This window comes from Hyla sarda, chromosome 3 (genome assembly GCF_029499605.1).
Source record: "Hyla sarda isolate aHylSar1 chromosome 3, aHylSar1.hap1, whole genome shotgun sequence".
Lineage (NCBI taxonomy): Eukaryota > Metazoa > Chordata > Amphibia > Anura > Hylidae > Hyla > Hyla sarda.
In genome coordinates, this window is record NC_079191.1 from 81,758,328 (window position 1) to 81,897,468 (window position 139,141).

The 139,141-nt window shown below is 42.5% G+C and overlaps 1 protein-coding gene across 2 annotated transcripts; it reads left to right on the forward strand.

Moving 5' to 3' along the window:
• Positions 1-58,454: 58,454 nt before the first annotated feature.
• SLCO2A1 (solute carrier organic anion transporter family member 2A1) lies at positions 58,455-119,985 on the forward strand. 2 transcript variants are annotated; one of them, XM_056564405.1, is made up of 14 exons: positions 58,455-58,851; positions 91,274-91,411; positions 91,681-91,843; positions 94,554-94,781; positions 94,861-94,959; positions 95,812-95,945; positions 97,412-97,493; positions 109,382-109,546; positions 111,326-111,512; positions 112,622-112,751; positions 113,298-113,467; positions 113,551-113,615; positions 114,886-115,009; positions 119,057-119,985. In XM_056564405.1, exons 1-14 carry the CDS (start codon positions 58,771-58,773, stop codon positions 119,175-119,177), a joined length of 1,887 nt encoding a protein of 628 aa, XP_056420380.1. In that variant the 5' UTR covers positions 58,455-58,770; the 3' UTR covers positions 119,178-119,985. The 2 variants fall into 2 exon arrangements, with proteins under 2 accessions (XP_056420380.1, XP_056420381.1); XM_056564406.1 differs by lacking the exon at positions 58,455-58,851 and adding an exon at positions 59,670-59,831.
• The last annotated feature ends 19,156 nt before the right edge of the window (positions 119,986-139,141 follow it).

Genomic DNA, 139,141 nt, shown 5'->3' on the forward strand with positions numbered 1-139,141 from the left:
CGTCCCCCTCCTTCTCACCTGCGCTCCGGCGCTCTGCGGCCCCGTCCTCGGCATTCCGGATCGCGCGGCCCCGCTCCCCAGGGCGCGTGCCGTCTATGGTAAATTTAAAGGGCCAGCGCACCAATAATTGATGCGCTGGTTCCTGATTCCCCCACTGTTTCCCTGCCTATTTAAGAGCTCTTCCCCTTCCTGCCCTTGCCGGATCTTTGTGCCTAGTGCCATTTTGAAAGCATTCCCTACAGTTGTGTATTGCCTTACCCATTGCCGTACCCGTTGCTATTGTCCTCTCGCCTGTGAACCTTTGCCGCCTGCCCTGACCTTAGCTACGTCCGACCACGCTTCTGCCTTCTCCTTTGTACTACGCCTGTCTCAGCAGTCAGTGAGGTTGAGCCGCTACCGGAGGACACGACCTGGTTGCTACCGCCGCAGCAAGACCAACCCGCTTTGCGCCGGGCTCTGGTGAAAACCAGTAGCAACTTAGAACTGATCCTCCAGTACGGTCCACGCCAATCCCTCACTGACACAGAGGATCCACCACCAGCCTGCCGAATCCTGACATAAATATTCCTTCTGTTTCAATTAATTTATTATATAACTCCCATTTAACTTTATTGTGTATCATAACTGTAACTCCTCTAGAACATGGGGTGAAAAAAGAGTGATATAATGTGAAAATAATAATGTGAAAAATATTTTTTCTTTTTTTATTCGCTTTGAAGTTTCTTTTATTAAATGTGTTTCCAGTAAACCAATTATAGGCGGTAAGTGCTTTTTTGATTATCCCCTATGGCTATTCTTTTGTGTTTATCCCCCAAACCTCTTATGTTCCATACCAATATGCTCGTACACATCCCAGCTTCCCTTTGCAATCATTAATTCCCAACCCTCCCCACTCCCCTCCCCCCGCATGACCTGTCCCAACAGCTGCGAGGCACAGGAGGGATAAGGCAGCTCGTAGGCTGGGTAGCAGAAGGTCAGGGCAGGCGGCACAGTAGCGTAGTCAAGACGTAGGAGGAGTTCAGTAGGCAGGCAGCAGAGGAGCAAGGTCAAAGTCACAAAGCAAGGGATCAGATACACGTCAAGGCAATACTGAGGAAGGCTTTCTCTAAGGCACAAGGCAACAAAGATCCGGCAGGGGAGTGAGGAGGGTGGAGGAATTTATAAATGAGCCACAGGTGAATTACACTAATGAGCATACTGACCCTTTAAATCTTAAAGCTCCGGCGCGTGTGAGCCCTTAGGGATGGGGACACGTCAGCCGGAGCAGAGAGGCAGAGGCGGAGGCAGGAGAAACACCCGGAGAGTGATGGACTGGGGCTCGCATGCGGGTGCGTCCTGCGATGTGGGTCCCAGCCTCGTCAGCAGCAGCAGGTAAGGGGACCATGCACTCAGGGCTGGCATGTATGCCGGAGCACATAATGTAACAGTACCCCCCCCCCTTTGGTCTCCCCCTCCTTTTACGAGAGAGGAAACTCCTGAGAAGGTTTCCAAGATCTCTCCTCAGGATAGTAAACCTCCCAGTCGACCAAAAAAAACTCTCACAGTTTTTGTCGCAAGAATCTGTTTAAATTTGTAGATGTCAGAAGAGCCGGAGACAGATGTGGGGACAAGATTCTTCTGAGAGAACCGGTTTATGACAAGAGGCTTGAGGAGAGAGACGTGGAAGGAATTGGAAATACATAACATAGCAGGCAGACAGAGTTTGTGAGTCCTGAAAGTGACCCTAATGCAAGGAATTTCTGAAACTGGGGCCCAGCACCTTAATTATGTTTTGCAGTAGCATCAGCATGAGGAGACCATAGAGCAGCACAATTATAGAGCCTGGAGGTGTCTGCATCAGCATGAGGAGACCATAGAGCAGCACAATTAGAGAACCAGGAGGTGGCAGCATCAGCATGAGGAGACCATATGGCACACAATGACAGTGCCTGGAGGAGGTAGCATCAGCATGAGGAGACCATATGGCAGCACAATGACAGAGCCTGGAGGTGGTAGCATTAGCATGAGGAGACCATAGAGCAGCACAATTAGAGAACCAGGAGGTGGCAGCATCAGCATGAGGAGACCATATGGCACACAATGACAGTGCCTGGAGGAGGTAGTATCAGCATGAGGAGACCATATGGCAGCATAATGACAGAGCCTGGAGGTGGTAGCATTAGCATGAGGAGACCATAGAGCAGCAGAGTGAGAGAGCCTGGAGGTGGCAGCATCATCATGAGGAGACCATATTGCGGCACAATGACAGAGCCTGGAGGTGGCAGCAGCATGAGGGCCATGCCAACTGAGGGTTGAGTTTGAGGAACCCACCGACTGTTGACTGGGGGTGTTGAATGTCACTTGAGATGTGGATGACCGAGTGAACCGTTCAATAACGGCTGCTCGGTTGCTGGTCGCGACTGCAAGCTGACACCGGGAGCTCAGACCTCTCGCTGCGACTCCGGCTGGCACACACCCCTACTCTGCTGCAACCTCTGCCTGCGCCTGATGAATTTAGGCATCTGCCACTCCTCTGTGCACGTCCTGGCAATACTCTTCCTGACATACAATATGCATTAAAAACTCTGTATTTTTTTTAAAACACCAGCCGGTGAGTACTGTTGCTTTGACTTTTACAGTATGTAGGCCCTTGACAGAATAACAGGTACAAAATGTTACACTACTTAGATGTACGTATGCGGTATTCACTGATGAGGGCAGAAAAATGCACTACAATACGCATAAATAACTTAGTATTTTTGTAAAACACCATCCTGTGAATACTAGTGCTTGGACTTTCACAGTATGTAGGCCCTTGACAGATTAACAGGTACAAAATGGTACACTACTTAGATGTAGGTATGCGGTATGCACTTAGGAGGGAAGAAAAATGCGCTACAATGAGCCTAAAAACTCTGTAAGTTTTGTAAAACACCAGCCGGTGAGTACTATTGCTTGGACTTTCACAGTATGTGGGCCTTTGACAGATTAACAGGTACAAAATAGTACACTACTTAGGTGTACATATGCGGTATGCACTTAGGAGGGCAGAAAAATGCGCTACAATGAGGCTAATACAATACAGAAATTTAGGTGCACTACTGTGGTAGATGTATACAATGACATTGGCTATCCCTCAACACTGATGTTAAAATTGAGACATTCGCCAGTGTATATGAAGGACACACCAGAGCCCGCACACCAACGCCAAGGTTTCTCAAATGGCACGGGACCTAACGCTAACCTACCTGTGCGTGAAATGCAAAAACCAGGGGCCAGTGGGCAATTACAGCAGCACTAGGCCAACATGCAGCCTGCTCCCAGTTACCTCCAGCGTGACTGAGCACACATACAATGGGAGGAGGGAGAGAGGCTACAAGCCCCACCCAAGTTGGCTGATATAGGTGCATGGCCTCACAGGTGCAACCTTAATGCTGCCTGGAAAATGTTCAAGGTGCATTAACATATGGAGTTTACACCGCTCCAAGTATACATTTTTAAACAATGAGCCTAAAAACTACAATGAGCCTAAAACTCTGTAAGTTTTGTAAAACACCAGCCGGTGAGTACTATTGCTTGGACTTTCACAGTATGTAGGCCCTTGACAGATTAACAGGTACAAAATAGTACACTACTTAGATGTATGTATGCGGTATGCACTTATGAGTGCAGAAAAATGCGCTACAATACGCATTAAAAACTCTGTATTTTTGTAAAACACCAGCCGGTGAGTACTATTGCTTGGACTTTCACAGTATGTAGGCCCTTGACAGATTAACAGGTACAATATGGTACGCTACTTAGATGTAGGTATGTGGTATGCACGTATGAGGGCACAGAAATGTGCTACAGTACACTTGGAAAACGTATTTTCATAGAACAACAGCCAGTGATTAGTTTTCCCTGGCCTTTCACTGTATGTAGGCTTAACACACAGAGACACGCAGCCATCCTCTCTCTCTGCAGTGAATGGCATGAAATGAGCAGCCGCAAAATGGCTGCTGATTATATAGGCCTGTGACATCACAGGGGTCAATGAATGCTGATAGGCTGCATCCTGCATGTGATTCAAGGTCATCCTGCCTACCTCCCTTCCCGTCTTGCCTTCCCGCCTTCCCAGCATCCCCTGCCCCATGTACTGACATGTGGATCCGCCATTTTAGGTGTCCTGGAGCCTGGAACGTTGTAAAATGGAGTTTAATGAAGCGATTTGCGCAAAAGAATTGCGGCGATACTCGCATTCGTTGTGAATTGAATAAATCCTGAAATTTGTAACGAATTTGTGTTTGTCTGCTTCGATTCGCTCATCTCTAGTACACATAGTCCAGTATAAGTATACTTCAGTCACATAAAGTAGAGCTGTATCATTCACATTACACAGTCTTCTAACAGTAACATGTCTAATGTATCAAATGTCATGTATCATCCTGTTCGTGCACAGGAAACTTTCCTGGCCAGTAAGTATTCCTGAAACTAACTTAAAGCATGTAAATAGTAAAGGTAACATAAATGTCAAAGTGTTATCTGTATCAAATGTCTAGCATAAAAAATATCTAGCATAAACTAAAAATAGTGTTCTGAGGAGATGTGTTTTATGCCAAGGGACCCCAGTAGCCAAGGCATTGGGCAGAAAGCCCTCGGCAACCCAATCCACAGCTATAAGTCTACAGTCATAAGCCTAATCATGTATATAATGTCTAGTAAATAATGTCTAGTATATAGTCTAGTCGTGTACAGTATATCACATGCATAGTCAAAAATGTTATGTTATGTCTAGTAAATGGTTATGCAAGTCAGTAAATGCATAGTCAAAGGTGTCAGTTGTGTATAGTTAATATATGCATAGTCCAGCTATAATATGCATAGCCCAGCTATAAAATGCAACGTCCAGTTATAAAGTGCATAGAAAAGGTCCTTACAAGTAAAGCAACAGTATATGTACAGTCATAAACAATCTTCAATCCTGTTCACATTCCTGTTCAACTCAAGCAAGAGCATGTATAGACTATTATACAAAGACTCTAATGTTGTTTGTTATTTCATCAGCCTGAAATGGACGTTTGTGCATAAAATGCCTCAGTACTGCATATGGCGCCATGGCCATTTCGTTCCTGAAGCCTGACAGAACCTTATTTCGAGGACAACTTATATCAAGCGAGGGGGTTTGTGATGTCCCAGTACAGGTATACGTTCCTGTACTATCTGTAAGCCCTGTCAGGTTGAGTCCTTCAGTTACCTGGGGGCTCCCCTGCAGGGACTCCCCTTGTTCTCCTATTAATTCAGTAAAGGTACATACACCAACTTTAAGAGCATAGATAGGATCCTTATGTCTAGATAGTATACAGGAGCTTTGGAGGACTCAAGGACCTGTATGAGTAAGCCTGTCACATGGTATGTTATGCAGTCATATGATTTGTTGTAACATGTACTCCCAGAGAGCACCAGCTTTAACCTATGACCCACAGCTTGACCAATGGGCTTTAGTCCAGCCCCCCACTATATAAAGGAGTGGCCCTCTTTAATTAGCTCTCTTAGCTACCAGCTCTTTTAGACCCTACCCTCTGATCTGAGAACAAGTCTTTGCTGAAGCAAGCACCAGAGGCCTTAGAGAAGTGTTCAGCATCTGGAGTACCACAAAGCTACAACTCTCCAGTAAGTCCACAAGTCTATGTCTGCTGTCACTGAAGTTAGTCAAGTCCTGCACATAGTACAAGTCAAGTCTAATTAAAAGTCCAGTTTATTACAAGTATTGGTTCAGCAAGCTGCAAGGTCCTCTGGGTACTGGTAACCTCTCTGGGAATTCCGGCCATAGCTTTGAAGATAATTACACCTGTCTTCTATTCAGTAAAGCCTCAGTTTACCCTCAACTGGTTGTGGACTCTTTATTCACTACTAGCGTGTGGGATAGTGGAGAATCTGGGCGTGTGGTGTTCTGGAATATGAAAACCACACTGGCGTCACAAACACATAGGGGTTAATACCACCCGACCCCGGGGTTAATAACATCTGATCCCAACACTCATCACCGCAACACCCGTGGCCCTGCCACTCACCACAGTGGCTTACCACAGTTCCATGTTTTCCTTTTGATGTGATGGGAGCAACTGCTACCTCTGCACCCCCTATAGCTGTTCCATTACAAAGCATGACACTATTGTGAACTCAAAGCACCAAATAGAGACACATAATAAGCATCATAAATCTGCCAACAACAGCTTGTTGACATTTTCAGATTTGTTTTATATATAGTAAGAATGAATGGAAAAATGTGCAAAAGCAGCACAACGGAAACTAAACTGTATAGCAAAGATGCTTTCTATGAATCTTAAAATAAAATATGTTGGCATTTTTCCTGTGATCCTAGAGTCATGCCTTCAGTATAGACAGCATTAGTTTGCTGGCTATACAATATCTGGTCTACCAACAGGAAACTTCTAGCTCGTATATTTGTCAACCTAGGAATTTGATATGTCAGCTATGTCTTTTAGGTATAAACATCTAACATCTGTAGAAAGCAAGGTTGAGAGGATATAGGCATAGGATGAGCATATAGGCTTAGGAAAAGCATATAGGCATAGGATGAGGATATAGGCATAGGATGAGGATATAGGCTTAGGAAAAGCATATAGGCATAGGATGAGGATATAGGCATAGGATGAGGATGTAGGCATAGGATAAGTATATAGGCATAGGATGAGCATATAGGCATAGGTTAAGGATATAGGCATAGGATGATCATATAGGCATAGGATGAGGATATAGGCATAGGATGAGGATATAGGCATAGGATAAGCATATGGGCATAGGATGAGGATATAGGCATAGGATGAGCATGTAGGCTTAGGAAAAGCATATAGGCTTAGGAAAAGCATATAGGCATAGGATGAGGATATAGGCATAGGATGAGGATATAGGCATAGGATAAGCATATAGGCATAGGATGAGGATATAGGCATAGGATGAGCATATAGGCTTAGGAAAAGCATATAGGCATAGGATGAGGATATAGGCATAGGATGAGCATATGGGCATAGGATGAGGATATAGGCATAGGATGATCATATAGGCATAGGGTGAGGATATAGGCATAAGATGAGGATATAGGCATAGGATGATCATATAGGCATAGGATGAGGATATAGGCATAGGATGATCATATAGGCATAGGGTGAGGATATAGGCATAAGATGAGGATATAGGCATAGGATGATCATATAGGCATAGGATGAGGATATAGGCATAGGATGATCATATAGGCATAGGATGAGGATATAGGCATAGGATGAGGATGTAGGCATAGGATGAGGATGTAGGCATAGGATGAGGATGTAGGCATAGGATGAGGATATAGGCATAGGATGAGGATGTAGGCATAGGATGAGGATATAGGCATAGGATGAGGATGTAGGCATAGGATGAGGATATAGGCATAAGATGATGATATAGGCATAGGATAAGGATATATGTGCTGGCCACGGGGTGTTAGTTAGAGTACCTGATCACTTTGTGATGCCAAGTCACCGTTATCCTATACACGGTCCGAGGTTGGAGGCAGCTTCTCCTGGGCCAGACATGATGAGCAAATAAACACAATCACGTCAGGTTACGGATAACTGTCTTTACTGAGCAAATGCAGTTGGAATTGCATAGACAACCGGCCTTTGGTGCAAGAATGCAGCATAACCCCTTGGGAGCCCTGTTGCCATTCTGAGACTTGTAAATGAATGAATGAATTCTGGTAGCTAGGGTCCTGCCAATATATACTGTAGCTTTCTCCGCAGGGGCATGAATTTCCCACACGCGTGTATTTTCTTGCAGGATGACCAGGATAGAGATTAGGGTATAAGTAGGCCTTTCCTCAGAGCACACGACACACAGCACATCTGAGCCAAGCTGTTGCTCAGGAGCCACTAAACTGGAGACTGACTAACTCCTCCCCTGTACCTCACTATACAGGGGAGACTTTTGGGGTCTCATTGGCAGGCGGGGTCACATGGGGTTCGCTGTAGGGTGTCAGGGGTAGCACGCTTAAAGGCACAAGAACAAAAATTAATTCAGGAAAATATATTATTCTTATATTATAATGTACACATAATATAACAGTAGGACTCCAGTGGGCCCAATACCTTGTGCTGCCAAGCTGCCTGAGACAGACCAAAGTCAAAGGACAGCCTCTGGTGCTGGGCACCACATATAGGCACAGGATAAGGATATAGGCATATGATAAAGGCAGAATATGAAATGTGTTAGTGTCATTGCACAAGAACCTGCTCTTTGGCAGTCACACTTCTTTACATTGTTTTAAGAGTTAAACACTGCCTGGCACATAATCCTTTTATTCCCGTTAGCACGAGGCCCGGTGACACTTTGGGTGTGTGATTGCTCTGTCAGGACACTGGCCCGACACTAATCTGTGCACAAATGAGGAAGAGAGGTGTTTGTGTAAGTCTTGAAGGAAAGGACGCTCTACATAGCCAAATGACTCTTCAGTGGGGTGGAGGAAATATCTATGACACTGCACACATCACTCCAGGAAATCCACCCAAAGTCATTTATGTCTTATACAGTAGATACATCTGAAGAAAACATTGTTGAGGACCTTTGCAGGGCCGTATTATAAAGGGAAAAAGGGGCAAATGTCTCAGGATTAACCTACACCAGTGCTTTCCAACCAGGGTTCTTCCAGCTGTTCTTTGCAACAGCTGAAGGCACCCTGGTTGGGAAACATTGATCTACACCATCTAGGGGCTTCTACCACTGTAGGTTGACTTACATCATGGTCTGACTACAGGTACTTGATTATGACCTGAATATTGTTATCGGTGGTGTATAGGGTGGTAAAAAAATCCTATTCTTTCTAGAAAATGTGTCATGTGTGTCCATAACTGTGTATGGGCCTGAAGAAGGCTGATACATATAAAAAAATATGAATTGCAGTACCGAACACATGCATTAAACAGACCCAAACTTCCAACCCTACACAACTCCATCCAAACTATAAGATATGTTATTAGACCAGCACAAAGATGACCACTATAGGGGCTTATATTGGCTTACGATTATGTTTACTCATAACATGAAACTACTACTTTGAAATATACATTGAAGAGAATGGAGGGGCAAGCTGTGCATAACTAGCTTGCCCCCTGACTGGTGAGCAGTTAAGGGGTTAAGAAATAATAACGGCAAGGTTTTTAGCCCCCTCCCCCGCCTGTAAAACTTGTTGGTAACTGTAGTGGCATGTCCCATGGGTGGGGGGATGGAGTGCACCAATCAGAGGTTTAATTGTTTCCCGGGCTTTCAGGGGCCCTCCCCTGGGTATTTATAGCTGTGGTGCCTCCCTTCCCCCTCGATCTGTCCAGGACCCGGAGTTTTGGCTGCTGGTTGGTATGTGTCTGCCCCCTTATGGCCCGGATGGAGCAGGAGGGTGAGGGCTGGCATGCTCGCTTGTGGCTGAGCTGGCCTCCCCTCCTGTTGCGCCTTAGGCGGGTTCGGGAGGCTGGCGGACCTCTCGTAGTCCCGCTCTCCTTTCCCACTATAGTCCCTGTGAGCCCTGTCCCGCCCGTTCCTTTGGCCCTCTTCCCTGCCCTTGGCCAAGCCCTCTCCCCTGCCGGTGCCTTGAGCCTTTCCTCGGGCGTGCTCCTTATGAGCATGCTCTGCTTTCCTCCTTGTCCCCCTCCTTGTCCCCCTCCTTGTCCCCTCCGTCTCCTTTTCCTTTCTGTTGCGGTCCCCTCCTCCCCTCCGTCGCTGCTCGTGGCGGCCCCTGGGTGGCTGCTGCTGGGTGGCGGCCCCTGGGTGGCTGCGGCTGTTTTAACCCCCTATGCGCAAATGGACGTTTATTAACGTCCATTTGCGTGTCCCCAGATATAATGCGCGCTCACAAGGCGAGCGTGCATTATCTCCGCTGGGTCACGGTTGCTCTTAGCAACCAGGACCTATGCTAATGCCGGACATAACCGATTGGGCACATGTCCGGCATTACCTCTTTAGACGCGGCGATCAAAGTTGATCGCCGCGTCTGAAAGTGAAGTTAAAAGCATCCCGGCTGCTCAGTCGGGCTGATCGGGACCATCGTGATAAAATTGCGATGTCCCGATCAGCTGGGACGCAGCAGGAGGGTCACTCACCTGCCTCCTGCGTGTCCGCTCGTTGATTGATTGCTCTAAGCCTGAAATTCAGGCTTGAGCAATCAATCCTTGATAGCACTGATCATTGCCATGTTAATATATGGCAAGTGATCAGTGTCAGGATCAGTGTGTGCAGTGTTATAGCTCCTATGGGAGCTATAGCATTGCAAAAAAAAAAAAGTTAAGTTAATAAAGATCATTTAACCCTTTCAATAATAAACGTTTGGTTCACCCCCCTTTTCCCCATCCATACAAAAAAAAAAAACATAAAATACTGTATATTACAAACATACACATATGTGGTATCGCCGCGTGCGTACGGGTCCGAAGTATAAAAATATATCGTCATTTGAAGCGCTCCGTCTATGGCGTACGCGCAAAAAAAATAATAATAAATAAATTAAATAAATAAATAATAAAATCAAATAAATACATAATACATAAATGAATAATATTAGTAATAATTGAATAAATACATTTCACAGTCCAATTTAGCATATTTTGATCACTTTCCTACCGTATATATGAATAAACAGCGATCCCAAAATCCGCTCAAAACGACAAGGGTAATGCGGACAACTTCAGATCACGGCGCAAACTATTTGAGCCCTCATATCGTCCCCACTCATTTACCCAGCTCCTCACCCCACCACACTAGCACCCCCCCTACCCCTTATCTCCCCCTGCCCACTGCTGCCATGGCTGCTGCTGCCGCCCCCCTTTTTCCTTATGCTTTTCCAGTGCTCCCCATGGTTCTTGCAGCCACTGCGCCCGCCCTCCCCGCCTTCCCATCACCTCTCCGCCCCGGGTTCCCGAACCCCCCCCCCTGCTGCTGTCCTTCTTCCTCCTGCCTCTCCAATGCCCCCCCACCCCCCTGTGGAGGGGTAGGGAGTGCGGCGGCGGAGGGCCCGCGACCCGGCGGTCTCCAGCGTGCCTTGTCCCACGCCTGCGGCGGTGGTGAAGTGGCTCCTCCAGCTGTTGTCCTTCTTCATCTTCTGGAATTGATGAGTGTTCTGATGTGGGGCTTGGCCCCTTCCCCGGTTAGTGTGCTTATGGCTGCGTTCTGTGCAGTGTTCGTTCTTTTGTTTCTGTGTGTTTGTTGAGTTTGGGTCTCGGATATGGGTGTATGTCTGTGTTGGTCTCTGGTTGGGAGTTGGGTACGTCTCTTCTTGACGGGGTGCTTTGGTATGGTATCATTTTCTGCGGTGCGCGCTTTGGTGAGTGGTCTTTTGGCCTTACGCTCTGGGTGACCGGGGTTTGGTGGACTTAGCTCCCGAGGCTTGTTCCTTATCCTGAATCAGTGGCTGCCACCCAGTTACGGTTTTGTTTCTTTTGGTTTTCTCCCCCTTTGTTTGGTTTATCTTTCTGTCTTTAGTTGTAGTCTAATGGTGAAAGCGGGGTCAACTCGGGGTAGACCTCCACACAGGATGGTGTGGCAGCACCTCTCGGGTTGGTAACAAGCCAATTGGTGTCTTTGTTACAGTTAAATTAATTTTTATAAATAAAGCTGTGGCCGATCTCCACCCACGGAAAAGTTAAATTGTTGTTGTGTCAGTTATTATTTAAGGATTTATTGTAATAAGGGGGAGGGGTAGTTATAGCCTGCTAGGAGCTAATTGGGTCTCAACAGTCTGGAGGGGCAAGCTGTGCATAGCTTGCCCCCTGACTGGTGAGCGGTTAAGGGGTTAAGAAATATACAGGCAAGGTTTTTAGCCCCCTCCCCCGCCTGTAAGACTTGTCGGTAACTATAGTGGTATGTCCCATGGGTGGGGGGGGGGGGGGGAGGAGTGCACCAATCAGGGGTTTAATAGTTTCCCGGGCTTTCAGGGGCCCTCCCCTGGGTATTTATGGCTGGGGTGTCTCCCTTCCCCCCTCAATCTGCCCAGGACTCGTATCCGAGGGGTAGGTTTCGCTTGAGTCTCCGTTTGTCTTGCCTTGTGAGTTCTTCCGTTCATGGTGGTATTCCGGAGGGTGATTCTCCTGTGCTCTATGCTTGTTGGGGTGTGGTTTGTTGCTGCAAGGCTGACACGCAACTTCGTGCAGCGTTCCATATTTTTAAAATTGGAACGATGCAGAGTGGGTTAGCATGGCTTCCACATGCCGCGTTGGCGTTGGTCTGCTGCTTTCCTGTGGTCAGGGAGTGATTGAGTTTTCTCTGTTTTTGATTTCCTCGGGGCTCGCTAGGTGCCCTGGTTCCGGTCTTTGCTGGTTTACTGAATGTTCCACGTGGAATATGGTTCTGGGCGGAGTTTTTTCCTGCAGGGTGTGTGGTATCTGTGCCCCGCATATGTGCCCCGGGTGCGCTAAGGGCTGACGTTTCGATTGGTTGGGGTTTTTCATGAGTCATGCAGTGGACAGGCCTGCTTTCAGTCCCCCGTTGCGGCTCACGGGGAGCTTGCTCTGTTCTCAGATGTGGCTGGTTTGGTTGGCTGTTGGTGTGGTGTTTGGTTTTCCAGTGGTGCTGCGGGGGGGTTTACCCCTGGGTCTTGGTAGTCGGTGGGTTTCTGCCATGCTTGGGTTTTGTTTGCGCTTTACCCTTGGTGTTGGTTGTGGGACTTTGGGTGCTTGCTTCAGCAGCTCATGTTCTAGAACTGTAACGGTACTGTGTGGGTTGGCGTGGCCCCTGCGCTTATTTGCGCTCTAATTTGGTGATAGTTTTCTTCTCTTCTAGGGTTGATTTGTGTGATCGTGGCGTGTTGTCGGTCTGACATTCGGGGCGTTGTCACTGCTATTCTCTCTTTCAGCTTTCATCCTGTGCTCAGCTTGTTGCACCTAGTTCTTCGCTGTTTGGAGTTACGATTTATTTTGGGGCTATGCTCCCTGGGGTCGGTATTGGGTGTTGGCGCTTTGTCCCGTTTTTCTCTGGCAGTGGTTCGGGAGGTTGCTCCCTCGGGCGGAGTCGGAAGGTTTGCTCGTGTGGCTGGCCCGTGGGTCATCGTGCAGAGTGGTGTATTTCTTGGTCCACTTTGGTGGCTCCTGCGACTTGGTCGCACTTATGGTAAGGCGCTTGCGAGTGGTTGGTGTTTGTTGTGGAGGCTGGGATGTCTACAGTCGAGGAGGGTCCCAGAGGTTCCAAATGTGTCTGTGGATAGGGGGTTTGTTTTTCATACCTGGAATGCCCCTTGTAGTAACCTTACGAGGCTTTGATGTTTGATTTCCTATTTCGTTTTAATAGGATGTGATAACGGAAGTTATCTGCTGTGTCACCTCTCCAAGGAGGTTTGAGATTTGGGCTGTGTTCTCCGTGCATCCAAATAACATTCTTAGTATGTGTCGCTGGGTACTCTTCACCTGTTCATGTGAATCACCTATTATTCCCCCCCCAAAAAAAAAAAAAAAGATGGCTTTCCCGCTGCGATCTAGTGGGGTGTGGTTGCCGCACGGTGCATGGCGGGGAGTGATTTTTCTTTTCCGCTCTGCGGTTGGTGGGATGTTGGTGTATACCTAGGGGCTGGGCCTGCAAGTGGGTGGCCTTGCTGTCGGCGACCGTTTTTTCCTGAGTTTTTGGGTCGCTTTGTGGGTCGGATTTTTGGGTAGCTTTTGCGTTGTTTTTTTTCAGGACTATGTGGATGAGGCACTTCCTTTCTCCTCGTCTCCTCGTCTCCTTCTATGGGACTGATGTCTGATGTGTTTTTGGGTGCCTATTTTGTGCGTTTGCAGGCCCGTCAGTCCGAGACTGCTTAGGCGATTCGGGACACGCAGCTTGGGTTTTGGGTTTTTTGTTTTTCTTTGATAGGATGGGGTGTTGTGAGTTCGGGATTCGCTCTCTTTTTGTGTCGGGCCGGCAGAGGTGGCTGGGTTTCCGGAGAGGGCGTGGGGCGCTGGCGATCTGCATGTTGTGTTGCTATTTTCGTCCAGTTTGTGTTTCCCATATGTGTTTTGTTTTGCGAGCGGCTTTCCGCAAGGTGGTGTGAGTGCTACGGCACTCTTCGGTGTATGGGCGAGTCTGAGAGAGGAGTTATTTAAAAAAAAAAAACAGATCCTGGCGGCAGGTACCTCAGATGGAAATGTGTTGGATGAATTTCCTGGAGAGGAAATGTTTTGGGCGGATTTCCTGGAGAGGAAATGTGTTGGGTGGTTTTCCTGGAGAGGAAATGTGTTGGGCGGATTTCCTGGAGAGGAAATGTGTTGGGCGGATTTCCTGGAGAGGAAATATGTTGGGCGGATTTCCTGGAGAGGAAATGTGTTGGGCGGATTTCCTGGAGAGGAAATGTGTTAGGTGTGTCCGGGGTGGGGCTGAGGTGGCCCGGGGTGTTGGCTATCCAGTATCTCTTGGGTGGGGTCGGAGCCCAGTGTAGGGCTAACTGGTCTCCTCCGTGGCGGTAAGAAGACAGTGAAAGTGGGGTCAACCCGGGGTAGACCTCCACACAGGACGGTGTGGAAGCACCTCTCGGGTTGGTAAGAAGCCAATCGGTCTTTGTTACAGTTAAATTGTTATTTATATAAGTAATTTTATAAATAAAGCTGTGGCCGATTCCCACCCACGGAAAAGTTAAATTGTTGTTGTGTCAGTTATTATTTAATTATTTATTGTAGTAAGGGGGAGGGGGAGTTGTAGCCTGCTAGGAGGTAATTGCGTCTAAACAGTCTGGAGCTGTGCATAACTAGCTTGCCCCCTGACTGGTGAGCAGTTAAGCGGTTAAGAAATAATACAGGCAAGGTTTTTAGCCCCCTCCCCCGCCTGTAAAACTTGTTGGTAACTGTAGTGGCATGTCCCATGGGTGGGGGGAAGGAGTTTAATAGTTTCACAGGCTTTCAGGGGCCCTCCCCTGGGTATCTATAGCTGTAATGCCTCCCTTCCCTCCTCAATCTGCCCAGGACCCGGAGTTTTGCCCTCCCTCCCTCCCTTTTTATATCTCTGTTTGTTGTAAGTCACAGCTTGCCGGTAAGAAGACGGTGAAAGCGGGGTCAACCCGGGGTAGACCTCCACAGAGGACGGTGTGGCAGCACCTCTTGGGTTGGTAAGAAGCCAATCGGTCTTTGATACAGTTAAATTGTTATTTATAAAAGTAATTTTATAAATAAAGCTGTGGCCGATTCCCACCCACGGAAAAGTTAAATTGTTGTTATGTCAGTTATTATTTAATTATTTATTGTAGTAAGGGGGAGGGGTAGTTATAGCCTGCTCGGAGGTAATTGAGTCTCAACAGTTATACGCAATGCATTTGTAAGGTCTTTACACACTTTCACTTTTCTCGCATTTTGTTATGTTGCGACCTTGTGCTGAAATTAATTATTTTTGTTAATAAATCCTTAAGTATTGCAGTTTTCATTCTAGTCATCTATGCTAGTAATAAGCTGAAACTTCTTGTTCAGTAGTCTCCTCCAAATTTATTAAATGGTCACTTGATAAATTTGATAAATTTTGTGCAGGTCCCATTTTCTTAAATTTCTCTCTTCACATACACAAAAAGCTAAGCTAAGTCTGGGCTGGTGTAGTTTAGAGACTTTTCAGTGGCTTTGCGCCTTTTTTACGCCTTTTCACAAATAGGCGCAGTTCATAAAACCCTTCCATATCATGTGTATTGCCAAAATCAGTGGATTGCAACTCAAAATTGGCAGAAATGTGTAAACCAAAAGACGCAAAAAACGGTGCAAATAAACCCTGCCTGCCCCTTTTTTGCGCCTTTTGTAGACACAAAAAAACTGTCTAAAAACAATGATAAATGTCAGCCAAAGACTTAAAGGGGTACTCTGCTGCTCAGCGTTTGGAACAATCTGTTCCGAACGCTGGAGTCGGCACCGGGAGCTCGTGACATCATATCCCCGCCCCCTCATGGGGCGGGGCTATGATGTCACGAGCTCCCGGCGCCGGCTCCAGCGTTCGGAACACAGATTGTTCCAAACGCTGAGCAGCGGAGTACACATTTTAATTCCAGGATAATATTACCCATGGTCCACATGGCTGCTGTAAAGCATATTGCTAAACACAGTTAAAAGCATCTCAGGTAAGATGGCTGCCCCATAATCATGTACTGAACATAGGGAAAAAAATACAATCAGAAAAAAAGGATAGTAAGAAAAAAAAAGTGTTTAATATGTATCAGTCTCTGGATTTATTTAGTAAAAAGAAATATAGGTGTGCCACATTTCTTCTCATTAGAATCCCTTTAATAAGAGAGCGAGCCTTTATTTCTAGGAGTGACTGCAGGGGCCATTGAGGAAGTTCTTTAGATCCCTGTGGGTGTATATGGGTTTTCTTGTCTGGTAAGAGCATACGGTCTGAAGATGCGTAGTATAGGATGTTCTTTGGAAATCCATGAAAGTTCTCTGGTTTCACCAGGTTTGTGTGTGTTGTGTATATCAGCTAATAGATGAAAGAGAACTTTTAAACTTTATAGAGTAAAATAAGCTTTTCACCCCTCCACACTGCTGGGAACACCCTGTGTCTGAAGCCTCTGTAACCTTTTATCTTTGAAGTAATCCAAATTGTGAAGCTCACTAAAAACTAGGCGTGCTCCTTTATCTGATTCTCAAGGAACCCTTTTGATACACCTTCCTTCCTTTTATTGGGGTATGATGACCTTGATTTTTTGGTATTTTCGATCAATTCTGTACTTCACCCTTCAAAGGTTTGGTCAGTACCATTTGGCACTGAAAATGATGTTTCTTGGGAGCATCTGACTGGCTATTCATACTGTAGATTTTTTATTTCAAAATATAAAACATTATAATAATAAACAATAACAAAACAATAATACAAATATACACCTATACAATATACCCAAAAAGGAGTCTATTTTAGTCCTTAAATGTTCAGTAAAGTATTTTCTGGTCCAGCCTCACTCTTACCAAACACACACCACTCAAATAACTACTCACATATAAACTACTAAAACCACTACTTTCTTATAGTTAAATAATAACCCTTATCATAAAAACAATAATAATGATATTAATGTTAACCTTAATTCTCATATTCTAATACTAAAATCCCTAGTCCGGTTAAAATTTTCATTATCAAAATGAATTTGTGTCACAAACCACCAAGCGGAAAACATATTTAAATTTTTTCGGCCCTGAGCTGGTCCTGAATCAAATGCTACATAACAGACATCCATGAACCAGCCTAGGATTATATATATATATATATATATATCTATAGTGACCCACGGTGATGGCGGGACCACGGGGTGTTGCAGGGTAGGTGGAGGGGACAAGATTGTGTTTAGGTACCGGAACCACACGAATGGTATCTTCGCTATTCCAATATCTAGGCAGTGAAATGAAAGTCCACAATCAAGTTATGGTTTAACGGAGGCTGTACTGAGTTAAAGGGGTTGTGCGCTGCCCTGCCTTTCGGAGCTCCGCACGCAGCGTCCGGAAGTTCATTACTTCGAACGCTGTGGGCCCCCTCGCGGTCGCGCCCCCTTCCCATAGACTTTCGTTGAGGGGGCGGGCGTGACGTCATGAGGGGGTCGGGCCCGCACACAGCGTTCGGAGTAATGAACTTCTGGACGCTGCGTGCGGAGCTCCGAAAGGCTGGGCAGTGCACAACCCCTTTAAGACAGGTGTTATTATCTTCACAGCTAGGCCAGAATCCCAGAGAGGTGGCCAGGAATACAGAAGGACCTCACAGCTTGTTGGGACCAATTAGACTTGTAATAGACTTTAGATGCTTGACTTTAGGCTGGACTTGACTATAGGCAGTGACAGCAAACATAGACTTGGACTTACTGGAATGGTTGTAGATTTGAAGCCTTCCAGGTGCTGGACACTAGCACTGAGACATCTGGTCTTGACTTTTCCTCAGCAGGGAGCATAAGAGACAGAATTGTAATGGCCGCCTCCTTATATACAGGGGGGCTGAGCCAAAGCCAATTGGTCATGTGTTAACCTGATGCCCTCTGGGTAACATCAGATAACATAAACATAGCATGTGTCATCTCACAGTTCCTTAAGATGAACTCTCACAGGTCCTTTATACTAACTGTACATTAATACACTGACTACAATTCTATGACAATAAATAACAGTACAGTAACAGCAGGGGAGACACTGCAGGAGAGCCCAAGGTCACTGAGGGACTCAACCTGACAGGACCTAAGTGTAGTGCAGGACCATGTCCTGTACTGGGACATTTCAAACTTTCCTACTTAACACATGTCGCCCTCGACGCAGGTTCTGTTAGAGTTGAGGGTCGAGGTGGCTCTGGGGCCGGATGCAGTCCTAAGGCTTTTTTTTACACAAACATCCTTCCCAGGCTGGTAAATTTCCTTTGGAAAAACTGATAACATAAGAGTCTCTGTAATATTGTCCATACATGCTCTGTTTTTTGGTGTTCAACCGAGAACAGGATTAATAATGACTAGGACCAATAAATATAACTTTACTTTAGGGACCTTTGACTATACATTTGATGACTTGACTATGCAAAACAGTGGATTAAACACAACATGACATTTGGACTATGCATGTAACATAATACTCATGGCTAGACTTAATACTTTATACTAGACATTTGCGGATTGGGTTGCCTGAGGCTTTCTGCCCAATGCCTTGGCTACTGGAGTCCCTTGGCAATTAAAACACTTTTCCCCAGAACACTATATTAAGTTTATTCTAGAAATTTTTATAGAAATTTTTTAACAGATATAGATAACATTTTGACATTTCTGTTACCTCATATTGACTACGTGCATTACCTAGTATTAGGAGTACCTTCTGGCCAGTAAAGCACCCTGTGCACGAACACAAGAACATATGACATTAGACATTTGACATATGACATTAAAGTAGACTGTGTAATTTTGAGTGCTACAGTACTACTGTATGTGACTTAATGTGTACATTACTTATGGTGCACTATGTGTACATTATGAGTACATTACGTGTGCATTAGTGTACCACACATACTGCTTATATATGTTGCTTAGTCTTTATTAGTGTTGCTCGCGAATATTCGCAATGCAAATTTTATTTGCGATTATCGCATATTCGCGAATTTGCGAATATTCGCGAATATAGCACTATATATATTTGTAATTACGAATATTCGTTTTTTTTTTTTCACAGTACACATCACAATGATCACCCCTCTCTGCTTCCAGCTTGTGTGGTGTAAGAAGGCTCTAATACTACTGTGTGAGACTGGCGTGCGAATTTTCGCATGTGAGAATTTTCACTTATGCTAATTTTTGTATATGCTAATTTTCACATATGCTAATTTTCGCATACGCAAATTTTGCGCATATGCGAAAATAAAACGCGAATATTACAAATATGCAAATTTAGCGAATATATGACGAATATTCGTCCATATATTCACAAAATATCGTGAATTTGAATATGGCCTATGCCGCTCAACACTAGTCTTTATATCTGGCTGGTATCTGCCCTTGCGTGGACCGTTGGGACCTACGCAACACTATCTCTTGGGACTAAGGAAGAGCAACGCCTTCAGGAGCTCTTGACTCACTCCTGGATTCACGATAGGTTCCTCTGCTACAGCAAGTGAAGTAGGGGGTGACTCTGGACTGTCAGAACTTGGACTTGAGGGGACTGACATGGGTGAAGCTGGTGGTCTGGAGACTGGAATATATTTCTGCGTTAATGGTGACAGAACTTGACTTGGTGGGGTGACTAGAAGTGGTTGTACAGGCCCACACATTGGTATGAAACCAAAGATTGCAGCTCGGCCAGGAGGGAAAATGGGAAAATCCATGGACGGGTGAATTCCCTATCTGGGCACATACTCCCTCGCAGGTTTGACTGGTGGTGAGGGAGGTATCGGGAGCATGGGCAGATCCTCCTTGTGACACAGCTTGATTTGATTGCGATGAACGACTTGCGGTTCATACCCTGACTTCTGGATTGCATACACATCTGAGTCGGGATAGGGTACTGTGGTCACCGTATAGGGCTCAATTTCCCTGATGGAGTCCAGTTTATTGGTTCTCGGGAACTTCCGCACCTATCTGGAGAGGTTTGGCGGAGGCATGTCGGTTGTAGTCTTGCTGCTGCCTCTGTTGAGCCTCACCCATTTTTCTGTTGACAATCTCTTTTGCGCCCTGGATCCTTCTTTGGTGGTCAGAGACCTTCTTGGACCTAGATTTGCCCTCTTCGAGGGTGGTCACAGTATTCTGACTCACGAATCTCTGGTAGAATTGAGCCATCTCTATGTCTTCCCACTCGTCTTTGACAGGTGGTTCTTTGCGGGGGCCATTCGAGATAGTACATCAGCGTTGACATTGGATTTGCCACTTCTGTACTTGATGGAGAAGTCATAATTGGCCAACCTTGAAGCTCACCGCTGCTCAATGGCACCCAGTTTGGCAGTGTTCAGGTGGGCCAGCGGATTATTTTCCGTATAGACAGTGAATGGGGTGGCAGCCAGGTAGTCTTTAAACTTCTCAGTCACAGCCCATACAAGGGCAAGGAGTTCCAGCTCGAAGGAGCTGTAATTGGCATCGTTCTTCTCTGCTCCGCGCAGATTATGACTTGATTAGGCCATCACTCACTCTTGTCCTCCCTGGACTTGGGATAGGACCGCCCCCCAAACCTTTGAAGCTGGCATCGGTGTACAGCAGGAATGGCTGAGTGTAGTCTGGATACGCCAGGATGGGTGATTCTGTCAACAAGTGTTTGAGGGCTTGGAAGGCTGTCTCGTGCTCCTTGGTCCAGTCCATAGGTAGCTTCCCACTGTAGTTCTCCTTCGCTGTACCCCGCAAGAGGGCTGTGAGGGGTTCTGCAATCTGGGCGAAGTGAGGAATGAAGCAGCGGTAGTAGCTGGCAAATCCTAGGAAGCTCTGGACATCTTTCACTGTGTGCGGGGTAGGCCAGTTCTTGACAACCTCCACTTTCTCAGGATTAGGCTGGACTCCCTTGGCACTAACAACATGACCTAGGTAGTGTATCTAAGGTTTAAGCAAATGGCACTTAGACAACTTGATCTTCAATCCATGTTTGATCAACACTTGGAATACACTTGGATGGTTCCATCCTTGTTTTTGACGAGGACAAGGGGTGCCGCCCAGGGACTCTAACTTTCCTGGATGACGTCTGCATCCTTCATGTTGACTAACATTTTCTTGACAGTTTGGTACATGCCTGGTGCAACCGGACGGTGTCTCTCTTGATAGGTGAGCTGTCGCCTGTCAGAATCCGATGCTGGATCATGGACATACGTCCAAAGTCTGTAGGATGTTTACTGAAGGCTTCTTGGTACCTCCTGGTGACATTGATAACCCCATTGATTTGATCCTTTGGGGTGGTCTCATCTCCCACTTGAAGTTGCACCCACCAGGGTTCGGGGGGACTTTCTACAGAACCTTGAGTCACTTGAGCCACTCGTTGTCGAGCCACTTTGCCTTCGGATAAAATGTCACTTGACTCTAGAAGATACAACTGGGTTAATGGAGTGTACTTCGGTAAGATGGTAGCCACACTTGACAAATTGACTAGTCGGACTGGAACTTTCCCATTGATAACTGTGACTAGACTCCTTGCTGCTGTAACTAGTGGATGGTCTTCCAACTGGATAAGCTCTAACAGGGCTTGATAGTCCTTGTTTCTCACTCCAGGACGTGCATGGCACCACAGGACTGTCTCTGTGTTAGGTTTAAGGTCACCGACCTGATGTCTTGAATCCGGACTTTGCAAACTTCTCCTCGTCGATTGACAAACTTCTGCTCCGCTTGGAGAACCTTTAAGTGGCGCTGTGCAGCCTGCTGGCCTGAGAGGTACATGTAGGGGAGAGAGGCATGCAAAGAATCTACAGGGTGGGCCATTTATATGGATACATCTTAATAAAAGGGGAATGGTTGGTGATATTAACTTCCTGTTTGTGGCACATTAGTATATGTGAAGGGGGAAACTTTTCAAGATGGGTGGTGACCATGGCATCCATTTTGAAGTCGGCCATTTTGAATCCAACTTTTGTATTTTCAATAGGAAGAGGGTCATATGACACATCAAACTCATTGGGAATTTCACAAGAAAAACAATGATGTGCTTGGTTTTAACGTAACTTTATTCTTTCATGAGTTATTTACAAGTTTCTGACCACTTATAAAATGTGTTGAATGTGCTGCCCATTGTGTTGGATTGTCAATGCAACCCTCTTCTCCCACTCTTCACACACTGATAGCAACACCGCAGGAGAAATGCTAGCATAGGCTTCCGGTATCCGTAGTTTCAGGTGCTGCAGAATGGGCAAAACAAAAATTGGAACAGGACGCTCAGTTTACGCAGAAGATTTTGTTCAGTGATGAGGCAAACTTTTATGTGAATGGTGATGTTAACAAATAAAACCACCGCTATTGGTCTGACACAAAAATTGATGGTATGGTGTGCTATATGGGGTACAAAGATAGTGGGGCCATTCTTCATCAATGGAAACCTCAAGGCCACTGGATATGTGAAATTGCTACATGATTATGTGTTTCCCTCTTTATGCACTGAAGCTGGCATGTTCCCTGAGTTTTTCCAGCAAGATGGTGCACCACCACATTATGGGTGTGAGGTCCAAGCATTCCTAGATGAACAGTTTCCTGGAAAGTGGATTGGTCGTCATGGGCCAGTTGAACGGCCCCCAAGGTCTCCTGATCTAACCCCCTTAGACTTTTATCTCTGGGGTCATCTGAAGGCAATTGTCTATGCTGTGAAGATACGAGATGTGCAACACCTGAAACTACGGATACTGGAAGCCTGTGTTAGCATTTCTCCTGCGGTTTTGCTATCAGTGTGTGAAGAGTGGGAGAAGAGGGTTGCATTGACAATCCAACACAATGGGCAGCACATTGAACACATTTTATAAGTGGTCAGAAACTTGTAAATAACTCATGAAAGAATAAAGTTACGTTAAAACCAAGCACATCATTGTTCTTCTTGGGAAATTCCCAATAAGTGTGATGTGTCACATGACCGTCTTCCTGTTGAAAAAACAATAGTTGGATTCAAAATGGCAGACTTCAAAATGGCTGCCATGGTCACCACCCATCTTGAAAAGTTTCTCCCATCACATATACTAATGTGCCACAAACAGGAAGTTAATATCACCAACCATTCCCATTTTATTAAGGTGTATCCATATAAATGGCCCACCCTGTACTATGTCAGTAAGCAATGTTTCATGATATTCATCCCCAATATGAATTCTGCAGACCCCCTATCAGACACATCAGTTACAATCACTCCCTGTCCCTTAAGCACGTTTTCCCAATTGAATGGTGGGCTCCCAATATCCATGTCTGGGTATTGGTTTCCCGTTACCTGACACAACCCTGAAATCAACACTGGCAGGTTCCCACAACAAATTAGCATTCCAGTACTTGTAAAACATGTCTTTAGATATAGTGGACACTTGTGACCCTGTATCTATTAGCACCTCCAACGGGATACCTTCTACAATGACTTTTACATAGGCACAGGGGGTGACATATAGTGAGAGTCCTGACTTAGATTGTTCTGGGTTTGAACCTGATATCTGCTTTCCTGAAGGCCGGTCTGCGACTTCAGGAGAAATCTGTTTAAATCACAATATTGTACCTTCCAATGTCCCGGATTCTTGCGGCAACTTGCATATGGTATTTACCCGTATCCTGCTAATGGGTGGCCTGACTTGACTTGACGGTTAAGTGGTTAAGACACACAGCCATATCCTTTTAGTGACGTCAAGATTGTGGTGACCCACGGTGATGTTGGGACCACGGGATGTAGCGGTGTAGGTGGAGGAGGCTATGATGGTATTAACCCCAGGGGCAAGGTATTATTAACCCCTAATGTTCGTAACGCCAGAGTGGTTTTTGGCTACCGGAATCACACGAACGGTATCTCCGCTATTCCAATGGCTAAGCAGTGAAATGAGAGTCCACAACCAAGTTATGGTTTAACGGAGGCTTTACTGAGTTAAGACAGGTGCTATTATCTTCACAGCTAGGCCAGAATCCCAGAGAGGTGGCCAGGAACACAGAAGGACCTCAGAGCTTGCTGGGACCAATTAGACTTGCAATAGACTTTAGATGCTTGACTTTAGGATGGATTTGACTATAGGCAGTGACAGCAGACATAGACTTGGACTTACTGGAATGACTGTAGATTTGAGGCCTTCTAGGTGCTGGACACTAGCACTGAGACATCTGGTCTTGACTGTTCCTCAGCAGGGAGCATAAGAGACAGAATTGTAATGGCCATCCCCTTGTATACAGGGGGGCTGAGCCAAAGCCCATTGGTCAAGCTGCGGGTCATGTGTTAACCTGAAGCCCTCTGGGTAACATGTAATAACCTAAACATAACATGTGCCATCTCACAGGTCTTTTAGATGACCTCTCAGAGGTCCTTTATACTTACTATACATTAATACACTGACTACAATTCTATTACAATAAATAACAGTACAGTAACAGCAGGGGAGACACTGCAGGAGAGCCCAAGGTCACTGAAGGACTCAACCAGAGAGAGAGAGAGAGAGAGAGAGATCAGTGTGTGCAGTGTTATAGGTCCCTATGGGAGGACCTATAACAGGTATCATACCGCACGATCAATGGCGTACGTGCAAAAAAATTCCAAAGTCCAAAATAGCGTATTTTTGGTCACTTTTTTTTATCATAAAAAATGAATAAAAAGCGATCAAAAAGTCTGATCAACACAAAAATGGTACCAATAAAAATTTCAGAACACGGCGCAAAAAATGAGCCCTCATACTGGCCCTTACGCAGAAAAATAAAAAAGTTACAAGGGTCAGAAGATGACAATTTTAAACGTATAAATTTTCCTGCATGTAGTTATGATTTTTTTCAGAAGTGCGACAAAATCCTACCTATATAAGTAGGGTATCATTTTAACCATATGGACCTACAGAATAAAGATAAGGTGTAATTTTGACCAAAAAATGCACTACGTAGAAACGGAAGCCCCCAAAAGTTACAAAATGAATTTTTTTCTGCAATTTTGTCGCCCAATGATTTTTTTTTCCGCTTCGCCGTGGATTTTTTGGTAAAATGACTATTGTCACTGCAAAGTAGAATTGGCGCAAAAAATAAGCCATCATATGGAATTTTATGTGCATAGTTGAAAGGGTTATGATTTTTAGAAGGTGATGAGAAAAAAAAAAGAAAATGCAAAAACGGAAAAACGCTGAGTCCTTAAGGGGTTAATAAGCTAGCAGGTGTGGGCTCTGCTGCTAGCTCACCTAGAATAAGGGACAGGGAAAAACACCCTTTCATTACCTGCAACCCTGTCTGAGTATCCTCTAGAACCAGGCTCCACCCATAATGTACCCTTACAGGAGAAAGGGTACAAAATAATTTTTTTGGCTCCATTTGCCCGGGCTGCCACAATAGAAAAAAATAAACCTTGACTTACTTTTTGCTGCTCCCTTGGTAGAGCCATATGGCAGTCCTGTCCTCCTGTGTAGTCTTATTCCTGTTTTGTGGGCTTGACAGGTAACACTGCAGCTCAGCTAAATGACGGTGTTCCTGCTTGACTGGTTATAGGCTAAGCAGAAGTGTGATGTCCCGTTTTTTTTTTTTTCTTGATGCTCAGGCTCAAAACGTCACACTACTGGCTAAGGCGGGACAGCGCCAACGATTAGCTGAGCCGCAGTGTGACGCGTTAGGCCCAAAGCAGCAATAAGATCCCAGCAGTGGAAGTGAGCTGGTTACCGGAGGCGTCATGAGAGCAGCAAGAGGTAAAATGCAGGTTATTTTTTAAGTTGCAGCAGCCCAGCATATGGAGCTTAAAAAAAATGGAGTAATCCTTTATTTATGTACTTCCCCTATAAATATTTTAGCTGCTAACAACAGGGTCTATTCTCACAGAACTGTTTAGCCACTCTTAACTATGAAGCTCCATAAACATATTGCACAGAGACTACAGAGGAAAGGAGCCTACTTATGATTTATTGTACTAGGAAAAATCATTAAACTAAGACATTAATAAGTGTAGACACAAAAGTTAAGAGGCCATTTCCTTTTGAGTAGGCCCGGAGGACCTGACTGTATTAATCATCATTTTTGCGGGATTCCCAACTTGGAGACGGGAATAGTGGAGGGCGGAGAAGACACCGCGATTCATTGTGTTAACAAAGAATTATTATCAAAGGAATCATTCTCAAGGTGTCTTCAGGAAATAGACACAGAAGGATCACGGCCTAACAGTGTGAGGATAAGTGTGTTATTATTAGTAAATGATTAGTCCTGTCATGGATAATTATACCACCCCTGATGGGGCAGACAGACAGGAATAGGACAAACAGGAAAGAATGGGAATGGTAGACATGAAGGCTTCAGGTACAGAGGAATAGAAAAGGCATACAGGAATTAGGCGTACAGGAAAGATGGAGACAATGAAGAATAGGACAGGCAGACAAGATTGATAAGGAACTTGCTCTATGCAGTGGGCACTACAGGTCATCACTACAGAAAAATACACAGCATGAAGAGTAACATCTCTAGAGAAAGCACCACTCTGTACAATTCTGCAAGAGAACTTAGGCCTGAAGCCTGCTAACTTCAGCCGAATACAAAACCGTGAGTTCAATCTAACTCAATCCTAATCCTACGTGACTGCTGGACGTAAACAATTCCCCTAAATCCAGTGGAACAGCGTAAAGTATTTACTCCAAGCTTATTCCCTTCATGGTCCCAACCAAACCTGTGAGGAACCTTAAGTCCGATCCTCTGTAAAGACTGTTACTACATTTACCCTGCATAAAATCTGCAGTAAAGTTATCTTCAGTTTACTTAAACTCCGGCTGTGGACAATCCTATATTCCTCTCTATCGTTCCTGGGATGGGTGGCGGTAGGATATTTATATACAGAGAGGAACCCGCACCCTGGCGTCACGACAGTTAAGGGTTAATCCAACACCCTTTCATCACTGCGCAGCTACACACTACCTACCCTACACCCAAAAGCTACCACACAAGGTTACAGATAACTGTCTTTACTAAGGCAGGATAGATTGTGATTCCTTTACAGCACAGATTGGTGCAAAGGGAAGTACAGAGTAAACCTTGGAAGCATATCACCTTGCTGGGACTTGTTGTTGCTTGTACTGTGCTGTATGGTGACTGACTTGTGATGAATGGCAACCCACTCTGACTCTGATGCTGCAGACCGACGACTATTGCTTTTCTTCCCCAGAGTTTTGTGCTTACCGCTAGGCTTTGACTTTTCACCTGAGCCTAGGGGATTTCCCTTAGGATATGCGTGGCTGTAGGTTTAGTCTTTTGATTAGCTTGAAGCCTCCTCAGATCACCTCACACTTCTCTTCAACTTCTCCACTGTGTACCTCAGGAGCTCAAGTGTGAACAGGAGCTAGCACTAAACTGGGGCAATGCCTCCTCCCTACACTATATACAGGACAATTTGGAGGATTGCCATTGGGGCAGACAGGTCACCTGATTCACTCCACACCCTCTTTTCTAACATATCTTAAAGAAACAGTAACATGGAAAATTCTAGAATAACAACAATGACATAACAATACAGTATAATGAATCCTGAGTTGTGAGTCCAAGACAGACACTGAAGGCAATATCTGGCTGACAGGATGGGCAGGATACGGTATTCCGTACTGGGTCACCACACAAGTGCAATATCAGCAAAGCAGACCAAGCCTCATGGGACACCAATCGGAGTTGTTACAGTGAAATGGGACATTTGTGAGCAGGCTGGGCACTGTAGTTCCCCAGCGTTGCCATGGATCCTGGACATGAGCAGTTCTCATAGATGCTTCCTGTCTAAAAGGTGGCCTGTAACAAATCAGCAGCTATATGGAGATAATAGAGCAGGGTAATGTAGATTATGGTACACCCTGAGGTTTGCTTGGGGGTAGTTCAGGGGTCTCTAAAATTTCTTTTTGTTTGCTCAGCCACAAGGTAGGGGGTTAAAGTTACTCACAGTCCCAAAGTTACCTTTCCCTTAGGACCATAGGCTGCTTTACCAGTTGGCTCCTAGCATAATACTTTTGTTATATATAGTGTCTCAACTTGTAGCCCCTTTAGATGACCAGGACCATCCAGAAGCCCATCAGTGCCTAGAATGCAACAATGCACTTGTACATATGCTCTTCTGCTTGTTGACTAACTAACTTGGTTCTGTGGACCAGTAGACTTGAAAAAAATATTGTATATTGTGATGTACAGTCATGGCCGTAAATGTTGGCACCCCTGAAATATTTTAAGAAACTGAAGTATTTCTCAAAGAAAAGGATTGCAGTAACACATGTTTTGCTATACACATATTTATTGCCTTTGTGTGTATTGGAACTAAACCAAAAAAGGGAGGAAAAAAAGCAAATTGGACATAATGTCACACCAAACTCCAAAAATGGTCTGGACAAAATTATTGGCACCCTTAACTTAATATTTGTTGCACACCCTTTGGAAAGAATAACTGAAATCAGTCACTTCCTATAACCATCAATAAGCTTCTTACACCTCTCAGTCGGAATGTTGGACCACTCTTCCTTTGCAAACTGCTCCAGGTCTCTCTTATTGGAAGATGCCTGATGAAGCCGTCTCAGTACGGGGAAACACGTTTTATTTAAATTAAAAAACTTTTACTCACCAGACGTGTCCATTCCTGGTCAGTGCCGATATCCCTAACCGCCCATTGGAAGTCCTCACCTGTTGAATATTGCCTAGATTGGTGAGGCTGCAGACCATACTTGTTCTCTCATTCACGCAGACCATTGTTGTGTGTGGGTTCACACAACCGCCTACGGTAAGGGTTTTTTACGATTACTAATTGGACCCTGGAGTGGCGATTTTATGCTATGGAGCGCTCTTCCTTCTTTTTTTAGTTCTCTTATTGGAAGGGAGCCTTTTCCCAACAGCAATTTTAAGATTTCTCCACAGGTGTTCATTGGGATTTAAATCTGGACTCATTGCTGGTCACTTCAGAACTCTCCAGCACTTTGTTGCCATCCATTTCTGGGAGCTTTTTGATGTATTTTTGGGGTCATTGTCCCGCTGGAAGACCCAAGATCTTGGATGCAAACCCAGCTTTCTGACACTGGGCTGTACAGTGCGACCCAACATCCGTTGGTAATCCTCAGATTTCATGATGTCTTGCACACATTCAAGGCACCCAGTGCCAGAGGCAGCAAAACAACCCCAAAACATCATTGAACCTCCACCATATTTCACTATAGGTACTGTGTTCTTTTCTTTGTAGGCCTCATTCCGTTTTCGGTAAACTGTAGAATGATGTGCTTTACCAAAAAGCTCTATCTTGTTCTCATCTGTCCTTACTCAAGTTCGCTTTGAGAAAATGTAGTCTTGCTTTTTTATGTCTCTGTGTCAGCAATGGATCCTCCTGGGTCTCCTGCCATAGCGTTTCATTTCATTTAAATGTTGACGGATAGTTTGCGCTGACACTGATGCTCCCTGAGCCTGCTGGACAGCTTGAATATCTTTGGAACTTGTTTGGGGCTGCTTATCCACCAACCGGACTATCCTGCGTTGACATCTTTCATAAATTTTTATCTTCTATCCACGCCCAGGGAGATTAGCTACAGGGCCATGGGTTGCAAACCCCTTGATAATGTTGCACACTGTGGAAAAGGCAAATCTAGATCTTTGGAGATGGATTTGTAACCTTGAGATTGTTGATATGTTTGCACAATTTTGGTTCCAATTTCAAGTCCTTAGACAGTTCTCTTCTCCTCTTTCTGTTGAACATGCTTAGTGTGGCACACACAGACTCACAATGCAAAGACTAAGTGAACTTCTCTCCTTTTTATCTGCTTTCAGGTGTGATTTTTATGTTGCCCACATCTGTTACTTGCCCCAGCTATTAGGGTGTGTCTAGATAAGGATCAGCTCAGCCTAGCTTCTGGGCTGGTGATACATTTGACATTTTGACTTGATGAGATCCTGACATGCTGCAATGGAGCTCTTGGTGAAACACTCTTTATTTGAGCTTTTATCTACTATCTCTGTCTTAGCATGCACCTTGTATGTTCTGGTTTTAGCCATGGTTATGTGGCATGCTCTTAGTAGATTTGTAAGCTGTGTTTGTTAAGTCGGTTTTAGGATTTGTATATCCTTTCTGTTATGTATCTGTTCATACTGTGTTTTCTCTTGTATCCATTTTCTGTGCTATCGCTCCATGGGGACATTCCTGTGTCTACTGGAGGCTCTGATCTAGATATCCCAATTACCTATCCATGGGGACTCCATGTCCACTGGAGGTTTTATGAGGGATTGCGATTCCTGTCTTGTGAACAGTGTTCAATAATTACATCCTGTTGTATGTGTTTTCTGAGTTGTAACTAGGCATCCCTCTTATCTATCCATAGGGACTCTGTGTCTACTGGAGGTTTTATGAGGGATTGCGATTATTCCTGTTTAGCGATAGATCCCTGTTACCGGTCCATAGGGACTTTGTGTCTACTGGAGGTTCTGGGGGATTATGCTATATTCCTGTCTATTCCCGGAGTCTGTTTAGACTCATCCGTTTTCCTGTCTGGTGTTTTGAACTCTAGTTTATTAGTTCTTTATTAAGATCTTTGTAGTTTTCGTACATGCACTGATCTTAGAGTACATGATCACTTGGCTAGTGTTTTCCTCTGTGCTTTTCCTGATCTGTGTCCTCTGAGCTTAATCTGTTATAGAGTTCTATGTTCCTGTTATGTTTCTGGCTTGAGACGGACTATTTATTTGTATATGTTTTTAAGCCCACTGCACTTTAGTTCAGGGAGGGAACGGTGCCCAGTTGTCGATCCACCGTTAAGGGTGGATGGGCAAGTAGGCAGGGAGAGCAGTTTTAGGGTCAGTTTAGGGCTCACTCTCCCTGTCCCCTGGTCGGTCCCTGACAGTGAGTTTAAAGGAGCATCACATGCTTGAAACAATCTTATTTTTCAACAATTTTGAAAGGGTGCCAATAAGTTTGCCATTTTCGGAGTTTGGTGTGACATTATGTCCAATTTGCTTTTTTTCCTCCCTTTTTTGGTTTAGTTCCAATACACACAAAGGGAATAAACATGTGTATAGCAAAACATGTGTTACTGCAATCCTTTTCTGTGAGAAATACTTCATTTTCTTGAAAAATGGGTTCCAGCATTTACGGCCATGACTGTATAACTCAACCACAAGATGTAGTCAGATAGTAGTCAGATAAAATATACACAACTTTTACATAGACAGAAAAAAAGTAGAACACAACTATAATACTGTGCAAAAATTATACAGTGACGTTTTAGGGGCAGAGTGTCTGACAACCAGGAAATGTTGTTGGGAAACCATGAAGTGGGACACTGCACAAGCCCATCCCTCATTTTGATGTTTCTGTTTTGGTGCATGTGATAATTCTACTTAGACAAAATCCTAGGGCTTTATTTTATTAGAACACAACTATAATACTGTGCAAAAATTATACAGTGACGTTTTAGGGGCAGAGTGTCTGACAACCAGGAAATGTTGTTGGGAAACCATGAAGTGGGACACTGCACAAGCCCATCCCTCATTTTGATGTTTCTGTTTTGGTGCATGTGATAATTCTACTTAGACAAAATCCTAGGGCTTTATTTTATTAGAGAGGAGAAGCACTGCAAAGAGTGTCACATGTTCTAGGCATTGTCTAATTGTACACAGCTTCCACTTTAATTTGTTCCACCTGTGTTATCTTTTCCACCATTTTGAGGTGCATATGAGTATTTAATTTTTGGGTAAATGCAAAAAAAAATCTATCCTGACATTTTTTCTTATCCTCAACTTTTATATTGTTGCTTAAATAATGTCATCGTTATTGTTCTGTGTTTATGGGATACAAATTATGTAAATGTTATTTTGCTTGTGACATTTATTATGTTATTTATTTATTATTAAATCTTTACATTTTTTTTTTTTACTGTGTGTATCTGGGTAATTCAATACATCTGTTAGGGTATACCAGGGTTACCATTATGTCTGTGGAGGAGACTTTCACATATAAGAAGCCATTGAGTTTAAAAAGCTTATCCTAGACATACCAGCTGATGTGCAATGCTTTGTCCTTTCACGTGAATTAGATGGGGTTGGATTGGAGTGCACGTCATACTTGTGTAGGTAATGACTTTTTCCTGCCATAGGATATTGTAGAGTATGGAAAGTTTAAACGACATTCCAATGACCAATGTACAATATTTATTTCTATATTTTTTTCACGACACATCAGTAAACTAGTACTGTACATTTTAGAGGGTCACTGTCAATTCAGGGTCACTGTCATTCCTCTTGTGTGATTCCTAACATATTTTAAATCACAATGTACCAGAAATGTCTCTTTACCCCCAAGGCGGCTCTAAAGTCTTGGCCTCTAGGTGTCTCACTTCCCTGCACACTGCTGTCCCCTGCCTGTTGTTAGAGAAATTCTGCCTCTAGTAGCAGAGAGACCAAGACTGAATACAGGAAGTGGGGACAGGGCTTAGCTCTTGCTATGTGTAGGAGACAGCCTGCACTATGTGCATGCAAGCAGAGCCAGTTTACCTTCTCCAGAAGGTTTATGTATTGCCTGACAGATAAATAAAAACTTCTCTTGTATCTCTGACCACCCATAAGGTTCTGGTCAGCTGTCAATTGTGTAAACACTAGTGTTACTTTATTATTTGTGTTAGTGTTACATCTCCTGTAGTTACCCAGTTCTACCTCCCTTTAGACATCATCATAACCAATAATTCATTGCTTAGACCTAGACTGCATTTTGTGATGTAAAGACTTAATTTTTGTGATCCTTTCCGCTACTGTTTAGTCATCATCATTATCAGCAGGTCATTGCTTAGATCATGGCTGCTTATGTGATTTAACCCTTTCCTTGCTGTGATCCTGCTTCGGTTTGTTTCTGTCTGCTCACATAGCACCTTGTAAAACTAGTGCATCAATAACCTCTTCTCCTCCCACATAACATCTAAATTAGTCTAACATAAATCATGAACCCTTAGCACAGTGCCAGCCTGTTCATTCCAGTGCGCTTTCTCCAGCAAATCATGGCAAGACAGAGAGGAGGAAGACTTGTGAGTGGGTGTTTTCCTGTGATTGGCCAGAGAAGTAAGGGAAAGGAAGTCCTGTGTTAATAAATCTAGTAAAGAGTCCAGCTGTGGTCGCACATTCTGAAATGGAGAGAACGAGAAGTAGCTTTTCACCATGGGGGGGGGGGGGGGCGCCGGGCGGACTCTCAGGGGTTCAGTAACAGCAGTGAGAGCCCAAAAATCACCTTGCCACCACCATGAAGGGTTAATCCAACAAAACCAGGCAGATCATTAAAAATTCTTTTAAAAGGACAGGTGTGCTTTTAGCTCCCATTTTTTCTTCTCATGTTACAAGTTTCTTACCTCAAGCAGTGTACAGTTTTGAGACTGACACAAATTTTGGTTTTCACACGGCTGTCTGCTTTAGTGTTTTTAGATCTTGTAGTCAGTTTCATGGTATACTGAGGTACAATTATATGTATTTTATACTTTTTTAAACCTTTATTGACAAATATATAAGTTTATGCAAAGACTGAATATTCACAGTGTTGACCCTTCTTTTTATTTTATTTTATTTTTTTTACCCTCCACAACTCTCCCTGCATGCTGGATATCAGCTTCTGGGCCATGACTGGTGACAATACATTCTTGCCTAATCAGTGCCTGGAGTTGATCACAATTTCAGTGTTTTTGTGAGTTCACCTGCTTTTTGAGGACTGACCACAGGTTCTCAATGGGATTGAGATCTGGGGGATTCCTGGCCATAGACCCCAAATTTAAATGTTTTGTTCACTGAGCCAACAGTAAGACCAGGGCTCAAGTCCTGTAAGAACACATGGGAACTTAGTTCCTGTACTTTTTTCACAGCAGGGACACCATTCCCATTAGCAGTCCTCCAGGACCAGCCCTTGAGTGGAAATCTTGGGTGAGCTCCCACACTTTTTCTCCCTGGACTTGACCCCTGAGTAGGGCTATGTTCACACAACGGAATGTCCGCATGGAGAATCTCCATGTGGACATTCCACAAACTGCGGGCACTAGGACCATACAGGAATGTGCCGTTTCATAGACGGCTAGGCATTCCATGTGGAGTCCACAGAAAGAAAATACGTGTTTCACGTTCCGCCATGTGCACAGAGCAGTTGAACCCTGTTGAAATCAATGCGACTGTGGTGCAGCAAAATTTCCATGTGTGAACCTAGCCTAAGGCTTCATGAGACCATTAATTGTATTTTCATACAAGGGAGTGGGCTCACTCACAATGGGGGGAATTTATCAAGAGTGGTGTAGGTAAATGTATTTTTACCCCATTAATTTGTGTGGTGGCAGCTGTGTACGTGCATCAAATTTATTGAATGGTGCAAGATATATTATAAATCAGGTGATGATCACATTTCTTACTTCAGTACACCACTTGTATGGAGTCTCCTCTGTGACTTTATGTGCGACTTTTTTACACATGCAACAAAATGTGCGACTTTTTAATGATGCTGCCTACAGCCAGTTTTGAAAGCCAAGTCAGGACTGGTGTAAATATGTGACAAATTGATGGCTTTGCGACAAACTATCCAACAATTGCACATGATACATTCCTGACCACTGCAAAAAAAAAGTTATCCAGACTATGGCATTGCTCCCCATTTTGTAGAAAACTTCTAAAGCCAAACTCGCAATGAAAATTCTCTAGACATCAACTGAGACAAACTGTGCTACAAATTTACACCACAAAAACAAGATGAAAGCAATGATAAATTCATTGTGCTATGAATAAAGAATATCTACACATGCTTGACGAGTAACATCTTCCAACTATCCAGGAGCAATGTTGTAGTGTGCTGGTACCCCGGTTTAAGCTACCATATAGGAAAAGTTGACGTGTGGCTGAGAAAACCTACTTCCCCCTCCTGCTGTGAGTTGACTTGCATAACTGTTTCTGTGTATATTGGCACCATGCCACAAGGCAAATGTGATAACTGATAAGTGCCTCGGTGAACAAAACATTGAAATTCCATGGCCAGGAAATTTCCCAGATCTCAATCCCATTGAAAACCTATAGTCAATAAGTAATTGTATAAACTTGATGTATTTGTCAATAAAAGTTTAGAAACAGAAATGAAATGCTTATAATTGTACTTCAGTAATAAAAGACTAACATCTGACTAAGAGATCTACAAACATTGAAACAGCAGACTTTGTCAAAAGCAAAATCTGTTAGTATTAACCCCTTAAAGGGGTACTCCGCCCCTAGACATCTTATCCCCTATCCAAAGGATAGGGGATAAGATGTCAGATCGCCGGGGTCCCGCTGCTGGGGACCCCCGGGGATCGCCGCTGCAGCACCCCGCTGTCATTACTGCACAGAGCGAGTTCGCTCTGCACGTATTGACGGGCAGTACAGGTGCCGCAGCATCGTTATGTCACGGCTCTGCCCCTCGTGACATCACGCCCCCCGCAATACGAGTCTATGGGAGGGGGCGTGGCGGTCATCACGCCCCTGCCATAGACTTGTATTAAGGGGGCGGGTCGTGATGTCATGAGGGGCCATGACGTCCCGCTGCAAACTCGCTCTGTGCAGTAATGACAGCGGGGTGCCGCAGCGGCGATCCCGGGGCTCCCCAGCAGCGGGACCGTGGCGATCTGACATCTTATCCCCTATCCTTTGGATAGTAGATAAGAGGTCTAGGGGCGGAGTACCCCTTTAAGGACTCATTGGCCTTAAAGGAAAATGGTCATCCCGTTCACCCACACTAAACTCAATACACTGGGTTATAGTGCGGATGAACAGGAGACCTGCAGTCCGGCGCCCGGTTCCTCTGAAGATCCTCTTTATCTTCGCTGAATTGTGTGCTGGAGGTGGGCTCGCTGGCTAGATTTGAATATTCATGGTCGCTGGTCACATGAGCGCTTGTGTCTACTGAGCACTTACATGACCAGCGACCATTAATATATCAAATCCAGCTGCCTCCAGCGCGCAATTCAGTGCAGAAAGAAGCCGATCTTCAGAGGACCGGGTGCCAGACTGAAGGTAAGTATATTAGTCAGAGAACCCGCATCTGTCCCCTGTTAACCCACACTATAATCTGGTGTATTGGGTTTAGTATGGGTGAACAGGGTGACCGTTTACCTTTAAGGACACAGCCAGTTTTTATTTTTGCGTTTTAGTTTTTTCCTCCTTTCCTCTATTTTTTCACCTACAGACCCATATGAGGGTTTGTTTTTTGCATGACCAATTGTACTTTTTAATGATACCTTTCATTTTACCATGAAATATAGCAAGCAACCAACAAATTATTATTTGTGGGTGAAAATTTATGAGAAAACTGCAATTATGTAATGTTTGGGGGGTTTGTTTTTTACGCAGTGCACTTTATGGTAAAAATGATACATTACCTTTATTTTGTAGGTCAATGCAATTCAAATAATACCCAGTTTATATAGTTATCTATTATTGTACTACTTTAAAAAATTGCTAACTTTTTTTTTTTAACAAAATTGATATGCACAAAATTGTCCCATTCTGACCCCTATATCTTTTTAATTTTTTTGTATACAGGGATGTATGAGGGCTAATTTTTCACGTAATGATCTGTAGATTTTATCAATACCATTTTTGTTTTGATGGGACTTTTTGATCGCATTTTATAAAAAAAATTTTCTCATAAAATTTTTTTTCTGATATATGATGTGATTAAAAATCAGCATTTTTGGTGTTTGATATTTTTTATATTTACGCCGTTCACCATGCAGGATCATAGATTAGACATTTATGCATGTGGGGATATCAATTTTTTTATTTTTCTATTTTTTTAATTTTTTATTTTAAATGGGAAAAAGGGGATTTTAATTTTTTTACATGGGGAGGCAGGGGTTTTTATATAATTTTGGGAGGGGTTTTATATAATATTAGACTAACTTTTAACTTTTTAAGTCCTCATAGGGGACTTTGATATGCAATTATATGTGTAATGCTATACTTATGGCATAGCATTATACACTGTGATCAGCGATCCACTCAAAAAGCCTGGATACATCAGTGAATCGGCGATCGACGGCAGGAGGCAGGTAAGGGGACCCTTCTCTGCCATTTTAGCTCTCAGAACCCCCGCGATCACATCGCAGGGGTCCAATGAGCTCTAGTGAACCACCGGTAACTTCCACTTTCATTTTAGATGCCATGATCAGCATGGATCATGGCATCTAAAGGGTTAAATGCTGGGCAGCAGCAGGATCTGATTACTGATGGCAGCCAACACTCCACCCATAGACAGGTTGGTCCTCCGGTAGGTAGCCCCCGTTTGCTCACGTGGGAATATGGGACAATGTTGTGGAATCCCCATTAAAGATCGAATGCGCCCATGTGCAGGGTGGGCTCCATCTCTGTCCCGAGCCCTTTGGCAGTGGAGAATCTATGCTTTGGCAGCCAAATTCGCCACAGCGTAGGAATGCCACTGTGTAACTTAGTAACCAGGGAACAGCAGCCCAGGCAGACTGTGGTAAATACTGTGGTCCACCACTACCTACAGACAGCAGGGGTGGTGGAGTTGTGGTAGGCAGCAGTCAGCAGGGGTGGTGGTAGTAGTGTCTAATCAGTGACTTCTGGCACAGGAGCTTTAAATTCCTCACTGATCCATGCCTTATTCATTTTAACAAATGACAGAACACTCATGGCAAACTGGGTAAGTTCTGGCCATTTTTGCAGTCTGGTGACCCAGAAGTTCAAGGGGCCTGGGCTCGCGGCATCTGTCAGAGAATGGGCAGAGCTTAGGTATGCATCAACCCGGTTGTTCAGGTGGTCATGTGAATCCCTTTGGTGAAGATTCATGTCAGGGTGGAATACCAGATGTAAAAACATCATCATCATGTGCTCCCATGTGAAGATGCTGCTGCTGCCTCTTGCAGGGTGCAGCGTTGGCAGAGGGAGTTGAGTGGCTCTTTCAAGCTGAGCATGGCAAGCATGGCAAGTTCAAACGTTTGGCAAATCGCTTTTACCCCAAAGTTCTGAGCGTGCCTAGTTTGCGGGGCCAGGCTCTCTCTAATTTCAAATCATATTTAGAAATACAGAAAATAAAACCATAATCACATAGGATAACAATGGCTGAGCTGCTTGTGGATGGTTTCCAGGTAGCGATAGATTCAATTGGAATAGTGAAATGAAATATAAACAATTTGGGACATCAGGCACAGATAGTATGACCTCCTAGGGGGTACTTTATAAATATGCTCCATAAATGATTGTTCTCTTTCTTAGTTCTAAATAACAGAAGTTTTTGTGTAGTTATTACAAGAACACACTTGCACCTATAGGAAGCTGTCCTGTGTAAGGTTTATGGTCAGCAGTTGTGCTGTGTTTCTGACTTCGATTGCACCACACAATCATTTACTAGTTATTACTAGTTGAGTCACACTATTTGATCACAAAACAATAACACGGTTCTTGCAACCACGACTATTAATTCATTTACTATACAAACTTTATAAATCCTATTGGCCAAGCTAATGTGATGAAACCCTTCACACCTCTCTGTGAGATTGACATATAGGTTAGTCACAATATGAAGATGTAACTCGTGTTCTGATATTTGGATTGCACAAAGTCTATTACTACCCTGTGAAAGCGTCACTGTAGGCAACACACAAGACAAGGATATGTTATAGAATTTTCTTTTTATAGCGCAAATGGCGAGAAAGACAAGGTTTACTCACACTGTTGTAACCTTGGAGTTATGTTCAGACAATTCTCACCAAAATAGAATAATAAATGGGGAAATTACAATGAGCTAGGGAGTTGTAGGTTGTCATATGTAGACAAATTCCAAATTAAACATACCGTAAGCACAAACTCTTTTTTGGCCCATATTTTTCAGCCTTAAAGGGTTACTACCGTGGTGCCAGAAAGTTAAACAGATTTGTAAATTACTTCTATTAAAAAATCTTAATCCTTCCTGTACTTTTTAGGGGCTGTATACTACAGAGGAAATATTTATATTTTTGGATTTCTCTTATGTCATGACCACAGTGCTTTCTGCTGACCTCTGCTGTCCATTTTAGGAACTGCATATGTTTGCTATGGGGATTTTCTCCTGCTCTGGACAGTTCCTAAAATGAACAGCAGAGGTCAGCAGAGAGCACTGTGGTCGTGACATAAGAGAAATCCAAAAATATTAATATTTCCTCTGTAGTATACAGCCCCTAAAAAGTACAGGAAGGATTAAGATTTTTTAATAGAAGTAATTTACAAATCTGCTTAACTTTCTGGCACCAGTTGATAAAAAAATAAAAAAGAAAGTTTTCCATGGTAGTACCCCTTTAAAAAACAACAATTTTTTAAGCAAAATATTCTATATCAATATATATCAGCCGTTTTTCCATTAAGAAATCTGGATTTACTCAGCTCCTTTAAAGGTCCAGCTGGCTAAACCCAGCAAAATGTGAGGGGCAGGGTGAGGGGGCTATACCTTTTTTTCCTAGTATGTAGTAGACTTTAACTCGACTCTATACATTTTATATGTACCGTATTTTTCGTCCTATAGGACGCACCGGCGTATAAGACGCACCCTATTTTTAGGTGCAAAATCTAAAAAATTTAAGATTTTGAACCCAATAGTGGTCTTTAACCTGCGGACCTCCAGATGTTGCAAAACTACAACTCCCAGCATGCCCGGACAGCCGTCGGCTGTCCGGGCATGCTGGGAGTTGTAGTTTTGCAACATCTGGAGGTCCGCAGATTGAAGACCACTGCATAGGAGGTAATACTCACGTGTCCCCGCCGCTCCGGATCCGTCACCGCTGCCCTGAATGTCGCTCCATCGCTGTCGCCGTGTCCCCGTCGCTCCGGAACGTCTCTGCTGCCGGCCGGGTATCCTCGCTCTCCGTCGCCGTCATCACGTCGTTACGCACGCCGACGCACTTACGCGACGACGTGATGACGAGGAAGGTGAGCGCCGGCAATACAGGGGATCCCTGAACGGAGAAGACACCGAGGAGGCAGGTAAGGTCCCTCCCGGTGTCCTGTAAGCACTAACCCGGCTATTCAATCGGGCTGTTCTGGACCGCCGCGGTGAAATTGCGGCGGTCCCGAACAGCCCGACTGAACAGCCGGGTTAGTGTCACTTTTCCTTCAGACGTGGCGGTCAGCTTTGATCGCCGTGTCTGAAGGGTTAATACAGGGCATCACCGCGATCGGTGATGTCCTGTATTAGCCGCGGGTCCCGGCCGTTGATGGCCGCAGGGACCGCCGCGATAGGGGTGTATTCGTCGTATAAGACGCACCGACTTTTTCCCCCCAGTTTTGGGAAAGAAAAAGTGCGTCTTATACGGCGAAAAATACGGTATTTATTTATGTTTATCTTTATCATAGAGTACATTTGCTCTAGGTACTACTTACGACTACTGTTATCTAATTTATTTTGTTATTTTAGTAGTCTTTGACCACTGTTATTACATGTATTTATTTTGTTTATTTATTTATTGACTTATTTATTTATACAAAACTAATGCAATGCATATTGTTCACTAGCATTTGGCTCTAACTAAATTGCACTGAGCATTATACAGTGAAACCTCTTTTGAGAAGACCACCCAAAATTGCATCCCAAACACTTTAAATGGCAACATGTTCTACTGGTGCTACATATAATCAGGGGGCCCTGGTCTACCTTTCTAGCAATCTTGGGAGTCTCAGCAGTTGAGCCCCCATGATCGAGTACTTATCAGCTAATTAAGGATATATTAACTATAATTACACTATCCACGCCACCATGACACACATAGTATTCCATCTTTTTATTATGCACTGTGCTACCGTGTTTCTCCGAAAATAGGACCGGGTCTTATATTAAATTTAGCCACAAAAAACACACTAGGGCCTATTTTCAGGGTAGGGCTTATTTATTTACAGTACGGTATGCACATTGAACAACATGGCGGTTCCACGGTACAGCATTTACACCCTCCCCATTATCAACATGTGATGGGCGCAGCTCTGCCCCCCAACGTCCCTGCCCCCCCCCCCACCGGTTTATCAGCCCAGCGCTGCACCCCACATCTGGAGACTAATCATTTGTCACCCGCGAGCGCAGCTTCTCTCCCCCCCCCCCCCCCCCTGCAAATAATTGTCAGCCGCTGCGCTGCATCTATTCCTGTGCCCGGGCTGCAAATATTAAAAAACAAGCTTTAACTTACCTTTGTCCTCCGCCGGTCGGCTTCTTACATCACAGTGGGCTCAGCCTATCATCGGCCTAGGCGGGACATCGCTGTGGCCGGTGATAGGCTGAAGGCTCTGTGACGTCCCAACACCAGGACCGCAGCAAGAACAGCGTAGGACAGGGAGGCCGGTTCCTTAGCAACGGGGGAACGGAGGACGAAGGTAAGTTAAAGTTTGTTTTTTAATATTTGCAGCCCAGGCATTGTCTAGGTCAGTGGTCTTCAACCTGCGGACCTCCAGATGTGGCAAACATTTGCAACATCTGGAGGTCCGCAGGTTGGAGACCACTGCTCTAGGTCTAATTTTCGGGGTAGGGCTTATATTGCAGCCCACCCCGATAATCCAGCTAGGGCCTATTTTCGGGGTAGGTACTATTTTCGGGGAAACATGTAATATTTCAGGCAATTGGTTTTGAAGGGAGCCCAGGTGGGTAGAATTATTAATGTAAATGAGACTCCTTTTTTTTTTCCTACCAGGAATGGCGCCTTCCTTTTCTTGTGGCTGTGTCTGGTATAACAGCTCAGCCCCAATCAATGAAGGGCAAAGGGCAATAGAGGTGTTCTTTTTGATGCGCTAATACCCATGGAGACAGTATGTTCATATTCCTAATCTAGAGAAGCCACTTAAATTGAAGTTAGGTACATTTAGTGTCCTGAGAGAAGTGGATACATTCTTCTATCTGCTCAATATTTGCTATTGTGCAACAACACAAACATCACAAAGAAAGATTTGTATTCGCTCACGTGGTTGACCGTAGCACTGGTGATGTTCTTGTACTGTTGACACAACACAGTGTAAAACTATAATTAAGACGTGTTAATAAAGTAATTGCTGCTGACACCAGCCCCATGTCAGACCTGTGACTTTCCTACATAGGTTGTAGGTTACACTAGGTGTGAACCTATGTGACAGAAGCCAAGTAGATATATGGAATGAGATGTAGACTCATGGATGGAGGCTGAAAATTGTCTACAGTCATACATTATGCTACTGATACTCCATAGTGTTAGGTTTTCTTCCATATTTTGTCACTATCTCTGTTGTTTTTGGCTTTGCTCTCTTTGTTTTAGCTATCTCTTGCTCTTCCTATTTCTTATCTGAGAAGCTATAGGAAAAAAAAACTCAAAAAATGGCGCTATCCCATAAAAAGTAAAATTAATGGCATAGAGTGCTTCCTTGATAAGCAAACCATAAGCACCACAGAAGCCACAGAAACTGGTCAAGCTCCTACAGCCTGCAATCCTTTGGATACCCCGCATACAGGGGAGATATGGATAACCTCAAGGGTTAAATCAGGTGAGAGTCCATAATCCAGACCCTCACTTACCCCCACATACCCGGGATTACACGATGCGCTGTCCTTGCTCTTTTTGGATTGCTCTTTTATTATTTCTGATCTGTTCCTTCCTGCACTCACAGACCATATACACAGCCAAATCAGCTCATGTATGGAACAGATCATAAACACCTGAAACAATACAAAAAAAAATTCTGACATGTAAATTCCAAGGCTAAATGTTCCTTTATTCGGGGGAAAGAAGATTCGCTGCCCTAGTCCATTATCAAAATACCCATGCCAAGGCAGAGGCAGGGGTCCGCAGGTCTTGCAATAAACATGTGCAGGACCTGTTACTGTAGAAGGGCCTGCACACATATGGTCACATGACATAGACCCCATTACCATACTAATTTCCCTTTAGTGATTGGGCAGAGTACTCCTGATTCACCTTCTGAACAGTCCACTGAGAAAACAGGAGGTTACAGTCAGGACATTGAGGAAGCCTGGAAATGTATGCAGAACTGATCCTTCCTCTGTCCTTTACCAGGGATCCTTGCATTAACCTCTTCACTGCTCTAAAGCACCAAGGATAATATAATTAAAGGGGTATTTTGTGATTTATTTTTATTTGACTATACTACAGGGATTGTAACTTTAATGTAGTTCATAATATAGTCTCTGTACCTGTGTTTTATGGTGGTCTTGCAATTCGTCAGTGATTTTTGCCCCAAGGTTAATTTTAACAACATACAAAATGACTGTTGTCCCAGGTTTTCCCAGGTTACCGTGTGGCCAGAGACATTACATCACTAATCAGGTGTTCAGAGGCAGCCTTTCTGCTTCAATAGGTGGAGCAACCACTGGGTAGGAGGGAGATAATTCTGCAGTGAATTGTTGGTTTGCAACAGCTGGAGGCATTCTGGCCAGAAAACACTGGTCTATTGCATTTAAGGGATCAAAGGTATGTTTCATAGCTATGGTGGCTGATGTGTGGGAGGGAGAAAACTGACCTAGTACAAGGAATTATGGGATTTGTAGTTTGAGAGAATGAACTCCTACAGGAATATAAGAATTTCACAAGAAGATAGCCTCAACTTAGCCATGTAGCCCCAAGACAAGCATGGATCCTTCCTAAGCATGTCCATTACTGTCTGGCAGATATGTACTAAAATCCCCTTATGATGGATAACCTCTTCTATCCCCTCACCGTTCAAGACCACCAGGTATACTTACATTACCCCCCTTCACTGCTCCAGACCACCAGTGACTCTATCTTCCCTAGACCACCAAGAGTTCATTCATTAACCTCTTCAATGCCCTAGACCACCAAGTATACTTATATTAATACATATTTCCCTAGACCACCAGGGTTTCAATCATTAACCTCTTCATTGACCTAGACTACCAGGGATCCCTATTATTACCCCCTATCGGTCGTTGTTTAATACTATTTGTCAATAGTTTTCAAGTAGGTTACTTGCAGGAGCTCCTTGCCTTAAGAGAACAAGTAGAAGAACTAATTTCCTTTGTTTATATCACTGGGCCCCTGAGTACTATACACTCCTCTTTCACAGTATACATGAATCATCTATTATTGAAGAGGGAGCTGACCACAGAAGAACAAATACATTTAATACTGTTATAAACCACAGAGCACACCTGCCAGATACCTTGGAAACAACCTGTAAATATGCTCCAATAGCAACACTTTACTTTGAAGTTGAAAACAACTATGACCAGAACACAGAAACAAAAAATGTTAAAAGGGTTGTCTGAGGTTGAAAAACATGGCTACCACTCTTGTCTGTGATTTGTGTCAGGTATTGTGTCACAATCTAGGTCTGGGCTGTCTAAACACATAATTGAAATACATCAAGGTGATTTATCCACATTGGAAGTTTGTGGTATTGAACGTGTATATTTACCTCGTCGAGGGGGAGACTGGTCTCGAATTTTGTTGAAAAGAGAAGCTTACTGGATATTAGTGCTCGACACAAGATATCCAATTTTTATGGTATTAGTCTAGAGGCTTATGGTACCCTTTTTCTTTTTACAATTGAAGTTTGATTTCTTCTGGGATAATTTGTTACAAGTCCTTCCGGCTGGAAGGAGCTCCACCTGTAGTAGGAGGAGCTATGTTTGTATGAGGGTGAACACCTCATTATATAAAAATCATTGGGAGTGTGAGGGTCTCATGCCATGAATAAGAACATTATTGTTCGAAACGCGTCAGTGGACGTGGGTTTTTAACTCACTAGAGCACATCATGTTTGTCTTTGCCCTTCTTGGATTTTAAAGCAATATGGAATAAAATTAAAATGTTTTAACTATTATTTTCTGTGGAGCTGGAGCCCTTGAATTTTCCTTTTGGATTGCTGAATAACCAAGGATATGGCTTGGCGTCTATCTTCCGTGCTCCCTGCTACAGGACACTCTCTCCATTCAGAATAGGCATGTGGTGAGCTGAAAGTTTTTTGTTTTACTATTTATTGCAGCTAATACAAATTTTTCATGTTACTATCTATATTTAGATCCTGAAATATATAATTCCCATTCTGGCCCACTAGGCTTATAACTAAGCTACAGTGGGGATCAAAAGTTTGGGCACCCCAGGTAAACATTTGTATTAATGTGCATAAAGAAGCCAAGGAAAGATGGAAAAATCTCCAAAAGGCATCAAATTATGAATATCAAATTACAGATTAGACATTCTTATAATTCCATCAGATTAGACATTCTTATAATATTCCATCATTTACACTTTCAAAATAACAGAAAACAAAAAATGGCATCTGCAAAAGTTTGGGCACCCTGCAGAATTTATAGCATGCACTGCCCCCTTTGCAAAGCTGAGACCTGCCAGTGTCATGGATTATTCTCAATCATCATCTGGGAAGACCAGGTTATGTCAATCTCAAAGGTTTTAAATGCCCAGACTCATCTGACCTTGCCCCAACAACCAGCACCATGGGTTCTTCTAAGCAGTTGTCTAGAAATCTGAAAATGAAAATAGTTGATGCTCACAAAGCTGGAGAAGGCTATAAGAAGATAGCAAAACGTTTTCAGATGTCAATATCCTCTGTTCGGAATGTAATTAAGAAATGGCAGTCATCAGGAACAGTGGAAGTTAAAGCAAGATCTGGAAGACCCAGAAAAATATCAGACAGAACAGCTCACAGGATTGTGAGAAAAATAATTCAAAACCCACGTTTGACTGCACAATCCCTCCAGAAAGATCTGGCAGACACTGGAGTTGTGGTACACTGTTACGCCTAGCGCTCCGGGTCCCCGCTCCTCCCCGGAGCGCTCACGGCGTCTCTCTCCCCGCAGCGCCCCGGTCAGTCCCGCTGACCGGGAGCGCTGCACTGTCATGGCCGTCGGGGATGCGATTCGCACAGCGGGACGCGCCCGCTCGCGAATCGCATCCCAGGTCACTTACCCGTCCCGGTCCCCTGCTGTCATCTGCTGGCGCGCGCGGCTCCGCTCTCTAGGGCGCGCGCGCGCCAGCTCTCTGCGACTTAAAGGGCCAGCGCACCAATGATTGGTGTCTGGCCCAATTAGCTTAATTGGCTCCCATCTGCTCCCTGCCTTTATCTGACCTCCTCCCATGCACTCCCTTGCCGGATCTTGTTGCCTTGTGCCAGTGAAAGCGTTTAGTGTGTCCAAAGCCTGTGTACCTGAACTTCTGCTACCCATCCTGACTACGAACCTTGCCGCCTGCCCCCGACCTTCTGCTACGTCTGACCTTGCCTCTGCCTAGTCCTTCTGTCCCGCGCCTTCTCAGCAGTCAGCGAGGTAGAGCCGTTGCTAGTGGATACGACCTGGTTGCTACTGCCGCAGCAAGACCATCCCGCTTTGCGGCGGGCTCTGGTGAAAACCAGTAGCCTCTTAGAACCGGTTCACTAGCACGGTCCACGCCAATCCCTCGCTGACACAGAGGATCCACTACCTGGAAGCCGAATCGTGACAGTAGATCCGGCCATGGATCCCGCTGAGGTGCCGCTGCCAAGTCTCGCTGATCTTCCCACGGTGGTTGCTCAGCAATCGCAGCAGATTGCCCAACAAGGACAGCAGCTGTCGCAGTTGACCGCCATGTTACAGCAAATTCTGCCTCTGCTACAGCAGCAACCATCTCCTCCGCCAGCTCCTGCACCTCCTCCGCAGCGAGTGGCCGCTCCTAACCTCCGCTTGTCCCTGCCGGACAAATTTGATGGGGACTCCAGACTCTGCCGTGGATTTTTGTCTCAGTGTTCCCTGCATATGGAGATGTTGTCAGACTTGTTTCCTACAGAACGGTCTAAGGTGGCGTTCATAGTGAGCCTTCTTTCTGGAAAGGCCTTGTCTTGGGCCACACCGCTCTGGGACCGCAATGATCCTGCCACAGCCACAGTCCAGTCCTTCTTTGCTGAAGTCCGAAGTGTCTTTGAGGAACCTGCCCGAGCCTCTTCTGCTGAGACTGCCTTGCTGAACCTGGTCCAGGGTAATTCTTCCGTTGGCGAGTACGCCATACAATTCCGTACTTTTGCTTCTGAACTATCCTGGAATAATGAGGCTCTCTGCGCGACCTTTAAAAAAGGCCTATCCAGTCGCATCAAGGATGTGCTGGCCGCACGAGAGATTCCTGCCAACCTCCAAGAACTCATCCATCTAGCTACCCGCATTGACATGCGTTTTTCTGAGCGACACCAAGAGCTCCGCCAGGAAAAAGACTTAGATCTCTGGGCACCTCTCCCACAGCATCCTTTGCAGTCTATGCCTGGGCCTCCCGCCGAGGAGGCCATGCAAGTGGATCGGTCTCGCCTGACCCAGGAAGAGAGGAATCGCCGTAGAGAAGAAAATCTCTGTCTGTACTGTGCCAGTACCGAGCATTTCTTGGTGGATTGCCCTATCCGTCCTCCACGCCTGGGAAACGCACGCACGCACCCAGCTCACGTGGGTGTGGCATCTCTTGGTTCTAAGTCTTCTTCCCCACGTCTCACGGTGCCCGTGCGGATTTCTCCTACAGCCAACTCCTCCCTCTCAGCCGTGGCCTGCTTGGACTCTGGTGCCTCCGGGAATTTTATTGTGGAGTCCTTTGTTAATAAATTCAGCATCCCGGTGACCCGTCTCGCCAAACCGCTCTACATTTCCGCGGTCAACGGAGCCAGATTGGACTGCACCGTGCGTTACCGCACAGAACCCCTCCTGATGTCTATCGGACCCCACCATGAAAGGATTGAGTTCTTCATTCTCCCCAGTTGTACCTCTGAGGTCCTCCTCGGTCTGCCATGGCTCCGGCTTCATTCCCCCACCCTTGATTGGACCACCGGGGAGATAAAGAACTGGGACTCTGCCTGCCATAGGAAGTGCCTCTCCCCCCCTCCCAGTCCCGTCAGGCAAACCTCTGTGCCTCCTCATGGCCCCCGTCCTGGTGTCACACTGCCCCGTGCCAGGCTTCGCCCTCTGCCCTCCCTCCCCATTCCCACTCCTGCTGTACTGCCTGCCGTTGAGGAAACCCTCCATTTTTTCCCGGTGTCCTCATCCCAGGGGAGGCAGTTGCCGGTCAAAGAAAAGGGGAGACCTAAGGGGGGGGGTACTGTTACGCCTAGCGCTCCGGGTCCCCGCTCCTCCCCGGAGCGCTCACGGCGTCTCTCTCCCCGCAGCGCCCCGGTCAGTCCCGCTGACCGGGAGCGCTGCACTGTCATGGCCGTCGGGGATGCGATTCGCACAGCGGGACGCGCCCGCTCGCGAATCGCATCCCAGGTCACTTACCCGTCCCGGTCCCCTGCTGTCATCTGCTGGCGCGCGCGGCTCCGCTCTCTAGGGCGCGCGCGCGCCAGCTCTCTGCGACTTAAAGGGCCAGCGCACCAATGATTGGTGTCTGGCCCAATTAGCTTAATTGGCTCCCATCTGCTCCCTGCCTTTATCTGACCTCCTCCCATGCACTCCCTTGCCGGATCTTGTTGCCTTGTGCCAGTGAAAGCGTTTAGTGTGTCCAAAGCCTGTGTACCTGAACTTCTGCTACCCATCCTGACTACGAACCTTGCCGCCTGCCCCCGACCTTCTGCTACGTCTGACCTTGCCTCTGCCTAGTCCTTCTGTCCCGCGCCTTCTCAGCAGTCAGCGAGGTAGAGCCGTTGCTAGTGGATACGACCTGGTTGCTACTGCCGCAGCAAGACCATCCCGCTTTGCGGCGGGCTCTGGTGAAAACCAGTAGCCTCTTAGAACCGGTTCACTAGCACGGTCCACGCCAATCCCTCGCTGACACAGAGGATCCACTACCTGGAAGCCGAATCGTGACATACACTATTCCACTATAAAGAGATACTTGTACAAATATGGTCTTCATGGAAGAGTCATCAGAAGAAAACCTCTTCTACGTCCTCACCACAAAAATCAGCATTTGAACTTTGCAAATGAACATATAGAAAAGCCTGATGCATTTTGGAAACAAGTTCTGTGGACCGATGAGGTTAAAATTGAACTTTTTGGCCGGAATGAGCAAAGGTACGTTTGGAGAAGAAGGGGAACAGAATTTAATGAAAATAACCTCTGTCCAACTGTTAAGCATGGGGGTGAATCAATCATGCTTTGGGGTTGTATTGCAGCCAGTAGCACAGGGAACATCTCACAAGTAGAAGGAAAAATTGATTCAATATAATTTCAGCAAATTTTGAATGCTAACTTGATGCCATCTGTGAAAAAGCTGAAGTCAAAGAGAGGATGGCTTCTACAAATGGATAAATGGACAAATTTCTAAATTCACAGGGGATTACATCAAGAGGCGTAAACTGAAGGTTTTGCCATGGCCTTCACAATCTCCTGACCTCAACATAATTGAAAATCTATGGATAGACCTTAAAAGAGCAGTGCGTGACAGACAGCTCAGAAATCTCAAAGAACTGGAAGACTTTTGTAAGGAAGAATGGGCAAAGATACCTCAAACAAGAATTGTAAGACTCTTGGCTGGCTACAAAAAGCATTTACAAGCTGTGATACTTGCCAAAGGGGGCAGTACCAGATATTAACTCTACAGGGTGCCCAAACTTTTGCAGATGCCATTTTTTTGTTTTCTGTTATTTTGAAAGTGTAAATGATGGAAATAAAATCTAACTTTTGTTGACATATTATAAGAATGGCTAATCTGTAATGTGATGCCTTTTGGAGATTTTTCCCTCTTTCCTTGGCTTCTTTATGCACATTAATACAATTTTTTACCTGGGGTGCCCAAACTTTTGATCCCCACTGTAAGACTGTCTGTTTCTGTACAGATCATTTCTCAAAAGTCTCCTCATTTTTATCACAGACAGGAGTATAGTAAGAGGTAACACCAGTGTATAGATAAGACAGTAGGTGATGTTCACAGCTCAACCACCCTCCCCCCTGTGGAATGAGCTCTGCACAGGTCACAGAGCATGTCCAGTAACATTTCCAATTTATGTTAATAATGTTCCTGTCAATTGTGGCCTACGTAGATGGGTCCTGCTGTAAGGCATATCTCTAAATACTGCTAAAACAACTCGGGCAAGATTGCAGTCCCCATAATAAAGTATAAAAACGTGAAAATAAAAAATATATGTATATTCAGAAAATAATTTGAAAAAAAAAGAACACATTTCACTATCTGAGTTTAATTAGTAAATCTATCTAATACATTCCCTTTAAATATGTTCAATCTCTCTAACATTTCCTATATTTTTGTATATTTTCCTTTATTTGAGAGATTGATTTAAGAGAAAAAAGATTGATTTATGTGTATATCCCCTAATCTCATTTCTCCCCACCTACTTACCTACAAATCCATGACTCAGTAGCCATTGTCTCTCAACAACCAGGGTCCAGGGGTGCTGGGGCACATACCAATACTGAAACATACGCATTATATATGCGAAACTGTGTTTTACGTTGATACAGAATGATTCATATACAGCTCTGACGTTAATGTTTTTTTCTGGGAAGTTGTACAATAGTTTTCTATTCTAACGTTATCACTGGGATCAGGACTGGAAGAGGGACAACTCATCTACATATATCTCTTCCAAGAAAAGGAATATTTACATAGCTGCTATGCACATCTATGGGAGATGGATAAATACATAGATCCTTAGGTAAATAGCCCTTATCCATGGATGAAACATAGGTGAGCAAACATTCTCTACCTGTGGTCCCAGAGATCAACTCCCAGGTATTAAAGCGGTTATCCAGGAAAAAACTTTTTTTTTTTTTATGCATCAACTGGCTCCAGAAAGTTAAACAGATTTGTAAATTACTTCTATTAAAAAATCTTAATCCTTTCACTACTTATTAGCTTCAGAAGTTAAGGTTGATCTTTTCTGTCTAAGTGCTCTCTGATTACATGTGTCTCGGGAACCGCCCAGTTTAGAAGAGGTTTGCTATGGGGATTTGCTTTTAAACTGGGCGGTTCCCGAGAAAGGTGTCATCACAGAGCACTTAGACAGAAAAGAACAACCTTAAATTCAGAAGCTCATAAGTACTGAAAGGATTAAGATTTTTTAATAGAAGTAATTTACAAATCTGTATAACTTTCTGGAGCCAGTTGATATATATATAAAAAAAATTTTTTTCCTGGAATACCCCTTTAAATTCTATTATAGATGACCTTAGAAAATGTATTGGTGGAGTTCTACCTTGGTTGCCCTGGAGGACCTCTTTATTGCATCTCCAGTTCAGGGAATGCATACAGAGAATATTATTTAAAAACCATAATACAGTGGTCCCTCAAGTAACTATATTAATTGGTTCCAGGACGACCATTGTATGTTGAAACCATTGTATGTTGAGACCAAAACTCTATGGAAACCTGGTAATTGGTTCTGAAGCCCCAAAATGTCATCTGAAAAAAAGAAGTGAGGATTAAAGAAAAATAAGTAGATAACTAATATAGATAAAGCAAATACAGTGACCCCTCGACCTACGATGGCCCCGACATACGATCATTTCAACATACGATGGCCTCTCAGAGGCCATCGCATGTTGAAGGCAGCATCAACATACGATGCTTCTGTATGTCGGGGCCATCGCATAAACGGCTATCTGGCAGCGCAGACTGCTTCAGCTGCCACCAGATAGCCGTTTACGGTGAACCGTGTGGTCCGCTGACGTTCACTTACCTGTCCTCGGGGCTCCGGCGCGTCCTCTTCAGGATCCCCCGCATCGTCGGCGCTCTCCATCGACGTCATCACGTCACTGCGCACGCCGTCCCGTGACCCAATAGGAGCGGTGTGCGTAACGACGTGATGGCGGCGACGGAGAGCAAGGATGACGGGGAAGCACGGGCCTTGCCAGAGTGTCGGGGACGCCCCGGGGACGCGGCGACATCCCGGGCAGCGGTGACGGTCCGGAGCGGCGGGGACAGGTGAGTACAACTTCCTCTAACAGTGGTCTTCAACCTGCGGACCTCCAGATGTTGCAAAACTATTACTCCCAGCATGCCCGGACAGCCGTTGGCTGTCCGGGCATGCTGGGTGTTGTAGTTTTGCAACATCTGGAGGTCTGCAGGTTGTAGACCACTGTCCTATACTTTATATTGCACGGATCCCTCAACATGCGATGGTTTCAACAAATGATGGTCCGTTTGGAATGGATTACCATTGTATGTTGAGGGACCACTGTACTTACATATAAAAGTGACAAAGATCTGCTGGGAGCTGTAAATCACTGTCTATGTCAGTGTTTCCCAAGCACGGAGCCTCCAGCTGTTGCAAAACTACAACTCCCAGCATGCCTGGCAGCTGGGGGCACCCTGCTTGGGAAACACTGGTCTATGTAAAGGACAGGAGCTTCTTCAGGGTCCTGTACAGTACACGCAATGCCCTAAAAAAGTAACATGGAGTCGCCCTCACCTGGTGTCCAAAGGAGCAGGTAACCCTGGTACAGGTAAAGTGTACAGAACATGTAATACCTCCCTGTACTCTAGGGGGCCCTACCAGACATCAGTCAGTGCATATGCTTCAGTATTACAGGTGTTTTACCAGTAAATTGCCCATTCTGATTGGTCAGTTCTTCCAGCCATTGACACGTTTCACAGGTATGGACTGTCCGTAGCATTGTATGTTGAGTCTGGTTTCTGAAAAGACCATTGTATGTTGAAACTATTGTATGTTGAGGCCATTGTAGGTTGAGGGAACATTGTAATATAAAATCCACCCTTCAACTTTTCGCTGGCCACATTCACATATTTCCTCTTGCTATTAGTAGTGCGTTACATAAATGACATGAATTATTATACTTTAATCCCACGTATTCAGGTGGAAAATTCCAGATCTTTATGTATTTATAGAAAGGCAAAATACGGCACTCTCACTCTGTGTGGTGCTCCAGTAGGAACCCACTCCTTAATAAATCAGGAAAATAGAAAACTTGGCACTCGAAGGGTGGGTGATAACGTTGAATTTTTAATTTTGCAATCGACAATGTAAATCAATACTGACGTTTCGGTCCTCAAAGGACCTTCCTCAGAGTGCGGATTACTGCAGAGGCTGGGGAGAAGACTGGTCACAAAGAAATTGAGCAGTGAATAGCGGGCAGCGTCGCTGGAGATAGCTCATTTATTTATATACATGCACAGTTAAGTGAGCCATTATACAGACTTGACAAAGAACCTGAACTGGCTTTGAAACGCAACGTCTGTTGCTTTGAGGACAGCTTTAAAGGGGTACTCCGGTGAAAAACTTTTTTTTTTTTTATTTAATCAACTGGTGCCAGAAAGTTAAACAGATTTGTAAATTATTTCTATTAAAAAATCTTAATCCTTCCTGTAGTTATTAGCTGCTGAATACTACAGCGGAAATTCTTTCCTTTTGGAAACACAGAGCGCTCTGCTGACATCACGAGCACAGTGATCTCTCCTGACATCTCTGTCCATTTTAGGAACTGTCCAGAACAGCATATGTTTGCTATGGGGATTTCCTTTTACTCTGGACAGTACAGGGTTGTAGTGTTGGTGACACTGTTAATAACCATACTTATCACTTCTTGCTCGATGCCGTCGATAATAAATGTGAATCTTGGTGAACGATGGGTGTTTTCAAGCCCCTGTTGCATGGGAACGTCCTTTCGGCTCCTTTATTGTAACATCTTCTCCCCTGTACTGAGCCTCCTCTGTTGAAAAATAGAGCTCCACTCTGCAGAGGCTCAGCACAGGGGAGAAGGCTTTACCATGAAAATGCCGATCGGACATCACCATGCAACAGGGGCTTGGAAATGCTCCTCATGCACAAGGATCCACATTTGCATATACCGGAAATTATTGAAGGCATCAAGTGAGGTGCGGTATGTATGATTTTCACCAGTGTCATCCACACTACATGCCTGTACAACAGGTTAGTCCCGGTAATACTGATGGCAGGTTCCCTTTAAAGGGGTACTCCGGAGGAAAAAAAAAATTCAAATCAACTGGTGCCAGTAAGTTAAACAGATTTATAAATTACTTCCATTTAAAAATCTTAACCCTTTCAGTACTTATCAGCTGCTGTATACTATAGATATAATACAGAGACATTTGTGAAGTTCTTTCCTGTCTGACCACAGTGCTCTCTGCTGACACCTCTGTCCGTGTCAGGAACTGTCCAGAGCAGGAGAGGTTTCCTATGGGGATATGCTTCTAATCTGGACAGTTCCTGACACAGACAGAGGTGTCAGCAGAGAGAACTGTTGTCAGACTGAAAATAACTACACAATTTCTTCTGTAGTATACAGCAGCTGATAAGTACTGGAAGGATTAAGATTTTTAAATAGAAGTAATTTACAAATCTGTTTTACTTTCTGGCACCAGTTGATTTGAAAACATTTGTTTTCCACTTGTTTCTCCTTTAACCCCTTAAGGACCAATGACGTACTGGTACGTCATTGGTCCTGCTCTTCTGATATAACGCGGGGTTACACAGTAACCCCGCGTCATATCATGGCGGGCCCGGCGTCAGAGTGAAGCCGGGACCCGCCTCTAATAGCGCGCAGCGCCGATCGCGGCGCCGCGTGCTATTAACCCTTTAGCCGCGCGCTCAAAGCTGAGCCGCGCGGCTAAAAGTGAAAGTGAAAGTTCCCGGCTAGCTCAGTCGGGCTGTTCGGGATAGCCGCGGCTAATCGCGGCATCCCGAACAGCTGACAGGACAGCGGGAGGGCCCCTTCCTGCCTCCTCGCTGTCCGATCGCCGAATGACTGCTCAGTGCCTGAGATCCAGGCATGAGCAGTCATGTGGCAGAATCGTTGATCACTGGTTTCTTATGAGAAACCAGTGATCAACATAGAAGATCAGTGTGTGCAGTGTTATAGGTCCCTATGGGACCTATAACACTGCAAAAAAAAAGTGAAAAAAAAAAGTGAATAAAGATCATTTAACTCCTCCCCTATTAAAAGTTTGAATCACCCCCCTTTTCCAATAAAAAAAAAAACACAGTGTAAATAAAAATAAAAATAAACATATGTGGTATCACCGCGTGCGGAAATGTCCGAATTATAAAAATATATCATTAATTAAACCGCTCGGTCAATGGCGTGCGCGCAAAAAAATTCCAAAGTCCAAAATAGTGCATTTTTGGTCACTTTTTAGATCATTTAAAAATGAATAAAAAGTGATCAATAAGTCCTATCAATGCAAAAATGGTACCGTTAAAATCTTCAGATCACGGCGCAAAAAATGAGCCCTCATACCGCCCCATACACGGAAAAATAAAAAAGTTATAGGGGTCAGAATATGACAATTTTAAACGTATTAATTTTCCTGCATGTAGTTATGATTTTTTCCAAAAGTCCGACAAAATCAAACCTATATAAGTAGGGTATCATTTTAATCGTATGGACCTACAGAATACATATCAGGTGTCATTTTTACCGAAAAATGTACTACGTAGAAACGGAAGCCCCCAAAAGTTACAAAACAGCGTTTTTTTTTCAATTTTGTCGCACAATGATTTTTTTCCCGCTTCACCATAGATTTTTGGGCAAAATGACTGACGTCATTACAAAGTAGAATTGGTGGCGCAAAAAATAAGCCATCATATGGATTTTTAGGTGTAAATTTGAAAGAGTTATGATTTTTTAAAGGCAAGGAGCAAAAAACGAAAATGCAAAAACGGAAAAACCTCCGGTCCTTAAGGGGTTAAAGCTGCCCTCTATCTTATTCAAAGCAACAGACAACGCCTTTCAAAGCCAGTTCAGCTTCTTCGCCAAGCTTGTATATTGGTGTGGTATTGGGGTGTGATGAGGGCAGATGTTGTTACCCTAGGGGCAGATGGCATTAACCCCTTGTATTCGTGACGCCAGGGCGTGGTTTAGCCTAAAACCACCCGAAGGTATACCGCTAGATCCTGGGCTAGGCACGAGGGGCAATAATGACTCTGACGCCAAGTTACGGATAACGGTAGCTTAACTGAGGGTAGACAGATGGTAAAGTCTATACAGTTCAGCAAAGGCCCAAGGAGGTGACCAGTGACTCAGAGACCTTAAGGGCTTGCTGGATCTTGTAGTAGGACTGGGCAATTTAATGCAGGCAGCGCTGACTTGACAGTTGCTGAGAGGGACTGACTTGACTGATGACTGACAAAGCTATGACTGTGGTTACTTGTGGCTGCAGACTGTACTTGAGGCCTCCAATGACTCTGGACACACACTAGGACTCGACTTGACCTCAGCAGAGACTTGTAAGGAAAGAGGAAGAGCTAGCTCCACCCAGGGCTTATATGGGGGAGACTAGCAGGGAGCCCATTGGTCACCCCTGGGATCACCTGGTCCCTGATGCCTCCTGGGAACAATCACATGACAAGTCACATGGTAAACAGTCCTAAAGTGACAACACTTTCTGAACACATTACATGGTATAATGCATTAGAAACATATTTACATGGGGGGGGGGGGGGGGGGGGCAGATTCAAGGGGGCCCAGGGGACACTGTAGGGAGGCTGCCTGACAGGACAGTAAGAGTACAGGGTAACACCTCCCATACTGGGCCATCACGTTGGCACACATAACTAACTATACATGTACATAAATACATAAAAACCTGCACCAGGTTAGTGCAAGACTGAAAGTGTATAAATATAAAAATTATACACATTTAATACACAGGAGGATTGGACTATAAAATCACTTTTATTGTGTTTTACAATTCAGTAGGATTTATTCAACTACAGGGAGTCTACACAACATAAGGGCTGCAACTTTTTTATACGCTCTCATAAGAGCACCCCCTGGAGGAAAAGTGTGGGATTGCACCACACTTTTAGAAATTTGCAACCTGTCTCACTTGCTTCCTACTATAAATGTATAAGATCCTATAATATATATATATATATATATATATATATATATATATATATATATATATATATATATTTATATGTTGTAGAATTTATATAATGTATTTCTTGCATTAGCAGATGTTCCCGGTGGAGTTCACATCTAATATAACTTCTTAAAGCCTATGCCACACAAAATTATATATAAATATATATACATATATATATATATATATATATATATATATATTGTGTGGCACATGCTTTATCTAGATCTATTCTGATAGAGGAGCATTCACATCACGATTTTGCCATACTGTTTTACACCAGTTTTTTTTTTTTTTGCAGAGCGTATTCCCTAAAAACTGACAAATAGTGTTGCTCGCGAATATTCGCAATGCAAACTTTATTCGTGAATATCGCATATTCGCGAATTCGCGAATATTCGCGAATTTAGCACTATATATTCGCAATTACGAATATTGTTTTTTTTTTTTTTTTTATTCAACAGTACACATCACAGTGATCATCCCTCTCTGATTCCAGCTTGTGTGGTGTAAAGAAGGCTCTAATACTACTGTGTGAGACTGGTGTACGAATTTTCGCATATGCTAATTTTCTCATATGTGAATTTTCGCTTATGCTAATTTTCGCATATGCAAAGTTTCGCATATGCGAAAATAAACGCGAATATTACGAATAGGCAAATTTAGCATATATATGACGAATATTCGTCCATATGTTCGCGAAATATCGCGAATTCGAATATGGCCTATGCCGCTCAACACTACTGACAAACTGTATGTAAACATGTACTCCGAAATGAAACTACATACAGTTTTAAACCATATGCGGCTTGAATCTAGAGGTCCAGTTGCATCAGTTTTTGCAATAAAAAAAAAAAACGCATGCTTTTTTTGGTTAACACTTTAGTACAATAAAGTTCCAATTGTTTTCTTGAAATTCATAGGTGTGGTTTGCCATATGCAAGAAAAAAAACAGTATCCCAAAAAACCGTATGGCACTGTAGACACATCCGCTTTTCATTGACTTCAATGTAAAAAAAAAAAAAAGTATGCGTATTCGTATACGGTTTTTAAACAGGACTCAAACCGAAGTAGACTGCAGTTTTGTGTCTGGTAACAAAAGAAAAAAAACAAAAAACAAAAACACACACACACAAAACTGTACACCACTAAAAACTTGCCCAACCGGATGCATCTTGTCGCATAAATTTTTGCATGGTAGGTCTATGTCTACGGTTTTCCTTACGGTTGGATACGGTTTTTCTATCCCTTTCTAGTCAACCTGTGCAGGAGCTGTATAGCAAAATCGTGATGTGAATGCTCCTGAAGTCATCGATATACAGTGTATCCCAAACTGTGTCTCTCCAGCTGCTGCAAAAACAACTTTCATCCTGCCCGGACAACCAAAGCCAGCTGTTGCAAAACTACAACTTCCATCATGCCCGGACAGCCTTCGGCTGTCCGGGCATGATGGAAGTTGTAGTTTTGCAACAGCTGCAGAGCTGCAGTTTGGGGAAGACTTCTATAGGATATAGACAATGTATAAGATAAGCATAATGCAGTAAGCTCTTCATTCATACTATCAATATCCTCTGGTTTCTTATCTATTATTGCAGTGCCAGGAATTGTGTCAGAATAATAGGACTTTGTGTTCTGTCCTCCCAGACAACTTTTATTTTCATATTCATCGTCTGCCGGCTTCCACGCTCTTCCAGACTCCTGCATTTCTCTCTTTTCCCAATTGTTTGAAAAGTGGGAGGAGGGAGCGAGAAGGAATCTGTCATAGTGGAAAACTTATAAATCCACCCACTTTGACTTAAACCTCTGCAGACACCTGAGCTGAGAGAGAGAGAGCGAGGAAAGGCGAAAGCTCTGCTCAGCTGAGAATACACAACAGAGACTCTCTGAAGACCACCAGAGACCCCCCCTATACCACCACACGTAGAGGACCAATGACCTGTCCTCTTCTCTCTCTATAGACACATCTACTGGAATACTGCAGACAGCTCATCACGGCCATTTAGTCTGACAATGGGAGTCAAACTTGGAGATAACAAGTCTCGACCCAGGTCCATCAGCAGCTGCTGCAAGGGGATCTTCAACAACATCAAGGTAAGATGGATTTTATTTGGTTTTGCATGAAAGCTACAAATGTATCAGATGGGATTGTGGCATAATATCGCAGGGTTAGCTCAGAGTTTCTTTAGAACTTGGTTATATTGTAGACTATGCAAGTAAATACACTGCTCAAAAAAATAAAGGGAACACTTAAACACCACAATGTAACTCCAAGTCAATGACACTTCTGTGAAATCCCACTGTCCACTCAGGAAGCAACACTGATTGACGATCAATTTCACATGCAAATGGAACAGACAACAGGTGGAAATTATAGGCAATTAGCAAGACACCCCCAATACAGGAGTGGTTCTGCAGGTGGTGATCACAGACCACTTCTCAGTTCCTATGCTTCCTGGCTGATGTTTTGGTCACTTTTGAATGCTGGCGGTGCTTTCCCTCTAGTGGTAGCATGAGACAGAGTCTACAACCCACACAAGTGGCTCAGGTAGTGCAGCTCATCCAGGATGGCACATCAGTGCGAGATGTGGCAAGAAGGTTTGCTGTGTCTGTCAGCGTAGTGTCCAGAGCATGGAGGCGCTACCAGGAGACAGGCCAGCACATCAGGAGATGTGGAGGAGGCCGTATGAGGGCAACAACCCAGCAGCAGGACCGCTACCTCTTCCTTTTTGCAAGGAGGAGCAGGAGGAGCACTGCCAGAGCCCTGCAAAATGACCTACAGCGGGCTACAAATGTGCATGTGTCCACTCAAACGGTCAGAAACAGACTCCATGAGGGTGGTATGAGGGCATGACGTCCACAGGTGGGGGTTGTGCTTACAGCCCAACACTGTGCAGGACTTTTGGTATTTGTCAGAGAACACCAAGATTGGCAAATTCACCACTGGCGCCCTGTGCTCTTCACAGATGAAAGCAGGTCCACACTGAGCACATGTGACAGACGTGACAGAGTCAGTAGATGCCGAGGAGAACGTTCTGCTGCCTGCAACATCCTCCAGCATGACCGGTTTGGTGGTGGGTCAGTAATGGTGTGGGGTGGCATGTCTTTGGGGGGCTGCACATCCCTCCATGTGCTTGTCAGAGGTAGCCTGACTGCCATTAGGTACCGAGATGAGATCCTCAGACCCCTTGTGAGAACAAATGCTGATGCGGTTGGCCCTGGGTTCCTCCTAATGCAAGAAAATGCTAGACCCCATGTGGCTGGAGTGTGTCAGCATTTCCTGCAAGAGGAAGGCATTGATGCTATGGACTAGCCTGCCCGTTCCCCAGACCTGAATCCGATTGAGCACATATGGGACATCATGTCTCGCTCCATCCACCAATGCCACATTGCACCACAGACTGTCCAGGAGTTGGCGGATGCTTTAGTCCAGGTCTGGGAGGACATCCCTCAGGAGACTATCCGCCACCTCATCAGGAGCATACCCAGGTGTTGTAGGGAGGTCATACGGGCTCGTGGAGGCCACACACACACTACTGAGCCTCATTTTGACTTGTTTTAAGGACATTATATCAAAGTTGGATAAGCCTGTAGTGTGGTTTTCCACTTTGATTTTGAGTGTGACTCCATATCCAGACCTCCATGGGTTGATAAATTTGATTTTCATTGATAATTTGTGTGATTTTGTTGTCAACTATGTAAAGACAAAAGTATTTCATATGATTAGTTAATTCATTCAGATCTAGGAGGTGTCATCTTAGTGTTCCCTTTATTTTTTTGCGCAGTGTAGTAGTATACTAAGGTTAATATGAATAAAGTTGTCCATAACATACTATAGATATCAGCTGGGGTAGCTATGTTCTTAATTCTATATTTATTTTTTACATTACTGAAGTTTCCTTTACATTGAGTTTTCCATAACGCATTATAGATATTAGTGAGGGTCCCGATGGTCTCAGTTCATTATCATTTACATTGCTGCAGGTTTCTATAGATTTGAGCTGACCATAACATGCTATAAATTTAAGCAGGGGTCTCTATGGTCTCGGTTCTTTATTATTCACATTACTGAAGGTTTTTATATTGTAGGCTATGCATGTAAATTGTAGTACACTTGTTAATATAGTTGTCCATAACATAGTGGAGCTGGAGAGGGTTCAAAGACGGGCAACCAGGGTAATACGGGGAATGGGAGGACCACAGTATACAGAAAGATTATCAGAATTAGGGTTATTTAGTTAAGAAAAAAGAAGGCTTAGGGGAGACCTAATAACTATGTATAAATATATCAGGGAACCTTACAGAGATTTCTCCCATGATCTATTTATACCCAGGACTGTATCTATAACAAGGGGGCATCCTCTACGTGTAGAGAAAAGAAGGTACTTTACTGTAAGAGCAGTGAGACTGTGGAATTCTCTCCCGGAGGAGGTGGTCATGGGGAACTCTGTAAAAGAGTTCAAAATGGGTCTGGATGCATTTTTGGAGAATAATAACATCGCTGGTTATGTATACTAGATTTATAGGGACAGAACGCTGATCCAGGGATTTATTCTGATGCCATTTTGGAGTCGGGAAGGAATTTTTACCTCTAGTATGAGGGTTTTTTGCCTTCCTCTGGATCAACTCAACTCAGTAGGGACTAATTAGGGATATAGGTTGAACTTGATGGACTCTTTTCAACCTTATGAACTATGTTACTATGTTACTGTAGATATCAGCTGAGTATCTTTGTTCTCAATTCTTTATTATTCACATTATTGCAGGTTCTTGTAGATTGATTTGTCCATAATATACTATAGATCTTAGCCGGGGGGTATCTACGGTCTCAGTTTTCTATCACATTATTACAGGTTTCTATAGATGTTCCCTAGATTTGTGTTGTATTGTAAACTAGACATGTCATTTGTAGCACACTAAGATTAATATAGATAAAGTTGTCCATAACATACTATAGATATCAGGGGTCCCTATGGTCTTAATCCTGAGTTGTCCATAACATACTATAGATATCAGGGGTATCTATGGTCTCCGTTCTTTATCATTTACATTACTGCAGGTTCCTATAGACTGAGTTGTCCATAACATACTATAGATATCAGGGGTATCTATGGTCTCCGTTCTTTATCATTTACATTACTGCAGGTTCCAATAGAGTTTCTTTAGAACTGTGTTATATTGTAGCCTAGGCATGTAGTACATTTGTAGGACACTCAGTTCAATAAAGATAAAATTGTCCATAACATACAATAGATATCAGTTGGGGTATCTCTGTTCTCTATTCTTTATCGTTCACATTACTGCAGGTTCCTATATATAGATTTGTCCATAACATACTACAGATTTCAGTGGGGAACATATCAGTTTTGAATCATTCACATTACTGCAGGTTCCTGTAGATGTTCTTTAGAACTGTGTTATATTGTAGACTGGGCATGTCATTTGTAGCACCCTAAGGTTAATATAGATAAACTTGTCTAAAACATACAATATACATCAGCTGGGGTCTCTATGTTCTCAATATTACTGAAGGTTCCTATAGACTGTATTGTCCTTGACATACTATAGATATTAGTGGGGTCCCCATGGTCTCAATTACTATATCATTCACATTACTCCAGGTTCCTATGGACTGAGCTATCCATAACAAATTATACATACCATAGGAGGGGTCTCTACAACTAGTCTCAATTCTTTATCCTTCGCACTATTGCGGTGACCTGAATTTAGCATTAAAGGGTACTCCAGTGGAAAACTTTTTTTTTTATCAACTGGTGCCAGAAAGTTAAACAGATTTGTAAATTACTTCTATTAAAAAAATCTTAATCCTTCCAGTACTTATTAGGTGCTGAATACTACAGAGGAAATTATTTTCTTTTTGGAACACAGAGCTCTCTGCTGACATCATGACCACAGTGCTCTCTGCTGACATCTCTGTCCATTTTAAGAACTGTCCAGAGTAGGAGAAAATCTCCATAGAAAACATATGCTGCTCTGGACAGTTCCTAAAATGCACAGAGATGACAGCAGAGAGCACTGTGGTCATGATGTCAGCAGAGAGCTCTGTGTTCCAAAAAGAAAATAATTTACTCTGTAGTATTCAGCAGCTAATAAGACTGGAAGGATTAAGATTTTTTTAATAGTAGTAATTTACTAATCTCTTTAACTTTCTGGCACCAGTTGATTAAAAAAAAACACTCCAGTGGAAAAAAAAGGTTTTTTTAAATAAACTGGTGCCAGAAAGTTAAACACATTTGTAAATGGACTTCTATTAAAAAAAAATCTTTACCCTTCCAGTACTTTTTAGTGGCTGTATGCTAAAAATTCTTTTCTTTTTGAATTTCTTTTTTGTGTTGTCCACAGAGCTGTCTTCTGACACCTCTGTACATGTCAGGAACTGTCCAGAGCAGCATAGGTTTGCAATGGGGATTTTCTCCTGCTCTGGACAGTTCCTGATACGGGCATAAGGTGTCAGCAGAGAGCACTGTGGACAAGACAAAAAAGAAATTCAAAAAGAAAAGAATTTCCTCTGTAGCATACAGCTGCTGCTAATAAGTACTGGAAGGGTAAAGATTTTTTTTTTAATAGAAGTTATTTACAAATTTGTTTAACTTTCTGGCACCAGTTGATTAAAAAAATTAATAAATAAATAAATGTTTTCTACGGAGTACCCATTTAAGTTGCAGATGTTGTTCTGGGGACCACATCAGGATCTGTTTTCAATCACGAAAAGAATAAGTAGTCATAGGCCGATAACATCATCTGTTTTGCCTCAGATGAAGCAGAGCTCAGTATGTTCTAGCTGTTTATTTGCATTTATGAGAACGTCTTACGGGCTTCTAATAAATAGTGATCAATGCATAAGTATTCGTTGGATTTTGCTGGCGATTTTGAGGCCTGAATTATTACTTATAACTTCCAGTCCTCCACGGATGCTCATGACAGCAATGACATGTGGGTAATATATCCAAGACCTGAAGGAATTCTCGGGGAGGGAGAAATAGAGCTCCATTAAAATAGCACAAAATATTTGCAAATATACTCTATGTTGCAGCTGCAGGCTGTGGGCTGTCTGTTTACTCGTGTGCACAGATTGGGGTTAGGAATGAAATTATAGATCACTTTTCCATGAGTATGTATGTAAACATACAGTATCCCGTCTGTCCAGCTGTGCTTCCTGGGATGAACTCTTTAAAGGGGTACTCCGGTGAAAAACTTTTCTTTTTAATCAACTGGTGCCAGAAAGCTAAACAGATTTGTAAATTACTTCTATTAAAAAAATCTTAATCCGTCCTGTACTTATCAGCTGCTGAATACTACAGTGGAAATTCTTTTCCATTTGGAACACAGAGCTCTCTGCTGACATCATGACCACAGTGTCTCTGCTGACATCTCTGTCCATTTTAGGAACTGTCCAGAGTAAAAGGAAATCCCTATAGCAAACATATGCTGTTATGGACAGAGATGTCAGCAGAGAGCACTGTGCTCATGATGTCAGCAGACAGTTCTGTGTTTCAAAAAGAAAATAATTTCCGCTGTAGTATTCAGCAGCTAATAAGTACAGGAAGGATTAAGAATTTTTAATAGGAGTAATTTACAAACCTGTTTAACTTTCTGGCACCAGTTGATTAAAAAAAAAAAAAAAGTTTTTTCACCCGAGTACCCCTGGGCACTCTCAGTAAAACAATTTTTTGCTATTGCACTCCTTATGGTAAATAAAAAAGATTTCTAATATACTTTGGTAAAAAAAAAAAAATTCGTTTTCAATGTTTTATTTGTGCTTAAAAAAGCTCAAGAGCACATTTTCCCCCATCTTATATACAGACTTAGGACCGAGGTCCAAACACAGAAAGTGCAGCCTGGAGTGCTGATGGGGTGTGTCCAACCAACAGTATATGGCAGTTAAAGGGGTACTCCGGTGAAAACCTTTTTTCTTTTACATCAACTGGTGGCAGAAAGTTAAACATATTTGTAAATTACTTCTATTAAAAAATCTTAATCCTTCCTGTACTTATTAGCTGCTGAATACTACAGAGGAAATTATTTTCTTTTTGGAATGCTCTCTGATGACATCACGAGCACAGTTCTCTCTGCTGACATTATTATAATAATAATGCTTTTTTTTATTGTTGTCCTTAGTGGGATTTGAACCCAAGTTCCCAGCACTGCAAGGCAGCAGTGCTAACCACTGAGTCACCATGCTGCCCTTAGCATACATCTGCTATGCATGGTTGCTAAAATGGACAGAGATGTCAGCAGAGAGCACTGTGCTTGTGATGTCATCAGTGTTCCAAAAAGAAAGGAATTTTCTCTGTAGCATTCAGCAGCTAATAAGTACTGGAAGGATTAAGATTTTTTAATAGAAGTAATTTACAAATATGTTTATCTTTCTGCCACCGGTTGATTTAAAAGAAAAAAGGTTTTCACCGGAGTACCCCTTTAAGTGTGAGAGGAGCTATGATTGGATGAGGCTGGACACACCCCCCTCAGCATTCCAGGCTGCACTTTCTGTGTTTGGAATTCGGTTCTAAGTCTGTATATAAGATGGGGGAAAATGTGCTCTTGAGCTTTTTTAAGCACAAATAAAACATAGAAAACTTCGTTTTTTTTAAACAAAGTATATTAGAATTTTTTTTTATTTACCATAACGAGTGCAATAGCAAAAATTAATTTAAATGAGAGTTACCCTTTAAGCAGTATTTTCAAACCAGGGTGCCTCCAGCTGTGGCAAAACTACGACTCCCTGCATGTCCGGACAGCCTTCGGCTGTCCGGGCATGCAGGGAGTCGTAGTTTTGCCACAGCTGGAGGCACCATGGTTGGGAAACATTGGTCTAAGAGTTCATCCTGGTTGGGAAAAATTAGAAATTAGATAATCCTTTAAAATGATTTATTGTTTATCGCTAAGCAAAAAATAAATAAAAAATCTGCGCATAGATGGTGCTAAAAGGTTTCTTAGCATTCTTCCTATATTGATAGTACTATACCTAGGTAAACACGTTCTCCCTATATTCCAAGCGCAAAGTTATCAGGGCATGTGTGCTTACGGAAACCCAGCCGATAACACATTGTGCACTGGTGTCAGTCACTCCATGTCAGATAAGGGGCTGCTGGAACCTCCCTGCTAGGTGATTCTTGCCCTTGGTTTACTTACACTTGTGCGTCTTGCTTCACACCTGAGTATCTCCAAGTGACATCAGATCCAGTCAGAGCAATGACAAATTGGCACGCCAAGAATTCTAAAATTAGCTTCCTTATCTCTTATATTCACGGTGAGGAAATAAGTTAAGGTATGGAAAGAGTTAAAGGGGTACTCTGGTGAAAACCTTTTTTTTTTTTTTTTATCAACTGGTGCCAGAAAGTTAAACAGATTTGTAAATTACTTCTATTAAAAAAATTGAATTTCCTTTCTGTCTGACCACAGTGCTCTCTGCTGACACCTCTGTCCGTTTTAGGAACTTTCCAGAGTAGGAACAAATCCCCATAGAAAAGCTATTCTGCTCGTGACAGTTCCTGACATGGACAGAGGTGTCAGCAGAGAGCACTGTGGTCAGACAGAAAGGAAATTCAAAAAGAAAGGAACTTTCTGTGGATCATACAGCAGCTGATACTGGAAGGATTAAGATTATTTAATTTACAAATCTGTGTAACTTTCTGGCACCAGTTAATAAAAAAAAAAAATGTTTTCCAGTGGAGTACCCCTTTAACTTTGATGAACTTACATAAACACAGCATACAAATGGTTTAACCGGTTGCCGACTAAGGATGAGATGGCTCGTCCTGAGACGGCAAGCGGTGTATGATGCGGGCTCCTGACTCGGGCCCGCTTCATACCGGCCGGCCCCCAGCTGATTCCTGTAGCTGGGGGCCGGTGTTAATAGCCGACATGCAGCCATTGCCGTGGCTGGCTAGTAACCCTTTCGATCACACACAGCGGCGTCTAAAGGGACGTTTAAACTATCCCTGGTGGTCGGATGGGGTGGATCACTCCCCCCGCGCAGCGCGATCGGGGGGGGGGGGGGGAGTGACGATCCACTGCTGCCTCTCGTCCTGCTGCTGCGCTGTGAACGATAATGCCTGGCAGGGTCAGGCTTTATCAATTGAGTGCAGAGCACACAGATCAATGTGGTTCTATGAAACCACATTGATCTGTATGAGGAATCTAATGATTCCCCCTAAAAGTCCCCTAAGGGGACATTAAAAAAAAACTTTTCCCAAATTCCATTTCCAAATTCCATATAAAAAATTTGTAACCATAATATAAATAAACATATGTGGTATCGCCGCATGCGTAAATGTCCGAACTATAAAAATATTTTGTTTATTTGTCAATGGCGTACGCGCAAAAATATTCAATATTTTTGGTCCCTTTTTATATAATGAAAAAATTAAGAAAAAGCTATCAAAAAGTCCGATCAATACAAAAATGGTACCGATAAAAACTTCAGATCACAGTGCAAATAAATGAGTCCTCATGCCACCCGTAAGCAGAAAAATATAGAGGTTATAGGGGTCAGAAGATGACAATTTTAAAAATATTAAATCATTCTCGTGCATGTAGTTATGATTTGAATGAAGTAAGACAAAATCAAACATATATAAGTATCATTTTAACCCCTTAACGACGCAGGACGTATATTTACGTCCTGCGCCGGCTCCCGCGATATGAAGCGGGATCGCGCCGCTATCCCGCATCATATCGCGTCGGTCCCGGCAGCTAATACCCGCATCAACGGCCGGGACCCGCGGCTAATACCACACATCGCCGATCGCGGCGATGTGCGGTATTAACCCTTTAGAAGCGGCGGTCAAAGCTGATCGTCGCTTCTAAAGTGAAAGTGAAAGTGACCCGGCTGCTCAGTCGGGCTGTTCGGGACCGCCACGGTGAAATCGCGGCGTCCCGAACAGCTGGCAGGACACCGGGAGGGCCCTTACCTGCCTCCTCGGTGTCCGATCGACGAATGACTGCTCCGTGCCTGACTGAGATCCAGGCAGGAGCAGTCAAGCGCCGATAATGCTGATCACAGGCGTGTTAATACACGCCTGTGATCAGGATGAGAGATCAATGTGTGCAGTGTTATAGGTCCCTATGGGACCTATAACACTGCAAAAAATTTTTTTAAAAAAAGTGTTAATAAAGGTCATTTAACCTCTTCCCTAATAAAAGTTTGAATCACCCCCCTTTTCCCATAAAAAAAATAAAACAGTGTAAAAAAAATAAATAAATAAACATATGTGGTATCGCCGCGTGCGTAAATGTCCGAACTATAAAAATGATATCATTAATTAAACCGCACGGTCAATGGCGTACGCGCAAAAAAATTCCAAAGTCCAAAAAAGCGTATTTTTGTCACTTTTTATATCATTAAAAAATTAATAAAAAGTGATCAAAAAGTCCGATCAAAACAAAAATCATACCGATAAAAACTTCAGAGCAAAAAATGAGTCCTCATACCGCCCTGTACGTGGAAAAATAAAAAAGTTATAGGGGTCAGAAGATGACATTTTTAAACGTATAAATTTTCCTGCATGTAGTTATGATTTTTTCCAGAAGTGCGACAAAATCAAACCTATATAAGTAGGGTATCATTTTAACCGTATGGACCTACAGAATAATAATAAGGTGTAATTTTTACCGAAATATGCACTGCGTAGAAACGGAAGCCCCCAAAATTTACAAAATGGCGTTTTTTTTTTTCGATTTTGTCGCACAATGATTTTTTTTCCGTTTTGCCGTGCATTTTTGGGTAAAATGACTAATGTCACTGCAAAGTAGAATTCGCGATGCAAAAAATAAGCCATAATATGGATTTTTAGGTGGAAAATTGAAAGGGTTATGATTTTTAAAAGGTAAGGAGGAAAAAACGAAAGTGCAAAAATGGAAAAACCCTGAGTCCTTAAGGGGTTAATTGTATGGACCTACAGAATAAAGAGAAGGTGTCATTTTTTACTGAAAAATGTACTGCACAGAAACGGAAGCCCCCAAAATTTACAAAATGGTGTTTTTTCTTCAATTTTGTCGCACAATGATTTATTTTTTGGTCTTGCTGTAGATTTTTGGGTAAAATTACTGATGTCATTACAAAATAGAATCCTACTCACCTGAATGGGGTTGAGCTGCAATACCAGGTGTAGCCTGTGGACAAATGTGGCACTGTTCCTGTGGAAAAAAAAATATAAATTCTGATTCTGATATAAATCCTTTCAGTATAATAGTGTTATTGGAATAACTCCCTTCAGCAATGGCATTGTTGTATACAGCAGTAGACATATATCTATCTATCTACCTATCTATCTCATATCTATCTATCTATCTATCTATCTATCTATCTATATCTAATAATAAACGTGAGCAGTGAAAAGAAGACACAATCCGAGCCATTGTTGTGTCATTAGCCCGACAGTAGCCAGTCTGCGTTCTGCCTACTACACAGCAGATACAGACTATTGTAATGTAGGCTGCAGAGAAGGCATAACAACATGACTTGCCTACTGCTTCCTTGATCTATTATTGGAAACTTTCAGACCCGAGCCCCATATAGGGAGGTGTCCTGGCTATACACATATTAGGGAATTGGTGTGTATGTATATAAGCTTTGCGTCGGATGCATCTGTACTTTTTCATAAAGCGTATTAAACCTAACAGGTTTGAAATGTGCTGGTATGTTTACTCACATTTTTCTGTGAAGTACTCGCTGAGTTATGCCTGCTGATATCTTTGTTCCTATGCGCAGCTCTATGCAATGGAGGTGGGGAGCCAGCTCACCGAGCTCCCCTGTCTTCTCCACATTTACTGCTCTTTAAGCAGAGCGCAGAGATCACTTCCCTCCGGGTGCAGCGAGACAGCAGCGCCTGTGCTCTACGGCAAGCTCCACACCCCATTTTACTGCCTGATCTGCTTGAAAGGGGTTATCCAGAAAACTGAGCTAATTTCTTCCAAAACAGCACCACATCTGTCCTGAGGTTGTGTGTGGTATTGAAACTCAGTTTTACTGAAATGAATGGAGTCAAGTTGTCATGCCACACAGAACCACCTGAGGACAGATGTGGTGCTGTTTTTTGGAAAGAATTTAGCTATAGGAAGGATATGTCATAGATGCCTGTGGTAAGTGCTGAGTTAAGTATATGAATACATGTCAATTCAACATTTTTGTTTTTACTTTTTAATAAATCAGCAAGGATTTGTAAACATTCTGATTTCAGTTTGTCAACATGGGGTATTAAAGGGCTTGTCCAGTAATATGTATTTTCTTTCTATTGTCCCCAGCCTGCCTAATAAACTAATATGCACTTTATCTCACCTTCGTCCGCTACCTCGTAGCTCAGGTATCAGGACCTCCTTTCTTCGGCTGATCTCCACTGACAGTCTGCTTCCCGGAGTTGGCGGGGTGGTCAACATGACATCACAGCACCACTCAGCCAATCATTGGCCACAGTGTTGTCCTGCCTCAGCCTTTGACTGGTGAGCGGCACTGTCAGCTATGCTTTGCAGCTTGGGGGAAAACAGAGTCACCGGCCGCAGATGGAGGAGGGCCCCGATACCAGAGCTACAAGGGAGCGGAGGAATGTGAGTTAAAGCGGATAGGGATTGGGATAGGGATCCAAAGGATAGGGGATAAGATGTCTGATCGTGAGGGGCCCGCTGTCACACCCCCTCTCATAGACATGAATGGATGGGTCGTGACATCTCCAGTCCCGCAAACCAGAGGTTTCCAAGGCTGAAACAGCAGCCAGGCATAGAATGTGGGTGCTGCACGGAGATCACAGGGGATCCCATGGGTGCCCCCCAGCGATCAGACATCTTATCCCCTATCCTTTAAATAGGCGATAAGATGTCTAGGGGCAGAGTACCCCTTTAAAGTGTTTGTTATGCTGGGGACAATAGAAAATTAAAAGGGTACTCCAGTGGGAAACAATTTTTTTTTAAATCAACTGGTGCCCGAAAGTAAAACAGATTTGTAAATGACTTCTATTTAAAAATCTTAATCCTTTCAGTACTTATCAGCTGCTGTATGCTCTACAGGAAGTTCTTTTCTTTTTGGGTTTCATTTCTGTCTGACCACAGTGCTCTCTGCTGACACCTCTGTCCATGTCAGGAACCATCCAGAGCAGCAGCAAATCCCCATAGCAAACCTTTCCTGCTCTGGACAGTTCCTGAAATGGTCAGAGGTGTCAGCAGAGAACAATGTGGTCAGACAGAAAAGACATCCAAAAAGAAAAGAACTTCCTCTGTAGTATACGGCAGCTGAAAAGAACTGGAAGGGTAAAGATTTTTAAATAGAAGTAATTTACAAATCTGTTTAACTTTCTGGCACCAGTTAATTAAAAAAAAAAAAAATAATTGTTTTCCACCGGAGTACCCCTTTAAAACACCTTACCAGACAACCCCTCTAAGTGCAAATTAAAATGGGAGAAAGTGTGAAAAAAGTAAAGGGGTCTGAAAACTTTCCAAATGCACTGTATATTCTGTCTTATCAGGGATATGTGCTTTCCTTTGGGTCCTGTGCTAAATACCTTGCCTGAAGCCATGCTTTAATAGCAACTTTCTTCTTCAGCAAAACAGGTTTCCTGCCCCAAACAATCTGCTACCGACCCCTTCTATAAAACCTTCAGTGTGATCTGTGATAGCGGAAATCTGGCTTGAGTTATAAATGTATTCCCCTTTTGCTAAGGGTATATTCACACTGCATTTTTGTTTAAGTTTAAAAAAAACATATATGTTAACAAATGCTATAAACAGATGCTGCTGTATATCATGCATTTCCCATTGACTTATGCTATAAACAGATGCTGCTGTATACCATGCATTTCCCATTGACTTATGTTATAAACAGATGCTGCTGTATATCATGTATTTCCCATTGACTTATGCTATAAACAGATGCTGCTGTATACCATGCATTTCCCATTGATTTATGCTATAAACAGATGCTGCTGTATATCATGCATTTCCCATTGACTTATGCTATAAACAGATGCTGCTGTATACCATGCATTTCCCATTGATTTATGCTATAAACAGATGCTGCTGTATATCATGCATTTCCCATTGACTTATGTTATAAACAGATGCTGCTGTATTCCATGCATTTCCCATTGACTTATGTTATAAACAGATGCTGCTGTATATCATGCATTTCCCATTGACTTATGCTATAAACAGATGCTGCTGTATATCATGCATTTCCCATTGACTTATGCTATAAACAGATGCTGCTGTATATCATGCATTTCCCATTGACTTATGCTATAAACAGATGCTGCTGTATATCATGCATTTTCCATTGACTTATGTTATAAACAGATGCTGCTGTATTCCATGCATTTCCCATTGACTTATGCTATAAACAGATGCTGCTGTATACCATGCATTTCCCATTGACTTATGTTATAAACAGATGCTGCTGTATATCATGCATTTCCCATTGACTTATGTTATAAACAGATGCTGCTGTATTCCATGCATTTCCCATTGACTTATGCTATAAACAGACGCTGCTGTATACCATGCATTTCCCATTGACTTATGTAATAAACAGAAGCTGCTGTATATCATGCATTTCCCATTGACTTATGTTATAAAAAAATAGACCTTTTTTTGACATACAGAATAGTGTGGTTTGCATACAGCAAAATTAATCAGACTCCAACAGAAACAGTGAAACTGATACAAAAATGCGGTGTGAACAAAGCCCTAGACATAATAATAATTATATTATCCTGAGCAGTAACAACAACAGGCAAGAAAAGACTAGGGGGGCAATTTATCAAAACTTGTGCAAAAAAGCCCTTAGCAAACAGTCTTTTATTTTACTAGGATTTCAGTGGTTGCTATGGGCAACTACTCCACTATAGCACAAGTTTTGCTAAATCCATCCCCAGGGTATTTTTCAGGCCCTCATAGGTATTAAATATCTTCACTACAGTGATTTTCTATTGATTCCTTTACTAAGGAACTGTTCTAATATTTTACACATTTAGGGTAGGGTCACACATATGCCTATGAGCAGACACACAGCACTACCCACGGCAGGTTTAGAGGCGGGCCCAGCATGCTGAGGTGACCGTGACGCGCGGGCCAGCCTCCAAACCTCACTGCTTACACAGGGCTGCTGCCTGTTCTAATATTTTACACATTTAGGGCAGGGTCACACATATGCCTATGAGCAGACACACAGCACTACCCACGGCAGGTTTAGAGGCGGGCCCAGCATGCTGAGGTGACTGTGACGCGCGGGCCTGCCTCCAAACCTCACTGCTTACACAAGGCTGCTGCCTGTTCTAATATTTTACACATTTAGGGCAGGGTCACACATATGCCTATGAGCAGACACACAGCACTACCCACGGCAGGTTTAGAGGCGGGTCCAGCATGCTGAGGTGACTGTGACGCGCGGGCCTGCCTCCAAACCTCACTGCTTACACAGGGCTGCTGCGGGGGAGCCCTGTGTGTCTGCTCACCGGAGAATACGTAGCATCTTTCCCTCTGCACAGTGTGAAATATGCTGCGTATGTGTGGCCCTACCCTAAACCTATAAACACTTTATAGTTTCCCACAAGGGTGTATGTATCATACTGACAGACTATACAGCTGCTATGGGGCCCCTCATGGTTGGTCCGTTTCTTTTTCTATCGGTAAGAAACTACGTAGAACTTCTAATGAAGGGGGATATTGACCAGAGGATCTTGGAAAGAAAGGGAAATAAACAACCAATCTTTCTCTCCTGGGGGGCATAATCAGATGCTATAATAGGAGGCCCATTTTGATATTTGCTATGGGGCCCTCTTTTTCCTAAGTACATCCCTGGTTTCATGGCTCCATTTACCACAGGTGATTGGGTCTTCTATAGTTCCCCTACATTCTCTGACTCCCTCATCACATGATTACTATTGGTATTAGCTCACGTCACCTAATCTAAGCTTCCTATGTTCTCTTGCATCTCTTTTCTCTACTCCATCTATAACATCAGCTTAGGATAAAACCTCTTGATTCTTCATATAGGAAGTATATATGGAGTTGGGTGGATCTGGTGATCTACATCTGTAACTCTTTTCAGCTTATGTTACAATCAAAGCTAGACTAATACATATTATCATACATAGTCATGTCCCACGCTTCCTCTAGTGAGCTATAAGCAATTTTTTTTTAGAAGTATTCCGGGAAGTTCCGTTTTCTTTTGGTTCTTTAGTGCCGAATAGGCTATTATTAGAGAATAATGGGAAGGCTTATGTGTATGCATTTTGCTTACTTCTCTTTTCTGATGTGGCAGGCATAGGATAGGCTCCATTTTGGTTTACAAATGCACAATCATCTGGGTTCTGTGATGCACCCTACATTTCCCATGAACCCTCTAGCTTTGGTTGGGTGTTTGATTACTGCACCTGATCATATCATCAAGCTTATGGTGCTGAAGATCATTCAGGATAACTTTTTAGACTTTGGTTGGTGCCAGTGCACACTGTGCTGTTCTGGTGTTTTTTTTTAGAGAAATGTTGTCATGAAGAGAAAGTGATTTCTTATGTTTTATGCAGATTTGACTACTTTAGCCTGTGTTCACAAATTGAATTTTAACTGCATTTAAGCTGTTGTTGTTGTTGCAATTTTTTTAAATCGTCACAAAAAATGACATGTTTTTACCATATTTTGCACAATTGCGGTTCAATGTCAATTTTTTGTCATGATTTGGGGAAACTCACACCAAAAACAGAAAAAGAGCAGCAGCAAAAAAATGCAATGTTTAAAGAGAGGCTAAGGAGAGTTGTATACTATATATACTGATCCCATAGAGATGGAGCTGGGAGGTAGTAGGAGGGATCTGGTAGGTGATGATGTCATCCTGTAGTCTACAGGAAGTCAGAGTCTGACATCCTGTTGAAACAATTAGACACTGGAAGATTTAGAGGGACATTTATCAAAATCTGTGCAAAGGAAAAGTTGCCCAGTTGCCCATAGCAACCAATCAGATCTCTTCTTTCATTTTGCAGAGGTCTTGTTAAAAATGAAAGAAGCGATCTGATTGGTTGCTATGGGCAACTGGGCAACTTTTAGTCTGGACAGGTTTTGATAAATCTCCCCCTTAGAGATTCAGGCATGTGATCATGACCATATTAGTGTAATAAAACACATGTACAGCTGCGCAGGAATAAAACTAATGGTGCTGTAGGACTATTGATGGGAAGTGTGCATGAAAAAAACTGGGCAAAACATGGGCAAGAAAAATTTGTGCTTCTTTAACTGTATAAATGCTGGGTCGGGGTGCATGCACACCACGTTTTTGCAATACAGTTCCCGTATCAGGTTTTTGATGAAAAACGAATTCCTCAAAATTGTACTAAACTGTATCAAAACGTGTGTACAAATTTTAACCCATGTACTGTTGAAAACCGTATACGGTTTGAAAAATGATGTCTGGTTGCATCTGTTTTTTAAGAAAAAAAATGCGTTTTTAACTTTTAACTCCATTTTGAATAAAGTTTCCCTTGCTTGATTGAAATTCCAAGAAAAACTGTGCAAAGTCCATATGGTGAAAACCGGATGGAACCATAAGCACATACAGTTCTGTACAGTTCCCATTGACTCCCATGTTTAAAAAAAACGTATACGGTTTAATACAGTTTTTCACCCGGACCAAAAAACGTGGTAGACTATGGTTTTGGGTACGGGTAAAAAAAATTGACAAAACCGATTAAGACGCAAAACGGACTAAACCGGATGAGGCGTTGGACATGCGGTTTACAAAGTTAAGTCACTGCATACAGTTTTCTATACAGTTCCATACGTTTTTTTAACAGGAAACCGTATACGGGAACTGTATTACAAAAACGTGGTGTGCATGCACCCTCATATAGTTTTGTTTTTTATGGTCTATAGAAAAAATTGTATGTAATGTATTCTGTCCAAGTAATATTATTATAATTTATAAAGTTCTGCTAAATATTCATCCATCCTTAGTTAGTCTTTTCTACTGTAGAGTGAGTGGGTGGATTGCAACTATATAATTGTCTCTGTCTTATAATGACTAAGAGAAAGTGTAGAAAACTATTTCTAGGAAGGTTTCCTAACAACGCTTCAACAAAAACATTAACCTTTAATTGTTAGGTTGTTCTTAGATGCTGTCACTGATCAGCTACAGTATCTGGCTATGGCTATGTTCACATGGTGGAATGTCCGCGTGAAAAATCTCTGTGCAGACATTCCAGAAACTGCAGTGCGGTGGCAGTACATGTCGGCGCTAGGACCACTCGGAAATGTAACATCTCATAGATGGCAATGCATTTCCTTGCGGAATCTGCAGAAAGAAAATACATGTCTATTCTTTCTGTGGACGCCAGAATCGGAATTTCCGTGGCATAAACATTTTCTGCCGTGTGATTAGTACAGCAGAATCCTATTAAAATCAATGGGACTCTGCTGCAGTGGAATGTCCGTGCAGAATTCCTCCATCGTGTGAACATGGCCTATGGTGTGGAAGAAGCCTAAGACCTACACAAAATGAATGTTATATTTCAACCCTAACTTAAGAGGAGTAATAATGATGCATTAAGGATATCATCTATTAATTTAACATAATTGTTAAAAGAATGATTCAGAGTAAGTTAATAATAATAAAAAACTCTTTATTTAAAGGACAACTGCAGTGCAATATACACTTATCCCCTATCTACAAGATAGGGGATAAGTGTTTGATCGCGGGGGGTCTGACTGCTGGGAACCCCGGAGATTTCCCTAACGGGGCGCCGCCATTAGCGCTCATAGTGAGCGCTAAGGCGCGTAGCGTCGACCTAGAGGTCGACGGTGATGCCCCATCTCCTCTCCGTCCCCATACAGTTCTATGGGGGAACCGGGGAGGCACGAACACTGCCTCCCCGCCTCTCCCATAGAGATGCTTGGAGGAGGCGTGCCGGCCGCAACGTCATGCTGCGGCAGGCAGGCCCCTTGCACGGGAGAGCCACAGCAGAGCCGCGGCCCCGTACAGGAGATCGTGGGGGGTCCCAGCGGTCGGACCCCCCGCGATCAAACACTTATCCTCTATCTTGTAAATAGGGGATAAGTGTATATTGCGCTGCAGTTGTCCTTTAAAACAACATCCCTTGTATAGTGTACTCTAATGCATTATACCCCGCTACCCCTCAGTGGTTACCTACTCATGTACTAATACTGATTCCACCAAAATCTTTTTAGCACAATTTTATTCCTTTTGTGCACCTTGGAGCAGGTTCAAAGTTTCATAAGGATCAACTCATGTGACATAAAAAAAGTTTACATAATTTTTAAATGTCCTTTTTTCTGTGGATTTTTTTCAGTTCTTATATGGTTCATATTTCTTAGGCTGTTAAAATGGAATGCTAAATGAAAAAAAAACATTGTATCGAGGAACAATGTTTTTCCACACCCTGCTGGATGCTTTTTTTTCCCCTTGCTTTGTTGTTTTCTTAAAGGGAATGTGTCATAGTTACATAGTTACATAGTTACATAGTTAGTACGGTCGAAAAAAGACATATGTCCATCAAGTTCAACCAGGGAAATAAGGGGTAGGGGTGTGGCGCGATATTGGGGAAGGGATGAGATTTTATATTTCTTCATAAGCATTAATCTTATTTTGTTCCAGGAATGTATCTAATCCTGTTTTAAAGCTGTTAATTGTTCCTGCTGTGACCAGTTCCTGAGGTAGACCGTTCCATAAATTCACAGTCCTCATGGTAAAGAAGGCGTGTCGCCCCTTGAGACTAAACTTTTTCTTCTCCAGACGGAGGGAGTGCCCCCTCGTCCTTTGGGGGGGTTTAACCTGGAACAGTTTTTCTCCATATTTTTTGTATGGGCCATTTATATACTTATATACGTTTATCATATCCCCCCTTAAACGTCTCTTCTCAAGACTAAACAATTGTAACTCCTTTAATCGCTCCTCATAGCTAAGATGTTCCATGCCCCATATTAGTTTAGTCGCACGTCTCTGCACCCTTTCCAACTCCGCAGTGTCCCTTTTATGGACAGGTGACCAAAACTGAACAGCATATTCCAGGTGAGGCCGTACCAATGCTTTATAAAGGGGGAGTATTATGTCCCTGTCCCTTGAGTCCATGCCTCTTTTGATACATGACAATATCCTGCCGGCTTTGGAAGCAGCAGCCTGACATTGCATGCTATTCTGTAGTCTGTTATCTACAAGTACACCCAGATCCTTCTCTACCAGTGACTCTGCCAGTTTAATCCCCCCTAAGGCATACGATGCATGCAGGTTATTAGTACCCAGATGCATAACTTTACATTTATCCACATTGAACCTCATTTGCCAAGTGGATGCCCAGACACTTAGTCTATCCAAGTCATCTTGTAACTTATGCACATCCTCTATAGACTGTACTGTGCTACAAAGCTTGGTGTCATCTGCAAAGATAGAAACAGAGCTGTTAATACCATCCTCTATATCATTGATAAATAAATTAAACAACAGCGGTCCCAGTACTGAACCTTGGGGTACACCACTAATAACCGGGGACCAATCAGAGTACGAATCATTGACCACCACTCTCTGGGTACGATCCATGAGCCAGTGTTCAATCCAGTTACAAACTAAAATTTCCAAACCCAAAGACCTTAACTTACCTGTCAGATGTCTGTGAGGGACAGTATCAAATGCTTTAGCAAAATCCAGAAACACTATATCCACAGCCATTCCTCTGTCAAGGCTTCTACTCACCTCTTCATAAAAGCAAATTAGATTGGTTTGACAACTTTTATCCTTAGTAAACCCATGCTGGCTATCACTTATAATACAATTATCCCCTATGTATTCCTGTATGTAATCCCTTATAAGTCCTTCAAACAATTTACCCACAATGCACGTTAAACTTACCGGTCTATAGTTTCCTGGGGAAGACCTAGAGCCCTTTTTGAAGATTGGCACCACATTCGCCTTGCGCCAGTCCCTTGGCACAATACCAGACACCAGAGAATCTCTAAATATCATGAACAGGGGTACAGATATTACTGAACTTACCTCTCTAAGAACTCTTGGGTGTAGTCCATCCGGTCCTGGGGATTTGCTTACATTTATATCACTTAACTTACCTTGTACCATCTCTACATTAAGCCAGTTCAGTACATTACATGATGTGTTACCAGCACTGACCTGGCCAATGTCAGCTCCTTCTTCCATAGTGTATACAGAACTAAAGAACCCATTCAGTAGCTCCGCCTTCTCTTGATCGCCTGTGACAACCTCCCCATTATCATTATTAAGGGGTCCTACATGCTCTGTCCTTGGTTTTTTTTGCATTTATATATCTAAAAAAATATTTAGGATTAGTTTTGCTTTCTTTGGCCACCTGTCTCTCATTTTGAATTTTTGCTGTTTTTATTACATTTTTACAGATTTTATTAAGCTCCTTGTACTGTTTAAATGTTATAGCTGACCCATCAGATTTGTATTTTTTGAAGGCTATTTTTTTGTTGTTTATTGCTCTTTTAACATCATGTGTCAGCCATGTAGGATTTAGTTTTAATCGTTTATATTTGTTCCCCTTTGGTATATATTTAGCTGTATAGTTATTTAGAGTTGATTTAAAGATGTCCCATTTACCTTCTGTATCAGTATTTGACAACACCTCCCCCCAGTCTATGTCCTGTAGTGCAGCCCTCAGCCCAGGGAAATTTGCCTTTTTAAAGTTATATGTTTTTGCCTTCCCCGCCTGTCTTTGTTTTCTACATTTTAAGTCAAAAGTAACTATATTGTGGTCGCTATTACCAAGGTTTTCCCTCACAGTTACATTACCAACCAGCTCTGCGTTGTTGGAAATGATCAGATCCAACAAGGCATCACTTCTTGTTGGGTCCTCCACAAACTGGCCCATAAAATTATCCTGCAATAAATTTAGGAATTGTCGCCCCTTTGTAGTTTTAGCCAACCCCGGACCCCAATCTATATCTGGATAGTTAAAATCTCCCATTATTACCACTGTACCTGCCCGGGCGGCCCTCTCTATTTGTTTATGCAGCCGAACTTCTATCTCTTCAGTGATATTAGGGGGTCTGTAGATTACCCCAAATATTATTTTTTCAGTATTTCCCTCCTTTTGTAATTCTACCCACAATGATTCCACATCCTCAGAATCATCACACACTATGGCATCGTTCACACTGACTTTCATACCACTTCTTACATACAGACAGACTCCACCACCTTTTCTGTTCATTCTATCCTTGCGAAACAATGTAAACCCCTGCAGATTGACAGCCCAGTCATGCGAGGAGTCCAGCCATGTCTCAGTGACCCCAACTATATCAATATGTTCCTCCAGTATCAAGGCCTCAAGCTCCCCCATTTTATTTGCTAGGCTTCTGGCATTTGTGAACATACACTTTACATTTCCATCCTTTATGTTATTGGGGTTAACGGGATTCAAGGGTGTAAGTTTTATTTTCCTATGAAGCCTAATCCTATTAACTATTCTAACCCCTCCCTCCGCTCCACCCCCAGGTACATTTATAATTCCCACCTCTCTATCTACACTATCTTCCCCCTCTTTGCTGTAGGTTCCCTCCCCCCAAGTCCCTAGTTTAAACACTCCTCCACCCTTCTAGCCATCTTCTCCCCAAGCAAAGCTGCACCCTCCCCATCTAGATTTTATTACTGATTCTGCTTGTAAATTGTTATTACATTTTGTACATAATAATGGTAATAGGTAATAGTAGACTGAGACTAGTAGCCATGCTCTGTGACCTGTGCAGAGGTCGTTGTTCAGGGAGGGTGAGAATGAGAGCTGGGACTGTCACCCATTGTGAATGTCCAGATATCGTCTTAACTATCTACGGGTCTCAACTTTCTTTGTAATTCTATCTGTAAGAAAACTGCAAAAAAGTATTTTTTTCTACAGAATAGAAAGTATTAAATAATTTTTAGGCTTAGTGGTAAGAATAAAAACTGCAAGATTTCAGGATTATATTATAATATAGATAGTAAAATGGAACACTGGAAAAATACATCAGTATAAAATCTAAAACAATATGTCTAACATAACACCTTGATTTAAACAATAGGTCATTTTCTGTCGACACATTTCCTTTAAGTTAATGCCAATAAACAGAACAGTGTAGAATGTAAATATTCTATTTCATTGTTAAATTCAATAGTCATATCATGATGGTCAATGTAGTGCCCTGTGGTTTTCTGAAAAAAGAAACACATTGGTAGCCTCCCTTCTTAATATTGTTCATCGTTATTGTTACGTTTTGCGCTCCGGCCGCACATGCTGGCCGTGAGTGCATGGTCCCGTTACCTGCTGCTGCCGGTTGGGCTGGGATTCGCATCGTGGGATGCGCCTGCATGCGAATCTCAGCCCGTCACTCACCTGGTTCTTCTCTTGCCCCGTCTCTGCCTCTCTGCTCCGGCACGCATGTCCCCGAACGCTAGGGTGTGCGTGCGCTGGAGCTTTAAGATTAAAAGGGCCAGTGCGCCCATTAGGGAAGTAACACCTGTGGCTCATTGAGAAATTCCTCAACCTCCCACACTTCACTGACGGATCTTTGTTACCCTAGAGCCTTAGAGAAAGCATTCCTGTGTATTGCCTTGCTGTGTATCATACCCTTGCTCCTTTGCCGCCTGCCTACTGACTATTTGCTACGTTTCTGACTATGCTTCTGTGCCACCTGCCCTGACCTCCTGCTATCCAGACCACGAGTTGCCTTACCCCATCCCATCCCTCAGCCTCCTGTGTGGTCGAGCCGTGCAAGGGGTAGCGACCTGGGTGCTGTCTGCCGCAGCAAGTCCATCCCGCTTTGCAGCGGGCTCTGGTGAAAACCAGCAGCACCTTAGACTCCACTCCATGGTACGGTTCGAGTCATCTGCCACACAGGTCAAGCGGATCCACTATCATCAGTGTTCCAGTCTACTGAAATGTGAGTGTTACAATTATAAGATTCCTTCACAGTCAATTAAACATTATGAAACAATTCTATTTATTTAGGGACACAATTAACACATTAAAGGGAAGGTATTGACTTTCTCTATTCATCCCTATACAGCCTAGACCAATATAATGACTGCTTTCAGCCAAGACTCCTATCTGTATAGTCTGCTTCCCACACTATTCCCTACCCTCTACAAAAACTTCCTATCCTATTGCTACCTATTACTTTACTTGCTGTGTTGAAAAGTTCATCTAAATAATGTGCTTTAAAAATGAATAATAATGCACACACATAGAGGGAGATTTATCAAAACCTGTCCAGTGGAAAAGTTGCCCAGTTGCCCATAGCAACCAATCAGATGACTACTTTCATTTTCAACAAGGCCTCTGAAAAATGAAAGAAGCGATCTGATTGGTTGCTATGGGCAACTGGGCAACTGGGCAACTTCCCCCCTATACAGGTTTTGATAAATCTCCCCCATAGTGATTGCAAAATATTGGTGCCCCACCCCCACAAAAAAACAAGTCCAAACAAATATTACCCCACACAGAACTAATATGTAAAATGGTTATAGTGTCTAAATGGTGGCCCACATGGTAATATCACCTCTTTTGAGGCCCTTGTTGTGGCAGAGTAGATGATAGGTGCTCACAGGGTGGGGAAAGAGACAATGTGCTTTCCTCTCCATTAAAGTACTCATAATACTTAGTGATGCCATGATTCTGTGACAGTTACCAATGACCCCTTTACTTTCCTAGGAAGGAAAGGGCTCATGATAGTACTGCGGGAGCAGAGACAATTGTGATCATCTGCCTGTGGTACCTACTGTGTCTCTGTTCATGTGGAGGCAGTACTGGCCTGACGTTGTACATTATATCAATCAGACAGATTCTTATTGGCTTAGTTTTTGACTTTGTCATACATCCTTCGAGCTGAGAATGCATGTTGACGTTCAGGCCTCAAATTGCAGAGCAAAGGTGTGAAATCACATGCTCCATTTCACATGAAAGTGTTTCTATGCTTGTTCTTTGACCCTTTGTACTTGTTGTCCCAGAAATATCAGCAAGTACAACCCAAGGGGGGTGAGAAAAACAGCGAGTACCTGTGTCTCATAATTGCCCAAGCTGTAAAATCCTATTGTTCAGCTGTCACAAATGTCATCTCGATTTCATGCCTTAAAATTGCAAATAAATGAGTAAGTGAACTAATGCCTTTGACAGCTTTCGTTGGGATTCTGATGAATTAATGTTGCAATGGAATGCCTCAATATTGTATCTAAAAACTGTTACCTAAGTCTGTTGCCCTTAAGGCTTATCTCAATTACGGAGATAACATGACATAACTAGACTGCCTGTGAATTATGGTAATCAAAAGAAAATCATAATAGATAATTTAATGTACATGTATTGGTTAAAAAAAAGTGAGCCTCGAATAGCCTGTCGGGGTATTTTGTCTTTTTCATCATATTAAGCTGTCATAGTTAGTCATATGGGTGTGACTGATCTAGTGTGCATGAAAGACAAGGGTCAAGATAGTGCAAAGAGTGATACATTACAATGCAAGAATGTAGTAAATAAAACAGCGAGAAAGAAACACAGAATTTGTATCAAATGGTACAATTCAATTTCCGAGCTTTTTGTAGATGAAAGCAAATTATACTGTATGTATTTATTCTATTCTGATGAGAGACTCAGGACTTTGTTCTTGAGATAGCAGTGGATCCCAACAGTTGGACCTCCTAGTGATCATACACTTGTCCCCAATTCTGTGTATAAGGGATAAGTGTTAATGGCTGGGATACCCTTTAAAGGGGGCACAGTGAACTGGAATGAAAATGCCTCAAACTATAAATTTAGTAAATGGCCCCTCAAGTCAATTTGCAACTGCTCCGCTTGGTTGGGTGCACTCTAAAAAAGCAATAAAATATGGATATAGAAAATATTGGTAAGATCCACATTTTTATAGGGTACACAGTGTTTTATAGCTTCCTGAGGCACATTATTATAAGAAATAGCGGTCAAGTTGCCTTAATAAAAGGTCATCCAGGACACAGTGGTGTGAACATACAAGCCTGTTATGCCCTACAATGGAATTTCCTATTGTAAAAAAGCCAAACATTTTTATAAAGATTTCACTGAATTGCTCCCAAGTATCATTCAGAAGCCATAGCTCACCTGTCAACTTTACTAACAGTAGATCTTTGGTAACCCAGGCGGTTTTAAGTTATAAAAAAAAAAACAAGTGTAGGGTGTCATACATGGGGGGAGGCAGGGAGAAGTAAGCCCTAAAGCTGTCCCTATAAACCACTCTCCCTGCCTACTTGCCCATCCGCCCTAAATGACGGATCGACAATTTGGAGCCAAACTCTTCCTTGCGCTAAAGTGCATTGGCGTCAAAATCAACAAAACAAACAGAACTGTACAAAGTTGGGAAACAAGTCAGGAACATAACAGAACCAACATACAGATATAGAAATACAAACAAGGCAGGATACAGCATACTTACATACAGTTCAGAAACTGGAATCAAGATTAATGGCAGATATGATTATATGAACAAGACTAGAAATGGAGATAAGTTTACAGCAGACAAAACCAGGAGATGCAGGGGATGAACAGGTTAACTGAATGTCAGAACACTAGACCGGTCAGTAAATCATGAGCACTGTTCACACTGGATTCAGAACAAGGAACGACCTAGACACCCCACTCCAAGCATGGAGGACATCAATACCAAAGCCAAATAGGCTCCTAGCCAGTGGGCACTCTCATTGAGTGATCAGGATACTGGCCTAGGAGGAAACAAAAATCTTAAATGCAAGCAAACACGGGTACAGTTGCAGAATAACAAGGTCAAAACAGGACTGACATAATGCACAGTGTGAATACAGACTAAGGCAATACAAAGCAAATGCAGAACGAATACAAGAAAACTAAAACCCAGCAAAATGTACTAAAACAAAGCAGGCTAAAATCTATGTATAAAACAGGACAGATAACCATGGTTAAAACTCATGATATGTACACAAACAGACATAGTGAACAACATGCCGACATGGCCAGAATACAGGTCTAATAACCAGCCCAGAAGTCAGTGCTGAAGTCAAGAAGGTTAACTTTTCCTATCCCAGGGAGAATTAACACAGAAACTGTTTAGACATAAACAATGTCTGACCAGGATCCAAAGCAGAAAATACAAAATACAGATAAACGGACATTACATAGGGTGTATTCACGCAAGGTATCTGTTGCTGACATCTGCGCAAGTGAAAATCAGTTCCATACATTTCAATGCAATGGTTTTTGCCACAAGCACGTGAAATTCTGAAAGTCCCATTCTGATAAATAGCATAGCATGGGAATAAAGCTGACTATATAATGAAATTAATCTCAATCTCATTCTACTGACACCTCACAATCTACAATGTAGTGATGCCTGAATATCACCATTACTTGGAGTCTATGCTAAAATGAAAAATTCATCTCAAATTTTTTATTTTATTTGATCTCCTAATGACATAAAATTCAGTAGACAGAAAAAGGTATATGCCACATATATGCACATGTCTTAGCTGCCTCAATGAAAATGGGGGTAGAGGGGTCACCACTAAGCCATTGAGCCATTACTGTGTGGGAAGGCCTGATCTGAAGTCTATGACAGTCTACTAATTCTTTACTGAAGGTAGATCCTGCATGCTCAAGAAGGAACTAAAGGAGATATTTGATAAGTAGGAAGGGTATTTTTGAGTGACGTCTACAATATGACCACAAACTGGTCTGGGTGTTTTTTTGAAGAAGACAGGTCAGACAAGAACAAAAGGAACTCATTGCCTAGAACTAAAAACATTCCCCAAATAATAAGTCATATAAGTTAGTCACATAATCTCAGTAATAGGTATTGTTCTCCAACAGCTATTGTTCTCAGTGATGCTCAATTACATTAGTTGTGTGATAAAAATCCACTCAAAACATTTACCTCACATTTGTTAAGTTTCCCTGTAATTTGCTCCAATATCACAAATTTTAAAGTTCTTTGCTCGAAAGAGAATGTGACTTTTAAGCTTTGTGTCTCTTTGTGTGAAAAATATCCTTAAAATGGTGTCCAACACAATTGTATAGAATGTCAACTTTTCTAGGAAGTTGTTTTTCTTTCCCAAAAGGAATGTTAATAGACTTATATAGAAAAGCAAAGGGAACCTACTGTTTTAAGAAAACGTCTAAAATGTCATCGTCACATGACGGTTTTGATTGGTAGGGGTCCAGATGCTGAGATCCCCGCTGATTGCTAAAATAAATAGGCAGAATAGGCACTAAGCACTGTGCCCATTTTTTTTCACTCAGCACTACTCGTCTCCCCTTGAAGAGGGACACGAGTGGTGTATGAGGCTTTCTGTGAATCTTCACACTGCATTTTCATCTTTCTGGGGAGAGCTGAATAGTGGTGAGTGTATATGAATGAGCACAGCGCTCTGCTGCACAGTTTTGTGCCTTCATTTTAGCTATTGGTGGGCTTCTCAGCATCTTGATCCCACTGGTCAAAACTTCTGACATTTTACTATGGTTTGTAAAAAAAAAAAAAAAAAAAAATAAGTTGGCACTAGGAATGTCATAGTACTACTTAAATTATTGACACCTGGATTAAAATGATATCACTGGCAGTTGACACCAGGATAAGTGCAATATTGATTAGCTATACCCTTAGTGGATTATTTTATGCTTTGGTATTCAGTGTGACTCAAGACTACGTGCTATATTTGTGAGTTGCTTCTAGGCTAGAAACGGTTATAGACCTCAGATATGTGGTGTCCCGGTACCGTATTGCATACCGTACCTAGTGTAGAGGTCCCCAAAGTCAGAGTAACCACGCTCAGGTAGGATCCCTCAGGTGGGACAGCCCCTAGTCGCCTCTTCTCAACTCTAATTCTATACTGTTAATACATTTGTATATATTTGGTAATAATGTATATTTAATATAATGTATAGTACTTACCTTGTTTAGCGTCGCAGGACCTTCGGTCATGTGACCATGTTAATATCCTCTATGGTATGTTGGAGGACCTTTGGAGAACCTTGGGTCACGTGTTGCCCATAAACCTTTGTAATGGTGAATGACACAAGTATGGACCAAATAGCATTAGTCCAGCCCCTGCCCATATAAGGTAGCTGTAGCCAATTATCTCGCTCTTGGGTTGTGAAGCTTGCATAAAATCTTCAGTAAAAGTTACAACTGTTTCAGCAAATTCTACTGTTGTGGACATTCCATTATTTTCTACCTTCCTATCGCTCTTGGGAAGGGTGGTGGTAGGACAAGCATTACTGAGGAGCCCTCACCCTGGCATCATGAATAGCAAAGGTTAAAAAGCACCCTTTAGTCACCGCACAGCTACACTCCCCATAACCAGCTCCCCCAGGCTACCACAGATATAACAGATAACATATCTCTAGGACCCTCTTAGCCATCACACTATATCTAATGATATAACCCTTTCTGGGTTACTTATTTGACACATTTTGAATCACCGCTGTGTAAATATAAGAATCTCTATAACATGCTATCGCACATACAGTACCAATCACAACCTCTCTACATGCAGATAGAATTAAATCATCATGAACATAAGGGAAGTAAATAAGGGGGAGAGGGGAAATACATTAGCATCCAAATGGAACATTTTGTTCAGGGATATTATTTGCCTTGTATCTATTTGTTTCATAGCCTTAGACCTTGCTACGCTGTATACTAGGCAGGTCTCCATCTTATTTTGGGAAGATAATTTTTTCTATTGCTGGGGAACTAGTGAACAAACAGCAACATATGACGTGACTCTTCTCCTGCCAGAGAGGCCCTATGCGGAGGGGACTGTGTGCAGGAATAACATTTTATTTTGATGGCTTTCTCAGTATTTGCATTTCAATGAATTGATGTCAGTTGTTGTTCAAGCTGTTCTGCTATACGAGCTAAAATGTGCCTCTCTCCAGCATTATACAGGGTGTGACAATGTGGCAAGGAAAGGGTGTATTTCCTTTAGCTACACCTGGAAAAACCTCAACCTGTGGTCTAATTAATGAGATAGCAGAAAGGGGAAGTGTGCTTAAAAGGAAGTCAAACAGAATAATCTGGGCTCTCCCTAGAAGACAGCAAGGTGGCTGTATGGAAAGGTAGGGGTCCTGCTGAGGAACACACAGCCCGAGCTGTGAGTAGCCCCAAATAATTGTGTGGATGAGACACACAGCAAGAGGTTGCAAACGCTGTGTGTGAACAGTAGAGGGTTGCAGGAGGCATAAGTTTAACTGGCCGGGAAAAGCCCACCAGTTGATAGACAGGGCATGCTGGATTGTTTAGTTAGTGATTGGACAGTCTAGGGTTTTGTCTTCTTCCTGTGTTATGTTTTTATTTATCCTGCAACCTGTCTAATAAAGCTGGCGAGGGGCCTGACTTGCATAAAGTACTGTTGTTTGCTGGTTAATTGAAGTGGAGATGTGTCCTGTGGCGGTGTCAAGGACGATCCCAGAGCTATCCCCAGGGAGAAATCCTTACAAGGGGTACATGATTCTCCAAACACTGTAGTGTGATACTAGTCTCTAACTTGTTTTAATGCATATTTGCTGAATGCAGAATGAGCAGCTCAGCCAAAGAAAATCTATTTTGTTGAGCTTGATGAACATAGAACTTTTCTGAATTTTTGATAGTAAACTAACACTTAAAGCAGTTGTCCAGTGAAATACAACTTGTAGTGTATAAGTGTCTGATCCTGTGAGTCCAGCCACTGGCAATCCCATTAAGCCGCCATGACCCCCCCAAGGTTCCATTCATTTCTATGAAGAGATGCTCGAATGCTGTTATATTCTTTGCTAAAAATAAGAATAAATGGAAGGTTACAAAGTTAGTACGGTCGAAAAAAGACATATGTCCATCAAGTTCAACCAGGGAATTAAAGGGTAGTGGTGTGGCGCGATATTGGGGAAGGGATGGGATTTTATATTTCTTCATAAGCATTAATGTTATTTTGTTCCAGAAATGTATCTAATCCTGTTTTAAAGCTGTTAATTTTCCCTGCTGTGACCAGTTCCTGAGGTAGACTGTTCCATAAGTTCACAGTTCTCATGGTAAAGAAGGCGTGTCACCCCTTGAGACTAAACTTTTTCTTCTCCAGACGGAGGGAGTGCCCCTTCGTCCTTTGGGGGGGTTTAACCTGGAACAGTTTTTCCCCATATTTTTTGTATGGGCCATTAATATACTTATATACGTTTATCATATCCCCCCTTAAACGTCTCTTCTCAAGACTAAACAATTGTAACTCCTTTAATCGCTCCTCATAGCTAAGATGTTCCATGCCCCATATTAGTTTAGTCGCGCGTCTCTGCACCCTTTCCAGCTCCACAGTGTCCCTTTTATGTACAGGCGACCAAAACTGAACAGCATATTCCAGGTGAGGCCGTACCAATGCTTTATAAAGGGGGAGTATTATGTCCCTGTCCCTTGAGTCCATGCCTCTTTTGATACATGACAATATCCTGCCGGCTTTGGAAGCAGCAGCCTGACATTGCATGCTATTCTGTAGTCTGTGATCCACAAGTACACCCAGATCCTTCTCTACCAGTGACTCTGCCAGTTTAATCCCCCCTAAGACATACGATGCATGCAGGTTATTAGTACCCAGATGCATAACTTTACATTTATCCACATTGAACCTCATTTGCCAAGTGGATGCCCAGACACTTAGTCTATCCAAGTCATCTTGTAACTTATGCACATCCTCTATAGACTGTACCGTGCTACAAAGCTTGGTGTCATCTGCAAAGATAGAAACAGAGCTGTTAATACCATCCTCTATATCATTGATAAATAAATGGGGTACACCACTAATTACCGGGGACCAATCAGAGTACGAATCATTGACCACCACTCTCTGGGTACGATCCATGAGCCAGTGTTCAATCCAGTTACAAACTAAAATTTCCAAACCCAAAGACCTTAACTTACCTGTCAAGGTGCCATCTGCATCACATGGTCTCTCATTTAAAAGGAATATCCATAAATTTTGTGCTGATTATTTTTTTTAGTATTTAAATTTCAGTCTTGTCCATAAAGAACAGCAAATTCCTTGCATAGCTTAAAATTTCAGGCCATCTGCAGCCACCACTAGAGGGGGCTCAGGAACTTACTGCATATGCATACTGTTTTGTAATTGAATTGAATAGATAAATGGTACATGTACTGCCTAGCTGTTCTTTTCAGCAGGATTGTGGAAGTGAGGTATTGTACCCCTGAGCTCCATGGGATGGGGTGGGGGTGGGGGGGGGGGGGTTAGGGCCTCTGTGTTTAGAGTGACCTTTTAGCCTCATGGCTTAAACCGTAGACTGTTGTCATACATTAGTATCCTTTTTTTTCCCCTTTTGGAGCTGCTGTAAAAAAGGGATACAATTACAACATTTGAACACATAATCTCATTCCTTATAGATCTAGTTGTTTTCTTATAATTTACTATCAAAGTTTATTATGCACGATTTATAATATTTATAATACAGGGGTTTCCTCATGTTGCTAATGCGCCTGCTAAGGCACCAGAATCTAGGTGTGCTTGCCATCTCTATGTCCTCCATAGTTATGCTCCTATAGCTAGGAAAAAGTATATGCAACGTAGCTCTCTGGTGCCACCTTATGGAAAGCCTAACACTGACTTCTAGGGAATCTACCTTTAAAAGTTGTCACCATAGAGTTTCTTCCTTCCACGGAATTCCCAGTGGAATGTAAGTGCCCACCTTTTTGGCATTTTCCTCATGGAGAAAATGTTCCCCTTATGTCTGTAGCTAGGTTGACCCTAATTTTGTGCCTTATATTATCTATTTATAAATTGATGACATTCGTACTTTGTAATGTGTATGAAGATATTTGTACCCTGATGCTCTCTAAGTGATCATTCTTAAATATTGTCAACAATTGAACTGTACACCCCATAGTGGTAGCAGTTCTCCTTTGGCATATAGGGTCATAGTGTAAGGAGCAACGTTTCCTATAGTTTACATAGTACTGCTTGGATGCAGCCTTGTGTTGGTTTTCTGATTTGACTCATAATCCATGAGGTTCATAAACCTGAGAAGGAATAAAACATCGGTATCTGGTGTTGGATCATTGACATCAAACACCCCCTGATGTGATAGGGAAGCAGGCCATACAGTGCATGACTCCCTTCCTCCTTCAGCTACAGGTTCTAGGATTTCCTAAATGAAATGTAGCTTTTAATAATATATAAACACTTTAAAGGAGTACTCCGGCGTAATGTTCTTACTCTCCTATTCCTATTATGCTCAGGCTGCCGCAATTAAAAAAACAAACCAAAAACATTGACTTACCGCTTTGCTATTATTTGCACAGAAACTGTGTTTTAAGCACACAAGGGGGTGCAGAATTGGCACAAGGGTCATGGAAAAGGAACGAAAACAAACTTCAGGCCATTCTATTTAGGGTAGAAAAACCGAGCACCATTTTGATTTTTCCCATGGGTCTCCCTCACTTCTATGTTTGCCGCTCTACTCTATGTGATAAAACAAAAATCATTATTTTCTATTTCTTTGAAAAAAATTAACTTTCTGTATTTCTTCTTTAGGTTTTTGTACTTTGCCACGCTCTGCTGCAGCTCTCTCAGCTCCTGTACAGTGCTTACTTTAAGAGCAGTCTGACTACAATTGAGAAACGCTTTGGCCTCTCCAGCTCTTCTTCTGGTCTTCTCTCCAGTATCCATGAGGTAAGCACACATCATCTGCCAATACATACAATCAGATGGCCAATGAACAGGAGTGGCACTGGAAAAAACAACAGACCATAGTCTTCTAATCTTGTACAATTCTTTAAAATGACTCCTCAGTTACGTCTCTTTGCGTAACTTTATAAACTCCCCCTTCTCCATTAAGGCAGATTTTTATCTTATACTTAGCTAGATAAGGTAACTCTGTCATGGTTTAAGCGATATCATTCTGTTTTTGTTGGACTAATAGTTTAGTTTCTCTGTTTTAGATTAGTAATGCCGTGCTGATAATCTTCGTGAGCTACTTTGGATGTCGGGTTCATCGACCTCGTGTTATTGGTATTGGAGGTTTACTACTAGCCCTAGGGACATTCCTACTGACAGTACCACACTTCCTCTCAGAAAAGTATCAGTACACATCCCTGGAAAATGGTAGGTTCTCTTTCAGAAGAAAACTGAGCTTGACAGCTGAAATTGTGTAATGTTTGAAAGCCATTTGTATTACTAAATTGACTTTAATTTAGTAACCTTTTTAAAATATTTTTTATGATTAATATATAATAAAAAATGATACATTTAAAAAATGTTAAACCTTCATAATGAGACTGAAAAGAGACCGGTCCTTCTAGTTCAACATCTTATTATGCAGTGTTGATCCAGAAGTCAAAAACAAAAGCTCTGGTAGTTTCTCTCTGTCCTCATATAAAGGGTTAAAACATCACTCAATATTACCATACATTCACAGTTCAATGCTGAATATAAATTTAATACTGAATATTCATTTAATACTGAATATGAGACTAAAATGCCTTGTGTCATTTTCATCCTTCTGCCGTGGTTCATCTTATTCCATGGCCCCTCTTTATGTAACCAAAATGACTACCAATTTCTATATTCTTCATATTGTGTATTTTGGTAGTTTGAGACATGCGCCCCACTTTCAGATGGACCAATGATGATTGCGCTGTTGGATCCAAAAACAAAAGGCATGTTTTAGACTAAAGGAGTATACTTTGCATAGGGTAGTCTGAGAAGGAAGCAGCCATTTTATCTAAAGAAAAAGGGGCCATAGAATTGTGGCAAAAGATGAAGAAGTGGGGTCCCAGGCATTTTAACTTTGCATTTAAAAGAAATTGTCAGCTTTTCATTTTTCAGTGAATTGTCAAGGTGAGGAGGTGTGCTAAGCAGTGGCACCTGAGCAGTTTGGCCCCTCCTCCTTGACACTTGTCTATTTTTAGCATCCATCATCAGCTTCATCAGTACACTTTATTTTTATGCACTTATAGCTATAAAACAGTGTCTGCAGCTCTTAGCAACAAATACAGCTGACAGATTCTCTTTAAAGGAAATCTGTCAGTAGTATCACCCGCACTAAACCTGTCACACAAGCTTGCAGTGTGGGTGAAGCTGATTAAAACGGTACTCACATGGAAACGGTACTCCAGGAAGCGGCGTTCCCCCGGCTTCTTACTTATAAAAGATGGCTGCGGCAGTGAAGCCGGGGGGAACACCGCTTCCGTGAGTACACAGTAAGCAGCGCATGTGCTGTACACTAACATGGGCGAGGGAGCAGGGAGAGGGGTTATTGATGAGCTGGGCAGAGCGGCCGCCCAGGGAGGATGATGTCAGCGTGCCCCACTCGGCTCTCCGCCCATACCCCAAGGCCCTCAATAGCATAAATAGAAAAACGTGATTTGCGGTGGAACGGCTGGGCGAATCTGGACAACGTGAGTACCATTTTAATCAGCATCACCCACACCACAAGCCTGTGTGACAGGTTTAGTGTGGGTGAAACTACTGACAGATTTCCTTTAACATTGTGTGTGAAATTTTTTTGGAGAACAAAGAGTCACTTTAAGAAAACAATCGTACTTAAAACCTAGAGCAATTATAAATACCACGATTTTTAATTTTGTTGAAAGAATCCCCAATAATAAAATGAACACAGGATTCTCCCTATCGAGATCAATGCTCTGTCCATGACATAGTTTGTCCTCAAAAGAAGAGACACTCTTTTTAGCCACTATCTGTTCTAGATAACAGATTAGGGTGATGGGGTCTATTAACTCAGACTTCTTTATTTCTTATTTAAAAAAAAGTAGAGCAGACTACCCTTACAATAAAGTAAGAATTAAAACATTATGTGGAAAATATTTCCATTTTCTTATTACTATTAGAACAAAACTGAATAAAAAACGATTTTTTTTATTAAAAAATAATGACTGTATTCATTCAAAATGCATTGTCCAAAACACCTAAAATCACATTAGCATAACTGTCTGTGTGCACCCTTCCTTCTCACCTACATTTTGCTGACCATTTCTGCGGAAATTTCACATTGAATGATCGCTCTAGTTATTGGACATTTGTGCATTGAACTTTTGTCAGGGTTATACTCCGTTTCATTCTTGCTGATATTTCAGAAACAAAATCTTCATCATCATCATGTCTAGTATTCTCTAAGCCAAATGGTGACTGTACCGCAAGGGCAGTTATGGTTTCTATTCTACCTGTATACCCATATATGCAGACTTTCATCTTAATCTATAAAGTGAACCCTATGCTATACTCCAGACTTCTCCCTAACCCCAGTGGCTCTCCACCCAACTCCTATAATGACAGGCTTACATTTGGATAATTCTTGCCCCACCGATCTGTATCATAAATGGTCCATTACTGAGCACAGTTATTATGTCTATCACAAGTGGCAAAGGACAATGTATATTTTTATTTTAGTAATGTGGACAACACGTTTCAGCATTTACTAATGCCTTGTTCAGTTCCACTAACAGTTCCCCAAGTTAAAGTTTACAACCTGCTGGGGTACTGGTCAAGAGGTCCTGTTTGATAGAAGTGCTGACACTGCAGCCCGGCAATCAGACAGGACCTCCGGACCAGTACCCCAGCACATTATAAACTTTATCTTGGGGAATTGTTAGTGGACCTGAAGAAGGCATTAGTAAATGCTGAAACGCATCATCGCCAGCAGAGGAGAGGAAAGCCATCATAACATACAGAAGGATGCTTTGTGCAGAAGTTGTTATTGGATAAGAATTTAATACTATTGTTAACTCAAGGTTTTGTCGTTGCCTGCATGCACAATAAATTTTCACTTAATTTGATATGTGTTTTTTTGGTGCAGGAAATAAGACTCTACATGAACTATGTACAGGAGAAAACAGAACTTCATTTTGTCCAAAGACACAAGGCCACCAAACACCACCAACAAAAAACATTCAGTCCACTAATATGTGGGCAATAATGGTTGTAGGACAACTACTGGCTGGCATTGGCACTGTTCCCATACAACCATTTGGCATCTCCTATATTGATGATTTTGCAGAACCAAACAATTCTCCTTTGTATATTGGTAAGTTTCTTAAAATGTAATATTATAATTATTTTCTCAGTATGTACCTTGCCTAACCTTTGTACATGTTTGTCCCCAGCCATACTGTTTGCAATATCAGTGTTTGGTCCAGCGTTTGGCTATCTTCTGGGTTCCATGGTCTTAAGAATGTTTGTTGACATTGGCAGAACTGACCTTGGTGAGTAGAGATGAGAAAATACTTTATATATTAGCAGGGTTAGGATGTTTGTTAATTAGAGGAATTTTGACAATGTTCGTATTTAGCTCTTTTGTTTTGGGACTAGGGAGACTGCCAAACTGGTGTATTGAGCCTTATAAGCTGTGAAATGCACCATGGGATAAAAAAGTATGCAAAGTATCTCTCCTTCAGAAGGAAAAGAACTTGCTCCTACCTTTCACCTATTGGAGGTAGTATCCCTGTAAATCAATGTTGGACTCTTAAAGAGCCTTGAAACATGACTGACGACTATATTCCTAGCCAGAATCTCTTTCAGAAGGAAGAGTTTATCATGGGAAATACCTAGAAGAGACTCTGAATTTATGAGTCCACCACTGATTTGAAGGGAAGCTATGTACCTTTCGTTCTCAAGGGGTATTCCGGCTTTATACATCTTATCCCATATCCAAAGGATAGGGATAAGTTTTATGATCACAGGGCCCCACCACTGGGGACCCCCACGATCTCTGTGCAGCCCCCGGCATTCTGTGCCGGGTGCTGCCTCCAAGATGGGGATGTGACATCACGACCCCTAGTGATGTCACACCACGCCCCCTCCATTCATGTCTATGGGAGGGGGCACGATGGCCATGGTGTGACGTCACTAGGGGTCGTGATGTCACATCCCCATCTCGGGAACAGAATGCCGAGGGCTGCACAGAGATCGTGGGGATCCCAAGCGGCGGAACTCCTGCGATCATACATCTTATACCCTATCCTTTGTATGAAGTCGGAATACCCCTTTAATGCATCTTAGGCCATATTACTATTTACCTAATATATTGATGGCAACTACTATTTTTGTGGTTTCAGGGGATGTGGACATTAACCCAGCAGACCCTCGATGGATAGGGGCTTGGTGGTTAGGTCTACTCGTAGCATCTGGATGTCTTGTGATTACGTCCATTCCTTATTTTTTCTTCCCAAGGAATATGACAACAAATAAGGTAAAGAGATGCACATTTTCCGTACTGTAACTTTATCTGTTTTGGGTTTTTGCTATGAAATAGCTCCAGGGTGGGTAATGCTTCTTATTGAAAAGATCCAGCGGTATATGGAGTCATACAAGCTATACTTCAAGAGAAAAAATATGAAAATCAGTTCTCTTAGTGTCACCTTATGTAAGAGTGGTATTATACGGGCAGATGGCTTCCTGTTGTGAGCACTGATCAAGTTGATCTGCAGTTATTTAAGGAGTCTACGACATGGCTCTATTTTCTTTTAGGCATGGTCACATGAATGAGCACTGGATCATTTCGCTATTCTACTACCATCATTGTTGCCTGCACATCCCCTATTACATCGTGCAGCTAATAAATGAATTTTTTTTATTCTGATAAAAGAATGTTGTCAGCTGCTAAAGTAGTGTTTGCTCATTCGTTGGTTGATCGCTGGACCTAATTCACAGGCAATATCAGGCCTATTGTCCTTGTTTGGTCTATAAGATTGGCTCTTATACAATGGGGGAGATATTAAAAAACTACTGTAATTTCTGTTCCGTCGATATTAATCACACTTTTTTTCCCTTCACATTTTCAAAGGTCTCTTTTGCTGCTTTGAGAATATGAAAATATGTTAGAGTTAATTTTCATGGCACTTTTGATTTTTTTCTTGCAAAAATCGCCAATTTTGGCACAAAATATTTTTTTACCGCCATCTTTAATTTTGAATCATGGAAAATGTGAGTACCGATGTAGTGACCATAAAAAAAAAATTTTTATATATATATATATATATATATATATATATATATATATATACATATATATATGTATAGACAAATGATGGCACAGCACTCCAAAGATAAGTGAAAAAAAACGGTGGGTTTATTGGCTCACATCACAGCAAAGTTTCTGTCCTACCATAGGACGATTTTCAAGCTTGAAATTCGTCCTATGGTAGCACAGAAATTTTGCTGTGATGTGAGCCAATAAACCCACCGTTTTTTTTCACTTATCTTTGGAGTGCTGTGCCATCGTTTGTCTATATTGGAGAGACTTTGATTGGGTCCGGGATGCTGGCACCATGCATTTAATCTGATGAGTAGTGCTGCAATACATTTGTATTTGGAACTATATATATATATATATATATATATATATATATATATATTTATTTATTTTTATTAACATTTACCAATAATAGTTATTTTGTTTTCAATAATTGATTAACACTTTTTTCTCAAAAAAAATAAATTTGAAAAAAAAAAAAAAACTAGAAGAGAACAAAAACAAAAACCTACAACCTTTTCTGTGATTTCCACACTAGCAAAGAGCTGGTGTGAATTTTTTTTAATGTAAAATGTGACCTTCTGTTTTCATATGGATATTGCATGACATTGTGTAACCATATTTTTACAAAAACATTTTGACTACATTTCTTAATTTTTTTTTTTTTTTTTTTTCCATGGCAGAAATCAAATACAGAGGAGAACGTTCTGAGAAAACTCCCGGATGCAACCAATGAGGAAAGTTCTCTATCCGGTTTTATAAAAAGTAAGGAGACGGCACCACAGGGACACCACAGCCAGCCATATCACAGGAAGGGCTGAGCACAATTCATTCCTCAAGTGCAGAAAAATAATCCTGCCGATTGCTTACACTGTGAATTTTTGTCCTTGAAGTACAGTTCAGCGATTAACAATAACATGAATCTCATGACTTAGGAAGCCAAATGCTGCCCAATATACAAATTCTGGCCAAGACTGGATGTAGTATTGTAGCTGGATTGTTTTCTTATTAAATGTTGCCTAAACTATGTCTCCTCCGAAACCACATCTACTTTTCTCATAGCTTTTTCATTTTAGGGAGTGATGAGAAAAGTTTTGTTGCAAATATGTCAGAACAATTGTGACTTTTTTAAATTTAATTCACATCAATTTCGGGTTAAAGCTGTTTGCTAAATGTTGGCCAATATATTTATAGCATCCCATTGAGGTAATTTTTTTTCTAACAAAATGAAATTGCTGCTTGGATTTAGTAGGAATTGTATGAATACTTTTCTTTTGTTAAACTGGGTGGTATAAGTCTACAAGGATAAACCAACTGTTGCCCAGATATGGTTTCCCAGTAATAACAGCTCGATTTTCTACTAAGCATTGTGTGGGCACTTGAAAAAAGAATCCCTATGGGGCCCCTAAATTTAACGTTTTTTTTCTCTTTTGACCACTTATTTTCGTACAAAGATTCCCTAAAAATATTCCAATAAAAAGGTGAATCCTAAGTAAACAGCTGTCTTTGGGAAACTTAAAGAGTGCATGTAGCCAACCCTCCAAAATTTAGATTTTATTGTTGTTTAATAGCTTAGGGTGCCCTGATCACACACCCTTTTACAGTGTTTGTCTGACAATTCTGGGAATCAGTCAGATGGACGTGAACTTAATTATAATAATGGGAGCGTGTAAATCAATGGTACGATCAAGGAAAAAGCAAATCCTGCACTCACCGCACAGTACGGGTATCGCGGCCTCAGATTCCGGACCTCCTCGGATGGCGTGGGAGTAACAGCCACTGCTGACAGCGCTCAGAAATGGGCAACAGCCGGCGGTTTCGCGTAACGCGAAACCGCCGGCTGTTGCCCATTTCTGAGCGCTGTCAGCAGTGGCTGTTACTCCCACGCCATCCGAGGAGGTCCGGAATCCGAGGCCGCGATACCCTTACTGTGCGGTGAGTGCAGGATTTGCTTTTTCCTTGATCGTACCATTGATTTACACTTACCTTCCGTCCTAGCACCGCCGCGGGTTGTTGAACCTAGACCCCCACAGCTGTCCGTGGTCCAGAGGTGGATTAAGATATTGATTGCTGGTGCCGCTTATCTTTTGTCCTCTGAAGTAGTTTTTATAATAATGGGAGCGACTATCAGGTGATGGGAGGGATTATATAGTCAGGGGTTGTAAATGTTGTACATTGAGGGGCATGTATGCCGAATACACACCACCCCTGATTGTGAAATCCCGCCCATCACTGCCATTATGAAAATTAAGATTACACCCATCTGACTGTTTACCTTAATTTTGTCAGCAAAAATGACACCCTTATATCTCAGATACAGAAAGGTGTATAATGAAACTGTAAAAAGGTGTGTGATCAGGGCAACCTAAGTAATTTCATGGTAATGCAATCTCATTTGTTTGGCATTGGCCACAGGTCCTCTTTAACAGCAAGTGTTCAATTTCCATGAAGTGCCAACACAGGATAAATGAAGTATTACTGTATCAATTGACATCACATATGTTTTGAGGTCTCCAGAGATCACAATGCTTTATGTAGTTAATCTTAACTCAAGCTAATTAGTAAGTATCCTAGAACAGAAGGTTATTGCTATTTACTCAGAATACCCTAAATGGTCTATTCACACGTACAGTATTCTGTGCAGATTTGATGCGCAGGGTTTTCTGCTGCCATTTTCAATGTAAACTGAACACAGCTTAAAATCCTGCACATCAAATCTGCACAGAATACTGTACGTGTGGATAGACCCTAAAAGGTACTTTAAAATTGGTTTTCTAAAGCAGACAGCCTCCACATTTTACTTTCCATTTGTAATTGTTTCACAACGGAATGTTGAAGATAAAAAGAGTCACCTAATTGCACTAATACAGAGAAAACTCTTTACCATCTTGGGGATGCAGGGCATATGCATACGCCCTGCATCCCCGATCCTTAAGGACTCAGGGCGTACCTGTATGCCCTGGTCCAGTTTAACAGGTTTAAACTGTTCTCACCAGCGGAGAAACGGTTAAACCTGGTGGTTCCCTTTTGCTACGGGCAGCCAGGACCCATGGCTAATGCCGGGCCGCTGCCTGGCATTAACTCTTTAGACAAAATCGCGATGTCCCGATCAGCTTATCGGATGACGGGAGGGTCCTCACCTGCCTCTCCGTTGTCCAATCGGCGATCTACTGCTCTATGCCTGCGCAGCAGGCTAGAGCAGCAGATCGCCGATTACACTGATCAGTGCTTTGCAATGGCATAACACTGATCAGTGTATGCAATCAGAAGATTGCATGTTTTAGCCCCCTGTGGGGGGGAAAAAGTGTAAATTTCTTTTTTTTTTTATAAAAGTTAATTAACCCTTCCCTATTAAAAGTTTAAATCACCCCCTTTCCCCATTTTTTAAATAAAATAATGTAATAATGAATAAAAATAATCATTTGTGGTAGCGCCAGATACATAAATGTCCGAACTATTTAAATATTAGGTTAGCTAAACCACACGATCGATGGCGTACGCGTAAAAAATACTAAAGTCCAAAATTGTGCATTTTTGGTCACTTCATATACCATAAAAATATTAATAAAAAGCGATCAAAAAGTCCCATCAAAACAAAAATGGTACCGTTAAAAACTACAGATGATGGAAAAATAAAAAGTTGTAGGGGTCAGAAGATGCCAATTTTAAACATACTAGTTTTGGTGCATGTAGTTTATAATTTTTTTAAGTATTAAAATAAAACCTATATAAATTGGGTGTCCTTGTAACCGTTTGGACCTACCAAAAAAAGATAAAGTAAAATTTTTACCAAAAAGTGCACTGCGTAGAAATGGGAGCCCCCAAAATTACAAAATGGCGTTTCTTTTTTTTATTTCACCCCACAAATAATTTTTTGGGGTTTCGCTGCAGGTTATATTATGAAAAAAGTGATGTCATTACAAAGTAAAATTGATGACACAAAAAAAACAAGCCCTTATATGGGTCTGTAGGTGCAAAATTGAAAGCATTATGATTTTTAGAAGGGAAGGAGAAAAAAGCGAAAATGCTAAAACGTCAATTTTCCTTAAGGTGAAAATAGGCTAAATAGAGTCCCTAAGGGGTTAAGAAGACCACAAGAAATTGCATTGAAACATGGTATTCTGTAGAGGTGGTCACTGTTCAAAATGTATGGTGGACTTAAAATCTGTCATAAGAAATTTGGTATGGATAAGTGGGTGGTCTTCTCAAAGACTTGCTGTCATGAATAAGTTTGACCGTAGTTCACATTTATAAGTTTTTAAGGGGTACTCCGGTGGAAAACTTTTTTTTTTTTGTTTTTTTTAAATGAATTTTTTGTATTTATTAGCTGCTGTATAATACAGAGGAATTTCTTTTCTTTTTGAATTTCTTTTTTGTCTTGTCCACAGTGCTCTCTGCTGACACCTCTGTCCATGTCATGAACTGTCCAAAGCAGCATAGGTTTGCTATGGGGATTTTCTCCTGCTCTGGACAGTTCCTGATACGGGCATCAGGTGCCAGCAGAGAGCACTGTGGACAAGACAAAAAAGAAATTCATAAAGAAAAGAATTTCCACTGTAGTATACAGCTGCTAAAAAGTACTGAAATGGTAAAGATTTTTTAACAGAAGTAATTTACAAATCTGTTTAACTTTCTGGCACCAGTTGATTTAAAAAAAAAAAAAAAAAGTTTTCCACCAGAGTACCCCTTTAAGGGGTACTCTATTGCTACACATTTTATCCCACTCCCATAGACATGAATGTAGTGGGCGTGGCGTGAGGTTACAACCACGGCCTCCCAGGGTTCTAGGGGATAAGATGTCTGTTAAAACTAAATATATTAGTGTTCAAATGGCCAGAGGAGATAATGTAGTAACTTCCATTTAGTGGTCATTTCCATCAAGAATGATCATTGTTGCCTGGGGACAACTAGTATATGAGCAGATTTATCAGTGATCAGACTACACACGAGTTTGTTTTAACCCTAAATCCTTAGACATAGATCTGCATGGAAGCTGAATACTGAAAACAATACTAACTCATGCTCTGATATCTGAACTATATTTATATAGTCCAAATAAGCCATTTAATCCTCTTTTATGTGATGTATCTCTTTAGTTTGTATAGTAGATCCACTAGAAAGTATATCACTAAGGTCAGTTGGTGGCCAGGATTTAAGGGGTTATCCAGGAAAAACTTTTTTTTATATATATATCAACTGGCTCCAGAAAGTTAAACAGATTTGTAAATAACTTCTATTAAAAAAATCTTAATTCTTTCTGTACTTATGAGCTGCTGAAGTTGAGTTGTTCTTTTCTGTCTAAGTGCTCTCTGATGACACGTGTCTCGGGAACCGCCCAGTTTAGAAGCAAATCCCCATAGCAAACCTCTTCTACTCTGTGCAGTTCCCGAGACAAACAGAGATGTCAGCAGAGAGCACTGTTGCCAGACAGAAAACAACAACAACTCAACTTCAGCAGCTGATAATTATTGAAAGGATTAAGATTTTTTTATAAAAGTAATTTACAAATCTGTTTAACTGTCTGGAGCCAGTTGATATGGAAAAAAAAAGTTTTTTCCTGGAATACCCCTTTAACCCCTTAAGGACACATGACGTTCTCATACGTCTCCATTTCCGAGTCCTTAAGGACACATGACGTATGAGAACATCATGTGTTTTACCGGCCCCCCGCAACCATCTGGAGCGGAGCCGGTCCCCGATGCCTGCTGAAATCGTTCAGCAGGCATCGGGGCATATCGCTCAGGGGGGTCATTATGACCCCCCATGTCGGCGATGGCCGCAGATCGCTGGACAATTCAGTCCAGCGATCTGCGGCGGATTCCGGGTCAATCGGGTCTCCAGTGACCCGGTGACCCGGAATTATTGGCTGATCGGGGCCGTCAGAGACGGCCCCGAACAGCCAGAGCCAGCAGGGGTGAGGTGGCACTGGTGCCACCTCACGATCGCCCTGATTCGTCGGCCGGATTACCGGCCGACCAATCAGGGCGCCTGCTGCGGGTGTCACTCCCGCAACCCGCTCCGCCCCTCTTCCGGAGGACGTGAGCGGGTGCGGGACGTGCACCCCGGTGCTGGGGACCCCGATCCCCGGCGCCCCTGTTGGGATCGGGGCCCCAGGAGCAGCGGCGGCGGCGGAGACGACGAGGGACTGACCTGTGCGGCGAGGATCGTTGGAGGTGAGTGACAGCCTCCTGCTGTTGCTTAGCAACAGCTCCCAGCATGCAAAAAGGGCATGCTGGGAGCTGTAGTTATGCAACAGCAGGAGGCAGACCACCACAACTCCCAGCATGCCCTTATGGGCATGCTGGGACTTGTAGTTTTGCAACAGCTGGAGGCACATTCTTTCTATGGAAAAGTGTACCTTCAGCTGTTGTGTAACTACAACTCCCAGCTTGCACAATCAGCTAAAGTGCATGCTGGGAGTTGTAGTGGTGCATCTGCTGGTTGCATAACTACAACTCCCAGCATGCCCGTTGGCTGTCGGTGACTGCTGAGAGTTGTAGTTTTGCAACAGCTGAAGGCACACTGAGTTAAGTAGCAAACCAGTGTGTCTCCAGCTGTTGCATAACTACAATCCCCAGCATCCCCAGCCAAAGTAGTATGCCTCCAGCTGTTGCATAACTACAACACCCAGCATGCCCTTCCGCTGTCCGTACATGCTGGGGGTTGTAGCTTTTGCAACAGCTGAAGGCACACTGGTTGCAAAACACTGAGTTTGTTACCAAACTCGGTGTTTCACAACCAGTGTGCCTCCAGCTGTTGCAAAACTACAACTCCCAGCATGCACTAATAGACCGTACATGCTGGGAGTTGTAGTTTTGCAACAGCTGGATGTTCCCCCCCCCCCCCAATGTGAACGTACAGGGTACACTCACATGGGCGGAGGATTACAGTAAGTATCCGGCTGCAAGTTTGAGGTGCGGCAAAATTTCTGCCGCAGCTCAAACTGCCAGCGAGAAACTACTGTGAACCCCCGCCCGTGCCACTGTACCCTAAAAACACTACACTACACTAACACACAATAAAAGAAAAAGTAAAAAACACTACATATACACATACCCCTACACAGCCCCCCTCCCCAATAAAAATGAAAAACGTCTGGTACGCCACTGTTTCCAAAACGGAGCCTCCAGCGGTTGCAAAACTACAACTCCCAGCATGCACTGATAGACCGTACATGCTGGGAGTTGTAGTTTTGCAACAGCTGGATTCCCCCCCCCCCCCCCAATGTGAACATACAGGGTACACTCACATGGGCGGAGGATTACAGTAAGTATCCGGCTGCAAGTTTGAGCTGCGTCAAATTTTCTCAGTAGCTCAAACTGCCAGCGAGAAACTACTGTGAACCCCCCGCCCGTGCGACTGTACCCTAAAAACACTACACTACACTAACACAAAATAAAATAAAAAGTAAAAAACACTACATATACACATACCCCTATACAACCCCCCTCCCCAATAAAAATGAAAAACGTCTGGTACGCCACTGTTTCCAAAACGGAGCCTCCAGCTGTTGCAAAACAACTACTCCCAGTATTGCCAGATAGCCGTTGACTGTCCAGGCATGCTGGGAGTTTTACAACAGCTGGAGGCCCCCTGTTTGGGAATCACTGGCGTAGAATACCCCTATGTCCACCCCTATGCAAGTCCCTAATTTAGGCCTCAAATGCGCATGGCGCTCTCACTTTGGAGCCCTGTCGTATTTCAAGGCAACAGTTTAGGGCCACATATGGGGTATCGCCGTACTCGGGAGAAATTGGGCTTCAAATTTTGTGGGGTATTTTCTGCTATTACCCTTTTAAAAAATGTAAAATTTTTGGGAAAACAAGCATTTTAGGTAAAAAAAATATATATTTTTTTACATATGCAAAAGTCGTGAAACACCTGTAGGGTATTAAGGTTCAAATTACCCCTTGTTACGTTCCCCGAGGGGTCTAGTTTCCAAAATGGTATGCCATGTGTTTTTTTTTTTTGCTGTCCTGGCACCATAGGGCTTCCTAAATGCGGCATGCCCCCAGAGCAAAATTCGCTTTCAAAAAGCCAAATGTGACTCCTTCTCTTCTGAGACCTGTAGTGCGCCAGCAGAGCACTTTTCACACCCATATGGGGTGTTTTCTGAATCGGGAGAAATTGGGCTTCAAATTTTGGGGGGTATTTTCTGCTATTAACCTTTTTAAAATTGTAAAAATTTTGGGAAACCAAGCATTTTAGGTAAAAAAAAATATATATTTTTTTACATATGCAAAAGTCGTGAAACACCTGTAGGGTATTAAGGTTCACATTACCCCTTGCTACGTTCCCCGAGGGGTCTAGTTTCCAAAATGGTATGCCATGTGTTTTTTTTTTTTGCTGTTCTGGCACCATAGGGGCTTCCTAAATGCGGCATGCCCCCAGAGCAAAATTTGCTTTCAAAAAGCCAAATGTTACTCCTTCTTTTCTGAGACCTGTAGTGCGCCAGTAGAGCACTTTTCACCCCCTTATGGGGTGTTTTCTGAATCGGGAGAAATTGGGCTTCAAATTTTGGGGGGTATTTTCCGCTATTACCCTTTTTAAAAATGTAAACATTTTGGGAAAACAAGCATTTTAGGTAAAAAAAAATTTTTTTTTTTACATATGCAAAAGTCGTGAAACACCTGTAGGGCATTAAGGTTCACGTTACCCCTTGTTACGTTCCCCGAGGGGTCTAGTTTCCAAAATGGTATGCCATGTGTTTTTTTTTGCTGTTCTGGCACCATAGGGGCTTCCTAAATGCGGCATGCCCCCAGAGCAAAATTTGCTTTCAAAAAGCCAAATGTGACTCCTTCTCTTCTGAGACCTGTAGTGCACCAGCAGAGCACTTTTCACCCCCATGCGAGGTGTTTTCTGTATCGGGAGAAATTGGGCTTCAAATTTTGGGGGGTATTTTCTGCTATTACCCTTTTTAAAAATGTAAAATTTTTGGGAAACCAAGCATTTTAGGTAAAAAAAATATATATTTTTTTTACATATGCAAAAGTCGTGAATCACCTGTAGGGTATTAAGGTTCACTTTACCCCTTGTTACGTTCCCTGAGGGGTCTAGTTTCCAAAATGGTATGCCATGTGTTTTTTTTTGCTGTCCTGGCACCATAGGGGCTTCCTAAATGCGGCATGCCCCCCAAAAACCATTTGTCGCTCCTTCCCTTCTGAGCCCTCTACTGCGCCCGCCGAACAATTAACATAGACATATGAGGTATGTGCTTACTCGAGAGAAATTGGGTTTCAAATACAAGTAAAAATTTTCTCCTTTTTATCCCTTGCAAAAATTCAAAAATTGGGTCTACAAGAACATGCGAGTGTAAAAAATGAAGATTTTGAATTTTCTCCTTCACTTTGCTGCTATTCCTGTGAAACACCTAAAGGGTTAATACACTTACTGAATGTTTTTTTGAATACTTTAGGGGGTATAGTTTTTATAATGGGGTCTTTTATGGGGTATTTCTAATATGAAGACCCTTCAAATCCACTTCAAAACTGAACTGGTCCCTGAAAAATAGTGAGTTTGAAAATTTTGTGAAAAATTTCAAAATTGCTACTGAACTTTGAAGCCCTATGGTGTCTTCCAAAAGTAAAAACTCATAAATTTTATGATGCAAACATAAAGTAGACATATTGTATATGTGAACCCAAAAAAAATATATTTTGAATATCCATTTTCCTTACAAGCAGAGAGCTTCAAAGTTAGAAAAATGCAAAATTTTCATTTTTTTCATCAAATTTTGGGATTTTTCACCAAGAAAGGATGCAAGTTACCATAAAATTTTACCACTAAGTTAAAGTAGAATATGTCACGAAAAAACAATCTCGGAATCAGAATGATAACTAAAAGCATTCCAGAGTTATTAATGTTTAAAGTGATAGTGGTCAGAATTGCAAAAAACGCTCCGGTCCTTAAGGTATAAAATGGCCTGGTCCTTAAGGGGTTAAGGAAGTAAGATGTGCTGTAGTTGCTTAGCAGGTAAGGTGTATAGTTTGGCAGTAGATGTGACAGGATTTATTCGGAGCATAGAAGTGATTATCCCAGAACAGGAAAGCATAAAGTTCCATCACAACCTATGAGTATAGCGGGACACACACACAAAGCTTTCTCTTGTTTGCTGCAATGACCATAACTTTTCCATGAAATATTTGGCACCCTTCATAGTCAATCACCATTCAGAAACAGTAATAAGAAGAATTTTGGCAAGAACATTCTTGCATTATGCATCCAACTTGGCAGTGACGGTCAGCTTGTGCTGACTGGTGTCCAGGAGCCTTAAATAACAGGGCAGAAGACATGTAAAATGCAAGTAAATAAATAAGCTGAAAACTGTCACTAAACTACACCTTTTATAGAGTTAATGGGGGGAGAGAAATCGAAACCTGTCCAGAGGAAAAGTTGCCCAGTTGCCCTTAGCAACCAATCAGCTCGCTTCTTTCATTTTTTAAAAAGCCTCTGAAAAATGAAAGAAGCCATCTGATTGGTTGCTATGGGCAACTGGGCAACTTTTTCTTTGCACAGATTTTGATAAATTTCCCCCCCTTAAGGTGCTCAGATGTCAAACTTTATAGATGTCTGTATGAACCTTGCTCTATAACATCCACTTAGCGGAAGTTACTATAAACTGATATTAAAGGGGTATTCTGGCTTTATAGATCTATAGATCGGGTGCAACCACCGAGATGGGGATGTGACATGACACCACGCCCCCTAGTGATGTCACACCACGCCCCCTCCATTCATGTCTATGGGAGGGGGCCATCACGCCCCATCCCATAGACATGAATGGAGGGGGCGTGGTGTGACGTCACCAGGGGGCGTGGTGTGATGTCACATCCCCGTCTCGGAGGCAGCACCCGGCACAGACTGCCGGGGGCTGCACCAAGATCACGGGGGTCCCCAGCGATCATACATCTTATCCCCTATCCTTTGCATAGGGGATATGATGTATAAAGCCAGAATCCCCCTTTGAGGTTTCTCCAGGAAACGCTCTGATCTTGGGGTCCCTATGGAACCCCATTCTTTTGACATGTGTTAAGTGGATAGCTCTAGGCCTGGGCTGTCAGCCACTTCCACATCAAAGATTTGCAGAATGGTGGCTGCCAAGGGTCAGGCATGCAGTTATCAGTATTTAACCACGCAACTTGACTAGCGACATATAATTGGGGGAAGATTAAGTGACTATTACACATAAAGTTTTGGGGGGGGGGGGCAGATTATTCCTGTAGAACTTAACAAGAGAAGAACAAAATTTGATAGACATGGGTGCTTTTGTGATAGTTGGTGCCCACTACAATCTTGAGATGGGGAGCTTCAGGGATAAACTGTATATATGCAGCCCCTTGTGGTCACAGAATGACAGACATTAGACATTGTGTGCCTCAAGATCTGTAAGTGAATGGAAAATGGTCTATGAATGCACTGCCACCAGAAATGAGTGTACTGGGGATAGGTGAGGGAGGGCTCCCTGTATAACACTTGGCTGTATTCTGTCATATTAGACACACAGCAAATTATTTTTGTAATGTTTGAACTAATAGAGTATCACACTTATCTATTTATAATGCTGACAGATCTGCTTCAATGCACATAATACATATTGTATAAGACTGGGGATTATAGTTTTATTTTTGTTAAAAACTACCCAGGAAAAGAACAGTACACTTAAATAGAATGTGTCCGTAGAAAATTACCCATTGTTTAAATTAAGTGTATTTTTAAATAATTTTTGGTGATATTTGGTGCCCAATAATGTCTCCAAATCATCTGAATGGGACAGGTCCTGTCTAGTGTCTATGGGTCATGAGTCCTGCTGTAAAGCATATCACTAAATGCTGTTAATACAGCTCAAGCAAGATGACAGCCATCATGATAATGTAATAAAAATACTAATAAAACAAATTACCATTACAATTAGAAACAGAATAGAAAAAAAAAACATGTTTAAGTGAAACAAAAATCTAGATGACACATTACATTAAAGGGGTACTCCACTGCTTAGCGTTTGGAACTGTTCCGAACACTGAAGCTGGCGCCGGAGCTCATGACGTCATAGCCCCCCTCGAGACGTCACGCCCCGCCCCCTCAATGCAAGTCTATGGGAGGGAGCGTGACAGCTGTGTTATGTCATGAGGGGGCGGGGTTATGACAGCTGACACGCCCCCTCACATAGACTTGCATTGAGGAGGTGGGGATATGACGGGACGAGCTCTGGCACCGGCTCCAGTGTTCAGAACAGTTTGTGCCAAACGTTAAGCAGCAGAGTACCCCTTTAAGGTCAAGTTCACAATGCCGTTATCCTTTGGGTTCGTTTAGCACAAAAGAAAAAGGGCAAAATGGACCCAGAATTAGTGGGAGCACAACTAACATCTACAGGTCCCGACAAATCCCATTGACTTGTATGGAGTCAGTCGGGAATTTGATATTTTACAGGAGTTCATCGGAGAAAAAAAAATAGAACGTGCAGTATTTTTTTCTCCGTTGGACTCCCATCCTTTCGAGGGACAGAGTGGCGGAGCTCCCATTACCGGAGAACACTGACAGTGTGGACGAGCCGTAACACATGTCAGGAGAACATGGTTGTATGTGTCTTACTTGTCTGTAGCCATGTATGGTAACCTGTAGGGTTTAGTTACATATGTTTCTCTCTCCATTTGCAGAGTTCCCAATATACTTTGTGCGTATGCTCATGAACCCGCTCTTCTTGATCCTGGTCCTGTGTCAGTGCAGTTTTTCATCGGTCATCGCTGCCTTGTCTACCTTCCTCAACAAGTATCTAGAGAAGCAATATGGATCCAGCACTTCATATGCCAACTTTCTGATTGGTAAGTGGTACTTTTGACAATATTTTCATCCTTTCCTTTTTTATTTCTTGGGGAACATGGATGTGCACCTCACCTTGCCGATAAAACTCATGACATTCAACAGTTTTTGTCAATATTCATCGAGATCTTTGGCCTTTTCTTGATCTGCGTCCAGCTGGCAGCATGTTCTTATTGTCAGAGAAGATTCTTGGGGAGTTTTGCATTTGGCTTTGCACATATTGTCTTATAAATCTAAAATATGCAGTGTGAGAATTCCTTTTCAAGAAAGTCTAAAAAAGGGAAACATTCATCATCGTATTAAGGAGCCTTGGATGCCAAGAACAGGACAGTAATGTTTATCTAATGGCTTCCATGTTTTCTGGAGGCAGACATACCGTAAAATGTTTCTGGGCTCAGATATGCTGGTGCTGGTATGCCAGGGAACATGGTAAAAGCTAAGCTAAGTGAGTGTCCACCCTCACAAAATTCTGTGATAATTCGCATTCTATCTCTAAAGCATTTGTAGCTTTGTGCTTTCTGATACTGAACTGTAAATTCTCCAAATAGACATATTCTTGGTGATAAACTTCTGGATGCATACAACCTCCACTAGGGGGTACTCTGCTGGAAAACATTTTAAATCAACTGGTGCCAGATTTATAAAATAAATTATAAGTTAAACAGATTTGTAAATTACTTCTATTTAAAAATCTTAACCCTTCCAGTACTTATCAGCTGCTGTATACTACAGAGGAAGTTCTTTCCTTTTTGAATTTCCTTTTTGTCTGACCACAGTGCTCTCTGCGGACACCTCTGTCAATTTTAGGAAATGTCCAGAGCAGGATAGGTTTTCTATGGGGATTTGCTCCTACACTGGATTATTCCTAAAATGGACAGAGGTGTCAGCAGAGAGCACTGTGGTCAGGCAGAAAAAAAATTCAAAAAGAAAAGAACTTCCTGTGAAGCACACAGCAGCTGATAAGTACTGGAAGGGTTAAGATTTTTAAACCGATGTAATTTACAAATTTGTTTAACTTTCTGGCACCAGTTGATTTTATAAAAATGTTTTCCAGTGGAGTACCCCTTTAAAGAGAATCTGACAGCTATTTCACCCGCACTAAACCAAATATATTGGGTTATAGTGCAGGTGAATATCTATAAAAAGAAGAGTAACTTATATGTTCATGTTATGTATGTCTGAAGTTCTGCCCGTTAGAAGCTTTTTGCTATAGCGCACCAGCTCGCACAGCTCCCTCCTGCCACATCAATATTGGATCTCTGCTCACCCCTTTCCATGATGTCAGAGCCGGGTGTAACGAGGAGCAGAGCACTTACCCCCCCACGTCACGGATGGGGGCCGGCCAGGGGGGAATATTGATGAGGCAGGGGGAGCTGTGTGATCCGGCTGTGCATGCTGGTTACACTTCTTTTTACAGCTATTCATCTGCACTATAACCCAGTATATCAGGTTAATGCGGGTGAAATAGCTGTCAGATTCTCTTTAAGAGCTTATTGCAGTTTTCTCCAACTAGCGTGCCTTCAGCTATTGCAAAAGTCAACTCCAAGGATGCCTGACAGCCAAAGGCAGTCTTATTTTTTTCTGTCCCTGTGTAAGCGTGATCTTCAGCATATTACTATTAGGATCAATGTACACAGTGCAGTGATGGAGCTATTTCTTCGGAATGGATACCCTTCCCTATGTTTACATACAGTATAGACATTTCATGGATATAACGATAGTATGTCATTCAGGGTCATTTAACTGTTCTAATCATTCTTTTATGTATCTTGTGTACACAGGTGCTATAAATTTGCCATCTGCTGCGGTAGGAATGCTCATTGGAGGAATCATAATGAAGAAGTATTGTTTCTCTGCCAAGACTATTCCTCGCTTTGCATTGACTGTTCTACTTTCCTCAATTCTGCTCTGCGTACCTCTGTTCTTCATGGGCTGCCCAACACAGAAGCTGGGAAGCTTAACCAGCAGGTACAGAAGTCTACCATGATCATGTGTGCCATGTAGTGAGTGACTATAGTACCTTAAAGGGGTAATCCGAAGATGAAAAGTTATAAACCTATCAGGAATAGGACATAACTAACTGATTTAAGAATGGAGGTCAATTGTCCCCCAAATAACTGGAGCGGCACCACATATGCATGTCCACTACTCCATTCATTGTCTTTGGGTCTTCTCAACATAGCTGGGTTTAGCATTTTTATAACTCCATAACTAAATCCAGTTCACATATATATGAATGAGATTATATAGTCAGGAACTGAAAAGAGTAGACTTTATATACAGCCCTATATGACTAGTAATAACTACAATCATTGTGTATTCACAATAATGGCAATGTGTCACTTCAGTTATTTTTACGGGTTAGAACCAGATACTGATATTTATATTTTGCACATTATTAATTGGGCATTCATATTTAACTTAATTTGTAGATATGTTTTGCAGCAATAGACTAGAAAAGACCCCATTGACTATTAATGGAGTGTTATAAGTATGATATATGACCTGCGCAGAGTTCATTGTGCAGGTAGGGTTGACAGGGGAGTTTTAACTATCACCTATTGTGAATGGTGGATCCTATATTAGCTATATTCTGATTTCACCTTTCACTGCAATTTTGTCATGTGCGGAATCATAGTACAAGTCGTTTTCCACAGCGTATGGATGGTTTGCTGACTCTTACCTATTTTGCTGGTACCGTCATATGCTGAATCCACAGTGGAAAATATACAGCAAATATGCACCATGTGAATACACCCTTAGAGAGCATAACTACCATAGGTTATATTCTGTAATATGAAACGTGACAAAAAAAAGCAAAACCTGACTCCTTTGGAAGAAATATGTCTTCTGTGTAAACACTGTAAATTATATTTATGAGACTTCTTAATATTTGCCCAAATACCAAACACGCCTCAGAATGTTTGGCAGAGATACAAGCTAACATGCCTGACATTATATATTGTATAATACAACTGCATTTCACTCCATGTAGCTTTCCATGTAGTCAGTAATCCACAATAATAAATCACTCATGACTGCTGGCCTTTAACATTGGTCCAATTGATGATTTGCAGTACAAATATGACTTGCATCCAGCAATGTGCTTGCCCAGAACAAGCTTTCCACCCAGTGTGTGGGTCTGATGGAGTGGAATACCTGTCTCCCTGCCACGCCGGATGTAGTGCTTTCAATACTTCATTATCGGTGAGTAGTCCTCATAACGTTGTAAAAATTGCTGCAAGTTAAGTGTTAAATTGTCTACAATGCCAAGATGGATTGTCTTATATGCAGGTCAGGATTATGGCAACAGCAAAAGGGCCAAATGCTCAGGGGCTGCCACCATCTAATGGTCTTTACCACCAATTCCCCCTACTTGTTCTAAGTTGTTTTTTTTTAGCTTAAAGGGGTACTCCGCTGGAAAACATTTTTGTTAAATCAACCTTGTGCCAGAAAGTTAAACAGATTTGTAAATTACTTCTATTTAAAAATCATAATCCTTCCAATACTTATCAGCTCCTGTATACTACAGAGGAAGTTATTTTCTTTTTTAATTTCTTTTCTGATTTCTAATTCCTTTTGACACTTCTTGGCTCAAAAACTGCAGTGGCAGTTTTCCAAAAACTGCAGTGGCAGTTTTCCAAAAACTGCCAGAAAAAAAATTAAAATTAAAATAAAAAGTGGACACTTAGCCTTACTGATGCTCACAAGGCTGCCTACTTTATTGAAGTATGTTTTTTTTACTTAATCCAGGTATATATAAACTGCTCGTGCATGAGTGATAGTTTCCTGGCGGGAACAGCACGGTCGGGATCCTGCCCTGTTAACTGCGCCCACCTCCTACTTCCTGTAATATTCCTCATCTCATTTGCTGCACTTGTTGCCTGCCTGTCTCATAATCCTCTTTACATGATGGTCTTAAGGTAGGTAGAGGTATACATGGGGGACATAATTGAACCCAATGGAAGGGAATACACCACTTAATTTTGTCTTATTTTTATTACAGGGTGGTACCTCAGGATGAAAAATCATTTGCAATTGGAGTTCAGTTTCTTCTTATGAGACTTTTGGGTGAGTTATTAAGATAAGGAAACTATTTAACATTCAGCCTTTTTTTATTGAACATATTGAACTAGGGCAACACCCCTAGGTGCTACCTCAACATGCCTATATATTGTAGATAACACGCATATGCATCATAGAATGCTGGACACCAGTGGCACCTAACAGATCCATTGACTTAAAGGAGATATCGAGTGGTGAAAAACTTATCCCCCTATCCTAAGGATAGGGGATAAGTTTCAGATCATGGGGGGGTCCGACCATTGGGTTCCCCTGTGATCTCCTGTACGGGGCCCCGACAGCCCGCGGGAAGGGGGCGTGTTGACCACCACACAAAGCGGCAGCTGACATGCCCCCTCAATACAACTCTATGGCAGAGCTGGAGCGCTGCCTTCGGCAATCTCTGGCTCTGCCATAGAGTTGAATTGAGGGGGTGTGTCGGCCGTCGCTTTGCGCTGTGGTCAACATGCCCTATCTGGCCAGCGAGCCGGGGCCCTGTACAGGAGATCGTGGGGGGCCCCAGCGGTCAGACCCCCTGTGATCTGAAAATTATCCCCTATCCTTAGGATAGGGGATACGTTTTTCACCACTGGACTACCCCTTTAACACAGAGCAGCATGAAGTGCTAATTTGATGGTATTTTGGGTGGAACCTGAAGTAGTTGCACCTGACAGAGTCTCAAATACAGGTGTGAACCCAGCCTTATAAGTAGTAAAACCTAACAATAAGTATAGAAATTTGGCATCACTATCATGGCACTGACTTACAAAATAATGCAATGATGTCAGATTTACTGTATGGAGATCAACATAAAAATTATATTTTTTTATCTCACCCCACAAATATTTTTGGGGGTTTCGAAAACATTTATTTTATGGTAAAATGAAGGGTACCAAGCAAACAAGTGCTGCTCTGTTGATGTAAAAAAAATAAATAAATAGGAAACAAAGTATTGAAATTAAAAAGTCAATATAATTTAATCCGTATCAATTTTGGGAGACATTGGTAAGTTTTCTTTAAACAATTTCAAACAATTTGTGGGTGACATGGCTGTAGTTGACTTTCATTTAAAGTGTAGCAGCAGCTTTGGAAAGAACAAAAAATACACTCAGGTTCATTTGGAAATTAAATTGCAAACCCCATTGGGTCAGGTACTGATGCTAGTCATGCCAATCTGCTGCAGAATATGTTGGTGCTCTTTGACTAAATAAAATAATTATTACAAAAGGATTAGATGAGGCAGCATGTCTAATTGTATGTCTTTGTATTCGTGTCTCAGCATGGCTGCCAGCCCCAGCGATCTTTGGACTCATCATTGATTCCACCTGTATACAGTGGTCTACCTCCTGCAGCCAGGAAAGAGGAGCATGTCGATATTATGACAATGACCTTCTGAGGAGCAGGTACTTTAATATATTAGTATACAATGACCATTAACTTTTTTTTTCCATTCAATCTTTAGGACTTTTGCCAAGTAGCATCAAAGTCATGAGTATGTCTTCAACCAGGGCTACGTATAAATGGAGTTTGAATTGCTTTTGCTCATACAACAGTCAAAAGAACAGCTGACTGGCTGCTGGCCATTCAGATGTGGCTTATCATATGTATGTAACGGGCAATGAGTGTTGGATACGATATGCCATTCAGCAAGTTTGGCTTTTGGCCATTCCTCAGGGCATTGTTTAAGCAGTCCATCTGGTTTTGACCCTTTAACCCCGTATGGGGATTTGGCAGATAGCTTCTTCTGGGAGGTGTCCTGGTATGGATGGTGGCTGGCTCAGCTGACTAAAGATACAGGCCAAGGTCTAGGGCTACTGGCAGAGATGTGAAGTCAGGACAGGCAAACAAATCAGGGCGGGCAGCAGAGGTTCATAGTAAACAGTCCAGGTTATCCACAGGGAAGACAATATACTAAAGAGGATCATGCTGGAATGTAGTCAGGGAACAGGCAGAGCAGAGGTTAAATACCAAAACAAATACTGTACACATGCAGAGATACACCTTTACAGGAATACTATGCAATCTTTCCTCAGACAAAGTGGAGCAGGCATGGTTGCCTAAAATAACAGGTGATTAGACAGGGGAAGGATTTGGATGTGCACAATGGCCTTTAAGGAAACAAAGGGCAGAGACAAAAGCAGATGTTTGGCAGCAGAGAGGAGCACAGACTAGGTGGCATCGATTTAAGGTAATCCGGTAGCAATGCATGGTAAAAGCAGTATTACCCTAGCGTGAGCAGACAGCCGGCACTATAATTTGATGCGTAGACCAGGTCCATTAGACATTGGAACGGAGGACTAAAAGAAGGACGGCCTCTCATGGGACTCTCTTTATGATGTTCAGATAGGCCCTGATGCAGCATATGGCCAGAGGTTAATTTTATAAACAACATTTGAAGATGCAATGTGCCTGAGACACAATGACATAATATGTCAGATTCAATGCCCCTCGAAGTCATAGGTGAGACAAGAAAAAAAATAACAAAACTGTTCCACTGCTTTCTGAAAATGTATACTGCCAGTGATGAAGCACCAATTCTACCACTAGGGCTACAGGCAACAGATGTCCCCAGTCATTTACTTTATGATAACACCACCCCTGAGGAGATTGCGTTGCATTGGAACGCGCGGGGCTTCTAGTGGACCTCGTACTTGCTATCGTTCTAACCTCTGATTGGTATCTGTAACTCTGTTTATATTGCATAAAGTATTATACCGGATGTCCAGTTCTATTTTCAAACACTGTAGTCACATACTTTATTTGCTATCTTTTTTTCACCATGTTTTTTGCACTTGCCACTTTATTTCTTATTGGTGATTTTATATGATATTATGGTACATTTTTCTTGGAACAGTGTTTATAGGATGTATAACTATTTGCATATGTCATTATTGTACTGGTATCCAGACCGATACAGGCCCTACCATGTTGATGTCAGGCCCCTTGTTGAGTCTTTTAAAGGAAAACTGTCATCAGTTAACCGCACTTACCTGTTGGTACACGAATATAGTGTGTGAGACACTGATGACAACCATACTTACCTGATCCTGTTCCGTGGTCCTGTTGTCCCACTTATCTTGCTTTGTATCTTCTGTTCTGGGGCTGACTTTAGACATGGGTGGAGCTTCCTGATGTCCCTGCTGCTGGTCCCCGCTACGAGCAGGCCTGGGAAAACAGCAGCAGTAACATGAGGACGCTCCGCCCATGCCCCAAGCTGGCTCTGGAATGAAACATACGGACCAAGATAATGGGAAAACAGGACTACAGAACAGGATCAGGTAAGTCACCCACACTTCACGCCTGTACCAACAGGTTAGTTTGGGTAACTCTGATTACAGTTTTCTTTTAAGTGCTTTTAGATATTGTATCCCTTTTTTTCTTGTGTTGCCTGATAAACGTAATATTATTGCAATATTTTGGTGTGCATAGTTCATGGTGCTCTTCCGCATGTTTCTTCTTCTTTGATACTTGTCATGGTTGGCACGCTATAGCACCCCTCCTTACTGACCAGTTCAGCCCCCCCCCCCCCTTGCTGTGTTGTTGGTTTCTGATATGAGCAATGTAGTATTCACCGCTCTGTGCCTTCTAGAGTATCAGGGAATCTTTAAAGGGGTACTCCGGTGAAATTTTTTTTTTTAAATCAACTGGTGCCAGAAAGTTAAACAGATTACTAAATAACTTATATTTAAAAATCTTAACCTTTCTAGTACTTTTCAGCTGCTGTATGCTCCACAGGAAGTTATTTTCTTTTTAAATGTCTTTTCTGACTACAGTTGTGGTGATACAATACAGGAATATGGGTGCACTACTGTGGTGGATGTATACAATGACATTGGCTATCCCTCAACACTGATGTTAAAATTGAGACATTGGCCAATATATCCTTATATGAAGGACATACCAGAGCCCGCACACCAACGCCAAGGTTTCTCAAAATGGCGCTGGACCTAACACTACTCCTACCTGTGCGTGATAAGCAAAACAGGGGCCAGTGGGCAATTATGGCAGCATCCGGTCGACACAGTTGTGGTGACCCACGGTGTATGGCGGGATTACGGGGTGTAGCGGTGTAGGTAGTGAGGCCAGATGGTATTAACCCCTGGGGCAAGATGTTTTTAACCCCTAGTGTTCTTGCTGCCAGGATATGGTTGTATGGTGTAGGGCACCGCTGACAACCATGCCAGAAACGGAATATATTAAATGAGAGTCCAAAGCAAGTTTTGATGCAACTGGAACTTTACTGAAGAAGGCAGTATAACATTTCATACAGATAGCCAACTTCCACAGAGGTCACCGGGACACAGGGAACCTTTCAGGTTTGCTTGGGCTTGTAGTGGTAATAATAATGATGCAGGCCACTGTGCTACTGTTATGACTTTGGTAGGGACAATAAAGACTTGATTTGTAGACATAGATGAGACTTACAGATTAGATGTGGCTGCAGACTTGTAGACAGGGGTCAAGTCTTGGGGAAAAAAAGTGTGGGAACTCACCCAAGAGTTCCGCTCAAGGGCTGGTCCTGCAGGACTACTGCTAATGGGAACATTGTTCCTGCTGTGGAAAAAGTGCTGGAACCACGTTCCCACGCGTTCCTGCAGGACTTGAGCCCTGCTTGTAGGCTTTGGCCTAGCTGTACTGGACTGAACTTGTACAGGACTTGTGCTTGCTTTACTGTCCAGGAAGTAAAGAGAAGAGAACAGAGAGTCCGAGAGACCTAGTGTGGAGACTACAGCCTTTATATATCAGGGGCTGGACTAAAGCCTATTGGTAGCTGGTTGCCTGTGGTTACCTGTGCCTCTGGAACTCTGGGTATCAGGTGATCACATATCATATGACCATGCCACATGACCTTAGGAAGGTCCTATACACTTTAAACATCCTAATAACCTTTGTACTTAGCTTATATTCACTCTACAATACTTATAATAAATGTACATGAGTAATATACAATAGAAATCATAATAATGACCTAGGGGGATCCTGCAGGAGAGCCCTGTGAACTGGAGGAACTCTACCTGGGGGACTTTAGGAACTGTACAGAACCACGTTCTGTACCGGGACACGACACAGTGCTCTCTGTCTCAGGAACTGTGCAGCGCAGGAGAGGTTTTCTATAAGGATTTGCTTCTGCTCTGGACAGTTCCTGAGACAGACAGAGTTGTCAGCATAGAGCAGTGTGGTCAAACAGAAAGGAAATTCAAAAAGAAAATAACTTCCTCTGAGTATACAGCAGCTGATAATTACTGGGAGGATTAAGACTTTTAAATAGAAGTAATTTACACATCTGTTTAACTTTCTGGTACCAGTTGATTTAAAAAAATAAAATAAAAATGCTTTTTTACCAGAGTACCCCTTTAACAAGTAGTCATAAAGTCAGCATGTATTGTTTACATAAAAAGACATAATAATATGGGTTAGGATTAATTTAATGTACTATCCTTTCTCCATAGGTACCTTGGTCTCCAGATGGGATACAAAGGCTTGGGTGTACTGCTGCTTAGTTGTATTGCCTGGAAAGTAAAGAGGAGCAGAGAATACAACTTACAAGAGAAAAATTCCGGAGTGGCATAGCCTCTCTCCTCCATAGCTCAGGCTGCTGGATGAAAGCCTTTTGACTTTCCTTGAAACTGTATTCCTCAGGGGCCCGGACACTGCAGACTCTGCCAGGGGCCCTCTTAGTAATGCAAATTACATAGCTGAAGATCAGCCGGGCAGGACTTATAAAACAAGCTGTCCAACTACAGTCAGGAAAACCCAAGTTCACCTGGTGGAGAAGATACAAGTGCCCAATCCACGGCTGCACAGACGTACAAGTAAAAATTGCACTCACGTTCACCAATATGTATGCATATATATCACTTATGCCTCCTAATCCTGCTGCTGTACATAGAAGAAACCATGGTGCTGGAGCCTGGGAGTGATGGACTCGGATCAGACTGGAGTATGGATACCCGGCATAGCATTAAAAAAACACACTTTTTTTTTTTTTTTACGGTATTTAATCTGCCGCAAGCATTTTTCGTACAAGTTTTGAGCATTTTGAGGTTGAATAGTCCAATGCTATTATCATACTGCAGGGCGTCATTCAGTTTCCAGAGGTCAAACTGGAATATCTGGGCTGGGCTGTAACCGAATCAGAGAATGTAAAAGGAAGAGCTTGAGTTGGGATATTATGAAAGACAGATGTGCGACTTGTATTCGATTCTTTATCGACCAGCAGAAGAGAGCACTTTCTCCATGATCACAATCTTAGAGAGTGCAGGGAGGAGCCTTATTGTGTTGCTGTAGATGGTGTGAATGGAATCAAGAAGCTTGATACATTAAAGGGGTATTCCCCTGGAAAACATTTTTATATATATATATATATATATATATATATATATATATATATATATGTATATCAACTAGTGCCAGAAAGTTAAACAGATTTGTAAATCCCTTCTATTAAAAAATCTTAATCCTTCCAGTACCCATCAGCTGCTCTATGCTCCAGAGATGCTCTTTTCTTTTTGAATTTCTTTTCTGTCTGACCACAGTGCTCTCTGCTGATACCACTGTCCATTTTAGGAACTGTCTGGAGCAGGATAGGTTTGCTATGGGGATTTTCTTGTACTCTGGACAGTTCCTAAAATGGACAGCGGTGTCAGCAGAGAGCACTGTGGTCAGACAGAAAAGAAATTCAAAAGAAAAGAACTTCCTGTCTAACATACAGCAGCTGATAAGTACTTAAAGGATTAAGATTTTGAAATAGAAGTAATTTACAGATCTGATAACTTTCTGGTACCTGTTGATTTTAAAAAAAAAAAAATTTCCAGGGTAGTACTGCTTTAAAGTTGGCCAAACCCAACTCTATAGCAGTGGTTTCCAAACCGTGGACCTCCAGATGTTGCAAAACTGCAATTCCCAGCTGTCCGGGAATGTTGGGAGTTGTAGTTTTGCAACATCTGGAGGTCCACAGTTTGGAGACCACTGATCTATTGTGTATGGGGCAGCCCATTTTAACATGCCAGGTGCTTTCCTTCTGTAGGAGATCTGATTAAGGGTATGTCCACATGGCAGAATTCCGTATGAATATTCCGCATGGACATTCCGCAGCAGCAAAGTCCCATATATTTCAGTAGGATTCTGCTGCTCTGTTCACACGGCAGAATTTCCGCAGCAGCAAATCCTAATTCTGGCACCCGCTAAGAAATTTTCGAGCGTGTTCTGCCGGTGCTCTGCTGTCTGTGGAATGTCCGCATGGACATTTTTAGTACGGACATCCCACCGTGTGAACATAGTCCCAAAACTACAAGGACACTCAAGCAAGTTGTGCATGCATGTTTATGAGGAGGATTGTTCCATCCTCTTTATAACACAAGGGGCCTTTCCAATTGTGATTACCTCCTTTATAGGGTCGTGTTCCGCTGCAGCAGAGTCCCATTGATTTCAATTGGATTCTGCTGCACTGTGCATACGGTGGAATTTCTATTCTGGCATCTGCAGAAAGAATAGACATGTCTATTCTTTCTGCGGATTTCGCTCGGAACTGCATTGCCGTCTATGAGATACATCGGGACCAATGGCATCATTGCAACACAACAGTTCTATTTCATTTGGCCAGCTATTGTTGGAAAGAATATTTTAGAATCAGGAAAAGAAGCATTCAGCAAACAGAAGTTCTGTCCTAATTCTTGAAAGCTGATAATTATATATATATATATATATATATATATATATATATATATACAACTTAATATGATTTGTGAGAGAAATCAAAGTATTGAAAGTAAAATATGTTACAGGTTTACATGCAATTGTACTTTTGATAACTTATTCCCTTTATCCCAATTGTGATTCTGCCCCCTAGTGGTGCATATGTTACCCAAAGTGTCAATTTACTAAGATCTGAGGAAAATAAGAGCAACTTTAGGCTATGTTCACACTGCAGGATTTCCGCAATTCCCCCTTTGACTTCAATGGGATTCTGCCGTGTAATTCTGTAAAATATAAGACTGGTCCTATATTTTTGGAAGAAGGTAGAATTTCTGCGGTGAAATGCCCATTCCGCTGTTTAAATGGGACCGGGAATCCCATTGAAATCATGCGGACAGTAAATTTCGGACAAATTTCCGGCAGAATTCTTCCGTGGCATTCGAATGGAAATTCCGTCCTGTGAACATAGCCTCATGATGACCGAGCGGGAGGCAGCAGTCAGTTACATTTTTATAAAAAAAAAAAGAAAAGAAAAAAAACCTGCTTGCTATATTTTTTCTGTATATAGAACTATATACATGTAAAATAAATATAGATAAGAAAATCTAAATAGCCAACTATAATCACCCAAGAGACCATATAACCAATATATGTATTATATGGAACAGTAGACTGTACAATGGGTACACAGTTTAGCTGCCCATGTGTGCGGGTGACTTCAGCAATGGTCTTATTACCTTAGAACAGTGGTCTCCAAAATGTGGACCTTCAGCTGTAGCAAAACTACAACTCCCTACAACTTGTAGTTTTTGCAACATCTGGAGGTCCACAGTGTGGAGACCACTGACGAAGAAGAATTCAACAGTCAGAATTTATAACAAATATTTGCCGAATCCTTCTATTGTAGCAACTCCCTCTACCTCTTCTTGAAGTACTTTGTATCCATTTTTTGCAATAGTTTTGTACTTAGGCTGTAGGCAGCACAATATCAGGGCTCATGTCCTGCTGGAACATGTGGGAACTGAGTTCCTGCACTTTTTCCACAGCAGGAACACCGTTCCCATAAGCAGGAGTCCTGCACGACCAGCTCTTGAGTGGAAATCTTGGGTGAGTTCCCACACTTTTTTTCCCACGACTTGACCCCTGTACAATATACTATACTATATGCATTATATATATATATATATATATATATATATATATATATATGTACATTATATGTCAGGTGATCCAGCATAGTCGTCCCCTGGTGTGGTTGCACTGGATCAGAAGATGTTGCAGTATTTTTTATCTACGCTGGGGGGTCAACTATGTCAGATCATCCAAAGATCCAGAGCCTGCCCTATATCACTCTATGGGCCCCTGGATATGACGCTTCATACAACTGATCCAGATGGTTACATTTAGCATTTCCAACCGGGACGGCTCTGGATCAGTGGATAAATGTGAACCCAGCCATACCTATATATCAGTGTTTCCCGACCAGGGTGCCTCCAACTGTTGCAAAACTACAACTCCCAGGATGCCCGGACAGCCAACGGCTGTCCGGGCATCCTGGGAGTTGATGTTTTGCAAAAGCTGGAGGCAACCTGGTCGGGAAACACTGATATATATTTATCAACTTCTGCACTAAGGCTGTGTTCACATGGTCGTCTAGACCCGTCTCATTCTTCTACCATCAAAAAAAAAAAAAAAAAAACAGACTTTAAAAAAATAAATAAAAGAAATGGACAATAACGGATGAAAACTGATGTTATCCATTTGGATCCGATATTGTTCAGTCAATAAACCCCAAAAATTATTATTTTTTTGTTCTGAGCATGCTCAGAAGTAAAAACGGATCAAAAAACGGATGCAAACGGATGACATTAAAGGCTCATCCGGTTTCCATAGACTTCAATGTTAAATGGTTATTTTCTTCAGTTTTTTTTTTTTTTTGTCTGTGATTTGTCTCAAATTTCCTTTTTATGTCACTTTTTGCGACAAACAATTGCGCCAAATGGTTTAGAACAAAATCACTGATTTCACTTTGTTAGTCGTGATTTCAGTTACAATCATTCTTTGGTCTGGAATTCATTAAAGGGGTAGTCCAGTGGTGAAAAACGTATCCCCTATCCTAAGGATAGTGGATAAGTTTGAGATCACAGGGCGTCCGACCGCTGGGGCCCCCCGCAATCTCTCTGTACGGGGGCCAGGCTCTCCAGCCAGATAGCGGGTGTCGACCCCTGCACGAAGCGGCAGCCAACACGCCCCCTCAATACATCGCTATGGCAGAGCCGGAGATTGCCGAAGGCAGCGCTCCGGCTCTGCCATAGAGTTGTATTGAGGGGGCGTGTCAGCCGCCACTTCTTGCGGGGGTCGACAAGCCCCCTTTGCGCGGGCTGCCGGGGCCCCGTACAGGAGATCGCGGGGGGCCCCAGCGGTCGGACCCCCCGCGATCTGCAACTTATCCCCTATCCTTAGGATAGGGGATAAGTTGTTTACCACTTGTTCACTACTGGACTACTCCTTTAATTGCGACTTTTCGATTTGGCGCAAGTTTAGGCGCAAATACCTTCATTTAGGCGCAAATCTACACCATGAATAAAGTGACAGAGAAAATGGCTACAACAATAGAATATCCCAAATTCAGATTTACTGCCTGGAATTCTGGAATCTGCGCCTTTTGTAGGGCTACATTTGTGCCAAAATAACAAACTTGCGTACGACAATTGATAATTTTGGCGCAAATATGCTCCATTTGACGCAAAAAAAAACATACATAAGATCACACATTGCTACACCATTATTGATACATGTCCCCCGGTGTCTTTTTCTGTAGCTACTTTTCTGTAAATATTAATGTTAGTGTCGTTCCAAGTATCTTTTTGGAGTCCTGTAGATCAGTTATTTATAAAGAATCCTTATTTGTCTTCTTATTTATCACTCAAGTGTTCTCGGGTTGGTCAGTAAGGTATATTCACATGTGCAGTATCTACAGCAACTTTCCCACTGTGGATTTGAGCCGTAGCAGATTTTCCACAGTGGAATCTCCGTGGCGGAAAATACACAGCAGATTACATTGATTTTGTAATCTGATGCCAATTTCCTACTCCGGAATGTTCGCATGTTGGTATTTTGCTGCAGATTTTCTGCAGCTGATTTTGCTGCCCATTGACTTGCAACGATAAAAGCAAGACACAATCAACTACCACCAAACCAACAGGCAGAGCAGGGTGCACAGTAGGACTCGGCAGATGCCACTGCAGCTCGTCAATCTTCTGCCACGACCCTATTCCACTCAAATCCCACGCACAAACTAAAATTTATTTATGTAAGAAACACTTAAAGGTAGGTAAATTTCCATGACCAATAATACTGGTATACAAGGAGTAAATATATATCACCACAAAATAAAAAAGAAAGTCCAGCAACTCACCGCAAAAAACATTCAGTGAATAACGGCCACCATGGATGTCCGGGATTAGAGATGAGCGAACTTACAGTAAATTTGATTCGTCACGAACTTCTCGGCTCAGCAGTTGATAACTTATCCTGCGTAAATTAGTTCAGCTTTCAGGTGCTCCGGTGGGCTGGAAAAGGTGGATACAGTCCTAGGAAATAGTCTTTTCCAGCCCACGGGAGCACCTGAAAGCTGAACTAGTTTATGCAGGAAAAGTCATCAACTGCCGAGCCGAGAAGTTCGTGACGAATCGAATTTACTGTAAGTTCGCTCATCTCTATCCGGGATCTTGCGGGAAGCTCAGAGGCTACAAACCTGTAGGTTTCATGCAACCAGCACTTCTTCCGGCCCCAGATGGGGCCGGAAGAAGTGCTGATTGCACGAAACCTACCGGTTTGTAGCCTCTGAACTTCCCGCAAGATCCTGGACATCCATGGTGGCCGTTAATGTTTTTTGCGGTGAGTTGCTGCACTTTCTCTTTTCTCTTCATTATTCCAGTACTTACTCTATGGATTCATTAGCACCACCGCCTATTTCAGTTGTTCCATTTTTCAACCGTTGTGACTTTTTTTTTTTTTTCCCTTTTATACATCCTATTGATTGCGTTGGGTGTTTTGGTCAGGTGCCTCCAGCTGTTGCTTTCTTCATTATCAGTAAACTTAGGACAAGGGTGGTGCGGTTCCTGAAAAAAAGAAGCAATGTGTTTTGTTAAAGGAGTACTCCCGTGGAAAACTTTTTTTTTTTTTAAATCAACTGGTGTCAGAAAGTTAAACAGATTTGTAAATTACTTCTATTAAAAAAATCTTAATCCTTCCAGTACTTTTTAGGGGCTGTATACTGCAAAAATGCTTTTATTTTTGGATTTCTCTGATACTGTCACAACCACAGTGCTCTCTGCTGACCTCTGATGTCCATTTTAGGAACTGTCCAGAGCAGGAACAGTTCCTAAAATGGACAGCAGAGGTCAGCAGAGAGCACTGTGATCATGACATCAGAAAAATCTAAAAAGGAAAGAATTTCCTCTGTAGTATACAGCCCCTAAAAAGTACCGGAAGGATTAAGATTTTTTAATAGAAGTACTTTACAAATCTGTTTAACTTTCTGGCACCAGTTGATTTTAAAAATACGTTTTCCGCGGGAGTACCCCTTTAATCTTACATATGCCTTATAACAGTTATTCAAAGCCCCAAGCATAAGTCCTGGCATGGTCAGATTTGTCAGAGTGATTATTACAGTAGGTTCTCCTGTGCTGGAACTACAAGCCTCATCATGCTCTTTCCTTAGCCAGGTATACCAGGATTTATAGATCTCTATGGCTAGCTCTCTACAAGTGGCCTACCTCTGAAGTATTCCTAAGATACGTGTATATGTAAGACATTAGAAAGAATAGTAAAGTAGTTGTCTGTGGTGCAGAATTGTCATTGCTGTAAATACTTAGTACCAGGCTGTTAGCAGGGTGTATGTATAGTGCCCTGTCTGGTAATTGATATAGTCCTACCTGGGCATTTTGTCCTACTCAGCAATATTTTTTCACTGTTAACCTAACACTGGTAATCTGTTAATATGTTTGTTATGTAAATTATATATAAACATGTATATGTATTTATACTGTGTACTGTCTCATTTCTTTTTGGTTAATAATGGCTAAATAGAAGAAGAAAAATGGACCTCCCCTACAGTCATTTGACCTATGGTCAGGTTATTTCTTCCCCTTATAATTTACATTAGCCCAACAGAGGGCAAAAAAGTGTCATTTTATCCTCCATCAGTCAGGTGAAGTATAGGGTAGCGTAGTACACTATGCTATTCAACAGCCAGGATCTTGTAAAAAAGTTTATGTTAAATGGATATCACAATAGTCTATTGGTGATAGATGTGAACATCGCAGAGGGAGCACAAATGTCGCTAGGCGGTGAATGTTTGTGGGCTGGCTGGGACCTGTGGTCCTACACTGTTCTAAGTCGTGGTTACACTAGCTCAAGGGTTTCCAAAGCTTCATCCCACTCTCCATGGGCTAGCACAGTGAAAAGGGGGCTGCACAAGTAGTGTAGGTGGCCATGGTTCCTGGGAGTACTTTCTGTAAAGTTATACTGTTAGGGTATGTTCACACGGGCGGATTTTTTTGCGGGTTTTCCGCTGCGTATTTGAAAGTGGGCAGGCTCTTTTCGGCTGTCCACAGCAGATTTTCCGCAGCAGAATTAACGCTGCGGAAAATCCACCGCAGTCCCTACTGACTTCAATGGGGCTTGCGGTGGATTTTCTGCAGCGTAAATTCTGCAGCGGAAAATCTGCTGTGGACAACCGAGAAGAGCCTGCCCACTTTCAAATACGCAGCGGAAAACCTGCAAAAAAATCCGCCCGTGTGAACGTCTATTGCCTAAATGCCAGTTTCTCCTCACTATAAGGGTGCTTTCACACTGAGTAATTCAAGAGGAATTCATGAGGAATAATTTCGGTCAGGAAATTGTTGCCTTCTCCATCAAGCGGAATTCAAGCGGAATTTCCATGCGGAAATGAAGAGGAATGAAGGAGGAGGCTATTTAATCTACTTTTCTGAATTCCGCTTGAATTCTGCTCGAATTCCGCTTGAAAACGATGTCGGCAGAATAGATTTCTACCATTGACTTCTATTGGATTCTGCTCGCGGATTCCACTTGAAGAATGAACATGTTCTTTCTTCAAGCGGAAAGGAATTCAGCGTCGGAATTCTGCTAGCAGAATTTCCGCAATGTGAACAGTCCAGCAGAAATAACATTAAAGTCAATGGGCAGAAGGGATGTGCATTCATTTGGAGCGGAGAATTCAAGAGGAATTACTCGAGTAAATTCCTCATGAATTACTCAGTGTGAAAGCACCCTTATAGTGAAGAGAAACTGGCATTTAGGCAATAGACAGTGATGGCAAAAGGTAGCGTTTGTAATACACAAGGTGGTGGTGCATAAACCCAGAAAAAATGCAAGTCAATTATGCACATAGATGAAATAAGGATGCACTCACCGGTTATTTGTGGAAAATCTGGGTGAAGTGTATTGACTAAGGCAAGGTTTCATCATCAATGGTGGAAGGGAGGAACACAGATGCCATTGACGATGTAACCTCCATTGACTATGTAACCTTGCCTCAGTCAATAAACTTCACCCAGCTTTTCCACGAATGACCGGTGAGTGCATCCTTATATCTTCTTTATGCATGCTTCCTGTAAAGTGTCCAGCAGAATGGCACGTCAGGTGCCCTAGATGTTTCTGTGCAGATAACAGGCCAGACACCAGAGTGGTGCAAATGCAAAGTAGTCTTTACATAAATAAGAAAAGGCACAGTAACAATGGACGAAGTATGGATGGAATTAAGGTAAAATGCCTTAATTTCATTCTAGCCTACACTAGCAATAGTCCCAAGTTCTCTTTCCCGAAGGGTATTTAACAACTGGTTGGCTTACAGTAGATTCTTGAAAAAGTCTTTACTTACTCGTGAGCTGCAATGTTCCAATGTTCACCGCATGGAGAAGGTCCTGTGAAGATGTGTAACTGGGGCAGCCACTTAGTTTTAAGGCCTGGAATGAAGCCCTAAAGGGTCAGAGGATAGCCATGTTCAAGTTTCCCCTCAAACTCCATCTCTTTCTCTCTCAAAGAATGTTTCCAATGCAAATTGTATGAGACTTTATCTAGTTCCTTGACAAACCCCTGCCAATTCAGTAGCAATATTACCAAAGAACAATAAAAAAAAAGTTCAAAAGTCTATCAAAACAATGAACTATCAACAGTACAAAAGTACAACAAGTAGAAAAAAACGATAAAAGCAAGACACAATCAACTACCACCAAACCAACAGGCAGAGCAGGGTGCACAGTAGGACTTGGCAGATGCCACTGCAGCTCGTCAATCTTCTGCCACGACCCTATTCCACCCAAATCCCACACACAATAAACTAAAATGTATTTATGTAAGAAACACTTTAAGGTAGGTAACTTTCCATGACCAATAATACTGGTATACAAGGAGTAAATATATACCACCACACAATAACTGGATAATACCGCCATACTGTACTGAATAATACCACTATATACAGACCAGTATACTATACAGGATCTGTATACTATAGAAGTGATTATATACAGGACCATATGGCGGTAGATACCAGCTGTACAGAGATCTGTATACTATATAAGTGATTATATACAGGACCATATGGCAGTAGATATCAGCTGTACACAGGATGGGTACACCATATAAGTGCTTACAGTTACATTTTGGGACTCACAATTACGTCTTTTCTGATCAGCGGCATCCTCTTTCATTTTCTTCTATGTCCGGATCAGACCGCCATGTGGATCTCCACAGGACAAACATGTCAGACTCTATATTTTTTCAGTGCCCTCCCCTCCTCTACGAAATCTGCACATCTATAGGCCCATAAACTGTAATAATGCCTTCCTTGGTGTCCTGCACAGTAAAAGGGCAGTTAGGTAAGTAGCCAGGTAAATAGGTAACTAGGTAGGTTGATCAGGAAGCCAGATATGTAGGTAGGTGACTAGCCAGGTAGGTAGAGGGCTAGCTAGGTAGTTAGGCAGCTATGTATGAAGGGCAGGTATGTACATAGTTAGGTAGCCAGGTATGTAGGTAAGTAGTTAGGCATCCAGGTATATAGTTATGTAGCACCCCCTTTCCTGTAGGTATAGGCAGCAGAGTTAACAGTTAATTCCCCTCCCCCTTTTCCCATAGGTATAGGCAGCAGTTAACACCCCAACCTTTCCCCATAGATATAAGCAGCAGTTAACCCCCCCTTTTCCCATAGGTATGGGCAGCAATTAATCCCCCCTCCCTCTTTCCCCATAGTCACTCCCCCTTTCCACATAGGTATAGGCAGTAGTTAATCCTCCCCCCCCCTTTCCCCATAGTTAACCCCCCTTTCCCCATAGGTATAGTCAGCAGTTGATCCCCCCCACTCTTTCCCCATAGTTAACTCCCCTTCCCCCATAGGTATAGGCAGTAGTTAATCCCCCCCCCTCTTTCTCCATAGTTTACTCCCCTTTCCCCATAGGTATAGGATGCAGTTAATTCCCCCCCCCCCTTTCCCCATAGGTATAGGATGCAGTTAATCGCCCCCCTCCCCCCTTTCCCCATAGGTATAGGATGCAATTAATCCCCCCCTTTCCCCATAGGTATGGGATGCAGTTAATCCCCCCCCCCCCCCCTTCCATAGGTGTATGCAGCAGTGAATACCCGGCCGGTCAGTCCTCCCCTGGTTTAACCCATTAAGGACCACAGGTTTTGCAGATTTTACACTTTCGTTTTTTTCTCATCACCTTGTAAAAATCATAACGCTTTAAATTTTGCACCTACAGACTCATATGAGGGCTTATTTTTTGCACCACAAATTGTACTTTGTATTGACATCAATCATTTCACCACAAAATTTACAGCGAACCCAGAAAAAAAGTTTTTGGGGGGGATTCCAATTCTACACAGTACACTTTTCAGTAAAAATGACACCATACATTTATTCTGTAGGTCCATACAGTTAAAATGATACCCAATTTATATAGGTTTTCATTTTATTTTACTACTTTAAAAAAATTATAACTACATGCACTTTTGACTTTTTGATAAATTTTTATGATTTTTTATAGGGTATACAAAGTAACTAGAGATGAGCGAATTTACAGTAAATTTGATTCATCACGAACTTCTCGGCTTGGCAGTTGATGACTTATCCTGCATAAATGAGTTCAGCTTTCAGGTGCTCCGGTGGCTGGAAAAGGTGGATACAGTCCTAGGAAAGAGTCTCCAGCCACCGGAGCACCTGAAAGCTGAACTAATTTATGCAGGATGAAGTCATCAACTGCCGAGCCGAGAAGTTCGCGACGAATCGAATTTACTGTAAATTCGCTCATCTCTAAAAGTAACCAAAAATACGCAATAATGGACTTTGGAATGTTTTTTACATGTTCGCCATTGACCGTGTGGTTCAATTAACATAGTATTTTTATAGTTTGGACATTTACACATGCAGCAATACCACATGTTTATTTTTATTTTTGTTTACATTTGTTTTTTTTCTATGGGAAAAGGGGGGGGGGGGTGATTCAAACTTAAATCACATTTATTGTTATGATTTCACCGCGGCGGTTCCGAACCGCTCTGCTGAGCTAACCGACAGTGATTTCTCACAGTTTAGACGCCGCAATGAACTTTGATCGCGGCATCTAAAGGGTCAATATCGGACATCAGCCCAGTTGGCGATGTCCGGTATTAGCTGTATGTCCTGGTTGCCAATAGTAACCGGGACACAGCAGATAGGAAGCGCGCTCAGCTTCTGAGCACACTTCACATTACAGGAGTCGGCCACAGACGTGAATACATGTCCGTGGTCAATAAGGGGTTAAAACTGGGCTCGTAGCAGGAGAGAGCGTACCTGTAGTGTATACAGTATATTGTACACACAACTCTGAACATGCATGTTAGAAACACTATAAAATTACTAGGATTTGCGATGCACTCACTAGAGGGCAGCATTTTCTAAAACAGCAGGAAAGATTAAAGATTACATTGCGTAAAGGTTTCATGGAAAAAAAAGTGACTGAAACAATTTGCAGATTTTTATAAATATAAGTTTTTTTCTTATTCCTTATAAAATGAAAACTAGACAATATTATAGAATGGTGTGCGACTCTCTAGCAAATCCTCGCTTATAGATTTATGTTCATAGATTGCCGTATATAACCACCTGAATTTGACAGGTTCTCAAGGCTTTTTAATCATTTTTTGTCATTGCATTTTTGCAGCAGCAGTGATAAAAGTTGTGACATGTGAGTTAATCTCTGGGAAAGATGATTATGGGGCAATTTTTCCCCAATGAGTTAGTAGAAAAAGCAGTTTTCTATGGAAAGAAGTAGGCCTCGTTCATACAGTTCTCTTGTTAGACTGGTGTCACATAGTGTTTGTCAGAAAAAGCCATGTTTTCCATGAAGGTTTCCCTGCATTTTTAACAGCATTTCTTTGCTTAAGCCAGATGTCAGCTGGAACTCAATGGGGATTTGGGAAATAAAAAATGCCCTACAAACAATGCTTCTGTGTGATGTTTCTTCCCATGCAATTTAGCAATTTTAAAGGGGTATTCCAGGCAAAAACTTTTATTTTTATATAGATATATATATATATATATATATATATCAACTGGCTCCAGGAAGTTAAACAGATTTGTAAATTACTTCTATTAAAAAATCTTAATCCTTCCAATAGTTATTAGCTTCTGAAGTTTTCTGTCTAACTGCTCAATGATGATGTCACGTCCCGGGAGCTGTGCCTGATGGGAGAATATCCCCATAGGAGCTGAACAGCTCCCGGAACGTGAGTCATCAGAAAGCAGTTAGACAAAAAACAGCAACTCAACTTCAGAAGCTAATAACTAGTGGAAGGATTAAGATTTTTTAATAGAAGTAATTTACAAATCTGTTTAACTTTCCGGAGCCAGTTGATATATATAAAAAAAAGTTTTTGCCTGGAATACCCCTTTAACCCCTTCAGGACGGAGCCCATTTTGGCCTTAAGGACCGGAGCGTTTTTTGCACATCTGACCACTGTCACTTTAAACATTAATACCCCTGGAATGCTTTTAGTTATCATTCTGATTCCGAGATTGTTTTTTCGTGACATATTCTACTTTAACATAGTGGTAAATTTTTGTCGATACTTGCATCCTTTCTTGGTGAAAAATCCGTAAATTTGATGAAAATTTTGAAAATTTAGCATTTTTTTAACTTTGAAGCTTTCTGCTTGTAAGGAAAATGGATATTACGAATACATTTTTTGGTTCACATATACAATATGTCTACTTTATGTTTGCATCATAAAATTGACGTGTTTTTACTTTTGGAAGACACCAGAGGGCTTCAACGGTCAGCAGCAATTTTCCGATTTTTCACAAAATTTTCAAACTCAGTATTTTTCAGGGACCAGTTCAGGTTTGAAGTGGATTTGAAGGGTCTTCATATTAGAAATACCCCATAAATGACCCAATTATAAAAACTAAACCCCCCAAAGTATTCAAAATGACATTCAGTAAGTGTTTTAACCCTTTAGGTGTTTCACACGAATAGCAGCAAAGTGAAGGAGAAAATTCACAATCTTCATTTTTTACACTTGCATGTTCTTGTAAACTCAATTTTTTTATTTTTACAAGGGGTAAAAGGACAAAATTTTTACTTGTATTTGTAGCCCAATTTCTCTCGAGTAAGGACATATCTCATATGTCTATGTAAAGTGTTCGGCGGGCGCAGTAGAGGGCTCAGAAGCGAAGGAGCGACAAGGGGATTTTGGAGAGTACGTTTTTCTGAAATGGTTTTTGGGGGGCATGTTGCATTTAGGAAGCCCTTATGGTGCCAGAACAGCAAAAAAAAAAACACATGGCATACCATTTTGGAAACTAGACCCCTCGGGGAATGTAACATGGGATAAAGTGAACCTTAATACCCCACAGGTGTTTCACGACTTTTGCAAATGTCAAAAAAAATAAAAAATTTTACCTAAAATGCTTGTTTTCCCCCAATTTTTTTTTTTTAAAAAGGGTAATAGCAGAAAATACCCCTAAAAATTTGAAGCCCAATTTCTCCTGATGCAGAAAACACCCCATATGGGGGTGAAAAGTGCTCTGCTGGCGCACTACAGGTCTCGGAAGAGAAGGAGTCACATTTGGCTTTTTGAAAGCAAATTTTTCTCTGGGGGCATACCGCATTTAGGAAGCCCCTATGGTGCCAGGACAGCAAAAAAAAAAAAACACATGGCATATTATTCTGGAAACTAGACCCCTTGGGGAACGTAACAAGGGGTTAAGTGAACCTTTATACCCCACAGGTGTTTCACGACTTTTGCATATGTAAAAAAAAAATTTTTTTTTTTACCTAAAATGCTTGTTTTCCCAAAAATGTTACATTTTTAAAAAGGGTAAAAGCAGAAAATACCCCCCAAAATTTGTAACACAATTTCTCCCGAGTACGGCGATACCCCATATGTGACCCTTAACTGTTGCCTTGAAATACCACAGGGCTCCAAAGTGAGAGGCCTAAATTAGGGACTTGCATAGGGGTGGACATAGAGGGAATTCTACGCCAGTGATTCCCAAACAGGGTGCCTCCAGCTGTTGCAAAACTCCAGCATGCCTGGACAGTCAACGGCTGTCCGACAATACTGGGAGTTGTTTTGCAACAGCTGAGGCTCCGTTCTGGAAACAGTGGCGTACCAGACGGTTTTCATTTTTATTGGGGAGGGGAGGGGGGTTGTTATAGGGGTATGTGTATATGTAGTGTTTTTTACTTTTTATTTTATTTTTTGTTAGTGTAGTGTAGTGTTTTTAGGGTACAGTCGCACAGGCGGGGGTTCACAGTAGTTTCTCGCTGGCAGTTCTTGAGTTGCTGCAGAAAGTTTGCGGCAGCTCAAACTTGCAGCCAGATACTTACTGTAATCCTCCGCCCATGTGAGTGTATCCTGTACGTTCACATTGGGGTGGGGGGGGGGGGGGGGGGGGGGACGGACATCCAGCTGTTGCATAACTACAACTCCCAGCATGCCCGTTGGCTGTCGGTGACTGCTGAGAGTTGTAGTTTTGCAACAACTGTAGGTACACTGGTTATGTATCACTGAGTTTGTGACCCCAACTCAGTGTTTCACAACCAGTGTGCCTCCAGCTGTTGCAAAACTACAACTCCCAGCATGTACGGTGCATGGTGTACGGTGACTGCTGAGTTGTAGTTTGCAACAGCTGAGAGGCACACCTGGTCATGAAACACTGAGTTAGGTAAACATGAAACACTGAGGTTAGGTAAAAAAAACTCTGAGTTTCACAATCAGTGTGCCTTCAGCTGTTGCAAAACTACAACTCTCAGCAGTCAGACAGCCAACGGGCATGCTGGAGTTGTAGTTATGCAACCACCAGATGCACCACTACAACTCCAAGCATGCACTTTAGCTGATTGTGCAAGCTGGGAGTTGTAGTTATACAACAGCTGAAGGTACACTTTTCCATAGAAAACATGTGCCTCCAGCTGTTGCAAAACCATAAGTCCCAGCATGCCCATAAGGGAATGCTGGGAGTTGTGGTGGTCTGCCTCCTGCTGTTGCATAACTACAGCTCCCAGCATGCCCTTTTTGCATGCTGGGAGCTGTTGCTAAGCAACAGCAGGAGGCTGTCACTCACCTCCAACGATCCAGCGCATGGTGTCAGTCCCGCCGCCGCCGCTGCTCCTGGGGCCCCGATCCCAACATTGACCCGGGGTGCACGTCCCGCACCCGCTCACGTCCTCCAGAAGAGGGGCGGAGCGGGTGCGGGAGTGACACCCGCAGCAGGCGCCCTGATTGGTCGGCCGGTAATCCGGCCGACGAATCAGGGCGATCGTGAGGTGGCACCAGTGCCACCTCACCCCCTGCAGGCTCTGGCTGTTCGGGGCCGTCAGAGACAGCCCCCGAACAGCCAGTAATTCCGGGTCACCGGGTCACTGGAGACCCGATTGACCCGGAATCGCCGCAGAATCGCTGGACTGAATTGTCCAGCGATCTGCGGCGATCGCCGACATGGGGGGGCATAATGACCCCCCTGGGCGATATGCCGGGATGCCTGCTGAACGATTTCAGCAGGCATCCGGCTCCGGTCCCCAACCGGCTAGCGGTGGGGGCCGGAATTCCCACGGGCGTATGGATACGCCCTCGGTCCTTAAGGACTCGGGATGGCAGGGCGTATCCATACGCCCTATGTCCTGAAGAGGTTAAGGTCAGTGGCATTCTCCCAAACACAAATGTCCTAGGTGTGGTGTTTTTTTTAAGGTAGTTTATAGGCCGGCATTTATCATTGTAGGTGTAAGTGAAGCATTTATCATTGTAGGTGTAAGTGAAGCATTTATCATTGTAGGTGTAATTGAAGCATTTATCATTGTAGGTGTAAGTGAAGCATTTATCATTGTAGGTGTAAGTGAAGCATTTATCATTGTAGGTGTAAGTGAAGCATTTTTCTACACTTTTTTTTGTACGCTGATAATGTGTAGGAGCACCAAATTTATTAAATGGCCACAGAGCATATGATAAATTTTGTGCAGGTCACATTTTCTGAAATTTCTCTCTTCACATACACTAAAAAGCTAACCTAAGTCTGGGCCGCTTTAGTTTTAGAGACTTTTCAGTGGCTTTGCGCCTTTTTTGCGCCTTTTCACAAAAAGGCACAGTTTATAAATCCCTTCCATATCGTGTGTATTGCCAAAATCAGTGGATTGCAATTCAAAATCAGCAGAAATGTGTAAACCAAAAGGGGCAAACAAACCCTGCTTGTGCCTTTTCTGCGCCTTTTGTAGACACAAAAAAAGTCTAAAGACAATCATAAATGTTGCTTACTGTGTTTTTCTCCCAGACCTACATTGTTTTTTTCTTTCTTTCTTGTTTAACCTCTTAATTACTGCCAATATGCCTTTTTACATGAGTCATTAAAGGGGTACTCCGGTGGAAAACATTTTCTTTTTTTGGTGCCAGAAAGTTATACAGATTTGTAAATTACTTCTATTAAAAATTCTTAATCTTTCCAGTACATATTAACGGCTGTATACTACAGAGTACCCCTTTAAGGCTATGTTCACATATCTGCATAAAAAAAAAAAAAATCTGCATAACAGGAGACCGGAGCTACAGATCTGCAGAAGGTAAGTATAGTTTTAATGAGTGTTTGATGCCGTGCTGCACAAAAGGTTAGTACATAAAATGAGGATGCTAGGACTAGGAGAGAATATATGTAAATGAGTAAGCAACTGGCTCAGTACTAGGAAGCAGAGGGTGGGTATCAATGGAACATAAAAATAAATTTCAATTAGGTGCTAAATAATAAGACATTTGGATAAAACTACTAAAGAAAAGGTCTTGAAGGTACTCACGGACAGTAAATTAAACTTTAGTGATCAGTGCTAGGCAATGGCTGCCAAGGCTAAGAAAGTCATGGGATGTATCAAGAGAGTGATAGAGGCTCGTGACAAGGACATAGATTTGCCTCTGTATTAATCACTAGTCAGACCACATGTATATGAGAAGGACATGGCCGAACTGGAGAGGGTGCCGAGGAGGCTACAAAGATAATTAAAGGGGTACTCCGGTGGAAAACTTTTTTTATTTTTTTTATTTATTAACTGGTGCCAGAAAGTTAAACAGATTTGTAAATTATTTATACAAAAAAAATCTTTATGTCCCTCCGTGAAATCGTGCTTTTCCCGATTTCACGGAGGGACATAACGTTTGTGCCCTCTGTGAAATTTTCTATCCCTACACATATAGGCGTATTGTTTTTCATGGGATAAGTATGTGTTACCCTTCTAATGTCCATTTTTATATGTCTTTTATGTATATGTACTTGTAGCACGATCCCCTATTTCCAGGGGGCGTGGCTTATGTACCTGTTGGCGCCAAATTCATTTATAAATAGTGTGTATGCACAGTCACAACCCTGTAAGCCATTTTTCCTGATGAAGAGGCATTGTGGCCTCGAAACGCGTTGTTGCATGGCTTAATAAAGAAGTATACCTACCTGAAACAGCTCCTGCAGTGGTTTGCGCTACCAGCACTGTTTTTTTTTTTCCTTGTTCATTCATCCTGATATCTATCAGTCGGAGTTCCTCCATACCGACGCCGGGGAAGCAGCACCACCAGTACCTTGGTCTTGAGTGACCCATGCGCATATATTTGTTGTAGCTCTCTCACAACAACACCAGGTGAGCAGTGTTTCTTTGAGTGTATTCTATTCAACGACCCTGCTCCCAATACCTGTAACGATACCGCCCTATGGGAAGCTCTGCCTCTCTTTTATTCTAGATATATATATTCTACTTTAAGTTAGTGGTAAAATTTCATCGATACTTGCATCATTTCTTTTTTTTTACTTTGAAACTTATAATGAAAAAGGACATCCCAAATAAATGATATATTAATTCACATAAACAATATGTCTACTTTATGATTGCATCATAAAGTTGACATGATTTTACTTTTGGAAGACATCAGAGGGCTTCCAATTTCAGCAGCAATTTTCCAATTTTTCAAAAAAAATATCTAAATCTAAATTTTTCAGGGACCAGTTCAGTTTTGAAGTGGATTTGAGGGGCCTTCATATTAGAAATTGCCCATATATGACCCTATAATAAAAACTGCACCCCTCAAAGTATTCAAAACTACATTCAGTAAGTATTCAGTAAACCTTTAGGTGTTTAACAGGAATAGCAGCAAAGTGAAGAAGAAAATTCTAAATCTTCATTTTTTACACTCATGTGCTTGTAGACCCAGTTTATGAATTTTTACAAGGGGTAAAAGGAGAAAAATCACCCTAAAATTTGTAACCCAATTTCTCTCAAGTAAGGAAATACTTCATATGTGTATGTAAAGTGTTCTGTGGGTGCACTAGAGGGCCCAGAAGGGAAAGAGCAACAATGGGATTTTGGAGAGTGAGTTTTTCTAAAATGTTTTTTTTGGGGGGCATGTCACATTTAGGAAGCCCCTAAATAGGAGAAAATGTCCCCCAAAATTTGTAACCACATCTTTTCTGAGTATGGAAATACCCCATGTGTGGATGTCAAGTGCTCTGCTGGCGCACTACAATGCTCAGAAGAGAAGGAGTCACATGCTTTTGGAAAGCAAATTTTGCTGAAGTGGTTTTGGGGGGCATGTCATATTAATGAAGCCCCTATGGTGCCAGAACAGCACTAAAACCCCCACATGGCGCACTATTTTGGAGACTACACCCCTCAAAGAACGTAACAAGGGGTACAGTGAGCCTTAATACCCCACAGGTGTTTGACAACTTTTCGTTAAATTTGGATGTGTAAATGAAAAAAAAATTATTATTTCACTAAAATGCTGGTTTTTCCCCAAATTTTCCAAGGGGTAGTAGGGGAATATGCCCCCCAAAATGTGTAACCCTATTTCTTCTGAGTATGGAAATACCCCATATGTGGATGTCAAGTGCTCTGCTGGCGCACTACAATGCTCGGAAGAGGAGGAGCGCCATTGAGCTTTTGGAGAGAGAATTTGGTTGGAATAGAAGTCGGAGGCCATGTGCGTTTACAAAGCCCCCCGTGGTGCCTGAACAGTGGACCCCCCCCACATGTGACCCCATTTTGGAAACTATACCCCTCACATCCTTTTCATTTTCCCATCCAACTTTAACGAAAATTCATCAAACACCTGTGGGGTGTTAAGGCTCACTATACCCCTTGTTACGTTCTGTGAGGGGTGTAGTTTCCAAAATGGGGTCACATGTGGGTATTTATTTTTTTGCGTTTATGTCAGAGCCGCTGTAAAATCAGCCACCCCTGTGCAAATCACCAATTTAGGCCTCAAATGTACATAGTGCGCTCTCACTCCTGAGCCTTGTTGTGCGTCCA

Excerpts from the sequence above, each read along its gene's own strand:
- SLCO2A1 (XM_056564405.1), top strand. The coding sequence starts at position 58,771 with ATGGGAGTCAAACTTGGAGATAACAAGTCTCGACCCAGGTCCATCAGC. Across the intron at positions 97,494-109,381 it reads TCTATCCGGTTTTATAAAAA|AGTTCCCAATATACTTTGTG; the intron begins GTAAGGAGACGG and ends CTCCATTTGCAG. Across the intron at positions 112,752-113,297 it reads CTTTCAATACTTCATTATCG|GTATATATAAACTGCTCGTG; the intron begins GTGAGTAGTCCT and ends TACTTAATCCAG.